The following is a 144,179-nucleotide window of genomic DNA, read 5'->3' on the forward strand; positions in this document are numbered from 1 at the left end:
GGAGTTGTAGCGATGAGACAAGATAGTAGCTACTAAACAATTGGATACCACGAAATTGGGGAGAAAAAGGGGTAAAATTCAACAACAACAAAAAATAAAAAATAAACGAAAGGTGGATCGGCGATGGCTAGAAGACCGGTGATGTCGACCGCCGAACGCTGCCCGAACAAGGAGAAGAACCGACTTCGTAGAAGTCGTGACACAAGTGCAATGTGTTGACTGTTGACGTGAAGTGGAATGCTCTTTAAGCTCAATTTCAACAATTTCATTGTCCAGCGATGGTCTTGGGTTAACTATTCAACTACCGAGATATTTTTACTGTATGTGTCGGTTACATGGAAAACGTGTCATATTTCTATTAGAGAAGTGTGATTTTTGATGTCTAAAACAAGTGAAAATGTTTAGAGATATTTTTAGAGCATAGAATATTCATACTTTGCATTACTCAGCTCAGCTCTGATTAACAAACAGGTTTGCTTACACAAGCTATTTGTTTTCATTTTCATGTATTGTGGATGACTAATGTGCATGGGGTGCCTGAATTTCTGCTTACCTGGTCTTATTGGCTCAGGGGATATTTCATTGGACTTATGTTTTGGTCCTGTGAGTGTCTGTGTCTGTTTTTGTTTGTGTGTGTGATTGGGGGTGGGGGGTGAGAGTGGGTGCATGCTGGCCTTTAAAAGCCTGCTTAATGCTGTTTCTGTGCTATTGATTCCAATGTCATCATTTGCAGTGGGAGACTGATCAAACTGTGATCAGCGAGAGTGTTTTACACTCGAGGAAGATTTGTTTCTGAGCAGAGCATATGATAGCTCTAGCCATTAAGTTAAGAGATCCTTGTGTGTGCCGGTTAAGCATGCAGCAGCTGAACAGCTGGACATGGATTTGAGAAGGCGGAGGCAAGGATTGTGTGGTGCTCTGTATAGGCTTCTTCAAATGAGATGAACAGCAGGGAAGGTATCTGCTCTATCCAATACATCCAATATATAGTCAGGGCCATTTGGCTGAAATTGTAGTTATGGAGACAGATGAGAGTGGGTGAAAAATACTAAATTCAAGAGAAGTAAAAATGTGAACATTGTGGTTCAAGGCAGCAACACCCCTCAATATGTAAGTAGATGAAGAGAGAGAGAAAGAAGGAGAGAGATAAATAAATAAAGGAGAGGGAAAGAAATAGGGAGAGAGAAAGAGTGAGAGAGAGAGCAAGCGAGAGCCTTTCATTAGGCTAGTATGATTCTCAAGCCAACTGCTGTAAACTGTAGAGATTCCATGATGGAGAACTTAATCCTGTTTTCATGAAAACAGAATTAGAGGTAGAATGTTTTGGTGCATTGTTGTGACATTACATATTCGAAGCTAATCTGTCATTTTGTCAAGGTGACCATGCTCAGACCTGCCCCTGCCCCTGCCCCATATAATTAATTAAAGACACGAACGTACATAAATACCTCAAACTGTAGGATAAATGTACCATGATTCGTTTGGCGTGCAGGGTGGCCTATATGGTTTATAATGTTTCATATATGGAAATCCACAGTCACTGCGCCCTTGGTGGCGCGTATTGTATGCTGTGTCTCTTTAAATACAGTAGGCAGTGCTGTCGGCCTGTGTGGAGCGCAGAGCGCAGTTACGGCTGTGGTGTGCACAACCCGCAGGGCTGTTTGACAGGCACTCTGGACACAGAGAGACAAGTCGCCTCACCGTGACACGCTGGCTGCATCATACCGACTTTGACCTAACAGCAGATTACGGGGTACGGAAATGATCGTCTCCTGCGTACCGTCATCAACATAATTGAGTTTGCTTCAAGGACCATATGCTATTCTGCCTTATTCTGTCCTTGTAAATAAGCTTGTGGCAGCATCCACAGAATGCTGTATTGAACTAGACAGAGATTGGTTTGTAACGGGATTGAGAATCGCAGTGACAGAGGACAGACGCACGGACGTTATGGTGAATACATAAATTAGAAACCCTATCGCAACATTTAGACTACCACTGGATCTATACTCTTCATTTTGTGAGGAGCCAAGATTGTGAATGAGAGCTGTATCAGACCGATTCTTATTTCAGAGTTGCGTCTTTCCATTAGGTTCAGACAAATATTTCCGTATATGCGGTAACGGATTGTATTCGACTCTCCCTTGGATTACTCTCTTATGACTCCTATTTGAGGTAGGTTATGCACCTTATCACATTTTATTTATTTAAATGAAAGTTGTCAAACAATTATTATTTTTTGCCAGATATGAAATTGTAGGCTATTATGGGCGTTTTCTATAAGCAGATGAACATTTACATGTAAATGTATTGTACTCTATAACGTCTATCAGCAGATTTCTAATGTATCAAATCTGGTTCTATCAGCTGGTTTCTACAGTATAATATCTGAGAAATGTGCCCCCATCACAATTGTTGACTTTCAGACAGTGTAGTGTAATTTCAGCAATCCCCATGCATGCAGTGATACAACTTGTTCACTACTCATCATTGGTCCTCTTCTCTCCCCTTGGATCTTTATGTATGCTGCAGTGGGCTCTGACATAAATGTAAGTAATACAAACGTCAGAATGTAGCCTACAGTCTATAGCTTATTAAAAGTAGACCATTATTTTTGCAGCCTGCTGAAGGTTGTGGTGAGAGACCTACTTGTTGTGTTTACTATATGTACTTACATGTATGTGTAACTGATAGATGCGTGCACACACACACACACACGCACACGCACACACACACACCAGTATAACGAGCTGTCGCCATTGGCGTCAGCTGATGGGAAACTAAATAAAAATCAAAAAACCAAATGATCACTGATAGTTAATGGTGGAAAGAGTCATTATCACTGAGCTGACATGGAAAACATAACAGATGGGCCTACCATTACCGGACCAGGATGCCTGCTTTATTTATTCTAACAGACTCTAAACGCAAGAATAGTTTTATTTAATTCATTTTCTTGCATATGTTCTACATATATTACAAAGAAAGAGGTCAAAACAATAGTCCCAGAAAGAGGGTAAAACAATAGTCCCATTAGCAAGTTATTTGATTTTGGACTGGTATGTGATGCTATCTATATCTATCTGATTCACCTCAACCTCAAATAAGATCAATTTGTTTAATTTATGACTGCCAGCACTGAACACAGTGTGGATCTCACAACAACACCTTGTGATACATGCAGGGTTTATTTGGATTAGTTAAGTGCAAATGGAAATGTGAGAGCGCCCTAGTCTCCACCAGTAGCCAACTCATCCCAGCGTGTGCCATCATGCCGAGTCAGTGGCTCAGCTAGGCTGCATGTAATTATTCCCCTGCCTGTTCTGGAGGGCTGGCTTTATGTAAATAAATCATGTGGCCCTGAATCAACACATCGCCACTCTCACTTGACCCAAAGTGTGAAGTAGCTGGACTTTCTTTAGAGCCCTCATGCTAATGTTTAACTAGCATAATGATTTGCAGATCCACCTCAGAGAGCAGAGGAGACCTGCCTGTCTCTCTGCCTTCCTGACTTTCTTCTTTCACTTCCTTCACCCTCTGTTGTTCTGTTACTAGAGCTAATGGCATGCTTAGATATATGTTAGGAGATTTATTCTCCTTTGTGGCAGCTCAGTAATGGGGCAATTGACTGAAGTGATATTCAGTGGTATTTATCATGAAGCATCATCATCTGTCAGCAGGTGCTCTCCAGAAGCATATTTATTCAGTAAGGACTGGAGGTAAGCAAACATTCCCACATTTAATAGCTTTCTTGGGTCAGAATAACAGAATAGCAATATCTTAAGTCTGTAAAATGACAACAAGGCCTTGAAATGCCCAGTTATTAATGCTAGGACTGTTGCCATTGTACAGTAGCCTATGGGCAAATAGGCTACTGCACAAGGATACTCTATGCACAAGGATACTCTATGCACAAGGATACTCTATGCACAAGGATACTCTATGCACAAGGATACATTACTTTGCTAATGTAATTACAGTAAAATCCCCCTCGGGGTTTTATGTAAACACGTTTTCCAAAAATTCTGCAGAAAGATAGGGGTGTCAGCTATGACATGGCACCTTGAGTTTGTTTATTGAACTACAGTAAGTGGGGTGAATTTACACCCGGTAACGAAATTACATTATGGGTCCCTGATCTGTACAACACAGAAATGCATAATTATGGATATGAATGTCATTCTCTGTTTCACAAGTTTGGACATCACAGCTGAGAATTGCAGGGCACAGTAGAATAAAGCACAGCACAGTAGAATACAGCACAGCAATGCAGAGTAGAGTTTAGTACAGTGCAGTACAGTACAGTAAACTAGAGTATAGTTCAGTACAGTATACAGTACAACATACTGTACTGTACTATACTATACTTTTCTTTACTCTCCTGCATTGTACTGTACTCTACTCAATGTACTGTATTGTACTGTACTATCTAAACTTGCGAAACATATGTCTATGATAGGTTCAGATTTGGTCCATTCCAGTCCATCTGTGGACGTAAACATGAAGGCCAGAGTGGACTGACCAAATTTCAACGACTTTTCAACGTCTATGGACGTCCGGTGTTGGTCGGTGCTCAGTGGGTGAGGATGCTGGTTACAGTCAATGGAAAGAGAGGGGCTCATGGGTAGGTGTCAGTAAGAGCTGGGAGAGGTGACATTAACTGGAGGGTGAGAGAGTGAGAGAGTGAGAGAGTGAGTGAGAGAGAGAGAGAGAGAGAGAGAGAGAGAGAGAGAGAGAGAGAGAGAGAGAGAGAGAGAGAGAGAGAGAGAGAGAGAGAGAGAGAGAGAGAGAGAGAGAGAGAGAGAGAGAGAGAGAGAGAGAGAGAGAGAGAGAGAGAGAGAGAGAGAGAGAGAGAGAGAGAGAGAGAGAGAGAGAGAGAGAGAGAGAGAGAGAGAGAGATCACCAGACAAATCTATGCCTTCATTTCCCAAAAATATAGAGTCTTAGCTTTCATTGACATTTGTTCCTCATTGGTCCTTTTCCATGGAAATACCCGTTGTCATCACGCTCTCGGGATGAAAGGGTATACAACCCAGTACCCACTATTAATGGCAGGTCGTATATACACTGCTCAAAAAAATTATGGGAAAACTAAAATAACACATCCTAGATCTGAATGAATGCAATATTCTTATTAAATACTTTTTTCTTTACATAGTTGAATGTGCTGACAACAAAATCACACAAAAATGTGTCACACTCAAAATTAAAGTGGAAAACCACACAACAGGCTGATCCAACTTTGATGTAATGTCCTTAAAACAAGTCCAAATGAGGCTCAGTAGTGTGTGTGGCCTCCGCGTGCCTGTATGACCTCCCTACAACGCCTGGGCATGCTCCTGATGAGGTGGCGGATGGTCTCCTGAGGGATCTCCTCCCAGACCATGACTAAAGCATCCGCCAACTCCTGGACAGTCTGTTGTGCAACGTGGCGTTGGTGGATGGAGCGAGACATGATGTCCCAGATGTGCTCAATTGGATTCAGGTCTGGGGCCAGTCCATAGCATCAATGCCTCCCTCTTGCAGGATCTGCTGACACACTCCAGCCACATGAGGTCTAGCATTGTCTTGCATTAGGAGGAACCCAGGGCCAACCGCACCAGCATATGGTCTCACAATGGGTCTGAGGATCTCATCTCGGTACCTAATGGCAGTCAGGCTACCTCTGGCGAGCACATGGAGGGCTGTGCGGCCCCCCAAAGAAATGCCACCCCACACCATGACTGACCCACCACCAAACCGGTGATGCTGGAGGATGTTGCAGGCAGCAGAACGTTCTCCACAGCGTCTCCAGACTGTCACGTGCTCTGTGTGAACCTGCTTTCATCTGTGAAGAGCACAGGGCGCCAGTGGCGAATTTGCCAATCTTGGTGTTCTCTGGCAAATGCCAAACGTCCTGCACGGTGTTGGGCTGTAAGCACAACCCCCACCTGTGGACGTCGGGCCCTCATACCACCCTCATGGAGTCTGTTTCTGACTGTTTGAGCAGACACATGCACATTTGTGGCCTGCTGGAGGTCATTTTGCAGGGCTCTGGCAGTGCTCCTCCTGCTCCTCCTTGCACAAAGGCGGAGGTAGCGGTCCTGCTGCTGGGTTGTTGCCCTCCTACGGCCTCCTCCACGTGTCCTGATGTACTGAGCTGTCTCCTGGTAGTGCCGTCATGCTCGGGACTACGCTGACAGACACAGCAAATCTTCTTGCCACAGCTCGCATTGATGTGCCATCCTGGATGAGCTGCACTAACTGAGCCACTTGTGACCAAAAGTGACCAAAACATCAGCCAGGAAACATAGGAACTGAGAAGTGGTCTGTGGTCCCCACCTGCAGAACCACTCCTGTCTTGCTAAATGCCTATAATTTCCACCTGTTGTCTATTCCATTTGCACAACAGCATGTGAAATTTATTGTCAATCAGTGTTGCTTCCTAAGTGGACAGTTTGATTTCACAGAAGTGTGATTGACTTGGAGTTACATTGTGTTGTTTAAGTGTTCCCTTTATTTTTTTGAGCAGTGTATTATATAAGTGTCAACACCTTCTACTTTTAAATCAGATGGATTAATTATAAATCACACATTTTTAGAAATTACATTTTGATTTGATTTATTAGCATCCCCATTAGTCGACGCCAACGACAACAGCTAGTCTTATAACCAAAAATACATTACAAACAAAATACTTCACACTTTACGTACATTAAAAAAAACATCATTACCTTTACTATAGCTGACAGACTAGGCTAGTGACATGAACGCTCAAGGGGGATTCAATTCTGAGTGAGGCTGTGCCAAGCAGCAACAGGATATCTAAATAATGTTCCTCTAGCCCCCTCACAGTTAGCTTGGAACAAGAGGCAGCCAGGTGCTCTCAATGACTGTTATTGGAATGTTAACTAACCATGGGGAAAACTGATGCATGGTAGAGTATTTTGTAGTAATACCCATTTGTTCTTATCAAAACGATTGAATTCTCAGGAGAATACTGAGAATTCATTCATTCCAATTATACACCAGGGCAGCTGACACGTTCGTTGTGGGTGCTCATTCCTCTCAACCTTACAAGAATCTTTCAAAGAACACTTTTTCAAAATACAGTACGTAAATAAAGGTAACTGCCCAAAAAAAGGAAATACTTTAGTAAATTCCACACAGGTGTAGTCCCTGAGTTAATTACGCATCATGCTTTGGGTTATATATATAAAAACTCCCAGTTTCCCATTGTTTTGGCTATCATGGCTAGAATAAGAGATCCCAGTGACTTTGAAAGAGGGCTCTCAAAGAATCATAGTGTGCTTAAAGGGTGTGTCTCAGTCACCAGATCTCAACCCAATTGAACACTTTTGGGAAATTCTGGAGCGGCGCCTGAGACAGTGTTTTCCACCACCAACAACTTAACACCAAATTATGGAATTTTCTCATGGAAGAACGGTGTCGCATTCCTCCAATAGAGTTCCAGACACTTTTAGAATCTATGCCAAGGTGCATTGAAGCTGTTCTGGTGGCTCGTGGTGTCCCAAAGCCCTATTAAGATACTTTATGTCAGTGTTTCCTTTATTTCGACAGTTACCTGTAATATTTCAGAGGGGTTTATTGCTAGCAGGCTTAGCACCCAGCCCAATGGAGCACTTTAAAGCCTCTCAGATATGCAGCCCTCTGCAGAGCCATGACCAGAGCAGCACAGTGTCCAGACTCACTGTGATGAAGGCTTTGAATTTCTTCAGCATTTATGTTGCTTCCTTATCTCTTTATCCTCTTGTTGACCTCTCAGCGACTCCTCATGGATCGGAACCAGTGGCTCTGGTCTGTGAAGATAACCAGGGGACCCGACTTGAAGGAGAACATCCATGTCTGAGCTTGTCATAGCATTGAAACCCTCTGAACCCTACTGCTTTATGGGGAGGCACTGTACTTTACTGTATGTATGTTTGATGATGTGCTCTCTATCGATATTTCATCGTCATGAATGGATGCCAAGATTCTCATTAGAGTGTATACAGAAATAGCCTGGCTATAAAAAACGGAGAATCAGTGTTGAGTGCTTAAGCTCTGGCATGTGGACAATGGCTCCTCACTGTTCCCTGGGCTTCGTCAGTGCAGTGTCTCAGTGAAATGGTACATTAGACAGAGGGAGTTGATGGTTTTCTGTACTCATTGTCAAATGCTGTTTTAGAGCAGAAGAAGGCTGAATGTTTCAGACCAGGAATAATCATAGACAGACAGAACAGCAGATTTCTGACCTGTCAGTTAGAAGGAGTTGAATCAGGGGTTGAATTAAAGAACAGTGAATAATACACGCCCATCATCATCCCAATGCAAACAGTATAAAGCCTCCAAATTCAGACAGGTTAGTTAGGCATTGTCTCATCTATGACCTCTATAAACAGTGAGACACAGGACTTATATGTATATAGTGATGGCTCAGTCATATGTTTTTCTGAGGGAAATGACAGAAACATACAGTGCCTTGCGAAAGTATTCGGCCCCTTGAACTTTGCGACCTTTTGCCACATTTCAGGCTTCAAATATAAAGATATAAAACTGTATTTTTTGTGAAGAATCAACAACAAGTGGGACACAATCATGAAGTGGAACGACATTTATTGTATATTTCAAACTTTTTTAACAAATCAAAAACTGAAAAATTGGGCGTGCAAAATTATTCAGCCCCCTTAAGTTTGCTGCGATTACAGCTGTAAGTCGCTTGGGGTATGTCTCTATCAGATTTGCACATCGAAAGACTGAAATGTTTTCCCATTCCTCCTTGCAAAACAGATCGAGCTCAGTGAGGTTGGATGGAGAGCATTTGTGAACAGCAGTTTTCAGTTCTTTCCACAGATTCTCGATTGGATTCAGGTCTGGACTTTGACTTGGCCATTCTAACACCTGGATATGTTTATTTTTGAACCATTCCATTGCAGATTTTGCTTTATGTTTTGGATCATTGTCTTGTTGGAAGACAAATCTCCGTCCCAGTCTCAGGTCTTTTGCAGACTCCATCAGGTTTTCTTCCAGAATGGTCCTGTATTTGGCTCCATCCATCTTCCCATCAATTTTAACCATCTTCCCTGTCCCTGCTGAAGATGCTGCCACCACCATGTTTGACAGTGGGGATGGTGTGTTCAGGGTGATGAGCTGTATTGCTTTTACGCCAAACATAACGTTTTGCATTGTTGCCAAAAAGTTCAATTTTAGTTTCATCAGACCAGAGCACCTTCTTCCACATGTTTGGTGTGTCTCCCAGGTGGCTTGTGGCAAACTTTAAACAACACTTTTTATGGATATCTTTAAGAAATGGCTTTCTTCTTGCCACTATTCCATAAAGGCCAGATTTGTGCAATATACGACTGATTGTTGTCCTATGGACAGAGTCTCCCACCTCAGCTGTAGATCTCTGCAGTTCATTCAGAGTGATCATGGGCCTCTTGGCTGCATCTCTGATCAGTCTTCTCCTTGTAAGAGCTGAAAGTTTAGAGGGACGGCCAGATCTTGGTAGATTTGCAGTGGTCTGATACTCCTTCCATTTCAATATTATCGCTTGCACAGTGCTCCTTTGGGATGTTTAATGCTTGGGAAATCTTTTTGTATCCAAATCCGGCTTTAAACTTCTTCACAACAGTATCTCGGACCTGCCTGGTGTGTTCCTTGTTCTTCATGATGCTCTCTGCGCTTTTAACGGACCTCTGAGACTATCACAGTGCAGGTGCATTTATACGGAGACTCGATTACACACAGGTGGATTGTATTTATCATCATTAGTCATTTAGGTAAACATTGGATCATTCAGAGATCCTCACTGAACTTCTGGAGAGAGTTTGCTGCACTGAAAGTAAAGGAGCTGAATAATTTTGCACGCCCAATTTTTCAGTTTTTGATTTGTTAAAAAAGTTTGAAATATCCAATAAATGTCGTTCCACTTCATGATTGTGTCCCACTTGTTGTTGATTCTTCACAAAAAAATACAGTTTTATATCTTTATGTTTGAAGCCTGAAATGTGTCAAAAGGTCGCAAAGTTCAAGGGGGCCGAATACTTTCGCAAGGCACTGTATACGTACAATTACAGCTCTGTGATTGTTTCTAGTATAAGTAAGTATGACTATATGTTTCATGTTCTCCTTTGTGGCACAGAGGAAAATGCTTTATTTTTCTGCTAATTTTTCCTTAAAGGACAAGATGATTTTGGAGTGGGGATTATCTGCAAGACTCTTTGATCAGTTCCTGGGAAGGCCCAAGGAGGGTTGGCTTTGCCGTATTCATATCTCAGACAGATTTTTTGCTCAGACCGGGATAATCTGTAACAGTGTGATTTTTCAGTAAATAATACTCAAGTAATAACTGCCTGAAAATGGCAAATTAACATTGTGTGGAGAAAGGCCAGACTATGGGAAAGCCCTCAAATATGAGACTTAAGTAGCAAGATGATGTCCTAATTCGGTATAACATTGACATTGTGTGTGTGTGCACGAGTGTGGGTGTGTGTGCGTGCTTATATAGTTACATGTGTTTGTGTGTATGTCGCTGTTATGCATTCCATTCACTTCATCCTCATCGAACACTTTCATGTTTTGTTTATGCTGATGTTGTTATTCTTGAGGAGTTTTAAGAGCCAGCCTGTGGACAGATGTTCCTCTCGGAAGGATGTGAACCCAGGCCTGTCCACTTAGAGTAATACTCCTCCGATGGGCCTCCTCCAGCAGACAGCACATAGAGCAAGGCACCCTGTGTACAGTTTTAGGAGGTGGTGGGCTGGTACTGGTGTGTGTGGGTGGCTGGGGGGTTCAGTGAATCACCAGTGTGTTTCCCTGCACGCTGTAGAGTCTGTCACTGTTAACATGTTGTTATGGAAAATTCGGCAACCACAATCTCTAACGGCGTTTGCCTGGCCATTAGCTGTGGGGTCTGCCCACCGAGGAGGAAGGATGATGGATCAGCTGTGTTAAAGGCGTCCCAATGGTGATGGATGACTGCGGGACGCCATAGAAAGGGCAGGCCACTATCAGCACCGTCACAGAAACAAGGAGATGACTTGTCATCAGTCCCGTCATTAGCCAAGGTCATTACTGTAACACTGCTAGTCAGTGTGTGAATCCACTCTATAATGCCGGTTGTGTTTAGAGGTGGCTTGTTTATATACTGTAGTGTGGTTATCAACAGCGGGCTCATACCGTCATACCCTCGGTCCTTATTGTATCCTTGAACTTGAATTGATGTTGTGTTTTGATGATTTAAATGTATTCAGTTGGCTTTGTCAGTCATTTATTTATTGTATTGCAGAGGAAGTCATCAGAACAGGCCAGTACCTGTATGCTCATCATACCCAGCATTCACATCATCTATCAATCAACTGGTTTTGAAAGGTTGATACCAGGTCTTCTCAGTTGGCAGAGTTGAATGGAGATAACACATATGCTATTAAGCTCTTCCCTGACACACACATGCTTATTAACCCAAAGTGGCTGATTAGGTCTGATTGTTGGCCACTGTAGAAGAACCTTCCCAAGGCCTAATCACGTGATTCCCTCATCAATAATAACTCTAACTCTAACACTACTCTACTCTCCCCTTGTGTGTGGGTGTGGGTGGGTGTGGGTGTGGGGGTGTGTGTGTATGTGTGTGACGGAGAGAAAGAGTGTGGACACTAGAGAATTAGAGAGTGAGGGGAAAAAGAGAGAAAGAATAGTCCATTATGTAGTCAATGGCTGACCTTGAGATACGGCCAGTCATAGGGATTAGAGTATCAGCCAACTGTAATTGCTGACCTACAATAACAGACCCTCTTGTTCATTCTTGAACTTGGTTGCTGATACACAAACAACCCTTTGTATGCATCAAACTACTGGATCATGTTTTCTCTTCCTGGTTTACCAAGAGGGCACTACCTGCCAACACCCATCCTCCTAAAACACAGCCTTTTAGTTCTCTGGTTCCACTTTCAGCACGTCTTAAAGCAGAGAGATGTAGTTACTGGCGCCAGTATGTAACTCAGAGAGTCATTTATCTTGGGTTAATCCTGAGCCTTAAACTAAAGCCCCATTGATATTTAACACACAACTTCCAAAGCCTGGAGATTTCCACGCTATTATATTCCATTCTGCAAATTAATTCCCATATTAAAGTAATTAATGCCTCTTTAGGGTGATGAGCGTTGGAACATGTGGGAAGAAAGATAAACACAGCATTTATTTCATAATTTATCTTTTTGTTTTGAGCTACAGTTTCTGACTGATGAATTCAGGCTCTGTTTGGTTAACAAGTTGCAGATATTACCCAGATTTTCCTCTTGCTGGTAGAAGAATGCAACTATAGTATGGTCTGTAGTTACACATACCTAATCTTCACAACAATCTTCTTGCACAATAATCTAGTTGACCAATTTAAGGCCTAGTTATGTATGGTGAATCTGCACTGCATGGGACAGTAGGAAATAGGAACTGGACTGACAGGGGATCCAAACCCATATTCAGAATGCTCTGTGAAGAATCAGACAGGCTTCACTTAAAAGAGGAAAGGGAAGAGATATTTCATCTTATTGCTCCTTCCTCCCTCCAATGCAGCACCAGTTGTTGGTCTGATAAAGGATATGAGAAGAGAGATCCCCTGTGGGTCTGTCTGTCTGTCTACAGGGAGAGGCAGTAGCCTATCAGATCTCCTCTCCTCTCCCCTCTTCTTGATGGACCCTAATTGGGCTGTCACACCTGCCATGCAGATTTGTCAGAATGCTGTGAAGTGAAGTTCCTCATGGAATCACAGGGTGCATCCCACTGTTCCTGCTAGAAATCCCTACATACAATAGGCATGTTACTGCTGTGTGATTCAAATCAAATCAAATTTTATTTTTCACATTTCGTAAACAACAGGTGACTAACAATGAAATGCTTACTTACAGGCCCTTCCCAACAGTGTAGAGAGAGAAAAAAGATAAATAGTAGAAAAGTAATAACACAAGGAAAAAAACTATTATCATGGAATAAGTGGTTAAACGAGTACTAATGAGGGGCCCACAGTTGGTTATGCACCGTTGGGAACAATTACATGAAGGATGAACCTTAAATGTTCTTACAATATGTTTTCTGCTCTTCATGACTAGGATTTTGTAATGTAATGTAATGCAGTAGCCAAGCTCTGTCTTTTTACTATAAGACCTGCAATTGTTACCGTTCTACAATGTTTTAATTCAAAGAGTTGGCTCCTGCACTACAAGCATCAAATAGGATGTCTTAAAGACCCAGTACAGTCAAAAACATGATTTCCTGTCTTTAATATATAGTTCCACACTAGGAGATTGGAATAATACTGTGAAATTATGATAATGCTGTTTTATTGTACGAGCTGTTTGAAAGGGCTGCCTGAAATGTCAGTCTGTTTTGGTGGGATGGAGTTTTCGTTTGCCTGGTGACATCACCAGATGGTAAATGAGTTAATAGACCAATAAGAAAGAGAGCCAAACCTCTCTGCCAGTAACAGCTAGTTGTAGGTTTTCCCCGACCACTAGGACCTCTCTCAGACAGTCTTAGCTAAATTCTTGCTTGATAAATTGCTCTTTGCTAAGAAGCTTTTTAAAAAAAAATGTTTATTAAAACAATCACAGTAAGGTACTTAATTGTTACCCAGAAATGATTTGATATTGAGATAAAAACATCTGCATTGGACCTTTTAAGTATTAGCCTGGCATTGTTTCTAGTCTGGTGATAAGCAGTAAGAACGCTCATTCATTCTCCATCTGTCAGTGAAGTCACATAGGTCTGGTGAGATGTGTGGTGTCATGTTATTACACAGTGCCTGGTCATCCACGTGGCAGGGCCCATGCCATGTCAGCTCCCATTATCTCCTGTGTCTACTCTGTGTTGACAGCATGTGTCAGTACCAGGTCTCTTATAGATGTGCTTGAGGATGACTCAGCTCACTCAGTCCCTCACTGACTCCCCGGTGGAAACATTTCCCCATGCAGCCACATGGACGTAAACAAGGTCTTGCTGAAAGGTTAGATTGAGGCCAGGGTTGGGAATGATATATTGCTGCTACTACAGTATGTAGCTATGCCTTATTCATGGAGAACTTAACCTCAAGTGTTGCTGGTATGATTGTACCTAGGCTGGGAAAAGGCTGTGTAACTTCTGTAGATGAATGATGCTTCAAATCCTAAGTGGGTGTTATACTATTATTCTGTGCTTGCCCCTGAATACACTACTCTCCTCTCATTGTACCCATATTTAAAGCAATGTTTGAATGAGGATTTATTACTACTATTTTCCCTTAGCAACCTTCATGGCTCATACAATTTCCTCCTTGCCTTCCTCTATCCCCCTCTTTTCTCTCTTCCTCTTCATCAGTTTTATTATCTTTTCCTCCAAGTCTCTACTACAACTCTGCATGGCCACTTCCCCTGAGAAGGAGAGAGAGAATGAGAGAGAATCTCTCCCTCTCTCCATTTCAGCTGGGACTTGAGTGCTTTGTGCACTTCATATTTTATTCATCCTGTGATTGAGAGGCTGCAGTACAGAGGCTTCCTCAGTCCTGTGAGCCCAGAGCACGTCTCGGCAGCTGTCATACTGTCTGCAGCCCAGCTGCACGTATTCTCCCTTCTGCGGCAGCAGCACACACTCATATCACACCACTCTCCACTGGACACACAACACATGTATACCTCCCCATAAAATACAAAAGCTGCAGTTCCTTGATTTCCTTTTCCTCAATCTCATGTCATGTGATATTCTGATTGCATGGACACAAAAGGCAGTGCATTGTGACCTGAAAAGCAATGATACTGATTCTTAACAGAGTTGCACCTTTTCCTTTTGTTTAATCAGTTTACTATGAATCTAGAATCACTAATTACTGATGTGCAACAGGAATGCACTTAAAAAAAAATCTTAACCTCCACTATTGGATAGGAGATTGAGGTTACAGTAGATTTCACCATGCTCCTATTCATTATCCATCAACCCTTTAGGGCTACACACCTTCATTAGCTTCTTCCTTCCTGTCTGAGTGAAGAGGCAAAAAGAGCATCAACAATAACAACAACATCAGTCTTCCAGAAATAGAAACAGCATGAGCAACTGGGACTCCCTCTAACGATGGCCCCTCTTTAATTAATGTGGCTGTGATGATATCTGGCTGCCGGTGCTACTCAGCCTTTTCAGGCAGATTGGCGTGATGAGTAGGCCCATGGTTCATTGGCCGTTCCGCAAGAGGAGGCATGCTCACGGAACTCTCAACCCCAACCTTACCCCACACCACCCCATCACCCTCTCTCTTCCCCAAAACAAGTACATCCAGCCCTGTGGGTCCTGGCCACTGCCTGACATGACTGCTCACTGTTGCAGAGCTCTGATGAAAAGACGAAGTGCCCCGGGCTTTCGGAGGCGATCCACTGCAGTGGTAAAGCAGTGTTCATCAGGGTGAGAAGCAGGTTCACACGCTTCTCTTCCCATCCTCATCATACTCTCTCTTGGTGTGCTAAGGTTCAGGACAAGGCCTCTGGAGTCTGCTCAATCTCCATGGCTCAAAATAGTTATCAGGCTGTTCAGGTTTTCCTGAGGAGAACTAGAAACAGAGTGTAGAGTCCATGGACATTGTGAGGACATTGAGCTTTCTGCACCTAGAAATGCCTTCTGAATAGAAAATAATGCCTTAAAAGCAGTCCACAATGAAGGACTATTTGGAAATCTGAAATGTAGCTCAGTAAATCTCTGCTCTTGCTAATGATACATGTACAGTAGAGGTCGACCAATTAATCGGAATGGCCGATTAATTAGGGACGATTTCAAGTTTTCATAACAATCGTAATCGTCATTTTTGGACACCGATCACAGCCGATTACATTGCACTCCACGAGGAGACTGCGTGGCAGGCTGACTACCTGTTATGCAAGTGCAGCAAGGAGCCAAGGTATGTATTGATTTCTTAAAATCAATACACAAGTATCTGTTTTTAAACCTGCATATTTAGTTAATATTGCCTGCTAACATTAATGTATTTTAACTAGGGAAATTGTGTCACTTGTCTTGCGTTCTGTGCAACAGAGTCAGGGTATATGCAGCAGTTTGGGCCGCCTGGCTCGTTGCGAACTGTGTTTCCTAACAAAGACAGCCAATTTCACCAAATGGGGGATGATTTAACAAAAGCGCATTTGCGAAAAAGTACAATCTTTGCACGAATGTACCTAACCATAAACATCAATGCCTTTTTTAAAATCAATACACAGAAGTATGTATTTTTAGGTAAGGGAGACCTTCTCCCTTACCTCACCTCGCTCATCAACTCATCACTGACCGCTGGCTACGTCCCTTCCGTCTTCAAGAGAGCGAGAGTTGCACCCCTTCTGAAAAAACCTACACTCGATCCCTCCGATGTCAACAATTACAGACCAGTATCCCTTCTTTCTTTTCTCTCCAAAACTCTTGAACGTGCCGTCCTTGGCCAGCTCTCCCGCTATCTCTCTCTGAATGACCTTCTTGATCCAAATCAGTCAGGTTTCAAGACTAGTCATTCAACTGAGACTGCTCTCCTCTGTATCACGGAGGCGCTCCGCACTGCTAAAGCTAACTCTCTCTCCTCTGCTCTCATCCTTCTAGATCTATCGGCTGCCTTCGATACTGTGAACCATCAGATCCTCCTCTCCACCCTCTCCGAGTTGGGCATCTCCGGCGCGGCCCACGCTTGGATTGCGTCCTACCTGACAGGTCGCTCCTACCAGGTGGCGTGGCGAGAATCTGTCTCCTCACCACGCGCTCTCACCACTGGTGTCCCCCAGGGCTCTGTTCTAGGCCCTCTCCTATTCTCGCTATACACCAAGTCACTTGGCTCTGTCATAACCTCACATGGTCTCTCCTATCATTGCTATGCAGACGACACACAACTAATCTTCTCCTTTCCCCCTTCTGATGACCAGGTGGCGAATCGCATCTCTGCATGTCTGGCAGACATATCAGTGTGGATGATGGATCACCACCTCAAGCTGAACCTCGGCAAGACGGAGCTGCTCTTCCTCCCGGGGAAGGACTGCCCGTTCCATGATCTCGCCATCACGGTTGACAACTCCATTGTGTCCTCCTCCCAGAGCGCTAAGAACCTTGGTGTGATCCTGGACAACACCCTGTCGTTCTCAACCAACATCAAGGCGGTGTCCCGTTCCTGTAGGTTCATGCTCTACAACATCCGCAGAGTACGACCCTGCCTCACACAGGAAGCGGCGCAGGTCCTAATCCAGGCACTTGTCATCTCCCGTCTGGATTACTGCAACTCGCTGTTGGCTGGGCTCCCTGCCTGTGCCATTAAACCCCTTCAACTCATCCAGAACGCCGCAGCCCGTCTGGTGTTCAACCTTCCCAAGTTATCTCACGTCACCCCGCTCCTCCGTTCTCTCCACTGGCTTCCAGTTGAAGCTCGCATCCGCTACAAGACCATGGTGCTTGCCTACGGAGCTGTGAGGGGAACGGCACCTCAGTACGTCCAGGCTCTGATCAGGCCCTACACCCAAACAAGGGCACTGCGTTCATCCACCTCTGGCCTGCTCGCCTCCCTACCACTGAGGAAGTACAGCTCCCGCTCAGCCCAGTCAAAACTGTTCGCTGCTCTGGCCCCCCAATGGTGGAACAAACTCCCTCACGACGCCAGGACAGCGGAGTCAATCACCACCTTCCGGAGACACCTGAAACCCCACCTCTTTATGGAATACCTAGGATAGGATAAGTATTCCCCCCCCCCTTTAAGATTTAGATGCACTATTGTAAAGTGACTGTTCCACTGGATGTCATAAGGTGAATGCACCAATTTGTAAGTCGCTCTGGATAAGAGCGTCTGCTAAATGACTTAAATATAAATGTAAATGTAAAAGAAATTCAGGTTAGCAGGCAATATTAAACTAGGGAAATTGTGTCACTTCTCTTGCGTTCATTGCACGCAGAGTCAGGGTATATGCAGCAGTTTGGGCCGCCTGGCTCGTTGCGAACTAATTTGACCGAATTTTACGTAATTATGACATGACATTGAAGGTTGTACAATGTAACAGCAATATTTACACTTACGGATGCCACCCGTTAGATAAGATACGGAACGGTTCCGTATTTCACTGAATGAATAAACGTTTTGTTTTCCAAATGATATGGATTTGATCATATTAATGACCTAAGGCTCGTATTTCTGTGTGTTATTATATTATAATTAAGTCTATGATTTGATAGTGCAGTCTGGCTGAGCGGTGGTAGGCAGCAGCAGGCTCGTAAGCATTCATTCAAACAGTACTTTACTGCATTTGCCAGCAGCTGTTTATGACTTCAAGCCTATCAACTCCAGAGATTAAGCTGGCAATACTAAAGTACCTATTAGAACATCCAATAGTCAAAGGTATATGAAATACAAATGGTATAGAGAGTAATAGTCCTATAATAACTACAACCTAAAACTTCTTACCTGGGAATATTGAAGACTCATGTTAAAAGGAACCACCAGCTTTCATATGTTCTCATGTTCTGAGCAAGGAACTTAAACGTTAGCTTTTTTACATGACACATATTGCACTATTACTTTCTTCTCCAACACTTTGTTTTTGCATTATTAAAACCAAATTGAACATGTTTCATTATTTATTTGAGACTAAATTGATTTTATTGATGTATTATATTAAGTTAAAATAAATGTTCATTGTTCATTCAGGATTGTTGTAACTGTCATTATTACAAATAAATATATATATATAAAAATCGTCCAATTAATCGGTATCAGATTTTTTTGGTCCTCCAATAATCGGTATCGTCCGACGTCTAATGTACAGTACAGTATAATATGCAGCCATGTTCTGCTGCATAGTGAAATGTGCCAATTTGAATGTGCCTTTTAGTTTCATTAGACTCCCAGGCTGTTAAAACAAGAAAATGTTTGTTCCTTGAGCCCCTCACGGTATAAGCACATCCTGGTCTAGAGTCAGACTGGCAGACAGACAACTTTCTGTTCCCCCCTAATCATGTGTCATCCTATCTGAATTGGCCTTGAGACATTGTCACACAGCCAAGAGGAGGAGTATTGCATATTGAATGTTGAAAGGGGAGATATTAGACATTAATAGACATAGACGTTAATGTTCAGTAGGAAGCACCTAAAGGTTAAGGCCATTAGACATCCTACTCTTGATAAGGCAAAGGTAAAGAATTATCATTCCATCATCATGCTGGTGCGGCAGCTCAGAGAGGCTGTTTTGTTCATGTGGAATCTCATTATCTTCCCTGTAGCTGAGATGTTGATGCTAAAAGGAGGAGACGGCTTTGCCGGATGGTGGACGGGGGTCAGGGATGGGGGTGAGGGATGGGGGATGGTGGACGGGGGTGAGGAACGGGGGATGGTGGACGGGGGATGGTGGACGGGGGTGAGGGACGGGGGTGAGGGACGGGGATGGTGGACGGGGATGGTGGACGGGGGGATGGACGGGGTGAGAGACGGGGGATGGTGGACGGGGGATGGTGGGTGGGGAATGGTGGACGGGGGTGAGGGACGGGGGTGAGGGACGGGGGATGGTGGACGTGGGATGGTGGACGGGGAAGGGGACGGGGGATGGTGGACGGGGGATGGTGGACGAGGGTGAGGGACGGGGGATGGTGGACGGGGATGGTGGACAGGGGTGAGGGACGGGGGTGAGGGACGGGGGATGGTGGACGGGGATGGTGGGTGGGGAATGGTGGATGGGGGTGAGGGACGGGGATGGTGGACGGGGGTGAGGGACGGGGGTGAGGGACGGGGGATGGTGGACGGGGGATGGTGGACAGGGGATGGTGCTTGCCTACGGAGCTGTGAGGGGAACGGCACCTCAGTACCTCCAGGCTCTGATCAGGCCCTACACCCAAATAAGGGCACTGCGTTCATCCACCTCTGGCCTGCTCGCCTCCCTACCACTGAGGAAGTACAGTTCCCGCTCAGCCCAGTCAAAACTGTTCGCTGCTCTGGCTCCCCAATGGTGGAACAAACTCCCTCACGACGCCAGGACAGCGGAGTCAATCACCACCTTCCGGAGACACCTGAAACCCCACCTCTTTAAGGAATACCTAGGATAGGATAAAGTAATCCTTCTCACCCCCTCCCCCTTAAAATATGTAGATGCACTATTGTAAAGTGGCTGTTCCACTGGATGTCATAAGGTGAATGCACCAATTTGTAAGTCGCTCTGGATAAGAGCGTCTGCTAAATGACTTAAATGTAAATGTAAATGTAAATGGATGGTGGACGAGGGATGGTGGACGGGGGTGAGGGACGGGGATGGTGGACGGGGGTGATGGATGGTGGACGGGGGATGGTGGACGGGGGTGAGGGACGGGGATGGTGGACGGGGGGTGAGGGACGGTGGATGGTGGACGGGGGTGAGGGACGGTGGATGGTGGACGGGGTGATGGACGGTGGATGGTGGACGGGGATGGTGGACGGGGTGAGGGACGGGGGATGGTGGACGGGGGTGAGGGACGGGGGATGGTGGACGGGGGTGAGGGACGGGGGTGAGGAACGGGTGGGAGTGGGACCCTTACAGAAAAACCACATGGAACACTTCACATGTTTAGTTTCATGTTATCAATCAATCAATCACATTTATTTATAAAGCCCTTCTTACATCAGCTTATGTCACAAAGTGCTGTACAGAAATCCAGCCAAAAACCCCAAACAGCCATCAATGCAGGTGTAGAAGCATGGTGGCTAGGAAAAACTCCTTAGAAAGGCCAGAACATAGAAAGAAACCTAGAGAGGACCCAGGCTATGAGGGGTGGCCAGTCATCTTCTGGCTCTGCCGGGTGGAGATTATAACAGAACATGGACAAGATGTTCAAATGTTCATAGATGACCAGCAGGGTCAAATAATAATAATCACAGTGGTTGTCGAAGGTACAACAGGGGTGAGGGACCTCAGGAGTAAATGTCAGTTGGCTTTTCATAGCCGATCATTCAGAGTATCTCTACCGCTCCTGTTGTCTCTAGAGAGTTGAAAACAGCAGGTCTGGGACAGGTAGCACGTCCGATGAACAGCTCAGGGTTCCATAGCCGCAGGCAGAACAGTTGAAACTGGAGCAGCAGCACGGCCAGGTGGACTGGGGACAGCAAGGAGTCATCAGGCCAGGTAGTCCTGAGGCATGGTCCTAGGGCTCAGATCCTCAGAGAGAGAAAGAAAGAAAGAGCGAAAGAGAGAGAGAATTAGAGAGAGCATACTTAAATTCACACAGGACACCAGATAAGACAGGAGAAATACTCCAGATATAACAGACTGACCCTAGCCCTCCGACACATAAACTACTGCAGCATAAATACTGGAGGCATGTTATCACATGTTGCTTTACATGTTGTGACATGCTATCACATTAACTCCACATAAGATCATATGTGTTCACATGTGAAATTCATGTGTTTTTTCCACAAGGGGAAGCAGGTTAACGCTTTACACAATTCAGATTCAACTGCCATCCATCTGAAACCTGCTTATGCCACCTTCTTGACATTATCTACAGTGTGTGTGTGTGTGTGTGTGTGTGTGTGTGTGTGTGTGTGTGTGTGTGTGTGTGTGTGTGTGTGTGTGTGTGTGTGTGTGTGTGTGTGTGTGTGTGTGTGTGTGTGTGTGTGTGTGTGTGTGTGTGTGTGTCAATGGAGAGGACAGGATGGGGGTTTGGTGACTAATTCTGTCCAGAAATAAACAACTACTATATTTAGATAAACAGGAGTCAGTGGTCAGGTGAGCCCATACGCGAGCTGGCTGCTTGGCTCTTTATCTGAATCTGGGCTTTAGGGTATCCTTGGCTGCTGGTGAAGTCAGGTTTCAGGTTTTCACATTTGAATTTCATCCAAAGGTACACTCTGTCATTTCTAAAATCTGAAATCTGCATTCAAAAGAACATGCCAGAAGAGACAATATAGCCAAATGAAGAGATAATAAAACCACAGGTACAGGTAAAATCATAGATACAGGTAAAACCACAGGTACAGGTAAAACCACAGGTACAGGTAAAACTACAGGTACTGTACAGCACAAGCTCTTTCAACTTACCATTACTTGACATGCATTGAGCACCGTCACATTGGTTTGCTTGTAAATGCCCCAACATCGCTCTCTCTCTTTCTCCCACTCAGTCAATAGCAGCAGGCTCTGATTGGATCAATGTGTTTGTTGCCGTCTGATTAGCTTGCTAAGTAGAGTGAATGTAAGGCTGGGGTGAATGGTGGTGTGGAGTAATGACTAGCCAGGATGTTGGATTAGTAACAAAATTTACAGCATTAGTTACAGGTTCTGTTCTCAGTGTATTTGAAATCTATGATCAGGCCACAAGTGATTTGGTTTTGGGTACAGTATGTACAAAGATGTATTAGATAGTATGGTTTTGGGTACAGTATGTACAAAGATGTATTAGATAGTATGGTTTTGGGTACAGTATGCACAATGCTGTATTAGATAGTATGGCTTTGGGTACAGTATGTACAAAGCTGTATTAGATAGTATGGTTTTGGGTACAGTATGTACAATGCTGTATTAGATAGTATGGTTTTGGGTACAGTATGTACAAAGCTGTATCAGATAGTATGGTCTTGGGTATAGTATGTACAAGCTGTATCAGATAGTATGGTTTTGGGTACAGTATGTACAAAGCTGTATCAGATAGTATGGTTTTGGGTACAGTATGTACAAAGCTGTATCAGATAGTATGGTTTTGGGTACAGTATGTACAAAGATGTATTAGATAGTATGGTTTTGGGTACAGTATGTACAAAGATGTATTAGATAGTATGGTTTTGGGTACAGTATGCACAATGCTGTATTAGATAGTATGGTTTTGGGTACAGTATGTACAAAGCTGTATTAGATAGTATGGTTTTGGGTACAGTATGTACAATGCTGTATTAGATAGTATGGTTTTGGGTACAGTATGTACAAAGCTGTATCAGATAGTATGGTTTTGGGTATAGTATGTACAAGCTGTATCAGATAGTATGGTTTTGGGTACAGTATGTACAAAGCTGTATCAGATAGTATGGTTTTGGGTACAGTATGTACAAAGCTGTATCAGATAGTATGGGTTTGGGTACAGTATGTACAAAGCTGTATCAGATAGTATGGTTTTGGGTACAGTATGTACAAAGCTGTATCAGATAGTATGGTTTTGGGTACAGTATGTACAAAGATGTATTAGATAGTATGGTTTTGGGTACAGTATGCACAATGCTGTATTAGATAGTATGGTTTTGGGTACAGTATGTACAAAGCTGTATTAGATAGTATGGTTTTGGGTACAGTATGTACAATGCTGTATTAGATAGTATGGTTTTGGGTACAGTATGTACAAAGCTGTATCAGATAGTATGGTTTTGGGTATAGTATGTACAAGCTGTATCAGATAGTATGGTTTTGGGTACAGTATGTACAAAGCTGTATCAGATAGTATGGTTTTGGGTACAGTATGTACAAAGATGTATCAGATAGTATGGGTTTGGGTATAGTATGTACAAAGCTGTATCAGCTAGTATGGTTTTGGGTACAGTATGTACAAAGCTGTATCAGATAGTATGGTTTTGGGTATAGTATGTACAAAGCTGTATCAGATAGTATGGGTTTGGGTATAGTATGTACAAAGCTGTATCAGATAGTATGGGTTTTGGGTATAGTATGTACAAAGCTGTATCAAATAGTATGGTTTTGGGTACAGTATGTACAAAGCTGTATCAGATAGTATGGGTTTAGGTATAGTATGTACAAAGCTGTATCAGATAGTATGGGTTTTGGGTATAGTATGTACAAAGCTGTATCAAATAGTATGGTTTTGGGTACAGTATGTACAAAGCTGTATCAGATAGTATGGGTTTAGGTATAGTATGTACAAAGCTGTATCAGATAGTATGATTTTGGGTACAGTATGTACAAAGCTGTATCAGATAGTATGGTTTTGGGTTTGGTATCAGATAGTAGTATGTACAAAGCTGTATCAGATAGTATGGGTTTGGGTATAGTATGTACAAAGCTGTATCAGATAGTATGGGTTTGGGTATAGTATGTACAAAGCTGTATCAGATAGTATGGGTTTGGGTATAGTATGTACAAAGCTGTATCAGATAGTATGGGTTTGGGTATAGTATGTACAAAGCTGTATCAGATAGTATGGTTTTGGGTACAGTATGTACAAAGCTGTATCAGATAGTATGGGTTTAGGTATAGTATGTACAAAGCTGTATCAGATAGTATGATTTTGGGTATAGTATGTACAAAGCTGTATCAGATAGTATGGAACATGTTGAGTAATGAGCCTCTCACAATAAGTGAATCTGCTATCAAGGAAGTGATGGTAATTTAGTATTTATTCCACAACAACATGTCTCTCTCTCTCTCTCTCTCTCTCTCTCTCTCTCTCTCTCTCTCTCTCTCTCTCTCTCTCTCTCTCTCTCTCTCTCTCTCTCTCTCTCTCTCCCTCTCTCTCTCTCGCTCTCTGTGTCTGCCTGCCTTGCTGGTGAAAAGGAGCCAGTCTGCGGTGTCCTGTTTCAGGCGTGCACGCTTTGCTGAGATGCTAATCTTTTCCTGGAATAGATTCAGATCTGAGTCAAAGGGCAGGAAGACTGATGTGAGATATGGTGTAATGTAGGAGCTGGGAGAGAGTGGGAGTTGCCTCCCCCTCTCTGGCTAGGTTGAAAATATACAGGTTAAGACAATGTAATAATTCCATGCCGTTGGGTTAGAAAATAAACACATTCATTGGATCAGCGCCGTAGCTATGAGATTTATTTCGTAATTAAAGCCACGGGATCCTGCGAGTGGGACCGCTGGAACCAAGGAGCAGCATTTCCAGCCAGAGCAGAAATACAGATATTCTGTGGGCCCTGAATGATCGCTTTGTTCATGCTGGTGAGTGGAAGACATCATTTGATCTCCCATTGACAGAGCTTCCCCATTCAGCAGTATTGCACATAATTACTTATTTTAGGGAGCCATCAGAGGGCCAATTCACTCAATTGTTTTTCAAATGTCTGTCTATGGCTACCGGACAGAGTGCTGGGTGGGCTGGGTGGAGAGACTGCGTGGGGGGCCAGAGGCTCAGAGGAGTTAAGGAATCTGAGGTATGGGTGACACATGGGTAAGGAGGACAGGATGACAGAACCTCCTCTGTTGGGCCCATCAATGGCTCCTTCTCTGGTTTTGGTTCCTCTCAACCTGTAAAGGTGAAGGGGCTGCTGCACTGTTTTATTCATTCTCTCTGTCCCTTTCTCACTCACACTCGCTCCCTATTTCTCTCTCTCTCTCACTCCTTTCTTCCTTCCCTCCCTCTCCCTCTAAAGCGGAAAGCTTCATGGATAGATTCTGTTTCACAGCCTATTGTCCTGTGGAACAAAAAGAAAGCTGATTCAGCTTTTGTGGAAATGCTAGGTGGAACCTGTACAGTCCAATTTTGATTTGCTTAATTGCACCTCACTGCTCTTGGGCACTTTCCATAATCAAAGGAAAGCTATTATCCCTTTCTGCCCATTTCTTTGTACTCTGTAGTTTCCATGGCACCATATGTTCAGAAAATGGTTCTCATCACCAATGTAGTGACTCCATTACACCACACTCAGCTAAGGCTACTGTACAGGGCCAGTTGCTACAGTATAGAATTACATTATTTTGGGGGTCTTTTATTTACCTCTTCTCTTTCACTGTAAAAAGGACACCAATGAGCTTAATGGTCCATTGAGTATTTTAAGGATTACAATGAGCCTTTCCCTGCCACCCATAAGCTTAATTTCTAATCTTTATATGGCTGACCTAAAACCCCATCCTTTTTGTGCCAAATACAGGGGAATTATTGGGATCTGCCACTTCAATGCGTGCAACTGTGTAAGAATTCACTTGTTTACAAACGTTCGAAATGTGATTTTGCGTAATGCACATCTGTCATTTTTCACCCGTCTAACATGTCTATTTTTGTTTTCCTCCTTCCCTTGGTAGCAGTAAATAACATTTCTTTGCAAACCTCACCAAGAGATGTGTTGAATACTTTCCCAGTCAGAACAGCACTGTATCTTCCACCCAATATCTATAGGCTATATACTGTATCTCTCTCCCATAGACAGATGTTGACAATTATAGCTCATCTGAAGAGATGTAGGTATTCAAACTATGACTGGTGTTCAATATATCTACTGTCTGGCTGCTGTTCACTGTCTTGTGGTAATTGCAGCACTGCCTCTGGATAGTTTGTGAGACACAAATACAGCTAGTGTTAGACACTGTACCCTACTACAGCTAGTGTTAGACACTGTACCCTACTACAGCTAGTGTTAGACTGTACCCTACTACAGCTAGTGTTAGACACTGTACCCTACTACAGCTAGTGTTAGACTGTACCCTACTACAGCTAGTGTTAGAGACTGTACCCTACTACAGCTAGTGTTAGACACTGTACCCTACTACAGCTAGTGTTAGACACTGTACCCTACTACAGCTAGTGTTAGAGACTGTACCCTACTACAGCTAGTGTTAGAGACTGTACCCTACTACAGCTAGTGTTAGACACTGTACCCTACTACAGCTAGTGTTAGACACTGTACCCTACTACAGCTAGTGTTAGACACTGTGCCCTACTACAGCTAGTGTTAGACACAGTACCCTACTACAGCTAGTGTTATACACTGTACCCTACTACAGCTAGTGTTAGACTGTACGCTACTACAGCTAGTGTTAGACACTGTACCCTACTACAGCTAGTGTTAGACACTGTACCCTACTACAGCTAGTGTTAGACACTGTGCCCTACTACAGCTAGTGTTAGACACTGTACCCTACTACAGCTAGTGTTATACACTGTACCCTACTACAGCTAGTGTTAGACTGTACGCTACTACAGCTAGTGTTAGACACTGTACCCTACTACAGCTAGTGTTAGACTGTACCCTACTACAGCTAGTGTTAGACTGTACCCTACTACAGCTTGTGTTAGACTGTACCCTACTACAGCTAGTGTTAGACTGTACCCTACTACAGCTAGTGTTAGACACTGTACCCTACTACAGCTAGTGTTAGACTGTACCCTACTACAGCTAGTGTTAGACACTGTACCCTACTACAGCTAGTGTTAGACACTGTACCCTACTACAGCTAGTGTTAGACACTGTACCCTACTACAGCTAGTGTTAGACACTGTACCCTACTACAGCTAGTGTTAGACTGTACGCTACTACAGCTAGTGTTAGACACTGTACCCTACTACAGCTAGTGTTAGACTGTACCCTACTACAGCTAGTGTTAGACTGTACCCTACTACAGCTTGTGTTAGACTGTACCCTACTACATCCAGTGATAGACACTGTACCCTACTACAGCCAGTGATAGACACTTTACCCTACTACAGCTAGTGTTAGACTGTACCCTACTACAGCTAGTGTTAGACACTGTACCCTACTACAGCTAGTGTTAGACTGTACGCTACTACAGCTAGTGTTAGACACTGTACCCTACTACAGCTAGTGTTAGACACTGTACCCTACTACAGCTAGTGTTAGACACTGTACCCTACTACAGCTAGTGTTAGACACTGTACCCTACTACAGCTAGTGTTAGACACTGTACCCTACTACAGCTAGTGTTAGACACTGTACCCTACTACAGCTAGTGTTAGACACTGTACCCTACTACAGCTAGTGTTAGACACTGTACCCTACTACAGCTAGTGTTAGACACTGTACCCTACTACAGCTAGTGTTAGACACTGTACCCTACTACAGCTAGTGTTAGACACTGTACCCTACTACAGCTAATGTTAGACACTGTACCCTACTACAGCTAGTGTTAGACACTGTACCCTACTACAGCTAGTGTTAAACACTGTACCCTACTACAGCTAGTGTTAGACTGTACGCTACTACAGCTAGTGTTAGACACTGTACCCTACTACAGCTAGTGTTAGACACTGTACCCTACTACAGCTAGTGTTAGACACTGTACCCTACTACAGATAGTGTTAGACTGTACCCTACTACAGCTAGTGTTAGACACTGTACCCTACTACAGCTAGTGTTCGACACTGTACCCTACTACAGCTAGTGTTAGACTGTACGCTACTACAGCCAGTGATAGACACTGTACCCTACTACAGCTAGTGTTAGACACTGTACCCTACTACAGCTAGTGTTAGACACTGTACCCTACTACAGCTAGTGTTAGACTGTACGCTACTACAGCCAGTGATAGACACTGTACCCTACTACAGCGAGTGTTAGACACTGTACCCTACTACAGCTAGTGTTAGACACTGTACCCTACTACAGCTAGTGTTAGACACGGTACCCTACTACAGCTAGTGTTAGACACTGTACCCTACTACAGCTAGTGTTAGACACTGTACCCTACTACAGCTAGTGTTAGACACTGTACCCTACTACAGCTAGTGTTAGACACTGTACCCTACTACAGCTAATGTTAGACACTGTACCCTACTACAGCTAGTGTTAGACACTGTACCCTACTACAGCTAATGTTAGACACTGTACCCTACTACAGCTAGTGTTAGACACTGTACCCTACTACAGCTAGTGTTAGACACTGTACCCTACTACAGCTAGTGTTAGACACTGTACCCTACTACAGCTAGTGTTAGACACTGTACCCTACTACAGCTAGTGTTAGACTGTACCCTACTACAGCTAGTGTTAGACACTGTACCCTACTACAGCTAGTGTTAGACACTGTACCCTACTACAGCTAGTGTTAGACACTGTACCCTACTACAGCTAATGTTAGACACTGTACCCTACTACAGCTAGTGTTAGACACTGTACCCTACTACAGCTAGTGTTAGACTGTACCCTACTACAGCTAGTGTTAGACACTGTACCCTACTACAGCTAGTGTTAGACACTGTACCCTACTACAGCTAGTGTTAGACACTGTACCCTACTACAGCTAATGTTAGACACTGTACCCTACTACAGCTAGTGTTAGACACTGTACCCTACTACAGCTAGTGTTAGACTGTACGCTACTACAGCTAGTGTTAGACACTGTACCCTACTACAGCTAGTGTTAGACACTGTACCCTACTACAGCTAGTGTTAGACACTGTACCCTACTACAGCTAGTGTTCGACACTGTACCCTACTACAGCTAGTGTTAGACTGTACGCTACTACAGCCAGTGATAGACACTGTACCCTACTACAGCTAGTGTTAGACACTGTACCCTACTACAGCTATTGTTAGACACTGTACCCTACTACAGCTAGTGTTAGACACTGTACCCTACTACAGCTAGTGTTAGACACTGTACCCTACTACAGCTAGTGTTAGACACTGTACCCTACTACAGCTAGTGTTAGACTGTACCCTACTACAGCAAGTGTTAGACACTGTACCCTACTACAGCTAGTGTTAGACTGTACCCTACTACAGCTAGTGTTAGACTGTACCCTACTACAGCTAGTGTTAGACACTGTACCCTACTACAGCTAGTGTTAGACTGTACCCTACTACAGCTAGTGTTAGACACTGTACCCTACTACAGCTAGTGTTAGACTGTACCCTACTACAGCTAGTGTTAGACTGTACCCTACTACAGCTAGTGTTAGACACTGTACCCTACTACAGCTAGTATTAGACGCTGTACCCTACTACAGCTAGTGTTAGACACGGTACCCTACTTCAGCTAGTGTTAGACTGTACCCTACTACAGTTAATGATAGACACTGTACCCTACTACAGCTAGTGTTAGACGCTGTACCCTACTACAGCTAGTGTTAGACACGGTACCCTACTTCAGCTAGTGTTAGACTGTACCCTACTACAGCTAGTGTTAGACACTGTACCCTACTACAGCTAGTGTTAGACTGTACCCTACTACAGCTAGTGTTAGACACTGTACCCTACTACAGCTAGTGTTAGACACTGTACCCTACTACAGCTAGTGTTAGACACTGTACCCTACTACAGCTAGTGTTAGACTGTACCCTACTACAGCTAGTGTTAGACTGTACCCTACTACAGTTTGTGTTAGACACTGTACCCTACTACAGCTAGTGTTAGACACTGTACCCTACTTCAGCTAGTGTTAGACTGTACTCTACTACAGCTAGTGTTAGACACTGTACCCTACTACAGCTAGTGTTAGACACTGTACCCTACTACAGCTAGTGTTAGACACTGTACCCTACTACAGCTAGTGTTAGACTGTACTCTACTACAGCTAGTGTTAGACACTGTACCCTACTACAGCTAGTGTTAGACTGTACCCTACTACAGCTAGTGTTAGACACTGTACCCTACTACAGCTAGTGTTAGACTGTACCCTACTACAGCTAGTGTTAGACACTGTACCCTACTACAGCTAGTGTTAGACACTGTACCCTACTACAGCTAGTGTTAGACACTGTACCCTACTACAGCTAGTGTTAGACACTGTACCCTACTACAGCTAGTGTTAGACTGTACCCTACTACAGCTAGTGTTAGACACTGTACCCTACTACAGCTAGTGTTAGACTGTACCCTACTACAGCTAGTGTTAGACACTGTACCCTACTACAGCTAGTGTTAGACTGTACCCTACTACAGCTAGTGTTAGACTGTACCCTACTACAGCTAGTGTTAGACACTGTACCCTACTACAGCTAGTATTAGACGCTGTACCCTACTACAGCTAGTGTTAGACACGGTACCCTACTTCAGCTAGTGTTAGACTGTACCCTACTACAGCTAGTGTTAGACACTGTACCCTACTACAGCTAGTGTTAGACACTGTACCCTACTACAGCTAGTGTTAGACACTGTACCCTACTACAGCTAGTGTTAGACACTGTACCCTACTACAGCTAGTGTTAGACTGTACCCTACTACAGCTAGTGTTAGACACTGTACCCTACTACAGCTAGTGTTAGACTGTACCCTACTACAGCTAGTGTTAGACACTGTACCCTACTACAGCTAGTGTTAGACACTGTACCCTACTACAGCTAGTGTTAGACACTGTACCCTACTACAGCTAGTGTTAGACACTGTACCCTACTACAGCTAGTGTTAGACTGTACGCTACTACAGCTAGTGTTAGACACTGTACCCTACTACAGCTAGTGTTAGACTGTACCCTACTACAGCTAGTGTTAGACTGTACCCTACTACAGCTTGTGTTAGACTGTACCCTACTACATCCAGTGATAGACACTGTACCCTACTACAGCCAGTGATAGACACTTTACCCTACTACAGCCAGTGATAGACACTTTACCCTACTACAGCTAGTGTTAGACACTGTACCCTACTACAGCTAGTGTTAGACTGTACGCTACTACAGCTAGTGTTAGACACTGTACCCTACTACAGCTAGTGTTAGACACTGTACCCTACTACAGCTAGTGTTAGACACTGTACCCTACTACAGCTAGTGTTAGACACTGTACCCTACTACAGCTAGTGTTAGACACTGTACCCTACTACAGCTAGTGTTAGACTGTACCCTACTACAGCTAGTGTTAGACACTGTACCCTACTACAGCTAGTGTTAGACTGTACTCTACTACAGCTAGTGTTAGACACTGTACCCTACTACAGCTAGTGTTAGACTGTACCCTACTACAGCTAGTGTTAGACACTGTACCCTACTACAGCTAGTGTTAGACTGTACCCTACTACAGCTAGTGTTAGACACTGTACCCTACTACAGCTAGTGTTAGACTGTACCCTACTACAGCTAGTGTTAGACACTGTACCCTACTACAGCTAGTGTTAGACACTGTACCCTACTACAGCTAGTGTTAGACTGTACCCTACTACAGCTAGTGTTAGACTGTACCCTACTACAGCTAGTGTTAGACTGTACCCTACTACAGCTAGTGTTAGACTGTACCCTACTACAGCTAGTGTTAGACTGTACCCTACTACAGCTAGTGTTAGACACTGTACCCTACTACAGCTAGTATTAGACACTATACCCTACTACAGCTAGTGTTAGACACTGTACCCTACTACAGCTAGTGTTAGACTGTACGCTACTACAGCAGTGATAGACACTGTACCCTACTACAGCTAGTGTTAGACACTGTACCCTACTACAGCTAGTGTTCGACACTGTACCCTACTACAGCTAGTGTTAGACTGTACGCTACTACAGCCAGTGATAGACACTGTACCCTACTACAGCTAGTGTTAGACACTGTACCCTACTACAGCTAGTGTTAGACACTGTACCCTACTACAGCTAGTGTTAGACACTGTACCCTACTACAGCTAGTGTTAGACTGTACCCTACTACAGCTAGTGTTAGACACTGTACCCTACTACAGCTAGTGTTAGACACTGTACCCTACTACAGCTAGTGTTAGACTGTACCCTACTACAGCTAGTGTTAGACACTGTACCCTACTACAGCTAGTGTTAGACTGTACCCTACTACAGCTAGTGTTAGACACTGTACCCTACTACAGCTAGTGTTAGACTGTACCCTACTACAGCTAGTGTTAGACACTGTACCCTACTACAGCTAGTGTTAGACACTGTACCCTACTACAGCTAGTGTTAGACTGTACCCTACTACAGCTAGTGTTAGACTGTACCCTACTACAGCTAGTGTTAGACTGTACCCTACTACAGCTAGTGTTAGACTGTACCCTACTACAGCTAGTGTTAGACTGTACCCTACTACAGCTAGTGTTAGACACTGTACCCAAATACAGCTAGTGTTAGACACTATACCCTACTACAGCTAGTGTTCGACACTGTACCCTACTACAGCTAGTGTTAGACTGTACGCTACTACAGCCAGTGATAGACACTGTACCCTACTACAGCGAGTGTTAGACACTGTACCCTACTACAGCTAGTGTTCGACACTGTACCCTACTACAGCTAGTGTTAGACTGTACGCTACTACAGCCAGTGATAGACACTGTACCCTACTACAGCTAGTGTTAGACACTGTACCCTACTACAGCTAGTGTTAGACACTGTACCCTACTACAGCTAGTGTTAGACACTGTACCCTACTACAGCTAGTGTTAGACACTGTACCCTACTACAGCTAGTGTTAGACTGTACCCTACTACAGCTAGTGTTAGACACTGTACCCTACTACAGCTAGTGTTAGACACTGTACCCTACTACAGCTAGTGTTAGACACTGTACCCTACTACAGCTAGTGTTAGACACTGTACCCTACTACAGCTAGTGTTAGACACTGTACCCTACTACAGCTAGTGTTAGACACTGTACCCTACTACAGCTAGTGTTAGACTGTACCCTACTACAGCTAGTGTTAGACACTGTACCCTACTACAGCTAGTGTTAGACTGTACCCTACTACAGCTAGTGTTAGACACTGTACCCTACTACAGCTAGTGTTAGACTGTACCCTACTACAGCTAGTGTTAGACACTGTACCCTACTACAGCTAGTATTAGACGCTGTACCCTACTACAGCTAGTGTTAGACACTGTACCCTACTTCAGCTAGTGTTAGACTGTACCCTACTACAGTTAATGATAGACACTGTACCCTACTACAGCTAGTGTTAGACACTGTACCCTACTACAGCTAGTGTTAGACACTGTACCCTACTTCAGCTAGTGTTAGACTGTACCCTACTACAGCTAGTGTTAGACACTGTACCCTACTACAGCTAGTGTTAGACTGTACCCTACTACAGCTAGTGTTAGACACTGTACCCTACTACAGCTAGTGTTAGACTGTACCCTACTACAGCTAGTGTTAGACACTGTACCCTACTACAGCTAGTGTTAGACTGTACCCTACTACAGCTAGTGTTAGACTGTACCCTACTACAGTTAGTGTTAGACACTGTACCCTACTACAGCTAGTGTTAGACACTGTACCCTACTTCAGCTAGTGTTAGACTGTACCCTACTACAGCTAGTGTTAGACACTGTACCCTACTACAGCTAGTGTTAGACTGTACCCTACTACAGCTAGTGTTAGACACTGTACCCTACTACAGCTAGTGTTAGACTGTACCCTACTACAGCTAGTGTTAGACACTGTACCCTACTACAGCTAGTGTTAGACTGTACCCTACTACAGCTAGTGTTAGACACTGTACCCTACTACAGCTAGTGTTAGACTGTACCCTACTACAGCTAGTGTTAGACACTGTACCCTACTACAGCTAGTGTTAGACTGTACCCTACTACAGCTAGTGTTAGACACTGTACCCTACTACAGCTAGTGTTAGACACTGTACCCTACTACAGCTAGTGTTATACTGTACCCTACTACAGCTAGTGTTAGACTGTACCCTACTACAGCTAGTGTTAGACACTGTACCCTACTACAGCTAGTGTTAGACTGTACCCTACTACAGCTAGTGTTAGACACTGTACCCTACTACAGCTAGTGTTAGACACTGTACCCTACTACAGCTAGTGTTAGACACTGTACCCTACTACAGCTAGTGTTAGACTGTACCCTACTACAGCTAGTGTTAGACACTGTACCCTACTACAGCTAGTGTTAGACACTGTACCCTACTACAGCTAGTGTTAGACACTGTACCCTACTACAGCTAGTGTTAGACACTGTACCCTACTACAGCTAGTGTTAGACACTGTACCCTACTACAGCTAGTGTTAGACACTGTACCCTACTACAGCTAGTGTTAGACACTGTACCCTACTACAGCTAGTGTTAGACACTGTACCCTACTACAGCTAGTGTTAGACACTGTACCCTACTACAGCTAGTGTTAGACACTGTACCCTACTACAGCTAGTGTTAGACACTGTACCCTACTACAGCTAGTGTTAGACTGTACCCTACTACAGCTAGTGTTAGACACTGTACCCTACTACAGCTAGTGTTAGACACTGTACCCTACTACAGCTAGTGTTAGACACTGTACCCTACTACAGCTAGTGTTAGACTGTACCCTACTACAGCTAGTGTTAGACACTGTACCCTACTACAGCTAGTGTTATACTGTACCCTACTACAGCTAGTGTTAGACTGTACCCTACTACAGCTAGTGTTAGACACTGTACCCTACTACAGCTAGTGTTAGACTGTACCCTACTACAGCTAGTGTTAGACACTGTACCCTACTACAGCTAGTGTTAGACTGTACCCTACTACAGCTAGTGTTAGACACTGTACCCTACTACAGCTAGTGTTAGACTGTACCCTACTACAGCTAGTGTTAGACACTGTACCCTACTACAGCTAGTGTTAGACACTGTACCCTACTACAGCTAGTGTTAGACTGTACCCTACTACAGCTAGTGTTAGACTGTACCCTACTACAGCTAGTGTTAGACTGTACCCTACTACAGCTAGTGTTAGACTGTACCCTACTACAGCTAGTGTTAGACTGTACCCTACTACAGCTAGTGTTAGACACTGTACCCAAATACAGCTAGTGTTAGACACTGTACCCTACTACAGCTAGTGTTAGACACTGTACCCTACTACAGCTAGTGTTAGACTGTACCCTACTACAGCCAGTGATAGACACTGTACCCTACTACAGCTAGTGTTAGACACTGTACCCTACTACAGCTAGTGTTAGACACTGTACCCTACTACAGCTAGTGTTAGACTGTACCCTACTACAGCCAGTGATAGACACTGTACCCTACTACAGCTAGTGTTAGACACTGTACCCTACTACAGCTAGTGTTAGACACTGTACCCTACTACAGCTAGTGTTAGACACTGTACCCTACTACAGCTAGTGTTAGACACTGTACCCTACTACAGCTAGTGTTAGACTGTACCCTACTACAGCTAGTGTTAGACACTGTACCCTACTACAGCTAGTGTTAGACACTGTACCCTACTACAGCTAGTGTTAGACACTGTACCCTACTACAGCTAGTGTTAGACTGTACCCTACTACAGCTAGTGTTAGACACTGTACCCTACTACAGCTAGTGTTATACTGTACCCTACTACAGCTAGTGTTAGACTGTACCCTACTACAGCTAGTGTTAGACACTGTACCCTACTACAGCTAGTGTTAGACTGTACCCTACTACAGCTAGTGTTAGACACTGTACCCTACTACAGCTAGTGTTAGACACTGTACCCTACTACAGCTAGTGTTAGACACTGTACCCTACTACAGCTAGTGTTAGACACTGTACCCTACTACAGCTAGTGTTAGACTGTACCCTACTACAGCTAGTGTTAGACACTGTACCCTACTACAGCTAGTGTTAGACACTGTACCCTACTACAGCTAGTGTTAGACACTGTACCCTACTACAGCTAGTGTTAGACTGTACCCTACTACAGCTAGTGTTAGACACTGTACCCTACTACAGCTAGTGTTATACTGTACCCTACTACAGCTAGTGTTAGACTGTACCCTACTACAGCTAGTGTTAGACACTGTACCCTACTACAGCTAGTGTTAGACTGTACCCTACTACAGCTAGTGTTAGACACTGTACCCTACTACAGCTAGTGTTAGACTGTACCCTACTACAGCTAGTGTTAGACACTGTACCCTACTACAGCTAGTGTTAGACTGTACCCTACTACAGCTAGTGTTAGACACTGTACCCTACTACAGCTAGTGTTAGACACTGTACCCTACTACAGCTAGTGTTAGACTGTACCCTACTACAGCTAGTGTTAGACTGTACCCTACTACAGCTAGTGTTAGACTGTACCCTACTACAGCTAGTGTTAGACTGTACCCTACTACAGCTAGTGTTAGACTGTACCCTACTACAGCTAGTGTTAGACACTGTACCCAACTACAGCTAGTGTTAGACACTATACCCTACTACAGCTAGTGTTCGACACTGTACCCTACTACAGCTAGTGTTAGACTGTACGCTACTACAGCCAGTGATAGACACTGTACCCTACTACAGCGAGTGTTAGACACTGTACCCTACTACAGCTAGTGTTCGACACTGTACCCTACTACAGCTAGTGTTAGACTGTACGCTACTACAGCCAGTGATAGACACTGTACCCTACTACAGCTAGTGTTAGACACTGTACCCTACTACAGCTAGTGTTAGACACTGTACCCTACTACAGCTAGTGTTAGACACTGTACCCTACTACAGCTAGTGTTAGACACTGTACCCTACTACAGCTAGTGTTAGACTGTACCCTACTACAGCTAGTGTTAGACACTGTACCCTACTACAGCTAGTGTTAGACACTGTACCCTACTACAGCTAGTGTTAGACACTGTACCCTACTACAGCTAGTGTTAGACTGTACCCTACTACAGCTAGTGTTAGACACTGTACCCTACTACAGCTAGTGTTATACTGTACCCTACTACAGCTAGTGTTAGACTGTACCCTACTACAGCTAGTGTTAGACACTGTACCCTACTACAGCTAGTGTTAGACTGTACCCTACTACAGCTAGTGTTAGACACTGTACCCTACTACAGCTAGTGTTAGACTGTACCCTACTACAGCTAGTGTTAGACACTGTACCCTACTACAGCTAGTATTAGACGCTGTACCCTACTACAGCTAGTGTTAGACACGGTACCCTACTCAGCTAGTGTTAGACTGTACCCTACTACAGTTAATGATAGACACTGTACCCTACTACAGCTAGTGTTAGACGCTGTACCCTACTACAGCTAGTGTTAGACACGGTACCCTACTTCAGCTAGTGTTAGACTGTACCCTACTACAGCTAGTGTTAGACACTGTACCCTACTACAGCTAGTGTTAGACTGTACCCTACTACAGCTAGTGTTAGACACTGTACCCTACTACAGCTAGTGTTAGACTGTACCCTACTACAGCTAGTGTTAGACACTGTACCCTACTACAGCTAGTGTTAGACTGTACCCTACTACAGCTAGTGTTAGACTGTACCCTACTACAGTTTGTGTTAGACACTGTACCCTACTACAGCTAGTGTTAGACACTGTACCCTACTTCAGCTAGTGTTAGACTGTACCCTACTACAGCTAGTGTTAGACACTGTACCCTACTACAGCTAGTGTTAGACTGTACCCTACTACAGCTAGTGTTAGACTGTACCCTACTACAGCTAGTGTTAGACTGTACCCTACTACAGCTAGTGTTAGACTGTACCCTACTACAGCTAGTGTTAGACTGTACCCTACTACAGCTAGTGTTAGACACTGTACCCAAATACAGCTAGTGTTAGACACTGTACCCTACTACAGCTAGTGTTAGACACTGTACCCTACTACAGCTAGTGTTAGACTGTACCCTACTACAGCTAGTGTTAGACACTGTACCCTACTACAGCTAGTGTTAGACTGTACCCTACTACAGCCAGTGATAGACACTGTACCCTACTACAGCTAGTGTTAGACACTGTACCCTACTACAGCTAGTGTTAGACACTGTACCCTACTACAGCTAGTGTTAGACTGTACCCTACTACAGCTAGTGATAGACACTGTACCCTACTACAGCTAGTGTTAGACACTGTACCCTACTACAGCTAGTGTTAGACACTGTACCCTACTACAGCTAGTGTTAGACACTGTACCCTACTACAGCTAGTGTTAGACACTGTACCCTACTACAGCTAGTGTTAGACTGTACCCTACTACAGCTAGTGTTAGACACTGTACCCTACTACAGCTAGTGTTATACTGTACCCTACTACAGCTAGTGTTAGACTGTACCCTACTACAGCTAGTGTTAGACACTGTACCCTACTACAGCTAGTGTTAGACTGTACCCTACTACAGCTAGTGTTAGACACTGTACCCTACTACAGCTAGTGTTAGACTGTACCCTACTACAGCTAGTGTTAGACACTGTACCCTACTACAGCTAGTATTAGACGCTGTACCCTACTACAGCTAGTGTTAGACACGGTACCCTACTTCAGCTAGTGTTAGACTGTACCCTACTACAGTTAATGATAGACACTGTACCCTACTACAGCTAGTGTTAGACGCTGTACCCTACTACAGCTAGTGTTAGACACGGTACCCTACTTCAGCTAGTGTTAGACTGTACCCTACTACAGCTAGTGTTAGACACTGTACCCTACTACAGCTAGTGTTAGACTGTACCCTACTACAGCTAGTGTTAGACACTGTACCCTACTACAGCTAGTGTTAGACTGTACCCTACTACAGCTAGTGTTAGACACTGTACCCTACTACAGCTAGTGTTAGACTGTACCCTACTACAGCTAGTGTTAGACTGTACCCTACTACAGTTTGTGTTAGACACTGTACCCTACTACAGCTAGTGTTAGACACTGTACCCTACTTCAGCTAGTGTTAGACTGTACCCTACTACAGCTAGTGTTAGACACTGTACCCTACTACAGCTAGTGTTAGACTGTACCCTACTACAGCTAGTGTTAGACACTGTACCCTACTACAGCTAGTGTTAGACTGTACTCTACTACAGCTAGTGTTAGACACTGTACCCTACTACAGCTAGTGTTAGACTGTACCCTACTACAGCTAGTGTTAGACACTGTACCCTTCTACAGCTAGTGTTAGACTGTACCCTACTACAGCTAGTGTTAGACACTGTACCCTACTACAGCTAGTGTTAGACTGTACCCTACTACAGCTAGTGTTAGACACTGTACCCTACTACAGCTAGTGTTAGACACTGTACCCTACTACAGCTAGTGTTAGACTGTACCCTACTACAGCTAGTGTTAGACTGTACCCTACTACAGCTAGTGTTAGACTGTACCCTACTACAGCTAGTGTTAGACTGTACCCTACTACAGCTAGTGTTAGACTGTACCCTACTACAGCTAGTGTTAGACACTGTACCCAAATACAGCTAGTGTTAGACACTATACCCTACTACAGCTAGTGTTCGACACTGTACCCTACTACAGCTAGTGTTAGACTGTACCCTACTACAGCTAGTGTTAGACACTGTACCCTACTACAGCTAGTGTTAGACTGTACGCTACTACAGCCAGTGATAGACACTGTACCCTACTACAGCGAGTGTTAGACACTGTACCCTACTACAGCTAGTGTTCGACACTGTACCCTACTACAGCTAGTGTTAGACTGTACGCTACTACAGCCAGTGATATACACTGTACCCTACTACAGCTAGTGTTAGACACTGTACCCTACTACAGCTAGTGTTAGACACTGTACCCTACTACAGCTAGTGTTAGACACTGTACCCTACTACAGCTAGTGTTAGACACTGTACCCTACTACAGCTAGTGTTAGACTGTACCCTACTACAGCTAGTGTTAGACACTGTACCCTACTACAGCTAGTGTTAGACTGTACCCTACTACAGCTTGTGTTAGACTGTACCCTACTACAGCTAGTGTTAGACACTGTACCCTACTACAGCTAGTGTTAGACTGTACCCTACTACAGCTAGTGTTAGACACTGTACCCTACTACAGCTAGTGTTAGACTGTACCCTACTACAGCTAGTGTTAGACACTGTACCCTACTACAGCTAGTATTAGACGCTGTACCCTACTACAGCTAGTGTTAGACACGGTACCCTACTTCAGCTAGTGTTAGACTGTACCCTACTACAGTTAATGATAGACACTGTACCCTACTACAGCTAGTGTTAGACGCTGTACCCTACTACAGCTAGTGTTAGACACGGTACCCTACTTCAGCTAGTGTTAGACTGTACCCTACTACAGCTAGTGTTAGACACTGTACCCTACTACAGCTAGTGTTAGACTGTACCCTACTACAGCTAGTGTTAGACTGTACCCTACTACAGTTTGTGTTAGACACTGTACCCTACTACAGCTAGTGTTAGACACTGTACCCTACTACAGCTAGTGTTAGACACTGTACCCTACTACAGCTAGTGTTAGACTGTACCCTACTACAGCTAGTGTTAGACACTGTACCCTACTACAGCTAGTGTTAGACTGTACTCTACTACAGCTAGTGTTAGACACTGTACCCTACTACAGCTAGTGTTAGACTGTACCCTACTACAGCTAGTGTTAGACACTGTACCCTACTACAGCTAGTGTTAGACTGTACCCTACTACAGCTAGTGTTAGACACTGTACCCTACTACAGCTAGTGTTAGACTGTACCCTACTACAGCTAGTGTTAGACACTGTACCCTACTACAGCTAGTGTTAGACTGTACACTACTACAGCTAGTGTTAGACTGTACCCTACTACAGCTAGTGTTAGACTGTACCCTACTACAGCTAGTGTTAAACTGTACCCTACTACAGCTAGTGTTAGACTGTACCCTACTACAGCTAGTGTTAGACACTGTACCCAAATACAGCTGGTGTGCGACACATCTGTACAACTTCTGTCATGTCACTAACCTTAGTAAACAGTGTTTCACCAGTTGCCAGGGACAACATATTTCCTTGTGCTACTTTATGAGAGACGGATAGATAATAAAGGAGCACTAGTGGTGTCAATCTCTTTTTGTTTGCTTCAGAGGACCATCGAACGACACAGGAAATGTCTGGGGATTCTCCCACACAGCCTCACTGATGAGCTTCCACAGCCTTTGAGTGGCTACCATTAATTAATTGTATTTGGAATTGAGCCAATCACTGAGGCCGGGCGGCACACGCTAGGATCAAACATGGGGTCTAATTAAAATGGTTGGCACGAAGATGTGAAACTGTGTGGCTGGATACCACTGCACCACTGCCAGAGACACAGAGCAAACAGAGCGGCTCCCGTGCTCTGGCCCCACTGCCCCTCAATGTTATGCAGGTGAATGAGGACCCAAAAGCGACTTGGCGAAAACAGAGTCTTTATTCCAGTAAAGGAAATAGGCAATACTCCTAGACAAATCAGAGCAGAAAACAAAACATAAAGAACTAATTCCACTCGTAGTGACAAGGACAGACTGGAGACTCGACCATAAACTGTAGGTTGCCTCGGGAAGGCACCGACCGTAGCAGACTCAGACACCTGCTCACACGCAGCATCTGAGGGAAACAAGACACGACAGGGCGAGACAAAGACACAGCACGGCGAACAATATACAAGGATCCGACAGGACAGAAACGGAAGACAAGGGGAGAAATAGGGACTCTAATCAGAGGGCAAGATACGGAACAGGTGTGAAAAGATTAGATGATTGAGTAGGGGAATAGGAACAGCTGGGAGCAGGGACGGAACGATAGAGAGAAGAGAGAGAGGGAGGGAGAGAGAAAAAAGGGAACGAACCTAATAAGACCAGCAGGGGGAAAACGAACAGAAGGGAAAGCAAAATGACAAGACAATATAAGACAAAACATGACACTCAATACTTATATTGCAGGGACATCCTGGGCACAGCAGTTTTCAAGGCTCCAGTAACACTGAAACGGCACCATTTGTGGTAATATGTAGAAAGAGCTGTGTCACTGAGGAACTAAGCCTCGAATGGGTCTTCATGTTCAAACCTCAGTTAAAGCATTGTCTTGGGATACTGTATCAACAGATTAACGAAGTGCTTGGTTTAGGTGTTTTATTTCATTTTTTATATATATATATAAACTCAGCAAAAAAAGAAACGTCCCTTTTTCAGGACCCTGTCTTTCAAAGAAAATTCGTAAAAAATCAAAATAACTTCACAGATCTTCATTGTAAAGGGTTTAAACACTGTTTCCCATGCTTGTTTAATGAACCATAAACAACTAATGAACTTACACCTGTGAAACAGTCGTTTAGACACGAACAGCTTACGACGGTAGGCAATTAAGGTCACAGTTATGAAAACTTAGGACACTAAAGAGGCCTCTACTGACTCTGAAAAACACCAAAGAAAGATGCCGACGGTCCCTGCTCATCTGCGTGAACGTGCCTTAGGCATGCCGCAAGGAGGCATGAGGACTGTAGATGTGGCCAGGGCAATAAAATGCAATGTCCGTATTGTGAGATGCCCAAGACCACGTGTAACAACCCCTGCACAGGATCGGTACATCCAGACATCACACCTGCGGGACAGGTACAGGATGGGAACAACAACTGCCTGAGTTACACCAGGAACGCAAAATCCCTCCATCAGTGCTCAGACTGTCCGCAATTGGCTGAGAGAGGCTGAACTGAGGGCTTGTAGGCCTGTTCTAAGGCAGGTCCTCACCAGACATCACCGGAAACATCGTTGCCTATGGGCACAAACCCATCGTTGCTGGACCAGACAGGACTGGCAAAAGTGCTCTTCACTGACGAGTCACGGTTTTATCTCACATGGGGTGATGGTTGGATTCTCGTTTTTCGTTGAAGGAATGAGTGTTACACCGAGGCCTGTGTTCTGGAGCGGGATCGATTTGGAGGTGGAGGGTCCATCATGGTCTGGGGCGGTGTGTCACAGCGTCATCGGACTGAGCTTGTTGTCATTGCAGGCAATCTCAATGCTGTGCGTTACAGGGAAACCATCCTCCTCCCTCATGTGGTACCCTTCCTGCAGGCTCATCCTGACATGACCCTCCAGCATGACAATGCCACCAGTCATACTGCTCGTTCTGTGCATGATATTCTGCAAGGCAGGAATGTCAGTGTTCTGCCATGGCCAGCAAAGAGCCCAGATCTCAATCCCATTGAGCACGTTTGGGACCTGTTGGATCGGAGGGTGAGGGCTAGGGCCATTCTCCCGAGAAATGTCCGGGAACTTGCAGGTGCCTTGGTGGAAGAGTGGGGTAACATCTCACAGCAAGAACTGGAAAATCTGGTGCAGTCCATGAGGAGGAGATGCACTGCAGTACTTAATGCAGCTGGTGGCCACACCAGATACTGTAACTTTTTATTTTGACCCACCCCCCTTTGTTCAGGGACACATTATTCCATTTCTGTTAGTCACAAGTCTGTGGAACTTGATCAGTTTATGTCTCAGTTGTTGAATCTTGTTATGTTCATACAAATATTTACACATGTTAAGTTTGCTGAAGATTAACGCAGTTGGCAGTGAGAGGACATTTTTTTGCTGAGTGAGTATATATAAGCGTTTACTCCTCCTTCGATGGTACTTTTATGATCTTCTGCTCACCAAATGACGATGCTTTAACAATCCCAAATTAAATCCAATGCATTGACCAAAAAATGGTAGCTTTAAAAAAAGGGTTGTTTTAACACTCAATCAGTGCAGTACTCTTTAGAACATGATTTCCACAGGTGTCTGTGCTAGCATTACTATGAAGCAGGCCCCCATCAGCCATGCACCCAAAGTGATCCACTATGAGAGTGGGAGGCAGGGGACGTGCAATCACTGCACTAGGTTCTAAAGTAAACATGGTCATTGTTATCACTGGGGGAGGGTTGAGGTCTTTAGTGTGATTTGGTTTGAGAGCCATGACTGATGCATACTGGCAGCTAGCAGGGTAAATATATCGGGAGAGGAGAGAGGAATGAGGGGCCCCTGAGTAAAGGGGTTTGTTGTGCCTGTTTAACAGGAGATAATGCTTTTAACCAATTTAGTGCCTGATGGACAATTATGCAATGTAGGGATAGATGGAGGTGGGCTTTGTTCACATGCATATTTTCTTCACATGCACACAAACACACAGGCTCACATGTATACACAGAGGCACTCACAAACAAATTGCTCTGTTGCATAGTGGTGCCAGTGCACATGTTTTTGGCGATGGTAGTGCTGAATACTAGAGTGCTGTAGTAATATGTCTGTGTCTATTCTCTATTATTGTTAATGACTGCTATCAGTTCTGCTAGCAGTCTCCTTGGACAAGAAGGGGCCTTAAGGAGGGTTGGTCTCAAAATCCTCTCTATGGCCCCAGACAGTCCTTTCTATGGCCCCACACTAGCCCCTCTCCAGCCTCACACTAGCCCCTCTCCAGCCCCACACTGGCCCCTCGTCAGCCCCATACAGTCCTCTCGTCAGCCCCACACTGGCCCCTCGTCAACCCCACACAGTTCTCTCGTCAGCCCCACACAGTTCTCTCGTCAGCCCCATACAGTCCTCTCGTCAGGCCCACACTGGCCCCTTGTCAGGGCCACACTGGCCCCTTGTCAGCCCCACACTGTCCTCTCGTCAGCCCCACACAGTCCACTCGTTAGGCCGATACAGTCCTCTCGTCACACTGCCCCTTGACAGCCCGACATAGTACACTCGTTAGGCTGACACAGTTCTCTCGTCACACTGCCGCTTGCCAGCCCCACATAGTACACTCGTTTGGCCAACACAGACCTCTCGTCAGCACCACACAGTTCTCTCGTCAGCCCCACACAGTTCTCTCGCCAGCCTGACACAGTCCTCTTGTCAGGCACACAGTCCTCTCGTCAAGCCCGCACAGTCCTCCCGTCAGACCCCCACAGTCCTCTTGTCAGGCTTGCACAGTCCTCTTGTCAGGCTTGCACAGTCATCTCGTCAGGCCCGCACAGTCCTCTCGTCAGGCCCGCACAGTCCTCTCGTCAGGCCTGCACAGTCCTCTCCTCAGGTCCGCACAGTCCTCTCGTCAGCCCCACACAGTCCTCTCGTTAGGCCCACACAGGCCTCTCGCCAGCCCCACACAGTCCTCTTGCCAGCCCCACACAGTCCTCTCGCCAGCCCCACACAGTCCTCTCGCCAGCCCCTCACAGTCTTCTCGTCAGCCCCACACAGTCCTCTCGTCAGGCCCCCACAGTCCTCTCGTCAGGCTCGCACAGTCCTCTTGTCAGGCCCGCACAGTCCTCTCGTCAACCCCACACAGTCTTCTCATCAGTCCCACACAGTCCTTTCGTCAGCCCCACACAGTTCTCTCGTCAGGCTCGCACAGTCCTCTCGTCAGGCCCGCACAGTCCCCTCGTCAGGCGCGCACTGGCCCCTCGTCAACCCCACACAGTTCTCTCGTCAACCCCACACAGTTCTCTCGTCAGCCCCATACAGTCCACTCGTCAGGCCCACACTGGCCCCTTGTCAGGGCCACACTGGCCCCTTGTCAGCCCCACACTGTCCTCTCGTCAGCCCCACACAGTCCACTCGTTAGGCCGATGCAGTCCTCTCGTCACACTGCCCCTTGACAGCCCGACATAGTACACTCGTTAGGCTGACACAGTTCTCTCGTCACACTGCCCCTTGCCAGCCCCACATAGTACACTCGTTTGGCCAACACAGACCTCTCGTCAGCACCACACAGTTCTCTCGTCAGCCCCACACAGTTCTCTCGCCAGCCTGACACAGTCCTCTTGTCAGGCACACAGTCCTCTCGTCAAGCCCGCACAGTCCTCCCGTCAGACCCCCACAGTCCTCTTGTCAGGCTTGCACAGTCCTCTTGTCAGGCTTGCACAGTCATCTCATCAGGCCCGCACAGTCCTCTCGTCAGGCCCGCACAGTCCTCTCGTCAGGCCTGCACAGTCCTCTCCTCAGGTCCGCACAGTCCTCTCGTCAGCCCCACACAGTCCTCTCATTAGGCCCACACAGGCCTCTCGCCAGCCCCACACAGTCCTCTTGCCAGCCCCACACAGTCCTCTCGCCAGCCCCACACAGTCCTCTCGCCAGCCCCTCACAGTCTTCTCGTCAGCCCCACACAGTCCTCTCGTCAGGCCCCCACAGTCCTCTCGTCAGGCCCCCACAGTCCTCTCGTCAGGCTCGCACAGTCCTCTTGTCAGGCCCGCACAGTCCTCTCGTCAACCCCACACAGTCTTCTCATCAGTCCCACACAGTCCTTTCGTCAGCCCCGCACAGTCCTCTCGTCAGGCTCGCACAGTCCTCTCGTCAGGCCCGCACAGTCCTCTCGTCAGGCCCGCACAGTCCTCTCGTCAGGCGCGCACAGTCCTCTCGTCAAGCGCGCACAGTCCTTTCGTCAGGCCCGCATAGTCCTCTCGTCAGGTCCGCACAGTCCTCTCGTCAGGCGCGCACAGTCCTTTCGTCAGGCGCGCACAGTCCTTTCGTCAGGCCCGCATAGTCCTCTCGTCAGGTCCGCACAGTCCTCCTGTCAACCCCACACAGTCTTCTCATCAGTCCCACACAGTCCTTTCGTCAGCCCCACACAGTCCTCTCGTCAGCCCCACACAGTCCTCTCGCCAGCCCCACACAGTTCTCACGTCAGCCCCACACAGTCCTCTCGTCAGTCGTCTCGTCAAGCCCACACAGTTCTCTCATCAACCCCTGCTCAGCCATGTTATTATGCTGTTATCTCTGCTGTAGACCACAATCTCATGAGAGAGGAAAGCAGTCACAGCCAAGCCCAACACAAACAAGGGAGAGGATCGATTAAAATAAATACAACTCAGCTGTTGTCAACTGTTTCCAAAAATGCACCCTATTCCCTCCCTACAGTATATTGTGCACTGCTTTTGACAAGGGCCCATAGGAGTGAGTTGCCTTTAGGGTGCCATTTGAGATGCAAGCCTTGGTCTAACTGTTTAAGAGCCTCTCCATGTTTCCCAATAATTCAGGAGTGGAATTGGGTTCTTGGCAAAGAAAATACAAAATATCGGAAATTGGACACATATGTACTGTAAGGTCCAAGCCAAACCACGTTTCATGTCGTAGTTGTTTGACCATGGGAGAATGTTATTTTCTGGGACTGATTTGTTTTATTTTATTGATGTACTGCACAACACAGTTCTCCAATTCCCTCTCATCAAAATGTCATTCCTTACTAGGAATATTTCCACATAAAAAAAATTATTGGCATTGGAACATGATAAATCTTTAAAGACATTTATGGGAATAATGCTGGACTGTCCCTTCATGATGCATGAAATCATGAAAATAATATCTAGAGAAAGGTATCTCTGTCACAACTTCCGCCGAAGTCGGCTCCTTTCCTTGTTCGTGCAGCGTTTGGCGATCGACGCCACCGGCTTTCTAGCCATCGCCGAACCATTTTTCATATGTCCATTTGTTTTGTCTTGTTCCATACACACCTGGTTTTCATTCCCCAAACAATCTACATGTATTTAGTCCTCTGTTCACCATCATGTCTTTGTGTGTAATTGTTCATTGTTAACGGTGTATGTTCACGCTCAATACTTTTATAGTTTATGTTCCATGTTTTTGGGCACTTATGTCACTTTTTTTGCCTATTGTTGAACGGATTAAAAGTGTGCCTGTTTACTCTGCTCTCCTGCACCTGACTTCACCTCCCTTACACAGCCTTAACACTCTGTACGTGATTTAAATGAAAGATAATCCAATAACCTTACATAGACAAATAAGGATAATGAATGAAAACAGATTTAATAAGTAGTTCCAATTTAATTATATATAAGTGGTCTGTATTATCCTCATCTGGGGCCAAATACATGGCATTTAAACAGGACTAACTCAGCCACCTCTCCAAAAGACAAACACTCTTCAGGCTGCTACTGCCTTTCTCTCTTCCTCGCCTTCTTTAACAGCTTTAACCACTCCACTCCTCTACAAACAATGCTCACACTGCCACTCGAGCTACTATCTCTAAAACCCCAATCCAGTCTCTAAAACCCAATCCAATGTCTCTAAACCCCAATCATGTCTCTAAAACCCAATCCAATGTCTCTAAACCCCAATCATGTCTCTAAAACCCAATCCAATGTCTCTAAACCCCAATCATGTCTCTAAAACCCAATCCAATGTCTCTAAACCCCAATCCTGTCTCTAAAACCCAATCCAATGTCTCTAAAATCCCAATCCTGTCTCTAAAACCCCAATCCAGTCTCTAAAACCCAATCCAATGTCTCTAAACCCCAATCCTGTCTCTAAAACCCAATCCAATGTCTCTAAACCCCAATCCAGTCTCTAAAACCCAATCCAATGTCTCTAAAACCCAATCCTGTCTCTAAAACCCAATACAATGTCTCTAAACCCCAATCATGTCTCTAAAACCCAAAACAATTTCTCTAAAACCCAATCCTGTCTCTAAAACCCAATACAATGTCTCTAAACCCCAATCCTGTCTCTAAAACCCAATACAATGTCTCTAAAACCCAACCCTGTCTCTAAAACCCAATACAATGTCTGTAAACCCCAATCCTGTCTCTAAAACCCAATACAATGTCTCTAAAACCCAATCCAGTCTCTAAAACCCAATACAATATCTCTAAACCCCAATCCTGTCTCTAAAACCCAATACAATGTCTCTAAAACCCAATCCTGTCTCTAAAACCCAATACAATGCCTCTAAACCCCAATCCTGTCTCTAAAACCCACTACAATGTCTCTAAAACCCAATACAATGTCTCTAAAAGCCAATCCTGTCTCTAAAACCCAATACAATGTCTCTAAAACCCAATACTGTCTCTAAAAGCTAATGTACTTTCTCTAAAACCCAATCCTGTCTCTAAAACCTAGTGGAAGAAAACTGTATCCATCCAGTCACTCCAATCCATTTTGTATCTGCACAGTGGGGAAGCTATATGAAATTGATAACTGAGTGTCATATGGGGAAGATATATAATAGGTTGTAACAGAGCTGTCAGAAAGCCGGCAAAGTAGGACTGGGTAGGACTGGGTAGGACTGGGTAGGACAGACAGGCCAGTGTTCAGGGCAGGTGGTCCCAGTAGATTTGTTCCCTGAGTGAGGTGTCACAGAGGGAGGGGACTACCGCCACACTGCAGGATGGCTCTGTGCCTAGTGCTCAATGAGTCCCAGGGCAGATATGAAATATATTTAGGGAGTGTCCTGCAGCGCCATGGTCCACTGCACGCGCTGAGCTCAACGATTAACTCTGACATTTCTCCTCCAAGAATCCGCTATGATTAAATATTTGCTGGCTCATTTAATATGAATGCGAATTAATGGCCAATCAGAGGGCTAGCGCCTGTCCTGTATGACTGATGGCTCAGCAATGACTTGGCTGACAGATTCGCCACTCTCACCACTACCACCCTCCCCTCTCTCCTCCCTTAACCTCATCAACTGCTCTCCACAAAAAGTCATGCTTCCATTTTTCTCAATCATTTCTGGATAATACTGGAGGAGGTTCAGAGAGTGCAGCAACACAAGGGCCTCTTGTAGCTCATATAACCATTGTAATGGTAAACAGAATGAGGACACCTGTCGCTCTCTACCCCCTCCTATCTCCTCTGGCTCACTAGGCTCTACTTCCGGCTGGCGCTAAGGAGGCGCAAGTGTCAAACGCACCTTAGTTTGCAGTTTCATCATGTAAAAACTGGCGCACTGGCATTTTCCAGCCCTAATGCCAGGCCCGACAATTTATCTGTCTAACATCAGATCACTTGCCCTGAAGTGGGAGGTGTTGCAATATTTTTGGTATGTCCTTAAAAACAAGTCCAAAAGGGACAATTTCATGCAGCGCTAATGGGAAGTTTTAAGACCCAGAAAAAGGTAGTTGATAATGGCATGGATTTTGAGAGGAGAAGCGCAGCCAGGGCGGCTCTCGCCTTTAGCGGGCCCTAAACAATATTTGTTTGGGTTTTTTGCCCTCATGCTTTTTAAAATGTATTTTATTTTATTTAACCTTTATTTAACTAGGCAAGTCGTTTAAGAACAAATTCTTATTCACAATGGCGACCTACCCCTGCCAAACCCGGACGATGCTGGGCCAATTGTCCAATTTCTCTTTGCTAAGAATCTATTTTTGTTTCTTTTGGACCATTTTAATAGAAAACAATCATTTTCAAAGAGCGCCCCTCATCCAATTAATAGAAAATTGTGTTCCTCCAAACTATCCCATTGTTTAATGCCATATCAACAGCAGATTCATAGTTTTATTCGCCTCGCACATCGGCAGCGATACAATTGACAGGAGTCTAGTATTTTGTATACATAAAGACATTGAGGCCTGCAGTACATGTGCACACAGTACCATGGAACAAGAGAAGCGATTTAGGTACAGGAGGTATTTGGAGAGACCGCCTCGTGGTAATGGCTGGAGCGGAATTCATGGAAGGGTATGAAATACATCAAACATGTTTTGATACCATTCCATTTGCTCTATTCCAGACATTATTATGAGCCGTCCTCCCCTCAACAGCCTCCACTGGATTTATGATATAATGCTTCTGAGCCAATCCTATTTAGAAATATTGTTGTTAGTAAAGCAGATTGGTTGTTTTTCATTTAATTTAATAAAAAATTCAAACTTATTAGAAAGACTCAACATCCATGGGTTTATGGTGAGAAAGTACATTGCTCGTCTGCTATTTCTGGAGAAGGGCAAGTATGATCTGTAAGATGGTTCCATGATGTTTACATCTGCGAGCAGTACAATGGTGAGTGGACATTCCCCCTTTCCTTTATAGTGGATCTTTATCCAGCAATTGTGGTGCCTGTAACTGTATTAGACAGACTGCAATTTACAGGCCTAACCCCTACATCAGTGCGAATGTTATAGCCTACATTTAACAACGTATTTTCATATTGAAGCAATACAATTAGAACAATGTGGACTGTAAAAATGTTCAACATATTTAGCAAATATGGGGCAGGCTATTTAACGAACTAGGCTATAATGGACTAACATTCTAATTGAAGTTGATGACAGTGCAATACATAAAAGGCCATAAATACACAAAACACATATTTAGCTATGGAGCATGTTCTGATTGGCCAGTGAAGGGCCAAGCTTCTACACACCATAACATGTTTATTCATAAAAACCCATCCCTTTTGCACCACCGCCAGCTACTGGGCCAATAATTACATTTCTGAAAATAGCAAATATATTTCTAACACACCTCCGAACATATAACACTACTGCCAGCACTAAGATTGAACATTGTGTTAGGTTTGTTCACATAGAGCCTACTGTCGAAGCCATCCAAAATCTGTTTCAATGTTTACTTTTGAAGTCAGTGACCACCCTTAATAAAATCATTTGATCTTGCAAATTTAGAAATGCTCTTATCAAGTGAAGTTTGAAGTTCAATTTCATTTTTTCCATTACATGCTTATAAATGATTAATAGGGTGTCTGTGTGTCTGTGTGTGTGCCATAAAGTACGCGACTACGGCACCTGGTGGAGGTTTGGTCCCAGTACGATCAAAAACATGATTTGCTATGTGTTTTATATATGCTGTACTTCCACACTAAGAGGTTGGATTAATACTGTGTAATTGTGAAAATTATGATAATGCCCTTTTAGTGTAAGAGCGGTTTGAAAAGACCCCCTGAAATTTCAGGCTGTTTTGGTGGGATGGAGTTTTGGACTGCCTGGTGACATCACAAGGCGATACATTATGTAATATCACAGCATCTCTCCTCTTTCTAAAGATCTACTTTAACTGTACTGTATATAAGAATGAATATGTACTGTATATATGAATAGTGTGTAAATAGTATTTTTGTTGTCTTATTTGATTTAAATTTGTATTTATTTGATTCATGTTCTGTACTTTGTCATGTATTGTATGTTTTATGTTGACCCCAGGAAGAATAGCTGCTGCATGTGCAGTAGCTGATGGGGATCCTAATATACTAAACTAAAGTATATACTAAACTAAAGTAAATTATTGCTTGAGAAATTTCTCTTTGCTAAGAATCTATTTTTGTTTCTTTTGGACCATTTTAATAGAAAACAATCACAGTAAAGTAAAATGTAAAGTTGTAGTGACCAGTTGGGAACCAGAGTAACCATGAAACACAAGGAGGCAAGATTTAATCAAAAAGTAGGTCGTTTGGAAAATGTATAAAAAAATTCTGTAGGCTACCCATATAAAGGGGTTAGGGTGAAATCAATTCCACAAAAGGGAAAAATAGTTTCTCATGCTTTAAATTGTGGGTGAAATCAGGCAGCCTAGCCAGACCACTCCAACCCTTCTTTTACTCCTGCTCCTTCTAGTAGATAGAGCCCAGATCCGGCTCTTTCAAATGGTCCTGTGGCACAAAAAAACAGGGAACAGTAAATATGTCTCAACCAGAAGAGGCTGGTGGGATGAGCTTTAGGAGGATGGGCCCATTGCAATTGCTGGAATAGTATAAATGGAACGAAGTGTGTTTGATACCAATCCATTTATTTCATTCCAGCCATTACAATGAGCCTATCCTCCTATAGCTCCTCCCAGCAGCCTTCTCTGGTCTCAACTGTTTGCTCACAAGGTTCAGGAATTGTTGCCGTCATGATATTCACCTCTTCAAATCAATAGACAGCAGTAATAAGCCAATCTTCAACATCAATTATCATACTTTAAAAGCAGTTGTCCAATCTTTCAAAAATATGTGTCCATTGTTTAAAAGCAGTGAGCCGTGTATAGGTGGTAAACTAAAAAGGAGTGAGATTAAAAGCCAGCAATATCGGTCCTTCAACAGTCCAGTAAAAGCATTTAAAATGTTTCATTTCCCTGTTCAGTTTGTGATACAGTCCAGAATTTGCTGGTTAACCGTTTGATGACACTTCGTCGTCACTAGTTACTACAGCCACAAAGTCATAATAATGGCTAAACCTCTCCTATTTTTACCATTTCAAATCAAATCAAAGTTTACTGGTTGCGTACACAGATTTGCAGATGTTATTGCAGTTGCAGCGAATTGCATAGGTTTCTAGCTCCAATAGTTGTTATGCAGGTGAATGAGGACCCAAAAGCGACTTGGCGAAAACAGAGTCTTTAATCCAGTTTAAGGAAATAGCAATACTCCTAGACAAATCGGAGCGGTAAATAAAGCATAAAAACAATTTCACTCGTAATCACGAGAACTGACTGGAGACTCGATAATAAACTGCAGGTTGCCTCGGGAAGGCACTTGACCGTAGCAGACTCAGACACCTGCTCACCACGCAGCATCTGAGGGAAACACGACACGACAGGGCGATACAAAGACACAGCACGGTGAACAATATACAAGGATCCGACAGGGCAGAAACGGAAAACAAGGGGAGAAATAGGGACTCTAATCAGGGGAAAAGATAGGGAACAGGTGTGGGAAGACTAAATGATTGATTAGGGGAATAGGAACAGCTGGGAGCAGGAACGGAACGATAGAGAGAAGAGAGAGAGGAAGGGAGAGAGAAAAAGGGGAACGAACCTAAAAAGACCAGCAGGGGGAAAACGAACAGAAGGAAAAGCAAAATGACAAGACAATATAAGACGAAACATGACAATAGTACAGCAATATCTATCAATACAATAACAATACACACATAATCACAAAAATATAAGAAATATGTCAGAGCAATGTCAGAGTCCGGAATATAAATATATACATACATGGTGTGTATAGACAGTATGGAGAGTACATGAATAGAAAAGGTGTGTACAGCAATAGTGCCCGGCACTCTAAGGTGCCGGGCAGATTACCGGGTGATAGCCGGCTAGTGATGGATGTTCAGTCTGATGGTCCAGAGATAGAAACAATTTTTCAGTGTCTCTGGCATGGCTTTGATACACCTGTACTGTCTCTGTCTGCTAGATGGTAGCAGGGTGAACAGGCTGTGACTCGGGTGGCTGAGGTCCTTGATGATCTTCTTGAACTTCCTATGACTCCGGGTGCTGTAGATGTCCTGGAGGGCAAGCAGTGTGCCCTCAGTGATGAGTTGGGCTGACCACACCACTCTCTGGAGAGTCATGTGGTTGCGTGCGGTGCAGTTGTGGTGATGCAGCCTGACAGAATGCTCTCAATGGTGCAAGTTTGTGAAAGTTGTGCCCCATGTTCAGCCAGGGGTAAACAACAGACTGCTGCGACCTGAATGGCTTAACGCAGTACGCAACATCCGGGACTAGCATTCCTAGGCTTAAGCCACTCTAGCATGGTGGTGTAAAATGGTGTTTAAGAAAGTAAAGGTGCATATTTTCCCAATTTATTTTTAGTCTTTGCCATTCAATCGCGACAAGTATTCCCTCCATAGTAACACTCCAATGTTGACAGCGATGCTCCTGCGAGTAAACAGTTAAACCTATGGTGGAATGTGCAATAACATGGCCTTCTTCTAGTTCAGCCTTCATCATTTCATGACAGGTGCATTGCGCGTGTGACCTGTAACATTCTGCAATCAGATGTGTGCCATGTATCTTTCTACCCAACAAGAGGAGTGTTCTTCCACAGACAGACGGAGACGGACGGACGGACGGACGGACGGGACGGACGGACAGACAGACAGACATATACGTTTTATTAAGGCCTGAGTCTGTAAGCTGCAATGATGAAAAGCCAATATCAGGCATGACAAGAGGTCCATTTATCTGAGCAGACGTGCTCCCAGTTTTAAGACCCCCCCCCAAAAAAACCTGCTCGGACCTCTACACCTTAATTCCACAAACCATCGGGTGTAAACACATGCCTTATAAGGACAATAGCATGACATAGCCTGCACCTCACTTCGACCATGTGCTCACATCATCACCCAAATGTTTCAGTCAAACACAACCATGCCCTGCCTTGTCACTGAGGAACTATCATGCATACTGTGTGGAGAGAGTTGGGACATGTGTGTGTCTCTAAACTTAATTTGACCTGAGCTGATTCATGATCTATCTTGATACCAGAGCTTAATATCTGAGTAAGTGATAGCTGTAAGCTAAATAAAGTCCATGTCAACAAACTAACATATGGACTGTTCTTGGTTCCTCTCAGTCCTCATTAGCTTACAGAAAGACAGAGCTCAGAAGAGTCCCACTCATAGTAACCCAGAGGTGCCTGGTGTGCATCCCAAATAGCACCCTATTCCCTATACTGCACTACTTTTGAACCTAATGGGCCCTGGTCGAAGGTTATGCACAAAAAAGGTAATAGGACACATTGCTGGTATTAATCTTGTGGTTTCTATCCACACCTGGAAGTGATCCACTCCCCCAGGATGGTTCTGGATCGTACCCAGACCACCACGGGGGTAATGCAGACAGGGAGATTGGGTTGTTCGGGGTTGCTGGGGGTTTCAGGTGACACAGGTGCTTTGTTGATTTGTCTTGAACCAGACAGCAAGGCACAGGGGCGAGTGTCACCATGGGGGTTCTGAAAAATTCCATGGGCCTCTGGACGGTGTTCTGTTACCACCTCGGTGTGAATCCCCTCCCAGCCAAGTGCCGCTGTGGCCCTGGACAGAACAGAACAGAGAGGCCTTTCACAGGGATAGAGGACCTGGGGAGTTGGCACTCAGCCGTTCCCCAACAGGCGGCCCGTGGGCCAAATTTGTCCCTCGCATGGTTTTATTTGGCCCCCCAAGTTTTCTGGGAAAAATAATAATAAATTAAATAAATAAATAAACACACCAGGAAATCAACTTCAAGTTATTTTAATTTAAGACAAAGAATGTAGCCAGATCCTGATCTGAGACCACTGAAACAGAAAGAATAATGACAATCAAATATTTTCTCGAAGAGGATGTTACCTATACTGCTAGACTCTATTGTTGGCTGTTTTTTATTACCTACTGAAACACATTGATTAACAGAAATAGAACCAGTGGAGATGCTACAGGGTAGAACTCTTGTTTCCCTTCCCCTTCCAATGTTCCCATTCCATCTTCATTTAGCAGAGATAAAGAAGCCTGTAGAGCTCACAGCTGGTTGGAACAGAGGACCACCCACATTGGGTTTATGAACTGAAGAAAACGACAACCACAGCCCAAGGATTTTCATTCACCCTAATGTGCTGTTTGCTACTGCTTCTGCCTTGATTGTGTTAAGATTTTTTTTTCTTTACCCTTCTGGTGCATGATGGGTGAGTGTTGCCGAGGAGGTGGGGAGGTGGTGTGTGTGTGTTGTAGGAGCCCACAGAGAGGATTAATGTGTCTTATTATACTTTCAGATGGCGAGCCTCGACCTCCTTCACAGACCGTCACGGTGAATGGATGGACACACAAAGGCACAAGGATCTCAGTTCAGAGAGTGAATTAAAGCCTCTTCCATCTGCACAGTGGGGGAAAGGGCCTCTGTGGAGCCGGGAAGGCACAAGCCAGAGGTCGATAGCGAGAGAGAAGTAATGCTGCTTCGGTGATTGTCTTTCAGTCTGAGCCACTCACCTTTCCTGCCATGGCGCTACGGTCAGCTCTCTGTCCTCCTGATGCTCTCTCAGTGGGAACGTAGAGAGACACACACTGGAGACACACTCTCCAGCTCCACACACACCCACACACCTCCACGAGGAGTGTGGTCAGACCACATGCAGAGATCTCATACACACACACACTCAGGAGCACAACACACCTTTGTTGTATGTTTTTGCCTGATAGGTCATTATTTGTCCCTTCCCAGAATTGGATTAAGATTTTATATTGTGACACTCTCTGCTGTTTGATTGGACCTCTCAGAAGCTTTAGGGTTGTTGTCCTGCTGCTTTATGGTTCTGTCTCTCTGGGACGTTGTGACTGAGCGGCAGGTAGAGCCAGCATGGCTAGGCCTTTGCTGAAGATTCAGCGCTACTTCCGGAGGAAACCTGTGCGCTTCTTCTCCTTCATCCTCCTCTACCTGACAGCCGGGAGCCTCGTGTTCCTGCACTCTGGCTTCGTAGGGGACAACTCCACAGGGGCCAATGGGGGCCGGGACCCCCTGGTGGCGTCTGAGATGGGGAACAGGGTGGCCTCCTCAGATGGCCGGCGGGTAGGGATGATGGGAAGGGTGTTCAAGGAGAACCGCAGACCCACCCCGAGGAGGTACGGCCCTCCATGGATGAAAGGAGCTGCTGGGAAGGACAGCCATGATTGGAGGGCCCGGGGAGGGGACTACACAAGCAGCTGGAACCGCGCCCTCAAAGGACGCAACGCCAAAGATCTGGACGACGGACGGGGTGAGTTAACAGTTTGTCGAGATGTACTAGTTGGATAGTACCTAGATGGTTTGTACTGTTGGGACTCTTAACTTGATTTTACACATAACAATCAGTATCTCTTAAAAACACCACTGATTACAGTTAATTTGTTTTATAGATAGCCTGAAGAAATAAATAGCCTGAAGAAATAAACTGTCAATTTTAGTGACTATCATACCTAAGTTTCACCTTGAGTATTCGCTGTTCATTATGAAAGATATTCCATTATACACACAGGCACGTGTGGATAGGCACATACACATTCACACTCAGTGTTGCTCAAGGTTAATGTGCTTCGATATTGTGATTGTATATTTAAGAGGCAATTGGCACTTCAGGTGATGCCTCTCCAGAGAGAAGAGCCTGTGTGAGCAGAGTGACTCCTCTCTCTCTCCCAGGGAGATCTGGAACCAGAGGCTTAGTTAGTTCAGTGGTCCCACCCACCCTGATCCACCTTAGCCACAGTCAGGCAATACCCACCAGCAGGCCATAAACATGGTTATTTGGGGGGATATTCAGAACGTACAGATTCATCTCACAGTGATAGCTGGTTTTCCCCAAATACGTTTACCCATATCATAGAGCTATCCCTAGCAACACCTTGTGTGACATTGTATATATTTACTAGGTACCCAGATGCCACAGACAAGTGACTTGGAACCAAACCACAAAATCTAAAAATAAAATACAAATGACAAATTAAAATGATTTGAGGATTGTCTCCATACCTGCCCACTAGGCTAATCCGGTCTGATGTTTGAAGGGTTCCAACTCCCAACAGAAGGTTTCTAAGTATAGATCTTTGGTCAAATCCTGCACAGCTTGTTTTCATTGGCCTTATATTGCATGTCCATGGCAATTAACCTTTCCCAAAAAGAACTGGCTTGAGCTCCAGTAAAGTGATGAGGATTCATTTAGCCTGGGACTCCGCATGGCTGGCTGCTTTGAACAGCTGGCAGTGTCAGGAGTGCACAGCACAGCACAGCGCAGCACAGCACAGCACAGTGCCCTGATTCACTCACATCTAATCATGTTATCCTCCACATTGATCTTTACACTTCCCATACTGGACAATAAAGTATATAGTAGAATTTATACCAGAGGACAGCAGTTAACTGTATAGTCATAGAAATATAATATTATCCTTCGTAGTACGAGGATAACTAGCTACTTATAGTAAGAATATGCATTAGAGAAATATGTATTACAAGCACAAGCACTTCCTGATTGGAATTGATTTGCACAGTGATTGTTTTTGTGGCATTCGGATGGAGAGTAGCACAAACATGCTTTATGTAGTACATGTAATAGAGCTACGGATTAAAAGATCTCTACGTAGTATGCATAATAATAATACTCATTTGGTGGGTGCTTATATTTGTCCTATTTCACTCATGTACAAGTGTGTATTATATGCATGTGTGAATTGGAAATGTGCTTTTTAGCATATTGCAACTCCCCCTGAGACACACTCGGAGAGTGGGGTCACAAACAAGCTCAGCCATTATCAATGGCGACCCTGGAGCAATTAGCTTTAAATGTCTTGCTCAATGGCACATTGACAGATTATTCACATTGGATTAGAACTAGTGGCTTTTATGTTACTGGCACAACCCTCTAAGAGCTAGGCTACCTGCCGTCGTGATTAGTGGTTTCAAGGCAGCGCAGCTCCCTTTCATCCATGACTCTTCTGTCCCTCAGTGCCAGGCCCTTGTCATGTTCTCTTCAAGAGCATCCACACCCAGCCTGCTCCCCACTATAGACACATGCATGCATGCGCACACATGCACACACACAGAGAAAACACACACACGGTCTGAAATAAACTTGAAGCAAATACTGTCGTCCCCTGTATCCAACCTCCTCATCTACCCTGTTTTAAGGAATAATCCAGCAAGTGTATTGTTGTTATCCAGTACAGATGAATGCTATGTGTTAACATCCCTCATGAGGCCAGAGCATTACTGTACATATAACAGGATTATATGATCAGATAATAACATGATACGAGAGTGGAGACAGTAAGCTCATACTGTGGCGTCAAACTCAGAGAAGCAGATCATCTAAAGCACAGATTTCAGACCAGAGGACACATTTCAACTGTTCTATTGTCCATTGCTTGTGTTTCTTGACCCAAGCAAGTCTCGTCTTCTTATTGGTGTCCTTTAGTAGTGGTTTCTTTGCAGCAAATCCACCATGTCACCTAATAATCCCCAGTTTACAATTGGCTCATTCATCCCCCCCCTCTCCCCTGTAACTATTCCCCAGGTCGTTGCTGCGAATGAGAACTTGTTCTCAGTCAACTTACCTGGTCAAATAAAGGATAAATTATTTATTTTTTACATTAAATAAAGGCCTGATTCACGTAGTCTCCTCTGAACAGTTGACGTTGAGATGAGATGTGTCCTTTACTTAGCATTTATTTGGGCTGCAATTTCAGAGGTGCAACTGCACAGGTTTTTGAAATTTTCCAAATTAATTGACCTTCATGTCTTAAAGTAACGATGGACTGTCATTTCTCTCTGCTTATTTGAGCTGTTTTTTATTTGTAGTTTTTTTAAAAATTGAACCTTTATTTGACCTAGACAAGTCAGTTAAGAACAAATTCTTATTTACAATGACGGTCTACCCCAGTCAAACCTGGATGACGCTGGGACAATTGTGCGCCGCTCTATGGGACTCCCAATCAAGGTCGGATGTTATTGCCATAATATGGACTTGGTATTTTATCAAATAGGTATACCACCCCTACATTCAGTATACCACCCTACCTTGTCACAACACAAAGGATTGGCTCACACAGCGTTGCACGAGATTTTCAGTTTCTTGGCAATTTTTTGCATGGAATAGCCTTCATTTCTCAGAACAAGAATAGACTGACAAGTTTCAGAAGAAAGTACTTTGTTTCTGGCCATTTTGAGCCTGTAATCGAACCCACAAATGCTGATGCTCCAGATACTCCACTAGTTCAAGATGGCATAGCAGTGGGTTGTCTGTTTTGATTGTCTTGTCCCGTCCCTTGTAAATATTGTTTTTCTTCGTATATATTTTTATTATTTTTAATCTCATTTTCTTATCTACGGCTGAACATACTCTCCTGCAACCCGCCTCATCCAATGTGGTATGGATCTGCTATTTTTACACTTTTGAACCGGAACCCCCTTCAGCAGCTAGCCAGCTAACTAGCTACTAGCTAGAAGTCAGTTAGCCACTGCTAGCGGTCATCACCATTATCTTGGAATGCCAGCCACAGCCCGGGCAACTCCTGCCAGCCTGCACAGCACGATATCTACCCAGAGCATATCGGACTGCTTTTCTCTACCACATCTCCGGATTCCTACTGCAAGCTCTGAACCTTTACTCCGGATCACCACAGCTAGCTAGCTGCTATCCGGATGGTTACTCCTGTCTAACGTCTCTGTCCCGACGCAAGCAGCAGTTAGCCTGGAGCTAGCCTCGAACTAGGCCCATCTCCCATCTCCCAACTGAAGAGATCCATCAGATAATTCCTGGGCTTCAATACCACTTCTGCAAATTGGCCTGGACCCTTTGCTGCTGACATGGAGCCCCACCGATCCATCATGACTGGTCTGCCGACGTAACCGTCCGAGGGTGTTTCAACAGGCTCTCCAGCTGCGACGTCCCCCTGAGGCCCATCTGCTAGCCTGCTGCTAGCCCCGGTCTGCTAGCTCTCTGAATCGCCGTGCCTCCAGCTCGCCTAGCTACTCACTTGACCCTATGATCACTCGGCTACACATGCCTCTCCCTAATGTCAATATGCCTAGTAATTTTTGTCTTCTTTCTCTGTAGAGCCTCCAGCCAAGCTCAATATGCCCTTATGTTCCACCCCCCACACATGTGGTGACCGCACCTGGCTTAAATGGTGCCTCTAGAGACAAAACCTCTCTCATCATTACTCAATGCCTAGTCTTACCTCCACTGTACTCACATCCTAACATACCCTTGTTTGCACATCATGCCTTGAATCTATTCTTCCGCGCCCAGAAACCTGCTTCTTTTACTCTCTGCCCAGAACACACTAGACAACCAGTTCTTTTAGCCTTTAACCGTACTCTTATCCTACTCCTCCTTAGTTCCTCTGGTGATGTAGAGGTTAACCCAGGCCCTGCAGCCCCCAGCATCACTCCCATTCTCCAGGCACTCTCATTTGTTGACTTTTGTAACCATAAAAGCATTGGTTTAATGCATGTTAACATTAGAAGCCTCCTCCCTAAGTTTGTTTTATTCACTGATTTAGTATACTCCACTCTGAATCCTGGCTTAGGAAATTACCACCCCTAACTATAACTTTGTCCGACAAGGTAGAACTGCCAAAGGGGGTGGATTTGCAAACTACTGCTGCGATAGCCTGCAGAGTTCAGTCATACTATCCAGGTCTGTGCCCAAACAATGCTAGCTTCTACTTTTAAAAATCCACCTTTCTAGAAACAAGTCTCTCACCGTTGCTGCTTGTTATAGATCCCCCTCGGCCCCCGGTTGTGCCCTGGACACCATATGTGAATTGATCGCCCCCCATCTATCTTCAGAGCTCGTACTGTTAGGTGACCTAAACTGGCATATGCTTAACACCCCGGCCGTTCTACAATCTAAGCTGGATGCCCTCAATCTCACACAAATGGTCAAGGAACCTACCAGGTACAACCCTAAATCCTTAACCATGGGCACCCTCTTAGATATCATCCTGATCAACCTGCCCTCCAAATGCACCTCTGCTGTCTTCAACCAAGATCTCAGCGATCACAGCCCTCATCACTGTCAAACTGTCAAACGCTCCCTAAAACACTTCAGCGAGCAGGCCTTTCCACTCGACCTGGCCTGGGTATCCTGGAAGGATATTGACCTCATCCCTGTCACACCTTGGTCATTGTATTTTGTGTTTTTGTTATATGTTTGGTTAGGCCAGGGTGTGACAAGGGTTTATATGTTGTATTTGTATTGGGGTTTGTATTATTTGGGATTGCGGCTAATTAGGGGTGTTGTTAGGCTTGGCTGCCTGAGGCGATTCTCAATTGGAGTCAGGTGCTTGTCGTTGTCTCTGATTGGGAACCGTATTTAGGTAGCCTGAGTTCGCGTTGTATTTTGTGGGTGTTTGTACCTGTCTCTGTGTTGTAGTCACCAGATAGGCTGTAATTAGTTTCACGTTTCGTTTGTTGTTTTCGTAATTCAGTTATTTCATGTACCTTTTCATTCATTAAAGTCATGAGTAACCTACACGCTGCATTTCGGTCTGACTCTCTTCTTACAACAGACGAACGTTGTTAGAATCCCGTCAGTAGAGGATGCCTGGATGCTCTTCAAAAGGGCTTTCCTCTCCAACTTAAATAAGCATGCCCCATTCAAGAAGAACTAAGAACAGATATAGCCCTTGGTTCACTCCAGACTTGGCTGCCCTTGACCAGCACAAAAACATCCTGTGGCATTCTGCATTAGCATCGAATAGCCCCCACGATATGCAACTTTTCAGGGAAGTCAGGAACCAATATACTCAGTCAGTTATGAAAGCTAAGGCTAGCTTTTTCAAACAGAAGTTTTTTTCCTGTAGCACTAATTCCAAAAGGTTTTGGGACACTGTAAAGTCCATAGAGAATAAAAGCATAGGAAACACTGTCACTAATGATAAATCTACAATAATCGATCATTTCAATAAGCATTTTTCCACGGCTGGCCATGCTTTCCATCTGGCTACCCCTATCCCGGTCAACATTTCAGCACCCCCTGCAGTAGCTTGCCCCCCACCCCCCACCCCCTCTCCTTCACCCAAATCCAGACAGCTGATGTTCTGACAGGACTGCAAAATCTGGATCCCTACAAATCAGCTGGGCTAGATGATCTGGACCCTCTCTTTCTAAAATTGTCCACTGAAATTGTTGCCACCCCTATTACTAGCCTATTCAACTTCTCTTTTGTATCAGCTGAGATCCCCAAAGATTGGAAAGCTGCCCCGATCATCCCCCTCTTCAAAGGGGGAGACACTTTAGATCCAAACTGTTACAGACCTATATCCATCCTGCCCTGCCTTTCTAAAATCTTCTAAAGCCAAGTTAACAAACAGATCACCGACCATTTCGAATCCCACCGTACCTTCTCCACTATGCAATCTGGTTTCTGAGCTGGTCATGGGTGCACCTCAGCCACGCTCAAGGTCCTAAACGATATCATAACCGCCATTGTAATTGACAAAATAGCCCCCAACACTCTACTCAGCAAACTAGATGTAGTCGATCACAGTGCCATCCGTTTTATCACCAGAAGCCCCAACAAGACCTGTACGCTCTTGTTGGCTGGCCCTCACTACATATCCTTCGCCAAACCCACTGGCTCCAGGTCATCTATAAGTCTTTGCTAGGTAAATCCCCACCTAATCTCAGCTCACTGGTCACCATAGCAATACCCACACTTAGCACACGCTCCAGCAGGTATATTGGACGGGTCATCTCTAAAGCAAAACACTTCCTTTGGTCGTCTTTCCTTCCAGTTCTTTGCTGACAATGACTGGAACGAATTGCAAAGAATGACTCTGAAGCTGGAGTCATATCTCCCTTTCTAACTTTAAGCATCAGCTGTCTGAGCAGCTTACCGATCATTGTACCTGTACACAGGCAATCTTTAAATAGCACACCCGACTACCTCCATGTTATTACTTACCCTCTTGCTCTTTTGTACCCCATTATCTCTACTTTCACATCATCATCTGCACATCTATCACTCCAGTATTAATGCTAAATTGTCATTATTTTCACCTCTAGGGCATATTTATTGACTACCTCCCTACTCTTCTACATTTGCACACACTGTACATAGATTTTTCTATTTTTCTTTTGTGTTATTGACTGTATGTTTCTTTATGTGTAACTCTGTGTTGTTGTTTTGGTCTCACTGCTTTGCTTTATCTTGACCAGGTCGCAGTTGTAAATGAGAACTTGTTCTTAACTGACCTAGCTGGATAAATAAAGGTGAAATAAAAATTAAATAAATAAAAATAGTCTAAAGAAGGCCAGTTTTATTGCTTCTTTAATCAGAACAACAGTTTTCATCTGTGCTAACATAATTGCAAAATGGTTTTCTAATGATCAATTAGCCTTTTAATTAGCTAACACAACATGCCATTGGAACACAGGAGTGATGCTGATAATGGGCCTCTGAATGCATATGTAGATGTTCCATAAAAGAATCTGCCTTTTCCAGCTACAATAGTAATTTACAACATTAACAATGTCTACACTGTATTTCTGATCAATTTGAAGTTATTTTAATGGACAAAAAATGTTATTTTCTTTCAAAGACAAGGACATTTCTAAGTGACCCCAAACCTTTGAACGTTAGTGAAGGTAGGGGTACTGTGACTATCCATAGATAATAAACAGTGAGTAGCAGCAGTGTAAAAACAATGTTGTTGAACGCTGAGCTGTAGTCAATGAACAGCATTCTCACATAGGTGTTCCTTTTGTGCAGGTGGGAAAGGGCAGTCTGGATTGTGATTGAGATTGCGTCATCTGTGGATGCTAACATGATTATGGATAATGATAAATAATGATTGGGACTGGCTGATGAGAAAGTTACAGAGGCACACATATTATACCCCCAAGACATGCTAACCTTTCCCCATTACAATAACAGGCGAGGTTGGCATTTTTTGGGAGGTGTGATATTTATGCCTTTGTAACTTTCTCACTCATTATTCACGATTCATTCATGATTATCCATAATTATGGCAGCATCCACATTAATGTAATGTTTTCTGAAATATATTCTATTTGATTTACTATAAAGGGGACTCCAAAATGACATAATATTTATCCCTCATTTCTATTGGGCACAACATAATCCGAAACACAACCAAAACAAACTCCAAGTTTGTAGAGTCACAAGCTTGATGTAGTCATTGCGTGCTAGGAATATACTAAACTTTTGACTACTTTAATAAACTGTAAGTGAATTTGTCCAAATACTTATGACACATTCAAATGGAGGGACTAGATACATAGCGTGCTTTAATTTCTAAATGGTAAGACATATGTATTGTATGAAAATACTTTCAAATAGAAGGTGACTTTTGTACTGTTGCATCATATGAAACATGTTCTCATATCCAAAATGCTGGAGTATAGAGACAAATTTAAATGTTTAGCTTTGCTATCCAAATAAATACCTAGGGGGGTGTTTTTCTGCTTCCCTGAACGACTGGCTTCTGATCTGATTATTTCATTTCATAAACTAAGCACAAAAAAGGAAGGCGGAAGGGCAGCCCCATTGAAGCGCAGTTCAGTTGAGCTAAATCACCGCTTCCCTTTGTCCTAAAGCAGATTAGTGATCATGCTCAGTCCACTCCGTTACCATGTCTGGGAGGAAGACTACTGCAAACTGGAACCCACATATCCTGAGGCTGTATTTATTGTAGCTGGGGATTTAACAATGCACATTTGAAGAAAACATTACCGAAGTTCTACAAACACATTAACTGTAGTACTCACTTTGGAAAAACATTGGACCACTGCTAACCAACTTTTCAAAATGCCTACAAGGCCCTCCCCCGCCCTCCCTTTGGCAAATCTGATCACGACTCTATTTTGCTCCTCCCTTCCTATAGGCAGAAACTAAAACAGGAAGTACCGGTACTAAGGTCTATTCAACGCTGGTCTGACCAATCGGAATCCATGCTTCAAGATTGTTTTGATCACGCAGACTGGAATTTGTTCCAGGCAGCCTCTGAGATTAACATCAACAAATATACGGATATGGTGACTGAGTTCATCAGTGTAAAGGCGTTCGTCTGTTGAAAGAGGAGCGGACCAAAATGCAGCGTGGTGGTTACTCATGTTCTTTAATGAACATTTGAACGATACATGAAATAACTAAATATACAAAAACAACAAACGGAACGTGAAAACCTATACAGCCTATCTTGTGACAACAAACACAGAGACAGGAACAATCACCCACAAACACACAGTGAAACCCAGGCTACCTAAATATGGTTCCCGATCAGAGACAATGAGAATCACCTGACTCTGATTGAGAACCGCCTCAGGCAGCCATAGACTATGCTAGACAACCCTACTCAACCACAATCCCAATACCTACTAAACCCCAATACAAAAACACACCACAAAATAAACCCATGTGTCATGTTTTGTCTTATATTGTCTTGTCATTATGCTTTCCCTTCTGTTCGTTTCCCCCTGCTGGTCTTATTAGGTTCGTTCCCTTTTTCTATCCCTCTCTCTCCCCCTCCCTCTCTCTCCTCTCTCTATCGTTCCGTTCCTGCTCCCAGCTGTTCCTCATTCTCCTAACTCACTCATTTAGTCTTTTCACACCTGTCCCCTATTTTGTCGTCTGATTAGAGTCCCTATTTCTCCCCTTGTTTTCCGCTTCTGTCCTTGTCGGATCCATGTATGATGTTCGCTGTGCTGTGTCATTGTCTCGCCCTGTCGTGTCTTGTCTTGTCTCCTTCAGATGCTGCGTGTGAGCAGGTGTCTGAGTCTGCTACGGTCGGTGCCTTCCCGAGGCAACCTGCAGTTAATGGTCGAGTCTCCAGTCTGTCCTCGTCACTACGAGTGGATTTAAGTTTTTTCATGTTTTGTTTTCTGCTTTGATTGTCCAGGAGTATTGCTTTTATCCTTTACTGGAATAAAGACTCTGTTTTCACCAAGTCGCTTTTGGGTCCTCATTCACCTGCATAACACCATGTCACACCCTGGCCTGACCAAATAAATAACGAAAACACAAAATACTAAGACCAAGGCGTGACAATCAGGAAGTGTATAGGAGAGATTGTACACACTGTAACTATGAAAACGTATCCAAACCAGAATCGTTAGATAGAATGCAGCATTCGCGCAAAACTGAATGCGCAAACCACCGCATTTAAATAAAGGTTAAATAAAAATGTTTTAAATGTTTTTTTTAACCATTGTGACTGGGAATATGGCCGAATACAAACAGTGTAGTTATTCCCTGCGTAAGGCAATAAAACAGGCAAAACGTCAGTACAGAGACAAAGTTGCAATTCAACGGCTCAGATACGAGACGTATGTGGCAGGGTCTACAGATAAACGTGGACAACAAAGGCAAAAACCAACCACGCCACGGACACCGATGTGTCTGGACAAGCTAAACACCTTCTTCTATCACTTCTACCTTACCCTGGACCCACTTCACTTTGCTTACCGCCCGGGTCTAAACCCTGCCCTGTGAAACTGGGTCCTGGACTTCCTGACGGGCCGCACCCAGGTGGTGAAGGTAGGAAACAACACCTCCACTTCGCTGATCCTCAACACAGGGGCTCCACAAGGGTATGTGCTCAGCCCCTTCCTGTATTCCCTGTTCACCCATGAGTGCGTGGCCATGCACGCCGCCAACTCAATCATCAAGTTTGCAGACGACACCACAGTGGTAGGCTTGATTACCAACAACAACGAGACGGCCTACAGGGAGGGGCCTAGAAGTGTGGTGCCAGGAAAATACCCTCTCACTCAACGTCAACAAAACCAAGGAGCTGAACGTGGACTTCAGGAAACACCAGAGGGAGCACACCCCTTTCCACATCGACGGGTAAAGGTGAAGGAGAAGGTGGAAAGCTTTAAGTTCCTCGGCGTACACATCATTGACGACCTGAAAGGGGACCCCCCCACAGACAGTGTGGTGAAGAAAACGCAACAGCACCTCTACATTTCTTCAACCTCAGGAGTCTGAAGAAATGTGTCTTGTCCCCCTCACAAACTTTTACAGATGCACAATTGAGAGCATCCTGTTGGATTGTATTACTGCCTGGTATGGCAACTGTACCAAGGCAGAGCTCTTCAGAGGTGGTGTGTTCTGTCCAACGCATCATCTGCCCCAAACTATCTGCCCTCCAGTACACCTACAGCATCCGATGTCACAGGAAGGCCAAAAAGATCAAGAACATCAACCACCCGAGCCATGGCCTGTTCACCCAGCTATCATCCAGAAGGCGAAGTCAATACAGGTGCATCAAACCTGGGACCGAGAGACTGAAAAACAGCTTCTGTCTCAAGCCCATCAGATGGTTAAATAACCATCACTAGCCGGCTACCACCCGGTTATTTAACCTTGCACCTTAGAGGCTGCTGCTCTATATACATAGACTTGGAATCACTGGTCACTTTAATAATGGAACGCTAATCACTTTAATAATGTTGACATACTGCTTTACTCATCTCATATGTATATAATGTATTCTATTCTACTGTATTTTAGTCATTGCCATTCCGACATTGCTCGATCTAATATATATATATTTTAAATTCCATTCTTTGAATAAGTCAGGAAGTGTATTGAGTGCCGTTGCAGTAATAGGCCACTAGAAGGGGTTGTGTGTCTATATAAATAAATAAACATGCCCGTCTGGTGTTGATTCCTTGAGCAGCAACGTTGCCCTCAATATGACTGCATTGAATGGAGCAGATGGATGATGATGTTGGATTTTACTTTAAAGTTCTTCTACTAATATACAGAATGTATCAACAGAATTGTTTATACAATTTTTTTCTGTTAAAACTATAATTTACCATGACTATTTATAAGCAATTACCATTGAAAATGTACTACTGTAAATGTGCATGTTATACTCACATAACTTGGAATAACTTTTTATTGATAAGCAATTTTCTTTGTGTTCTACCCAAAACTGTATTATTGCCTCTCCCCCTTATCTCCCATAATATTGCTCTGCTTAAATTGTGCATTTAAAAAAATGTGTTATGAGAAATGTTTTGTTCTTCTCTCTTAAAGCGAATTACATCGGCTGCTATATAGACAACACGGTGAAAAGAGCACTCAGGGGAGTGTCCTTTTTTGACTACAAGAAAATGACGGTCTTCCGTTGCCAGGACAACTGTGCTGAAAGGTAGGCCTGGGAATATAAAAAGTCACAAACACAGGATCGGAGTGAGGAAAAAAGGTTGTGTACCAGAGTGGAGATGAACTCTTTCACTCTCTCTCACTGTATCTCTTTCTCTCTCTCTTTCTCTCTTTCTCTATTTCTGTTTCTCTCTTTGCCTGCCTCTTTCCTCCTCAAACCATATTTTCTTCACATCGTCTGTTTTTCCAGTTTCCCCTGGCCTCCTCCTCTCCCTCTCGCACCCTATGGATGGCTCAGCCAAATGGCCCAGCCCAACACTCACTACTGACTCACAGGAGAGGAGAGAAAGAGAGGAGGCGATATACTATATATATATATAAACAGTATATAAAGAGAAGATATATATATGCGAGTGAGGAGAAGTGCAGTAGAGAGCACATTTTCATCTTTCTCCTCTGCTCTCTCTCTCTCTCTCTCTGTCCACTCCTCTCCCAGAGCAGGCTGCTGATATACAGTGCCTTCAGGAAGTATTCACACCCCTTGACTTTTTCCACATTTTGTTGTGTTACAGCCTGAATAATTTATGGATTAAATTAAGATTTTGTGTCACTGGCCGACACACAATACCTCATAATGTCGAAGTGGAATTATCTTATTAGAAATGTTTAATTAAAAATGGAATGCTGAAATGTCTTTAGTCAATAAGTATTTAACCCCTTTGCTATGGCAAGCCTAAATAAATTCAGCAGTAAGAATTTGCTTAACATTTTTTATTTTTTTATTTTTACAATTTAGTAATTTAGTAGATGCTCTTATCCAGAGCGACTTACAGTAGTGAGTGCATACATTTTTGTACTGGTCCCCCTCGGGAATCGAACCCACAACCCTGGCGTTGCCTGCGCCATGCTCTACCAATTGATAATAAGTTGGATTGACTCACTCTTTGTGCAATAATAGTATTTAGCATTATTTTTTAATATCTACCTCATCTCTGTACCCCGCACATACAATTATCTTTAAGGTCCCTCAGTCAAGCAGTGAATTTCAACCACATATTCAACCATGTTTTCCAATGCCTTGCAAAGAAGGGCACCTATTGGTAGATGGGTAAAAAAAACAGACATTGAATTTCCGTTTGAGCTTGGTGAAGTTATTAATTACACTTTGTATGGTGTCTCAATACACCCAGTCACTTCAAAGATACAGGCGTCCTTCCTAACTCAGAGGAAGGAAGCCGCTCGGGGAGTTCACCATGAGGCCAATGGTGACTCTAAAACAGTTACAGAGTTTAATGGCTGTGATAGCAGAAAACTGAGGATGGATCAACAACATTGTAGTTACTCAACAATACTAACCTAAATTATACGGTGAAAAGAAGGAAGCCTGTACAGAATAAAAATATTTTAAAATATGCATCCTGTTTGCAATAATGCACTAAAGTAAAACTGCAAAAAATGTGGCCAAGAAATGAACTTTATGTCCTGAATTCAAAGCATTATGTTTGGAGCAAATCCAACACAACACATCACTGAGTACCACTCTTCATATTTTCAAGTATGGTGTTGACTGTGTCATGTCCTGTATTTAAAAAACAAACATGTTTTCTCTTTGTCATTATGGTGTACTGTGTGTATATTTCATCCAATATATTTAATCCATTTTGAATTCATGTGTAATAAGTCAAGGGGTATAAATAGTTTCTGAAGGCACTGTACAGACATCAATGAAGCAGAGAAGTGCACCATTGTGACTAGCTAGCTAGGGCTTTCCTTGATTGTCAGTCTGTGTGATTTCTTCAGGGTAAAGAATGTGTTGTGCTGGCAATCTATTGGCACTATAAAGGCCTCTCAGAAGTCAAGTGTGCATCCCTCATGTGCCACTGCCAGGTTACTGTTCCCCAGGGAGTGTACAGGCCTTGTGTGTTTGATGGATAGAGCCTTCCAGTATACTGTATTGTGCATGGACTCATAATCAGCGTCACCCTAAAAAAAGCTCTGGTGTCTTGGTGCAGTATTAATGCATGCACTCTCTCTCTCTGATACTGACCTTGTCTACCCAGAGAGCTCTCTTCATCTTGGAGAGGGTGAGGGAGGTTACTGCCGGTTACCCAACTGACTGTCTATGAGTCATTCAACCCTATTAGTGGACTGACTCTGTAGAGAGAGCTGCTGAGAGAGAGGGTTGTGGGCGTCTTGCAGTTGCATGAATAATCGAGTGTTAAAATACAAAACCACTTCCATCTGGTCAGACATTGCAGAGACAAGATGTTGGCAGGTTGTCAGGCGGTCAGGGCCAGGTATAGACTTTTGGAGGCTTGAAGCAAGATTTGGTTGGGGGGCCCCCACACCTCACTGCAAAATATTTTAGTGCCCCCCTTTTGACAGTGGAAAGAAATATACATTTCCTGCATATTCTACACATTTTGCCATGGGGCGGAGACAGAACTTATATTTTTCAACAAATGTCATGCAATTCTATCCATTTTGCAATGGGATGGAGAGATATTTTATGCAGTAGTAAAGCTAGTTTCCTGCAATTCTACACATTTTGTAATCATTTATGCCATGTTAAGATGATATCGGAGTGAAAATGACTAACAAAATCATGTGACTTGCATGCCCAGTCGGTATCTGACATGGCTAATTGCGTGACTGTCATTGACTGACATAACAAGAGAAAACAGCTGATGCACAACCAAATTTAGAAATTGCAACTGGTGTATTCTTATATACTTACTCTCAATAGTAAGTTCCAAAATAAATATCTCTCTCTATATGTATATATTATATATAACCTTTTGTCGCTTATGCCTGGAACCAGCACTGTGGGCAGTAACCACCACCCCCACCCCCCACTAGAAGCCCTGAGAGTCTCTCTGCATTAGTTGAAACCAATGCTGAACATTTGTGTGCAAGCCTGAGCCTCTCTGTTATTAATGATGATATTAACATTACGCCCTCTATTTCCTTTTCACTAGGGGATACCTGTATTCAGGCCTAGAGTTTGGGGCGGAGTGCTACTGTGGCCACAAGATCCAGGCCCCCAATGCATCTGAGAGTGAATGCAACATGGAGTGTAAGGGCGAGAAGGGCAACCTGTGTGGAGGGGCCAACCGCCTGTCAATCTACAGACTGGAGCTGAGCCAGGAGTCAACGCGCCGTTGTGAGTCTCAACCACCCATCACCACAATGAACGCTGTTGTCTGTTTATCCATGTAACCCTCTAAGGGTAAATGGATATGTCGTGAGCTGCGGTGGGACGGGGCGCTGAGTGTGAAGGGATGTTCAGAGGCCACAGGGGAGGGTGCTCCTCCTCCCTCTCCACCGCTTCTTCGAATCCCAAGATCATAGCCACCAGTGTGCAATCTTTGGCAGTATATCTATTGCTCAGGGAAGAGGCTCCAAGCTTGTTTATATTCGGAGTTACGATAACAACATTGTTATTGTTATTTTTTTTTAACCTGTCTGCTAAAGCAGATTGCAGATTGCAGCAATTCTCTTTTTCAATGTGTGTATGCATGCCCTGACACATCCGACGCTGATTTCAGTACCTGCTGCATATTTCAAAATAGTAAATGAAAAGGAGGATGTTTTGCCCTCTGCACTGCAGACTGTTATCGTCAGATTTCCTGGGAAACAGTGCAGCCACCCATTTTCCCCTCAGAATGTATGTAGAATACTAAAGAACAAGAGAGACCTGAGTAAAAACTCCCACCTCTTTCCGCCTTTCTTTTCCACTTATCATGTTCCTTTCCCGAATCTCTATTTACGGAGAAATGACAAGGGGGAAAACTCCCTTTAACATGCATTGCTAGCTCAAAACCTAATATAGACGTGACTATTGTCGTGTCTATAATATACACCTCTGTGTTACTGAAGCAGAAACATAATGTGAGGTCTCCCCACACATTAAACCCAAGCAAACATACTTGCACTTCATGCAGCGAAATATTTCCATGTGCATGTCAGAAAGGTGCTCTGGTTCTCATGGCCTTGGGCTAATATATATACTGAACAAAAATATAAACACAGCATGCAACAACTTCAAGGTTTTGACTGAGTTGCAGTTCAAAGAAGGAAATCAATTACCTTAGGCCCTAATATATGGATTTGAAATGACTGGGAATAAAGATATGCATCTGTTGGTCACAGATACCTTTAAAAAAGCTAGGTGCGTGGATCAGAAAACCAGTCAGTATCTGGTGTGACCACCATTTGTCTCATGCATTCCAACACATAGTTGATCAGACTGTGCAAAGTTGCTGGATATTTTTTATTTAACTAGGCAAGTCAGTTAAGAAAAATTCTTATTCACAATGACGGCCTAGGAACAATGAGTTAACTGCCGTGTTCAGGGGCAGATCTTTACATTGTCAGCTCAGGGATTCGATCAAGCAACCTTTTGGTTACTGGCCCAATGTTCTAACCACAAGGCTACTTGCCATGGTTACATGTGCTATGAGGTTGTGAGGCTGGTTGGAGGTTCTGACAAATTCTCTAAAATTAAGTAATTCCCTGGCAACAGCTCTGGTGGACATTTCTGTGGTCAACATGCCAATTGCACATTTTCTCAACACTTGAGACATCTGTGTCATTGTGTTGTGTGACAAAGTTGCACATTTTAGAGTGGCCTTTTATTGTCCCTAGCACAAGTTGCAACTGTGTAATAATCATGCTGTTTAATTAGATTATTGATATGCCACACCTGTCAGGTGGCTGGATTACCATGGCAAAGGAGAAATGCTCACTAACAGGTATGTAAACAAATTTGTGAACAAAATGTAGGATAAATAAACATTGTGTAGCATATGGAACATTTCTGAGATATTTTATTTCAGCTCAGGAAACATGGGACCAACACCTCACATGTTGCGTTTGTACTTCTTTCCTGTATACTGTAGTTGCATGACAAACTAGCACAGGAAGCTCCAATGAAGCATTTCATTACCAAAGAAGGAAATAGTTTCTAATGTGAGTGAAGGGGATAGAGGGGATAGAGGAAGAACTAAAGAAGGTGGGAGGAGGGAGTGAGAAACTGAGAGATTGAAAGCATAAGACAAAAGATAAAAAGTGAGAGAGAAAGTAAGAAAAAGAGTGGGTGCTGGTGCTGGGTTGTCTCTCCTCCCCTGTATGCAGCTGTGAGAGTTCTGGAGGCAGGAGTCACATCTAAAATACATTTAGTCCCTCACACACTAAGACTAACTCCTCAAGGTCTCCAACACACAGACCACCTACCATGGAAAATATATTGGCTGTAATGCCCTGCTGACTGTACATACCAATGAGTGTTCTCACATCTCTTGGTGCATAACCTACACAGACTGCTCACTTCCCTGTTATTTCCTGTTGTACAGTATGTCAGGTCCTGTTATTTATTGTTTTACAGTATGGCTAGGCCTGTTATTTTCTGTTTTACAGTATGGCTAGGCCTGTTATTTTCTGTTTTACAGTATGGCTAGGCCTGTTATTTCCTGTTGTACAGTATGGCTAGGCCTGTTATTTCCTGTTGTACAGTATGTCAGGTCCTGTTATTTATTGTTTTACAGTATGGCTAGGCCTGTTATTTTCTGTTTTACAGTATGGCTGGGCCTGTTGTTTGCTGTTTGACAGTATGACTGGTCCTGTTATTTATTGTTTGACAGTATGGCTAGGCCTGTTATTTGCTGTTTTACAGTATGACTGGTCCTGTTATTTATTGTTTTACAGTATGGCTAGGCCTGTTATTTGCTGTTTTACAGTATGACTGGTCCTGTTATTTATTGTTTTACAGTATGGCTAGGCCTGTTATTTATTGTTTTACAGTATGGCTAGGCCTGTTATTTGCTGTTTTACAGTATGACTGGTCCTGTTATTTATTGTTTTACAGTATGGCTAGGCCTGTTATTTATTGTTTTACAGTATGCCTAGGCCTGTTATTTGCTGTTTGACAGTATGACTGGTCCTGTTATTTGCTGTTTTACAGTATGGCTGGTCCTGTTATTTATTGTTTTACTGTAGGGCTAGGCCTCTTATTTGCTGTTTTACAGTATGGCTAGGCCTGTTATTTGCTGTTTTACTGTATGGCTGGCCTGTTATTTATTGTTTTACAGTATGACTGGTCCTGTTATTTATTGTTTGACAGTATGACTGGTCCTGTTATTTACTGTTTTACAGTATGACTGGTCCTGTTATTTATTGTTTTACAGTATGGCTAGGCCTGATATTTGCTGTTTTACAGTATGGCTAGGCCTGTTATTTATTGTTGTACAGTATGACTGTTCCTGTTATTTATTGTTGTACAGTATGGCTAGGCCTGTTATTTGCTGTTTTACAGTATGGCTGGGCCTGTTATTTGCTGTTTTACAGTATGACTGGTCCTGTTATTTATTGTTTTACAGTATGGCTAGGCCTGTTATTTGCTGTTTTACAGTATGACTAGGCCTGTTATTTGCTGTTTTACAGTATGGCTGGGCCTGTTATTTGCTGTTTTACAGTATGGCTAGGCCTGTTATTTGCTGTTTTACAGTATGGCTGGGCATGTTATTTGCTGTTTTACAGTATAGCTGGGCCTGTTTTTTGTTGTTTACAGTATGGCTGGGCCTGTTTTTTACTCTTTTACAGTATGGATGGGCTTGTTATTTGCTGATTTACAGTATGGCCGGGCCTGTTATTTGCTGATTTACAGTATGACTGGGCCTGTTTTTTGCTGTTTTACTCTATGGCTGGGCCTGTTATTTGCTGTTCTACAGTATGGCTGGGCCTGTTTTTTGCTGTTTTACTCTAGGGCTGGGCCTGTTATTTGCTGTTATACAGTATGGCTGGGCCTGTTATTTGCTGTTTTACAGTATGGCTTGGTCTGTTATTTGCTGTTTACTGTAGGGCTGGGCCTGTTATTTGCTGTTCTACAGTAGGGCTGGGCCTGTTATTTGCTGTTTTACTGTAGGGCTGGGCCTGTTATTTGCTGTTTTACTGTAGGGCTGGGCCTGTTATTTGCTGTTTTACTGTATGGCTAGGCCTGTTATTTGCTGTTTTACAGTATGGGCCTGTTATTTGCTGTTTTACAGTATGGCTGGATCTGTTATTTACTGTTTTACAGTATGACTGGGACTGTTTTTTACTGTTTTACAGTATGGCTGGGACTGTTGTTTGCTGTTTTACAGTATGGCTGGGCCTGTTATTTGCTGTTTTACAGGATGGCTGGGCCTGTTATTTGCTGTTTTACTGTATGGCTGGGCCTGTTATTTGCTGTTTTACAGTATGGGCCTGTTATTTGCTGTTTTACAGTATGGCTGGATCTGTTATTTACTGTTCTACAGTAGGGCTGGGCCTGTTATTTGCTGTTTTACTGTAGGGCTGGGCCTGTTATTTGCTGTTTTACTGTAGGGCTGGGCCTGTTATTTGCTGTTTTACTGTATGGCTAGGCCTGTTATTTGCTGTTTTACAGTAGGTCTGGGCCTGTTATTTGCTGTTTTACAGTATGGCTGGGACTGTTATTTACTGTTTTACAGTATGGCTGGGACTGTTGTTTGCTGTTTTACAGTATGGCTTGGCCTGTTATTTGCTGTTTTACAGTATGACTGGGCCTGTTTTTTGCTGTTTTACTCTATGGCTGGGCCTGTTATTTGCTGTTCTACAGTATGGCTGGGCCTGTTTTTTGCTGTTTTACTGTAGGGCTGGGCCTGTTATTTGCTGTTATACAGTATGGCTGGGCCTGTTATTTGCTGTTTTACAGTATGGCTTGGTCTGTTATTTGCTGTTTACTGTAGGGCTGGGCCTGTTATTTGCTGTTCTACAGTAGGGCTGGGCCTGTTATTTGCTGTTTTACTGTAGGGCTGGGCCTGTTATTTGCTGTTTTACTGTAGGGCTGGGCCTGTTATTTGCTGTTTTACTGTATGGCTAGGCCTGTTATTTGCTGTTTTACAGTATGGGCCTGTTATTTACTGTTCCACAGTATGGCTGGTGTCACGTTCTGACCTTTATTTCCTGTGTTTTGTATTTAGTTGGTATGGTCAGGGCGTGAGTTGGGTGGGCAGTCTATGTTTGTTTTTCTAGGTTTTGGGAATTTCTATGTTTCGGCCTAGTATGGTTCTCAATCAGAGGCAGGTGTCATTAGTTGTCTCTGATTGAGAATCATACTTAGGTAGCCTGGGTTTCACTGTGTGTTTGTGGGTGATTGTTCCTGTCTCTGTGATTGCACCAGATAGGACTGTTTTGAGTTTTCACATTTCTTGTTTTTGTAGTCAGTTGTTCATGTGTGCCTTAACGTATTAAAAAGAACCATGGACACTTACCACGCCGCATATTGGTCCTCCGATCCTTCTCGCCTCTCCTCTTCGGAAGAAGAGGAGGAAATTCATTACAGCTGGGCCTGTTATTTGCTGATTTACAGTATGGCTGGGCCTGTTTTTTGCTGTTTTACTCTATGGCTGGGCCTGTTATTTGCTGGTACATTACATTTACATTACCATTTGTCTTTATTTGCTGTTCTACAGTATGCATAGGCCTGTTTTTCTGCTGTTTTACTGTAGGGCTGGGCCTGTTATTTGCTGTTTTACAGTATGGCTTGGTCTGTTATTTGCTGTTTACTGTAGGGCTAGGCCTGTTATTTGCTGTTCTACAGTATGGCTACTGGGCCTGTTATTTACTGTTTTTTTGGGCCTGTTATTTGCTGTTTTAGTATGGCTGGTCTGTTATTTGCTGTTTACTGTAGGGCTGGGCCTGTTATTTGCTGTTTTACTGTAGGGCTGGGCCTGTTATTTGCTGTTATTTGCTGTTTGCTGTTTACTGTAGGGCTGGGCCTGTTATTTGCTGTTTTACTGTAGGGCTGGGCCTGTTATTTGCTGTTTTACTGTAGGGCTGGGCCTGTTATTTGCTGCTGTATGGCCTTTATTTGCTGTTTTGTATGGCTGGGCCTGTTATTTGCTGTTTTACAGTATGGCTGGGCCTGTTATTTGCTGTTTTACTGCTGGGCCTGTTATTTGCTGTTTTTGGGCCTGTTATTTGCTGTTTTACTGTAGGCTAGGCCTGTTATTTGCTGTTTTACAGTATGGGCCTGTTATTTGCTGTTTTACAGTATGGCTGGTCTGTTATTTACTGGCAGTATGGCTGGGCCTGTTTTATTTGCTGTTTCTGTTTTACAGTATGGCTGGGCCTGTTATTTGCTGTTTTACTGTATGGCTGGGCCTGTTATTTGCTGTTTTACAGTATGGCTTGGTCTGTTATTTGCTGTTTACTGTAGGGCTAGGCCTGTTATTTGCTGTTTTACTGTAGGGCTGGGCCTGTTATTTGCTGTTTTACTGTAGGGCTGGGCCTGTTATTTGCTGTTTTACTGTTTTACAGTATGGCTGGGCCTGTTATTTGCTGTTTTACAGTTTGCTGTTTTACTGTTTTAGTTTTATGGCTGGGCCTGTTGTTTGCTGTTTTTGCTGCTGGGCTAGGCCTGTTATTTGCTGTTTTACTGTATGGCTGGGCCTGTTATTTGTTTTACTGTAGGGCTTACTGTTGGCTAGGCCTGTTATTTGCTGTTTTACAGTACTAGGCCTGTTATTTGCTGTTTTACAGTATGGCTGGGCCTGTTATTTGCTGTTTTACAGTATGGCTGGCCTGTTGTTTGCTGTTTTACAGTATGGCTGGGCCTGTTATTTGCTTTTTTGCTGCCTTTATTTGCTGTTTTGTATGGCTGGGCCTGTTATTTGCTGTTTTGTTGGCTGGGACTGTTGTTTGCTGTTTTACAGTATGCTGGGCCTGTTTTTTGCTGTTTTGGGCTGTTATACAGTATGGCTGGGCCTGTTATTTGCTGTTTTACAGTATGGCTTGGTCTGTTATTTGCTGTTTACTGTAGGGCTGGGCCTGTTATTTGCTGTTCTACAGTAGGGCTGGGCCTGTTATTTGCTGTTTTACTGTAGGGCTGGGCTTGTTATTTGCTGTTTTACTGTAGGGCTGGGCCTGTTATTTGCTGTTTTACTGTATGGCTAGGCCTGTTATTTGCTGTTTTACTGGGCTGTTATTTGCTGTTTTACAGTATAGCTGGATCTGTTATTTACTGTTTTACAGTATGGCTGGGACTGTTTTTTACTGTTTTACAGTATGGCTGGGACTGTTGTTTGCTGTTTTACAGTATGGCATGGCCTGTTATTTGCTGTTTTACAGGATGGCTGGGCCTGTTATTTGCTGTTTTACTGTATGGCTGGGCCTGTTATTTGCTGTTTTACAGTATGGGCCTGTTATTTGCTGTTTTACAGTATGGCTGGATCTGTTATTTACTGTTCTACAGTAGGGCTGGGCCTGTTATTTGCTGTTTTACTGTAGGGCTGGGCCTGTTATTTGCTGTTTTACTGTAGGGCTGGGCCTGTTATTTGCTGTTTTACTGTATGGCTAGGCCTGTTATTTGCTGTTTTACAGTAGGTCTGGGCCTGTTATTTGCTGTTTTACAGTATGGCTGGGACTGTTATTTACTGTTTTACAGTATGGCTGGGACTGTTGTTTGCTGTTTTACATTATGGCTTGGCCTGTTATTTGCTGTTTTACAGGATGGCCGGGCCTGTTATTTACTGATTTACAGTATGACTGGGCCTGTTTTTTGCTGTTTTACTCTATGGCTGGGCCTGTTATTTGCTGTTCTACAGTAGGGCTGGGCCTGTTATTTGCTGTTTTACTGTAGGGCTGGGCCTTTTATTTGCTGTTTTACTGTAGGGCTGGGCCTGTTATTTGCTGTTTTACTGTATGGCTAGGCCTGTTATTTGCTGTTTTACAGTATGGGCCTGTTATTTACTGTTCCACAGTATGGCTGGTGTCACGTTCTGACCTTTATTTCCTGTGTTTTGTATTTAGTTGGTATGGTCAGGGCGTGAGTTGGGTGGGCAGTCTATGTTTGTTTTTCTAGGTTTTGGGAATTTCTACTGCCTAGTATGGTTCTCAATCAGAGGCAGGTGTCATTAGTTGTCTCTGATTGAGAATCATTTAGCCTGGGTTTCACTGTGTGTTTTGGGTGATTGTTCCTGTCTCTGTGATTGCACCAGATAGGACTGTTTTGAGTTTTCACATTTCTTGTTTTTGTAGTCAGTTGTTCATGTGTGCCTTAACTAAAAAGAACCATGGACACTTACCACGCCGCTGGTCCTCCGATCCTCTCGCCTCTCCTCTTCGGAAGAAGAGGAGGAAATTCATTACAGCTGGGCCTGTTATTAGCTGATTTACAGTATGGCTGGGCCTGTTTTTTGCTGTTTTACTCTATGGCTGGGCCTGTTATTTGCTGTTCTACAGTATGCATGGGCCTGTTTTTCTGCTGTTTTACTGTAGGGCTGGGCCTGTTATTTGCTGTTTTACAGTATGGCTTGGTCTGTTATTTGCTGTTTACTGTAGGGCTAGGCCTGTTATTTGCTGTTCTACAGTATGGCTGGGCCTGTTATTTACTGTTTTACTGTAGGGCTGGGCCTGTTATTTGCTGTTTTACAGTATGGCTTGGTCTGTTATTTGCTGTTTACTGTAGGGCTAGGCCTGTTATTTGCTGTTCTACAGTATGGCTGGGCCTGTTATTTACTGTTTTACTGTAGGGCTGGGCCTGTTATTTGCTGTTTTACTCTATGGCTGGGCCTGTTATTTGCTGTTCTACAGTATGCATGGGCCTGTTTTTCTGCTGTTTTACTGTAGGGCTGGGCCTGTTATTTGCTGTTTTACAGTATGGCTTGGTCTGTTATTTGCTGTTTACTGTAAGGCTAGGCCTGTTATTTGCTGTTCTACAGTATGGCTGGGCCTGTTATTTACTGTTTTACTGTAGGGCTGGGCCTGTTATTTGCTGTTTTACAGTATGGCTTGGTCTGTTATTTGCTGTTTACTGTAGGGCTAGGCCTGTTATTTGCTGTTTTATGGCTGGGCCTGTTATTTACTGTTTTACTGTAGGGCTGGGCCTGTTATTTGCTGTTTTACAGTATGGCTTGGTCTGTTATTTGCTGTTTACTGTAGGGCTAGGCCTGTTATTTGCTGTTCTACTGTAGTGCTGGGCCTGTTATTTGCTGTTTTACTGTAGGGCTGGGCCTGTTATTTGCTGTTTTACTGTATGGCTAGGCCTGTTATTTGCTGTTTTACAGTATGGCTGGAACTGTTATTTACTGTTTTACAGTATGGCTGGGACTGTTGTTTGCTGTTTTACAGTATGGCTGGGCCTGTTATTTGCTGTTTTACTGTATGGCTAGGCCTGTTATTTGCTGTTTTACTGTATGGCTAGGCCTGTTATTTGCTGTTTTACAGTATGGCTAGGCCTGTTATTTGCTGTTTTACAGTATGGCTAGGCCTGTTATTTGCTGTTTTACAGTATGGCTGGGACTGTTTGCTGTTTTACAGTATGGCTGGGCCTGTTATTTGCTGTTTTACTGTAGAGCTGGGCCTGTTATTTGCTGTTTTACTGTATGGCTGGGCCTGTTATTTGCGTTCTACAGTATGGCTGGGCCTGTTTTTTTTGTGCTGTTTTACAGTATGGCTGGGCCTGTTATTTGCTGTTCTACAGTATGCCTGGACCTGTTATTTGTTGTTCTTCATTATGGCTGGGCCTGTTATTTGCTGTTCTACAGTATGACTGTGCCTGTTATTTACTGTTCCACAGTATGGCTGGGCCTGTTTTTTGCTGTTTTACAGTATGGCTGGGCCTGTTATTTGCTGTTCTACAGTATGGCTAGATCTGTTATTTACTGTATGGCTGGGCCTGTTTTTGGATGTTTTACTGTATGGCTGGGCCTGTTATTTGCTGTTCTACAGTATGGCTAGGCCTGTTTTTTTTTGCTGTTTTACTGTATGGCTGGGCCTGTTATTTGCGTTCTACAGTATGGCTGGGCCTGTTTTTTTTTGCTGTTTTACAGTATGGCTGGGCCTGTTATTTGCTGTTTTACCGTAGAGCTGGGCCTGTTATTTGCTGTTTTACTGTAGGGCTGGGCCTGTTATTTGCTGTTTTACAGTATGGCTGAGCCTGTTATTTGCTGTTTTACAGTATGGCTTGGTCTGTTATTTGCCTTTTTACTGTAGGGCTAGGCCTGTTATTTGCTGTTCTACAGTATGGCTGGGCCTGTTATTTACTGTTTTACTGTAGGGCTGGGCCTGTTATTTGCTGTTTTACAGTATTTCTGGGCCTGTTATTTGCTGTTTTACAGTATGGCTGGGCCTGTTATTTGCTGTTTTACTGTATGGCTAGGCCTGTTATTTGCTGTTTTACTGTATGGCTAGGCCTGTTATTTGCTGTTTTACTGTATGTCTGGGCCTGTTATTTGCTGTTTTACAGTATGTCTGGGCCTGTTATTTGCTGTTTTACAGTATCGCTGGAACTGTTATTTGCTGTTTTACAGTATGGCTGGAACTGTTGTTTGCTGTTTTACAGTATGGCTGGGCCTGTTGTTTGCTGTTTTACTGTAGAGCTGGGCCTGTTATTTGCTGTTTTACTGTATGGCTGGGCCTGTTTTTTGCTGTTTTACAGTATGGCTGGGCCTGTTATTTTCTGTTCTATAGTATGGCTGGATCTGTTATTTACTGTATGGCTGGGCCTGTTTTTGTCTGTTTTACAGTATGGCTAGGCCTTGTTTTTTGCTGTTTTACTGTAGGGCTGGGCCTGTTGTTTGCTGTTCTACAGTATGGCTAGGCCTGGTTTTTTGCTGTTTTACTGTATGGCTGGGCCTGTTATTTTATTTGGCAGGGCCTGTTTTTTTTTGCTGTTTTACAGTATGGCTGGGCCTGTTATTTGCTGTTCTACAGTATGGCTGGGCCTGTTATTTGCTGTTTTACCGTAGAGCTGGGCCTGTTATTTGCTGTTTTACTGTAGGGCTGGGCCTTTTATTTGCTGTTTTACTGTAGGGCTGGGCCTGTTATTTGCTGTTTTACTGTAGGGCTGGGCCTTTTATTTGCTGCTTTACAGTATGGCTGGGCCTGTTATTTGCTGTTTTACAGTATGGCTGAGCCTGTTATTTGCTGTTTTACAGTATGGCTGGGCCTGTTATTAGCCTTTTTACTGTAGGGGTGGGCCTGTTATTTGCTGTTTTACTGTAGGGCTGGGCCTGTTATTTGCTGTTTTACTGTAGAGCTGGGCCTGTTATTTGCTGTTTTACCGTAGAGCTGGGCCTGTTATTTGCTGTTTTACTGTAGAGCTGGGCCTGTTATTTGCTGTTTTACTGTATGGCTGGGCCTGTTATTTGCTGTTCTACAGTATGCCTGGCCCTGTTATTTGTTGTTCTTCATTATGGCTGGGCCTGTTTTTTTGCTGTTCTACAGTATGGCTGGGCCTGTTTTTTGCTGTTTTACTGTAGGGCTGGGCGTGTTATTTGCTGTTTTACTGTAGGGCTGGACCTGTTGTTTGCTGTTTTACAGTATGGCTAGGCCTGTTTTTTTTGCTGTTTTACTGTAGGGCTGGGCCTGTTATTTGCTGTTCTACAGTATGACTGGGCCTGTTATTTACTGTTCCACAATATGGCTGGGCCTGTTATTTGCTGTTTTACTGTATGGCTGGGCCTGTTATTTGCGTTCTACAGTATGGCTGGGCCTGTTTTTTTTGCTGTTTTACCGTAGAGCTGGGCCTGTTATTTGCTGTTTTACTGTATGGCTGGGCCTGTTATTTGCTGTTTTACTGTATGGCTGGGCCTGTTATTTGCGTTCTACAGTATGGCTGGGCCTGTTTTTTTGCTGTTTTACAGTATGGCTGGGCCTGTTATTTGCTGTTCTACAGTATGGCTGGGCCTGTTATTTGCTGTTTTACCGTAGAGCTGGGCCTGTTATTTGCTGTTTTACTGTAGAGCTGGGCCTTTATTTGCTGTTTTACTGTAGGGCTGGGCCTGTTATTTGCTGTTTTACTGTAGGGCTGGGCCTTTTATTTGCTGCTTTACAGTATGGCTGGGCCTGTTATTTGCTGTTTTACAGTATGGCTGAGCCTGTTATTTGCTGTTTTACAGTATGGCTGGGCCTGTTATTTGCCTTTTTACTGTAGGGCTGGGCCTGTTATTTGCTGTTTTACTGTAGGGCTGGGCCTGTTATTTGCTGTTTTACTGTAGAGCTGGGCCTGTTATTTGCTGTTTTACTGTAGAGCTGGGCCTGTTATTTGCTGTTTTACAGTATGGCTGAGCCTGTTATTTGCTGTTTTACAGTATGGCTGGGCCTGTTATTTGCCTTTTTACTGTATGGCTGGGCCTGTTATTTGCTGTTCTACAGTATGCCTGGCCCTGTTATTTGCTGTTTTACAGTATGGCTGGGCCTGTTTTTTTGCTGTTTTACTGTATGGCTGGGCCTGTTATTTGCTGTTCTACAGTATGCCTGGCCCTGTTATTTGTTGTTCTTCATTATGGCTGGGCCTGTTATTTGTTGTTCTACAGTATGGCTGGGCCTGTTTTTTTGCTGTTTTACTGTAGGGCTGGGCGTGTTATTTGCTGTTTTACTGTAGGGCTGGGCCTGTTTGCTGTTTTACTGTAGGGCTGGGCCTGTTATTTGCTGTTTTACTGTATGGCTAGGCCTGTTATTAGCTGTTTTACTGTAGGGCTGGGCCTGTTATTTGCTGTTTTACAGTATGGCTGGGCCTGTTATTTACTGTTTTATAGTATGGCTGGACCTGTTATTTACTGTTTTACTGTATGGCTGGGCCTGTTATTTGCTGATATACAGTAAGACTGGGCCTGTTATTTACTGTTTTACAGTATGGCTGAGCCTGTTATTAGCTGTTTTACTGTACGGCTGGGTCTGTTATTTGCTGTTTTACTGTAGGGCTGGGCCTGTTATTTGCTGTTTTACAGTATGGCTGGGCCTGTTTTTGCTATTTTACTGTATGGCTGGGCCTGTTATTTGGCTGTTTTACAGTATGGCTGGGCCTGTTTTTGGCTGTTTTACTCTATGGCTGGGCCTGTTATTTGCTGTTTTACTGTATGGCTGGGCCTGTTATTTGCTGTTTTACTGTAGAGATGGGGCTGTTATTTGCTGTTTTACTGTAGAGATGGGGCTGTTATTTGCTGTTTTACTGTAGGGCTGGGCCTGCTTTTTGCTGTTTTACTGTATGGTTGGGCCTGTTATTTGCTTTTCTACAGTATGCCTGGGCCTGTTATTTGTTTTCTACAGTATGGCTGGGCCTGTTTTTTTTTGCTGTTTTACTGTAGGGCTGGGCCCTGTTATTTGCTGTTTTACAGTATGGCTGGACCTGTTTTTGCTGTTTTACTCAATGGCTGGGCCTGTTATTTGCTGTTCTACAGTATGGCTGGGCCTGTTATTTGCTGTTCTACAGTATTCCTGGGCCTGTTATTAGCTGTTATACAGTATGGCTGGGCCTGTTTTTTTTGCTGTTTTACTATATGGCTGGGCCTGTTTTACTGTAGGGCTGGGCCTGTTATTTGCTGTTTTACTGTAGGGCTGGGCCTGTTATTTGCTGTTTTACTGTAGGGCTGGGCCTGTTATTTGCTGTTTTACTGTAGGGCTGGGCCTTTTATTTGCTGTTTTACAGTATGGCTGGGCCTGTTATTTGCTGTTTTACAGTATGGCTGGGCCTGTTATTTGCTGTTTTACAGTATGGCTGGGCTTGTTATTTGCTGTTTTACTGTATGGCTGGGCCTGTGTGCACTGTGGTTGCCCATAGGGACAGTCTGGGGAGGAAGGTTGTTGAGGCAGCCAGTGCAGGAGAGCCAGGCAGTCCCTGGTGTGATGGCAACAACTCAGGGCAGGCTGCTGCTGTGTAAGGGCAGGCTGCTGCTGGGTCAGCGCAGGCTGCTCTGTGTTAGGTTGCTAGCAAGGCCAAGGGAGGGGTCGATGGATACTATAGGGGTCAAACTGAAAGCTTTGTTCAGTCAGAACACATGAAAATGGGTTAGTGATCAATACTAATCTAGTATGTTGTTTTGGTTGTGTTTATCCTTGGTTCAGATGGGAGTGCCATCTTTAAGGGGTGCTTCCACAGACCTGACAACGTCACCCTCGCCCTGCCCATCAGCGCTGTCATCCAGAACATGTCAGTGGAGAAGTGTGTGGACTTTTGCACAGAGAAGGTGAGGAAAATGTACATGTTGTGATGTTAGATTTTGATGTGTGTTTGCTTGTTTGCTGAGGAAGAGAAAGAGATTAGCTGTGTTCGAATACCCATACTAACATACTGTATACTACATACTTAATGAGTATATACTACATAGTATTATGTAGTATATACATTATCCTTTCAAATGAGATACTAGGGCTGCGTTTCAAACTCAGAAGACACACCCTCTTCCACTTACCCTCGCCTTTTGCCCTTGGGGGAATCCCCATGGCCATCTTTGTCGTTGGTCCAGATGATAAGCCAAGCAAGGGAAGTTTGCAACGTAATCCCCTCAGCCTCGTTTTTTAGTAAGTTTGCGAGTGTACAATTATGTTCACTCCGGGCCTGAAACGCCCCGTAATTCAATTTGCGATGATTGTACATCCGCTAAGAAAAGTCAGCCAAAACGTAAAACCAACATTAATATGGAGTCAACACACAAGTGTAAGTAAAAATGAAGGCAAAGAAGTTAGAAATTGTGATACTAATGCACATGATGACTCAAAATGTAACATACAGTGGGGCAAAAAAGTATTTAGTCAGCCACCAATTGTGCAAGTTCTCCCACTTAAAAAATGAGAGAGGCCTGTAATTTTCATCATAGGTACACTTCAACTATGACTGACAAAATGAGGGAAAAAAATCCAGAAAAAAAGTTTATCTCAATACTTTGTTATATACCCTTTGTTGGCAATGACAGAGGTCAAACGTTTTCTGTAAGTCTTCACAAGCTTTTCACACACTGTTGCTGGTATTTCGCAGACCAGAAAATGAAGGTGGACATGGGCGGCATCCCATGTTTCCTCCGCGCGCCGGAACCAGTCGTCCACCGCAGGAGCCTCAGTCTGACTCTGATGCCAAGGAGCCAGAACCGGCTGATACCCCAATACACACTGGAAGGGGGTGAGGTTAGTGTAGGAGTGGCGGAGTGAGTTCTAGGCCATTTCTGCCCAGGGCACGAACGCTGCCCACTGCCCCGGCCGGTCCTGGCAATAGGACCTCAGAAATGTACCCACATCCTGGTTTATTCTCTCCACCTTCCCGTTACTCTCAGGGTGAAAACCTGAGGTAAGGCTGACCGAGACCCCCAGACATTCCATGAACGCCTTCCAGGCCCTTGACGCAACCTGGGGACCCTGATCAGACACTATATACTCAGGTACCCTGTAGTGTGTAAACCACGACCAGGATCGCGGTGTTACAATGGGAGGGAGGAAGATCGGTCAGGAAATCTACCGACAGGTGCGACCACGACCGTTGTGGAATGGGTAAGGGTTGTAACTTACCTCTGGGCAGGTGCCTAGGAGCCTTGCACTGGGCACGCACCGAGCAGGAGGAAACATAAACCCTCATGTCCTTAGTCAAAGTGGGCCACCAGTACTTCCCACTAAGACAGCGCACCGTCTGACCGGTACCAGGATGACCAGAGGAGGGTGACGTGTGGGCTCAATAGATCAGCCAGTCGCGGACAGCAGACAGAACGTACAGACGTCCAGCTGGACACTGGAAGGGAGCGGGTTCTGTACGTAACACCAGCTCCCACACGACCGGCGCTACTAGGCAGGAGGCCTGGACAGTGCGTCTGCCTTCACGTTTTTGGAACCTGGTCTGTAGGACAGTGTAAACACAAAACGGGTAAAAAACATGGTCCACCTTGCCTGACGAGGATTCAGTCTCCTCGCTGCCCGGATATACTCCAGGTTGCGGTGGTCAGTCCAGATGAGGAAAGGGTGTTTCGCCCCCTCAAGCCAATGTCTCCACGCCTTCAATGCTTTAACCACAGCCAACAACTCCTGGTCCCCCACATCATAGTTCCGCTCCTCCAGGCTGAGCTTCTTCGAGAAGAAGGCACAGGTGCGGAGCTTCGGTGGCGTGCCCGAGCGCTGAGAGAGCACGGCTCCTATCCCAGCCTCGGACGCGTCCACCTCCACCATGAACGCCAAAGAGGGATCCGGATGGGCCAGCACGGGAGCCGAAGTAAACAGAGCCCTTAGGTGCCCAAAAGCCCTGTCTGCCTCAGCCGACCACTGCAAACAAACAGGACCCCCCCCCCTTCAGCAGTGAGGTAATGGGAGCAGCCACCTGGCCAAAACCACGGATAAATCTCTGGTAGTAATTGGCAAACCTTAAAAGCCGCTGAACTTCCTTTACAGTGGTGGGAGTCGACCAATTACGCACGGCTGAAATGCGGTCACTCTCCATCTCCACCGCTGATGTGTAAATGCGATACCCTAGGAAGGAGTCGGCCTGCTGGAAGAACAGGCATTTCTCAGCCTTGACGTACAGGTCATGCTCCAACAGTCGTCCAAGTACCCTGCGCACCAAGGACACATGCTCGGCACGTGTAGCGGAGTATATCTGAATGTCATCGATATACATCACCACACCCTGCCCGTGCAGGTCCCTGAAAATCTCTTCTATAAAGAATTAGAACACTGATGGAGCATTCATTAACCCGTACGGCATGAAGAGGTACTCATAATGCCCTGAGGTGGTACTGAACGCCGTCTTCCACTCGTCTCCCTCCCGGATACGCACCAGGTTGTAAGCGCTCCTGAGATCCAGTTTTGTGAAGAAGCGCGCCCCGTGCATTGACTCAATCGCCTTGGCGATGAAGGGTAGCGGGTTACTGTACCTCACCATGATTTGATTGAGACCTCGATAGTCAATGCACGGGCGCAGACCTCCCTCGTTCTTCACGAAAAAGAAACTCAAGGAGGCGGGTGAAGTGGAGGACCGAATGTACCCCTGACGCAGTGATTCAGAGACATATGTCTCCATAGCCACCGTCTCTGCTTGCGACAGGGGATACACGTGACTCCTGGGAAGTGCAGCGTCTACCAGGAGATTTAACGCACAATCCCCCTGTCGATGGGGTGGTAATTGAGTCGCCTTCTTTTTGGAGAAGGCGAGAGCCAAATCGGCATATTCTGGGGGGATGCACACGGTGGAGACCTGGTCTGGACTTTCCACCGTGGTAGCACCAACAGAAACCCCTACACACCTCCCAGAGCACTCTCGCGACCACCCAGTTAGAGCCCTCTGTTGCCATGAAATGGTGGGGTCATGACGACCAACCAGGGAAGGCCTAGTACCACGAGAAACGCAGGAGTGTCAAAACGCAGGAAGAGACTGATTCTCTCCTCGTGACTCCCCCTCATCACCATGGCCAGGGAGATGGTGGCTTCCCTAATTAACCCGGACCCTAATGGTCGACTATCCACTGCGTGTACTGGGAAAGGTCTAACAGAAACCATGGGAATTCCTAAACTAAGGGCGAATGCTCTGTCGATAAAATTCCCAGCCGCGCCTGAATCGACGAGTCCCTTATGCAGGGAAAACAGGTGGTTAACAGAGGGCTCTGCATGAGAGTGGTGCCTACTCACCTGGGGTGACGCCAGAGAGCCCTGCCTGCTGCCTCGACTCCCAGAGGGACCAACCCAGCGCTGACCGGCAGTGTGCCCTCTGCGGCCACAGATGGTGCATGTGAAGGCCCCTCCTCCAGCCTCCCTAAGTGCAGCCTCTCCCAGCTCCATGGGCACCAGAGCGGGGGTGCTGGAAGATGGAACCGACAGAGCCCTCTCTGGACGTCCGCTGGTGACCAGCAGGTTATCCAACCGGATGGACAGATCCACCAGTTGGTGAAAGGTGATGGTGGCATCCCTGCAGGCCAGCTCCCGCTGGACGTCCTCGGGCAGGCTGCATCGATAGTGGTCGTTAAGGGCCTTGTCGTTCCATCCTGTTCCGGCGGCCAAAGACCGGAATTCGAGGGCGAACTCCTGGGTGCTCCTCATCCCCTGCCTCAGGTGGAAGAGCGGCTCCCCCGCCGTTCTACCCTCGGGCGGATTGTCAAAGACTGGGTGAACTCGTCGAAGTGGTCCAACGCCGCATCTCCTCCCCACATTGCATTTGCCCAATCCAGAGCTCTCCCTGAGAGGCATGAGACAAGGGGGGACACCCTCTCCATTCCAGATGGAGCTGGGTGAACGGTGGCCAGGTATAGGTCCAGCTGTAATAGGAACCCCTGGCACCGTGCTGCCGCCCCATCATACTCCCTGGGAAGGGAGAGAAGCATCCTACTGGGATCGGATCCAGGAGGGGAGGGTAGAGATACCCCTGGTTGTGCTGGTCGAGGCCCTGGAGAGACTCCCTGTCTCTCCCAGTGGTCCATGATCTGGACAACGCGATTCATCATGGCGCCAAGATGTTGCAGCATCGCCGAGTGTCCTCTGATGCGTTCCTCGACTCCTCTAACAGGGATTCCAGCTACTGCTGACTCCATGGGTGGTGTGGTATTCTGTCACGGGTGTGCATACTGGTAGCGAAGTCAGGTGTAGGAGAGCAGAGAGGCGTACACTTTATTTAGGCAGGAGCAAACAGCAGCCGGACGCAACTGCGTCAAAATCAAAAGCGCGAAAACAGTCACAAAAGCTATAGTTACCAAATAAACATACTTCGTGAAATAAACACGGAACATGGAAAACCAGCCTGGTGCATCACATAAAACACGTAACACAAAACAATTCCACACAAGGACATGGGGGAAACAGAGGAATATATATACGCAATGTGATTAGGGAATGTAAACCAGGTGTGCGGGGAACAAATTACAAAACAAATTGAACAATGAAAAATGGAGCGGGAATGGCTAGAAGGCCGGTGACGTCGGCCGCCGAACGCTGCCCGAACAAGGAGACGAGCCGACTTCGGTGGAAGTCGTGACATATCCGCTCTCATCGGACTTCGGTTGCATATTTTCCTAAATTTTCTTCAAATCTGAAAATGTATGAAGCCATGCCCATTTCCTGAAAAATTGCATTATGGACCCTAAAAGCACTGAAATAGTGTCCACTGCATCTATACTTCGTATTTTGGCGAATTTATGATGTTATCCGGGAACTTTTGGCATACTAACTATATCCATACTATGATCAATAAGCATACTATATACTCAATTTACGTCAAAAATAGTATGGTTAGTGCGGTTAGTATGAGTATTAAGCACAGCTATAGTGTTGTGTGCATGTGTATCATATGCATATATCTTTCTCCCTCTGACATCCCACTCCTCCCTCCTTCCTGCCCTCAAGGAGCTGTCTCTAGCGGTTCTAGCTGGAGACAGGTGTCTCTGTGGGTTCCCCACCCCCCACTTCTCCCTCCATGAGATGGAGGATGAGGAAATGTGCCTGCACCGCTGCCATGGTGAAGAGTTTGAGAGCTGTGGGAATGACAAGTACTTTGTGGTGTACCAGACACAGGTCCAAGGTAAACGAGTCACTATGTGCCACTGACCTCATCATTCTAAGCCCTCTCTAGTTGTAATGACTGGATATACCAGTCATTATCAATTACTATTACCAATGTCATTCATATTAAAGGATGGATTTCCATAGATTTGCATTGATGCTCTTTGAGTAGAACAGATTGGCAGAGTGCTGAAAGTGGTACAGGAGTGGCAGTATTTCTGACCATGAGCTGGTATTGGGAGGGTGTTCTTGTGAAATGGCTAGCTCACACCATCGCACCCCCCCCCCCCCCCCACGTGGCTGTTTTATCACACTTCTGCAGATGGCTGCTCAGATAGGCTGTGAGCGATGCCGCCTTTGGTGCTGTAGCAACTCTAATTACATTCAGAAGCAGAAATAGAGGCTCAAATAAACTGTACAACAACATACTGGTCTGGACCTGTCACATTATAAGGATACCATTAAAAACAACAGTCAATGCAACTCAAAAAAGGAAGCCTACTGTGTAGTTTAAAAAGTTACATATTTAATATTATTCACTGGCCATGTTTTATGTGACCTTTATTTTCTGCTCCAGTATGAGGAAGGTCTGTGCATCCCCAGCTGTCTCAGCACACATTACTGACTTGTAGCATCTCTTGCTTCCATAGCCCTTTACACACGTGCCCGTTAACAGGTTGAACATGGCAGATTTGGGCTCTGTTAAGCACCTAAATTTGGCCTAGTGGCTGTAAGTAACATGCTATTAATAATGTTCGAGCTCAGGCTCTGCGCTTCACAGTGCTATATTGGTTTTTACATTATTTAAAAAACAAACATTTTAGTCATTTAGCAGATGCTTTTATCCAGACTGACGTACAGTTACAGACTTACAGTTAAGATGGCTAAGTGGGACAACCACATATCACAGTAAGTACAAAGTCAAAGCTAATGGTGAGAAGGGGTGCTGTGGGATTATTTAAGATACTCTTTGAAGAGGTAGGGTTTCAGATGTTTTCGGGAAAATAGGCAGGGACTTTGCTGTGCTAGCTTCAGGGGAAAGATTGTCCTGGCACCCCAATGGTGGAACTGAGAAGAGCTTGGACTAGGTTGAGCAGCAGCTGCCCTCCTGTAGAGGTGGGAGGGCCAAAACACCAGAGTTGGCAGAGAGGAGTGCTCAGGTTGGGGTGTAGGGTTTGAGCATAGCCTGAAGGTAGGGAGGGGCAGTTCCTTTTGCTGCCCCGTAAGCAAGTACCATGGTCACAAGATTCAACTGGAAGCCAGTGAAATGTGCGGTGGAGCGGGTTGACATAGGAGAACTTGGGAAGGTTGAACACCAGGCGGGCTGAAGGGTTCCGGATAAGTTGCAGGAGTTTGATGGCACCAGCGGGGAGCCCAGCCAACAGCGAGTTGCAGTAGACCAGACGAGATAAGACAAGTGCCTGGATTAGGACCAGCGTGAGGTAGGGTTGTGTTGTCCAGGGTCACGTCAAGGTTCTTTTCACTCTGGGAGGGGGACACTGTGGAGTTGCCAACTCTGATTTTTTTTTAAATATATATATTTTTTAACCTTTTATCTAACTAGGCAAGTCAGTTAAGAACAAATTCTTATTTTCAATGACGGCCTAGGAACAGTGGGTTAACTGCCTGTTCAGGGGCAGAATGACAGATTTGTAGCTTGCCAGCTCGGGGATTTGAACTTGCAACCTGCCGCCCCAGGGTAGCCTAGTGGAAAAGCAGCTCTGTCTTGTTGAGGTTGAGCTTGAGGTGGTGGGCTGACATCCAAGCTGAGATATCTGCCACGCATGTAGAGATGTGTGTCACAGCCTGGGTGTCAGAAGTGGGGAAGGAGAAAAGTAGTTGTGTCATCCACATAGCAATACTAGGAGAGACAATGTGAGGATATGACAGAGCGAAGTGACTTGGTGTATAGAGAGAAGAGGAGAGGGTCTAGTACCGAGCCCTGGGGGACACCAGTCTTGAGAGTACGTGGAGCAGACACAGATCCTCTTCATGACACCATGTAGGAGCGGCATGCCAGGTAGGATGCAATCCAAGAGTGTGTAGAGCCTGAGACGCCCAGCCCCGAGAAGGTAGAGAGGAGGATCTTATGGTTCACTATGTCGAAGGTAGCGGATAGATCTAGGAGGATGAGAAAAGAGGATAGAGATTTAGCTTTGGCAGTGTGGAGAGCCTCCATGACACAGAGAAGAGCAGTCTCCCTCCTTGACACAGAGGAGAGCAGTCTCGGTTGAGTAATGCGTCTTGAAGCCTGACTGGTAAGGGTCAATTAGATCGTTATGAGAGAGATAGCTAGAGAGTTGGTCAAAGATGGCACACTCAAGTGTTTTGGAAAGAAAATAAAAAAGTGATTACTGGTCTGTATTTTCTTTTACATCAGAGGAATCGAGTTTGACTGACAGCCGTCCTGACCTTAAGCACCTCATGCAACAAGAAGTTGCTAATTGGGCAACCTTTGCACATTTTGTTGTCTGAGTGAGGGAAATGATGTAAATTATGACTAGATGACTAGATGCATTTTGAAAGATACGAAGTTCAGGATTATAATAAATACAGCTTTGATGTCATACAAGCAAGCCAAACACCCCTGAGTCCAAATGTGCACTTCACATTTCCTGTTCATAAAACTAATGTTATATACCTTGTCAACATTTATGATCACTATCTTTGATGTACAGTTACAAGATGACATTGCTTCATACCCTGGGTTGTTCTGAACAGAATTAACCCATATTTGTCTATTGTGAAGAAAATCCATAGCGGAACACCCGCCTCACATGACCAATGTTCCCTCTAAATTGCGCACGTGCTCCTGCAGGACTGCCCTGCAGACGAAATACCAAACTGTGCAGAGATGCAAGAGATTGAAATTCACTGAGTTCGCCCCATTAGTTTGCACTATATAGATCAAGTTTTTCCTGTGATCTAGTCAACATTATATCAGCTCCTTTTCAATGCAGCAAACCATAACAAATCTAACTTTGCAAGCTTGAGTCTGTAATTTTGTTGTAAGCAGAGCCAGAGGGCAATGGAGTAAAACTGTATTGGCGGGTGCGTAGCCCAGTTTTGATAAGCATAGGTCAGCAATGGGGAGTTACTGCTTCTTCCTACAAGAGCACAAAACGTGTAGACTGCATTTCAAGCTGTCTTTGAAAAGCCAGTCAGATAAAAAGCTTGTGTCTTATTTAAAGGGGCAGAGTTGTATTTTGAGACAGGCTTGAATATGCAAATACGCCAATATGCAGAGGGATAGCCTACATTGTCTAATTATCTGTATGTTAGTAATAATTCATTGTAGTTTATAAAGTGGTTTCTTGCACCATACAATGTAATTTACAGTCACCTACAGTATTTGGCCTATGGTGTTACAGACCAAGTAAAAAAAATCATGAATTAATGTCAAGCCCTTCATAATGTAAAAACCTTTTTAAAAGTGTCATGCAATGTAGGCCTGCATTGAACACCACATATAGGCTACTGTAGGCTATATCATAGAAATCAAAAGCTATTTCCATGTGAACATGTTATTGGATTTGCTCCATTGGTTTTGTTGGTAGGGCTACATTATACCGAAATAGCCACAATAGCCTATTGGCTACTGTCTAAAACTGTAAGGGTACAGCCTCAGTGTTCACTGTAAACACAGCCTGGAAGTTGCACAAAAATCTCACATCTTCAAGTTTCCGCTCACAAGACCAAAAATGCCCTCAGTGTCCGCCAAAATTAGAGAGAACATTGCTCATGAGTCCTTTCTATGTGTTAAAGCCTAACACTGTAAGCTAATATTTATAACTTAGTCATGTTGGCAAAAGAGGAAGTTTTCAAATTATGGCCACCTGACCAAGATTGCATTTATAAGGGTCTGTTTTTATTATTGCGTAAACAACAACATAATTGTTAATTAATTTGTTTTCCCTCATGTAACCCTACTGGTTGTTCGGTTGATTTCTGAATGTAATGTACAATTTAGGCCTTTGCTTTTTACTGTGATTTTTAATGTTATTCCTTGCTTTTGCAGGTCTAATTGCTATTGATAGATATACAGGTTTGTGTTATTGATGGGTATAGGGACAATGGCCAATGTAGCCATTTGGTTGTGCTCTGAGGTGAGCACTTGCACAGTGCTCCTGTTCTCCAGCTGTCCACTCAGGTGGTGTCGGAATTGGCAGTGCATCTAGCGTTATGTTTTCATGGCCTTGACTGGCTAGGGTCCTAAATCGATGGTTACGGTTTGTGCTGTTTTAATGAGCACGTCTTGGCCTATCAATCTTTGTGGTGCTTCTCTTCAACATACTGTAGCGTGATTTCTTGCGTGCAAAATGACAATTGTTGTGTATGTGGCTGCATTTCAGATACAGTGCCTTGCAAAAGTATTCGGCCCCCTTGAACTTTGCGACCTTTTGCCATATTTCAGGCTTCAAACATAAAGATATAAAACTGTATTGTTTTGTGAAGAATCAACAACAAGTGGGACACAATCATGAAGTGGAACGACATTTATTGGATATTTCAAACTTTTTTAACAAATCAAAAACTGAAAAATTGGGCGTACAAAATTATTCAGCCCCTTTACCTTCAGTGCAGCAAACTCTCTCCAGAAGTTCAGTGAGGATCTCTGAATGATCCAATGTTGACCTAAAGGACTAATGATGATAAATACAATCCACCTGTGTGTAATCAAGTCTCCGTATAAATGCACCTGCACTGTGATAGTCTCAGAGGTCCGTTAAAAGCGCAGAGAGCATTATGAAGAACAAGGAACACACCAGGCAGGTCCGAGATACTGTAAAGCCGGATTTGGATACAAAAAGATTTCCCAAGCTTTAAACATCCCAAGGAGCACTGTGCAAGCGATAATATTGAAATGGAAGGAGTATCAGACCACTGCAAATCTACCAAGACCTGGCCGTCCCTCTAAAATTTCAGCTCATACAAGGAGAAGACTGATCAGAGATGCAGCCAAGAGGCCCATGATCACTCTGGATGAACTGCAGAGATCTACAGCTGAGGTGGGAGACTCTGTCCATAGGACAACAATCAGTCGTATATTGCACAAATCTGGCCTTTATGGAATAGTGGCAAGAAGAAAGCCATTTCTTAAAGATATCCATAAAAAGTGTTGTTTAAATTTTGCCACAAGCCACCTGGGAGACACACCAAACATGTGGAAGAAGGTGCTCTGGTCAGATGAAACCAAAACTGAACTTTTTGGCAACAATGCAAAACGTTATGTTTGGCGTAAAAGCAACACAGCTCATCACCCTGAACACAACATCCCCACTGTCAACCATGGTGGTGGCAGCATCATGGTTTGGGCCTGCTTTTCTTCAGTAGGGACAGGGAAGATGGTTAAAATTGATGGGAAGATGGATGGAGCCAAATACAGGACCATTCTGGAAGAAAACCTGATGGAGTCTGCAAAATACCTGAGACTTGGACGGAGATTTGTCTTCCAACGAGGCAATGATCCAAAACATAAAGCAAAATCTACAATGGAATGGTTAAAAAATAAACATATCCAGGTGTTAGAATGGCCAAGTCAAAGTCCAGACCTGAATCCAATCGAGAATCTGTGGAAAGAACTGAAAACTGCTGTTCACAAATGCTCTCCATCCAACCTCACTGAGCTCGAGCTGTTTTGCAAGGAGGAATGGGAAAAAATGTCAGTCTCTCAATGTGCAAAACTGATAGAGACATACCCCAAGTGACTTACAGCTGTAATCGCAGCAAAAGTTGGCGCTACAAAGTATTAACTTAAGGGGGCTGAATAATTTTGCACGCCCAATTTTTCAGTTTTTGATTTGTTAAAAAGTTTGAAATATGTTTGTCAATAAATGTCGTTTCCACTGGTCATGATTGTGTCCCACTTGTTGTTGATTCTTCATCATTTAAAAATACAGTTTTATATCTTTATGTTTTTCTATGAATCGCCCTGTCCCTGCCTTCATCAGATGTGAGCAAAGGTACCCGCACCTGCAGTCTGTGGCCGCTTCTCCAGTTCACAGACTAGGGCAGAATAAACTCTGTTTCTGTTTCGCTTTTGGGTCCTCTTTCACCTGCAGGCACTGTATACAGTACCAGTCAAAAGTTTGGACACACCTACTCATTCAAGGGTTTTTCTTTATTTTTACTATTTTATAGATTGTAGAATAATAGTGAAGACATCAAAACTATGAAAAAGCACATATGGAACATGTAGTAACCAAAAAAGTTGAATTATATTTTATATTTTATATTCTTCAAAGTAGCCAATCTTTGCCTTGATGACAGCGTTGCACACTCTTGGCACTCTCTCAACCAGCTTCACCTGGAATGCTTTTCCAACCGTCTTGAAGGAGTTCCCACATATGCTGAGCACTTGTTGGCTGCGTTTCCTTCACTCTGCGGTCCAACTCATCCCAAACCATCTCAATTGGGTTGAGGTTGGGTGATTGTGGAGGCCAGGTCATCTGATGCAGCACCGCATCACTCTCCTTCTTGGTCAAATAGCCCTTACACAGCCTGGAGGTGTGTTGGGTCACTGTCCTGTTGAAAATCAAATGATTGTCCCACTAAGCGCAAACCAGATGGGATGGCGTATCTCTGCAGAATGTTGTGGTAGCCATGCTGGTTAAGTGTGCCTTGAATTCTAAATAAATGACGGACAGTGTCACCAGCAATGCACCTCCACACCATCATACCTCCTCCTCCATGATTCACGGTGGAAACCACACATGCAGAGATCATCTGTTCACCTACTCTGCGTCTCACAAAGACACAGCGGTTAGAGCCAAAAATATAAAGTTTGGACTCATCAGACCAAAGGATAGATTTCCACTGGTCTAATGTCCATTGCTCGTGGTTCTTGGCCCAAGCCAGTCTCTTCTTTATATTGGTGTCCTTTAGTAGTGGTTTCTTTGCAGCAATTTGACCATGAAGGCCTGATTCAGGCAGTCTCCTCTGAACAGTTGATGTTGAAAGGTGTCTGTTACTTGAACTGTGAAACATTTATTTGGGATGCAATCTGAGGTGCAGTCAACTCTAATGAACTTATCCTCTGCAGCAGAGGTAACTCTGGGTCTTCCTTTTCTGACAGTCCTCATGAGATCCAGTTTCATCAAAGCGCTTGATGGGTTTTGCGACTGCACTTGAAGAAACTTTCAAAGTTCTTGACCTTTTCCAGATTGACTGACCCAGTGATGGATCGTTTCTCTTTGCTTATTTGAGCTGTTCTTACCATAATATAGACGTGGTCTTTTATCAAATAGGGCTATCTTCTGTATACCCCCCAACCTTGTCACAATACAACTGATTAGCTCACACGCAACTTCTTGACACTACCCATCCCTTTAGCGGGATAATTGTCATCAACAACCACTGAATTGCACAGCGCCACATTCAAATAATATTACTAAAAATATTTATATTCATGAAGTCACAAGTGCAATATTGCAAAACACAGCCTAGCCTTTTGTTAATCCACCTGCGTCTCGAAAGCAATCAGTCAGCGAAAGCAATCCAAGCGTTTGTAAGTTTATCGATCGCTCGACAAAACATTATGTACACTTAGCATCAAGTAGCTTGGTCACGAGAATCAGAAAAGCAATCAAATTAATAGTTTAATCGTTTGATGATCTTTGGATGTGTTCACTCACGAGACTCGCAGTTACACAATAAATGGTCCTTTTGTTCCATAAAGATTATTTTTATATCCAAAATACCTCCGTTTGTTTGGCGCGTTATGTTCAGAAATCCACAGGAAAGAGCGGTCACGACAACGCAGACGAAAATTCCAAATAATGTCCGCAATGTCCACAAACATGTCAAACTTTTTTATAATCAATCCTCAGGTTGTTTTTAAAATATATAATCGATAATATATAAACTGCAACTGTCTTTATCAGTAGGAGAGGGAGAGGCGATGGCTATTTAGTTCACTATTCCAAAGGCACAATGCGCGAGCACAAAATCCAAAAAGTCAAAAGAGTTCCATTACAGTTTGTAGAAATATCTGAAACGATGATTACAATCAAGCCTTAGGGTCTTTTTATAATAAATCTTCAATAATATTCCAACAGGACAATAGCGTATTCATTACAGAGGAAAAAGAAGGAATGGCGCTCCCGCGTGACCGCGCAGTAAACAACTGATTGGCCTCAGCCATTGTCCACTTGTTGAAACAGCTCTTATTCGACATCCTTCCACAATAGAAGCCGCAAACAACTTTCTAAAGACAGTTGACATCTGCTGGAAGCCTTGGGAAGTGCAATCTGGCCCCATAGACACAGCATATTGGATAGGCAATCACTTAAATGAAACTACAAACCTCAGATTTCCCACTTCCTGGTAGGATTTGTCTTAGGTTTTAGGCCATATGAGTTCTGTTATACTCACAGACATCATTCAAACAGTTTTAGAAACTTCAGAGTGTTTTCTATCCAATACTACTAATAATATGCATATATTAGCATCTGGGACAGATTAGCAGGCAGTTTACTCTGGGCAACTTATTCATCCAAGCTACTCAATACTGCCCCCCTGTCACCAAGAAGTTAAACAACCTCCAGAGTTACAACATCATAATCTACATAGAGCCCCACTCACACCAACCACATTACTCACAAAGCTTACACGTCTACTGAGTCAGTCTCTAGGTCATGAGGGTCATTGTGTTGTATAGTGCAGGACATTTGAAGCAATGACTGGATTTAAATGGCGATATACATTACCTTTGCCCAGTTATTTCTCTGTAGTAGAAGCACCTGTCTGCTCAAGGTCTAGGCACTTGTCATCTCCCGCCTGGACTGCTGCGACTCGCTGTTGGCTGGGCTCCCCGCTTATGCCATTAAACCCCTGCAACTTATCTAGAACGTTGCAGCCCGCCTGGTTTTCAAACTTCACAAGTTCTCCAATGTCCCGCACACTCCACTGGCTTCCAATCGAAGCTCGCATCCACTATAAGACCATGGAGCAGCAAGAGGAACTACCCTCCCTACCTTCAGGCTATGATCAAACCCTACCCCCCACCCAAGCACTCCATTCTGCCACCTCTGGTCTATTTGCCCTCCCACCCTTACGGGAGGGGAGGGCAGCTCCCACTCAGCTCAGCCCAAGCTCTTCTCTGTCCTGGCACCCCAATGATAGAACCAGCTTCCTGAAACTAAGACAGCAGAGTCCCTGTCCATCTTCCAAAAGCACCTGAAACCCTACCTCCTCAAAGAACATCTTAAATCATCCCCCTTCTAAAAAATGTTAAATGTAGGATGTATGACCCTGAAATAGCTTTCTATGTTCACCTGTCATGCTAAAGTACATAGGCCCTTTGACATTCTCACTCACTCTCCAGCTAGTATTGTATTTAAAGTTTGTGTCTGGTTCATAATACATTTTTTGGAAGGAACGCAAATAATTCTGAGTATTTCATGTATTATCATGTATTATTGTGTATCATGTATTATTGTGTATCACATGTGTGACCTGTGTTCTTTCCTGTGTTTCCTCAGATAACCGTTGTATGGACCGGCACTTCCTGCCCACGCGCTCCAAGCAGCTGATGGCCCTTGCCAGCTTCCCCGGGGCTGGCAACACCTGGGCCCGCCACCTCATAGAGCTGGCCACTGGCTTCTACACAGGCAGCTACTACTTTGATGGCTCCCTCTACAACAAAGGTACTGTAGGCCTAACCTGGAGGTAACAGGTGACATGGGTACTGGATAGTTATACATTGGGAAGTCATGCAGTCACTTAAACAGCCAAAATTACACTATTAAGCATGTTCACATTTTGTCGTTGTTGTTTCTTCTTTTAAAAGGCTTCAAAGGTGAGCGAGACCATTGGCGGAGTGGTAGGAACGTCTGCATTAAAACACATGAGAGCGGCAAGAAAGAGATTGAAGCCTTTGACGCCAGCATCGTCATGATCCGCAACCCTTATAAAGCGCTCATGGCTGAGTTCAACCGCAAGTACGGCGGCCATATTGGATTTGCCTCACAGGCCCACTGGAGAGGGAAAGGTGAGACTTCAGCCAATGATACAGTGCCCTTATTGCTATGTAATTATTGCTGTAATTACAGTGTAACAACTATTGTCATTGCTCTTTATATCACTTTATTTACACTGTACTTAGGGTAGGGGTTGAGCCAGGATGTGGACAAGAGGCTAGGGTATGGGCTAAGGTTAATAGGGTTACTGCTGTAAGTACAGTGTAAGTACAATGTGTAGTTACAATACTGTTACACAGTAATTGTGTGTGTATAGTTGTACAGTAATAAGGGTAATGTAAAGTTTTACCCAATTGTCTGCATTATTGATGAGTCATGACTAGGTGAACTCAACAGATATGAACAGGGTTGGTATAATGTAGATGTGCCCTTCCTCCATTATGCTACTGTGTGCCAATGTTCAGTGGCTCTTTCCTTATCAACTAATGTGATAAACCACAGAGGATTTCAATTTAGAGTACCAGAAAAAGTTTGGACACGTCTACTCATTCAAGGGTATTTCTTTATTTTTACTATTTTCTACATTGTAGAATAATAGTGAAGACATCAAGACTATGAAATAACACATATGGTATCATGTAGTAACCAAAAAGTGTTAAACAAATCCAAACATATTTTATATTTGAGATTCTTCAAAGTAGCCACCCTTTGCCTAAAATCTCAAATCTCAAATCTATTTTGATTTGTTTAACACTTTCTTGGTTACTACATTATTCCATGTGTTATTTCATAGTTTTGATGTCTTCACTATTATTCTACAATGTAGAAAAAAATCAAAATAAAGAAATACCCTTGAATGAGTAGGTGTGTCCAAACTTTTGACTGGTAATGGGGCGGCAGGGTAGCCTAGTGCTTAGAGCGTTGGACTAGTAACTGAAAGGTTGCAAGTTCAAGTCCCCGAACTGACAAGGTACAAATCTATGTTTCTGCCCCAGAACAAGCAGGTTCCTAGGCCGTCATTAAGAATTTATTAAGAATTTGTTCTTAACTGACTTGCCTAGTAAAATAAAAAATATATATATTTAAATGATAGAGCTTAGAGCTTTGGACTTCACATTCTGCATTAACACTAAGAGAGAGTCAGATAGGACATTGAGGAAGTGCCAGTATGTTGTCACTACGTAGTTTTGGCTTGTGTGAACCTTAACCTAGGCAATATGAGAAACTGTGCTTGGTTTTGTGAGACGAGTACAGCAGATGAGCAATGCATGTGTGAGTGTACAGAACATTAAAGACACCTGCTCTTTCCATGACATAGACTGACCAGGTGAAAGCTATGATCCCTTATTGATGTCATTTGTTAAATCCATTTCAATCAGTGTAGATGAAGGGGAGGAGGCAGGTTAAATACTATTTCAGTATGCATGTTGAGAAATGAACATTGGTATATGTTGGTAAGATAAGAGTAAGGGATAAGTTAATAGGCTTACGATAAGAGCCTTTCAGAGGGAAGACTTCTCTTTGCATGTTTTCTCCAAAATACAAATTTGAGTAATCAGTTTCTCTGCACACTTTCTAGACTCTACAGTCCCTTTTTCAATTTGAATTGTCTTCTGATATTTTTTTATTTTATTTTTTTAACAGATTATCGTGTTATAAAATTTCCTAAATTTCAGCTTCTCCAACAGGCAGATTTTTTTATGTTGTGTTGTCGCATTATGTATTTTTCCCTCGACACACTCGAGTGTGTCAGTACCCATGGCAACCGGCTCCTATCTGAAATCTCCAGTGAGATTTTCCTGGGAGAGAGATGAAGACTTGCAGACCCCAGCATTCAAAACCATCAGCAGATTCAGACTGCTGTCTGCCATGATTGTTTCTCTTTTATTTGTAGGTGTAGCGATGGGAGCGTTAGAGAGAGAAAAGGCTTTCTGACAGCTGCCAGTTTTGATCTGGAGGGAAGAAGAGTCCCTGGCATGCTCCAATTGACCCCATAATACCTATAAAGTTCAATACGAGAGCCCATAGGGGTATTGAACTAAATAGGGAATAGGGTGCAGTTTGGGATGGAATATCTGAGTCAGCAGGACATTGTGTAAGAACGTTAGAGTTACTGTTGCCTTTCAACGCACTGTAGCCTTATACAATTACCTTGGGGGCATAACTTATTTTGGCCAGAGTTTGAATGCTACATATGCATAAGTATCAGTAGGCTATGTGTCATATTCGGAAGTGGTCTCTGAATGATTATGTGGATGATTGAAATTGTCAAAAAGATTATCCGACATTCTCTAAACCAACAATTGTCCCTTGGCTACATAATTCAGTTATTCACTCAGCTCCTTTCACTTTACTGTATTAGCTTTTTGGCCCCCTGGGCCCCAACTACTTTCACATTTTCATATTGTGCTTAGAGGCTAACATTCCGTACTTCCTGATTTCCAGAGGAGCTCAACAACCTTGGTCCATGGCCAGAAATTAACTGCACATTCTGATTTCTAACTGAATCCCAACTAGCTGACAAGCAAACAAACGTCTATCCATTCACATACTACATTCAAATGGTTGAATTGTAATATCCTGCTTTGATTAGGACAGTCTACTGTAGTTATTTAACCAAACCTTCCTGGGCTTGGCATACAAAACATGAGGTTTGTTCAAGGGGGATCTAATAGCTGTGGTGTTTTGAGCCTCCAGATTTTGTGCTGCTATCTGCGAAGAGAACTGTGGCAGACTCTGTTTCACTTTAACATGCAATGTCCTTCTGTAGTTCACTATGACAGTGTAGCTTCCACTCCCATATCATCTGAATCCCCAAGCCTGCACTGCTAACTCAGCAGGGATTACACTTTAACAAGTATCCCTCTCCTCCTAGTAAAGATGCAGTACATGATAATGCAGTCCTGGCTTTGCCTGCCAATTCCAATATGAACTGTCGATTATAAATGATTGAAAAGTTTCTCCAGTAAAGTATTCCAAAATTGTATGGTGAAGTGAACTGTCTTAACAGCCAATTGAACAACAGTGTAGACTGTGGTGTGCTGGTAGACCTACTGGTGCCAAAACAGGAGATCTCTGTAATAGTTGTTACCTGCTCAACAGTATGTTCTCCCATGAAGCTCTCCATTGACCCTGGTGGTCAATCCTGAGCCTCCCAGACTGCAGCAGGTCTGTCTGTCTGCTAAAAGGACTAAAACTTGCTTTGCTACATGTCATTAATTGAATCCCCTTAAGGAAGCCCGTGTCTCAGAGAATGCATTATGTGCTGTGATTACACTAGTTGAATTGCACCAGACCTCTCAAATGAAATAACATCAGTGTTTGAAGATTATTCTGCAGGGAAAGGGGATGGGGAAGGGGGTGTGTACCTTTCTTCACAGCTTAATTTCCTGCTAGAAAAAAAGGATGCGCCTGCTAGAAGAGAGGCCTCCTCTGTTGAATTCACTACCCAGGAATCCCTGGGGATGTTTAGAGCTGCAGAAATGACCTGCTTCTCTCAAATTGTATTATTTACTGCTGTTCATTCAACCAATAGTTCCCATTTATGGGTGTTAAATTTTTTTAGTAGAATAATTTACACTTTGATGTATCCGGGGCTCAATTGTGTACCCTTAAAAAAATTAAAATAAATCGGTGTCCTGTGTTGTTTTGCAGAGTGGCCTGAGTTTGTGAAGAACTATGCTCCTTGGTGGGCATCCCACACACTGGACTGGCTGCGTTATGGGAGAAACGTCCACGTGGTCCACTTTGAAGAGCTGAAGAGGGAGCTGTTCTCCAAGCTCAAGGACATGGTCCTGTTTCTGGGCCTGGAGGTGGCCGAGGACCGCCTGCTCTGTGTAGAGGGACAGAAGGATGGCAACTTCAAGCGCTCTGGCCTGCGTAAGCTGGAGTACGACCCGTACACACCCGAGATGCGTGCTAGCATTGACGAACTGGTCATGACTGTAGACGCTGCCCTTAAGAAGAGGAACATGGCCGGGGTGCCCAAGGAGTACCGACCAACTTCGAGATGATATGATCTCCTTTCCTTTCCCTCTCTCTCTCTCTTTCTCACTCTGTTATTATATCTCTTCCCTTTGCACATATTGTTCTGGCATCAATGGCATCCATGTCCAAAAATTCACATGAACTGAAAATCTGTGAGGAAATACATTTGTATTTAAAGTACTTCCCTATTCCCCTCCACCTCTTTATTTGTCTCCTTATTTCTCACATCCTTTTTTCTTTATTAGTTTAACTGGCTGATTATGACAACAGCATCATGATGTATACTGCTTTAGAACTGACATTTAGCTACTTGGCTGATGAACATGGATTCATTGGGGAACTCAAATAAGGACCAATGAGAAGCACTTCCCCCTCTATGCACATGTATGTGTTGTGCACTATGACTTAACATTAAGGTACAGTAGCTGTGTTGGAAGCACATCCAAGTACATAATGGTTGGATTACTGTTAGCTGACCAAAAGGAGCAAATTCCTGTTAATCTGAAAGTGATGATTAAAAAGAACTGTAAGAAGTCTATGTGTATGCATAATGTATGTTATTGAATAGGATCTGCTGCTATCACAGATTAGAATAACAAATACTCTTTTATGAAATGGTTTAAAAATGGTCACAAAACCTTTTAATGGTCTGTCATTTTCCGACTAAATGTTTTGTTTTGTTAGAGCTGAAATATACTATATGTATACTTCCGTTTGCTGAAGACTGTATATTTGAAAGCTACTGGACTTAAAATGAGGATGTGGTCCAAACCAGTGCCTTAGATGGCTGCAACACTCAGGATCCGATCCGTGACTTGGTTGGAGAATGCAACCAACCAAGTTTGCGAAAGCAAACAAGGCCTAGATTGAATCAGATAAAGAATTAACTGGTGATAGCAGACACCCAAATAGAGGATGATTTGGCAAGTCAGAGGTGGAACTGCATTGGAGCCTTCAAATCGGTGAGCAGCTGCTCTTGCGATCATTGTCATGAAGCAACACCCACCCCACTCAAGTTAGAAGTTCAGAAGGAGAAAGTGTAGGCTATATAAGAAATAATTACGTTCAAATGTAAAAAATCTTTAAATAAAATAATGAGGGTTTCTATCATCCTAATGAAGGTGTAGATTACATCTCACATTCCAGTGTTCTAATTTTTTGAACAATGCTGCATAGGGTTTCTGATAATGCGACTCAGTGCTATCCAATGGCAATGTCTGTGTTAGGTATAATGCCAGGTGCCACTTGTGGCTGAGTGGATTTGACAGCTCTAACCGCTATCGGATATTGGCTAAAGCGGATCTGATTGAATAGAGCCAAGTCCACCTAGAATAGGCAGTGAATGGGACTGAACACTCGTCTCTCCATCCATCCCTGTGGACACACCATGAGGACAGGTCTCCCCACTCTTCTCCTCATTCTTCAGCAGTATTCCTATGAGGAGAGCCTGAGGTGATACAACTCGATCATACAGCATCTCTAGTTTTCTGGAGCATTGGCCTCACATAAAACTGTGCTGTATCAGTCCTACTGATGTATTATACAGAAGTGCTTTTGGTTACTGACAACAGCTCTGGAACGCTGAATATTAAACCCTCTATAGTTTGTTTTGACCAACAGGCTCAATGGAACATTCCTGCCTCTTGTCAAGACAGACCTTTCAATAACTAGCCTCGATTCTACTGATCAACTCATCGACTGCTTGTTCATCCATCTCGTCAGAGGTGGTCAGCTAACCACACTGTGCACAATTAATTTATTGTGGATTCATTGAACGTTATTTTCTGTAAACAGCTATATTTCATATCTACCACTTCGGCTAAATGACTCTGCAGAACCAGTAGTTTTTTCTCAAAATGGTGGCCTTATTGCTTAATAAACTGGTCAGTTAATGCATCACCAGACGCACTAGTGTTGAGAGTGTTCTAACTTCTGAAAACAAAATACCAAGGTTCTAGTTATGCAATTAATGCAACTGCTGTGTCTGAAATGATAGAATGCTTGAGAACTCAAACAGATTTCCATTGGACTAATACAGTGCCTTCAGAAAGTATTAATACTTGTTCCACGTTTTATTGTGTTACTGCCTGAATTCAAAATTGATTACATTAATTTCTCACCCATCTACACACAATACACCATAATGACAAACTGAAAATATGCTTTTAGACATTTTTGCAAATTTATTGAAAATGAAATACAGAAATATCAAATTTACAGTATTCACACTTTGTAGATTGCACCTTTGGTGGCAATTACACCTGGTTAAGTCTCTAAGTGCTTTCCACGCCTGGATTGTGCAACGTTTGCCCATTATTCTTTTTTAAATTCTTCAAGCTCTGTCAAATTGGTTGTAGATCATTGTTTGACAACCATTTTCAGGGCTTGCCATAGATTCTAAGTAGATTTAAATCAAAACTGTAACTCAGCCACTCAGGAACATGAACTATTTTCTTGGTAAAGCAACTCCATTGTAGATTTGGCCTTGAGTTTTAGGTTATTGTCCTGGTGAAAGGTGAGTTAATCTCTCATTGTCGGGTGGAAACCAGACTGAACCAGGTTTTCCTCTAGGATTTTGCATGTGCTCAGTTCAATTCCATTTCTTTTTATCCTGAAAAGCTCCCCAGTCCTTAACGATTACAAGCATACGCTTAACATGATGCAGCCACCACTATGCTTGAAGATATGGAGAGTGGTACTCAGTAATGTGTAGTATTGATTTTCCACAATAATAACACTTTGTATTCTGGACAAAAAGTTAATTGCTTTGCCAATTGTTTTGCAGTATTACTTTAGTGCCTTGTTACAAATATGATGGATGTTTTGGAATATTTGTATTCTGTACAGGCTTCCTTATTTTCACTATGTCAATTTGGTTAGTATTGTGGAGCAACTACAATGTTCTTGATCCATCCTCAGTTTTCTCCTATCACAGCCATTAAACTCTAACTGTTTTAAAGTCACCATTGGCCTCATGGTGAAATCCCTGAGCGGTTTCCTTCCTCTCCGGCGACTGAGTTCGGAAGGACTCCTGTATCTTCGTAGAGACTGCGTGTATTGATGCACCATCCAAAGTGTAATTAATAATGTCACCATGCTCAAACTTAGAACTCTTGTCTGCTTTTTTGTACCCATCTACCAATAGGTGCCTTCCTTAGCGAGGCATTGGAACACCTCCCTGGTATTTGTGGTTGAATCTGTTTGAAATTCACTGCTCAACTAAGTTACAGACAATTGTATGTGTGGGGTACAGAGATGATGTAGTCATTCAAAAATCATGTTAAACCCTATTATTGCACACAGAGTGACTTAAGCTCATTTTTACCCCTGCACTTATTTTGGCTTGCCATAACAAATGTGTTGAATACTAACCCTAACCCTTTTTGAAAGAACTGTAGACTTCAATACAGGCTGGGGTTTACAATCAATGATAGTATTCCACCTCACTTTGTTGCCGAGGAATGTCATTCAACGCCGTTGAGTTCTCAAGCATACCCACATAGTATACTGTAACTGTATTTTTAGATTTTGTGTCTGTATGATTGACTTCATAATGAAGAGATAATGTAGGTTGATTATTTAACTGAAAGTCTAAGGTGTTGGGGGGAGGGGTTCTACTAAGCGACTGTAACATATGGCATTGTTTTAAGATGGTCATACCATGGATGATTTAGCTATTGGTTTTAACATTTTAGGACCCCTTTAGATAAACAGAAAATATGACATTATTTGATAAAAGTATTGAATTTGGCCTTTACTACTATAGCCCATAGAAATGCATTGAATAACACATTCATGAACGGCAAAAAAATATAGTCAAAATTATTCTAAAAAGGAATAACGTTTTGAAGTATCTGTCCCATATCCAGAAGCGGTGTGTGGGTAAAATCACTGTGGAAGCCAAAAAAGTCATATTACAACCAATGTTATGTGATAATTGCATTGTTTGCTCTATAACCTGTTCATTAATTTGCCTTGCGACCGTGTTACAGTATATAAGCCTAAAGGCTGAGAAAATAAGAAGACACAGTGGCAGAATAAATTCAATCACACCTTTGTTTTATCACAAAACCGGATAGCAACCTCTGTCCGGTTTAGTCAACAAAGCATATTGCAAGTAACAAACAGTACATGACCTACAGCATGGTCTTCTTGACAGCATGGTCAAGAAAGTTCATGTTTCCGCCATTTTCGGACCACTAAACAACTATTGATTTCGAACCACAGAGTGTTACAGCAAGTTACAAAGGAAACAAGAACTGTCTCCACTATTCCAGCATCATTTCAACTTCAAATCAAACATCAAATCACCTCTGCTTAGTCTAATACAGTGACAACTAAAAGATACCAAAAACAATTAAGTCCAATCTACATCAACTAAATATGATGTGGCTGTCCATGGTTCTGATTTCTGTGTGTGCGCGTTTGTGCAAGTAGAGAAATATGCTGATGCCATCCTCCTCTCTTTCATGTTGATGAAACGGTTTATCACTCTGTCATAAAGTACACACTTTTATTTTTTGTTGTCCAAGGCTACCTGTCTAAAATGCTTGCTAGCTAGCTAAACTTCCATTCAAGGATTGGTATACTCAGTTATCACCATCACCAGCTGGGTGTTCTGTGTGCAAGGAGTTTAATATTCATTTAAATAAAAAAAATAAAAAAATCTATATCTACATCTATAGCTACATATTGAACTTCCATCCTCTTAGGTCAGGGGCACAAAATGTATGAATTAATGGTTGGATCAGAAACACCCTTATAATCATTGGCCAGTACAGAGAAATAAGTAAAATCACAAGTCAAAATCGCTATCTCCATCCATGGCTAATTTAGGAAAGTGACAATTTTAGCTAGCTAGCCACCAGCAGACAACACAATGAGATGCAACAATTGAAGTTGTTTCTGTCAATGACGAATGCTCTATTCAATGCAATGGCCTGTATCAATGTCATACTCGTTTGGACCAGACAGCATTAGATAGATGGCCTACACATAGAGAGAGAGCGGGGTGCTGTTTTGCTCACTCTGATGCTTTCTCCGGTGAGATGCATTCAGCCTCTTTCGAATTGAAGGAAAATGATGAAACACAGAGAGGTGAAAGCTACATTTGATATGTTTGATATGACCCAAAAAGCCTTTCACCGTAAATTATATAACTGAAAGCTTACTTCTCCAAAGGATGAAAAGGCATTTTATAATAATAATAATATATGCCATTTAGCAGACGCTTTTATGCATTTTCTTAGATTAGTTTAGATTAGAGTTATCTACTATACTTAATTTTACTCGATATACGATCCTTGATTATTGTTACGAGTAATACTGAGTGACACACCCCATTTTCTATTGTAGATTTCTTTGGTATCGAAGAACAAGCTATACAATAGTCCCACCCATACTGTAGGTACTGTGCATCAAGAGCATAGAAAAACAAAAATAAATCAAAATAACCTGTAAGTGAAGCATTCTGGTTCAATTTTATACACCCACCACTTTATGTTAACTGATGATCAATGTGCATGTGTCTCTATTGTAGACATACTGTAGAGCAATGAAAGACAAGTTTACTTGCTATATATATATATATATATATATATATATATATATATATATATATAATATATACACATATTATATATACACATATACATATATATATACACACACACACACACATACATACATACATATACACAAGTATTATGGGACAGATGATTACTTCAATTTTTGGACAGACTTTAACTTTAAGTGGCTATGACTTTCATTAACAGGCTGGCACTATCTGAAAGGGGGTGTCACATTTGAATGCATTTTGTATGGAATTAATGTAATGTGATTACACCCCCCAAAAATAAGGTAATGCAATGGAAGTAATGGACAGTGATTCCAAATAAACATCTGAAAATATATATAATATGACAGTAAAAGTACAAACTCGACAAGGACAAAGATTAAACCCCCTGCCACAGGCGCCGTAAGAAGTGGACCAAAGTGCAGCGTGGTGAGCATACATATCCCTTTTGTTTATAGAAATGCAGCCAAGGAAACGCCCGTGAAGCTTAACTTCGGCTATAATGCCTCTAACAAAGTTAACTACCCACACTGAAAGTAGGGGGGGAAAGGGCTACCTAAGTATGATTCCCAATGATAGACAGCTGTCCCTGATTGAGAACCATACCCGGCCAAAACATAGAAATAACACCCTGACCTAACCAAATAGAGAAATAAAACAGCTCTCTAACAGCTCTTTTTCAAATACATTTAATACACCGGCATAAAAATGAACAAAATCCAAATGGACATCAAATAGTAATGGAAGCTAAAACTAGCTAGCTGGGATGAAATGGCAGGCTAGCTAGCACCTAGCACTAAGCTAGCTAGCAAGCTAGCAGTTAGAAATTAGCATGCAGCTATTAGATATAGATTAAATAAAAAATTACATTCTAAAATACATTTTAACGTGGTTCATATGTACACATGCAAATACACTCAATATGAGCCCTTGTTTGTAAAAATCTTTACCATTTAAGAGACTCGAAAAGTATCAAATATTTGTTTGAAATCATCTGTTACCATTGACTTTCATTCAAAAGTGATTTAGCTAGCTAGTTACTTAGCCTTGCTATGCTCATGTTCACTTGGTCAAAACAATTCAGTCATCAAAATGACCCAAAAAGTCATTACAGTTCAGTTAAAAAATGACTCTCTAGATTTTGAAAACGTAAACATGCATACAAACCGGAACACAGGATATTAAAAATAAGGAGCCACCGCTAGCTAACTAGCTTCACGGTTCTTTTCACCGGGCTACTTTCAACAGCCACGGACCAACGTATGAAGAGAGCATGCGCCTGCAGCAGAAACACTCCGAATGCCTCCTCCTCGTGGTAGCACTAAAGATACGTGTATCAATGCAACACTATGGAGGGAAAAAAATGAAGTGGATGGAACCGTAATTAATTGTTATGCACTTGAATTATTACTTAATTAAAGTAGAATGGCATTACATCATTTGCAATTCCCCCATGTGGAAAAATTGCTACTGCAACATGTTAACACCACTTTTTCACATGGGAAGAGAATAACGCTATTTCAGACCCATATGTGACCTTGCAATTACACAATGTGAATGATTCTTACATGGGAAACTGCAAATGTGAATGTTTTTTACATGTAAACTTGCAACTCATGGGAGGAGAAAACACTTTATTCTCCTCACATGTGAAAGGTGGTGTTAACTTGTTAACTCTAAATGTAATACATGTGAACATATAGATTCACATGAGAAAGTTTCAGCTTAACATGTGAAAAAAGCTATTTCACAATTTGTAAGAGATATTAGTACAGTATGAAGTTACAAAGGCTTCACATTCATCCAAAATAGTTGTTGACAAACAGCGGTTTTGTGAAGTATAAACACAGGTCTCTTCAATAAGATTCTCAGCTCCTCTATAGGATATGTAATTACACTTGACGTTTCAGTGTCACAGCAGATGACCTGACAGATGAATGTTGGCACGGTGGGCTGAATTACATTTCATGGTACAAATCTGATTACACAAAAACCTGTCAACCAAAAGATTGGTGATGCATGGCAGGAAATGCAGAACAATACAGTACAATATTGTTGCTTATGTTACTTGAGTGGTGATGAAAATGACATTCAACTACATTTAAACAATACCGTTACAGCAATTGTGTGTGTGTTACAGGAAATAACTTTAAATGAGTTATTTCCTCAGGGTTAAAACATTTGCATAGTTTGCATAATAGTTGGCTAAGACAGAGCAAATCTTATATTGTCACAACTATGGACCTTAAAATGTGAACTTAATGGGTTATTGTATATAAAATATACTTAAAAGGGGCATAAGTTTGCCCTGTTTTACAATATTTGTTGAAAGTCAATCAGACATTTGTATAAACTTTTGAATCAGCCTGGGAGAAAGAGGTTCCTCTACTCCTTGAAGAGTGCTCCTCCTCATCAAAAGCATTTTCAATCTTAGAAAGGAAAGAGTTAAAGAATTTCTGCTTGAAGTCTTTGCCCATGAATGCATACAGAAATGGGTTCAGGCAACTGTTTGCACTAGCCAGAGTTGCAGATATACTTAGCCCTTCATGAATAACAGTTAGAGAAGTTTGATCACCGGCTTTAAGTTCCAGAAGGATGAAGACATGGTATGGAAGCCAGCTGATGAAAAACATGGCTATCAGTGCAGTCAGGACCTTGAAGGCCTTGGAGGATCTGGTCATCCTGTTGGTCCTCAGTCGCAGGATGAGGACAGAGTAGCAGAAGATGATGATGAGGACCGGGAGCACAAAGCCACTGATAAATCGACTGACAGCTACAGTTATGTGACTGTTAAGGTGTGGGTATTGATTAAAGCACTTTATGCCATCTGGGGATACCTGACGAAACACTGTGGAGGGAATGCTCAGTGCAACAGAGACGGCCCAGGCAAAAACCACAACTGCAGAGGCCCTCCTCACGGTTCGCTGGTTCTGGGCCCAAACTGGGAATACGACAAGTAGATAACGGTCAACACTGATGACGACCAGGAGGAAGATGCTACTGAACATGTTGAGGAACATTACAAAAGAGGTGAACTTGCACATGAAGAGCCCAAGGATCCAGTCCTTTGTTACCATGTGGATTATGTTGAAGGGGAGACAGGCACAGAATATGAAGTCGGAGATAGCCAGGCTGAGGTACCAGGTGGTGTTGACCGTCTTTTTCACCTTGAGACCAGCTATCCAGATGACCACCCCATTCCCACAAACCCCCAGCAGTAAGATGACCACATTGACCACAAGGAGTATGTAGTCCGATGGTGAACTGGGTGATGTATCCGGTGGTTGGCCAAATGAGGACTGAGTTGGAGGGGCTTTGCTATCATCATAATTATAATCATCAATCGTTGGAATTGTTTCTAATGTCACTGCTGCCATGGCTCTCTCGTTCTGTCCAAACACAAGTATAAAAATCAGCTACATCAGAGAAAACAAACAGCAGGACCATTGAATATCATTTCATTCAATACATTAATTAATTAATTAATTAAAGATTTGAGTTTGAAATGTCAGTATTTAGAATGTTATTGAAAAGCTTATGCTGTGTCAACTCAGAACATTTTGTTAAGTTAACTAAGTGATAAAATATTAGTTGCATTGTAATATATTCATACCATTTTATGTCCGTGAGGTAAAACAAATAAAAAAACACAGTGCCATTAAATAGCACACTATGTCATGAAAATCTCTCATTGACACAAATGCATGATTTACTTGAAGATACAAGTTATCTGCACTTTGTTTTAAGCTATGCTTTTATAATTACCTATTTTAGGAGTTCCTTTATAATTGATTTAAATTCAGGAACTGAAATTTCAAAACTTGAATGAAGCGAAAATAAACCTCAACTTGAATTGCAGCTTCCACCTAAACCTGGTCAGGCACAGCATCCATAATATAACACTGACTTTGGCCCTTTGGATATTGAAGAGGCTGCAGCTTCATATATTCTGAATCTCGTTTTGTAACTCTTGATAAACTAATGTAATTACACTCACTTTTCAAAAACACTGTTCACCCTGGATTCACACAGCTTGAAATAATACTTTTCAAATGTTTGTTCATGTTTTGAAAATAACTTTTTAGTTATCGGATTTGATTATTATTATTATTTTTTTTACTTTGGTGTGTCCAACACAAAGATGGTTGGACACAATTCGTTTCTGTCACAACTACAGATATTTATGACTTTTAATTATATACATAAAAAATGCATGAAACATAAACAATATTGTAACCAAGTTAACATAAAGCCGAATAAGTGTATATCAATTGACATTCTGTCCCTCAAAAAATTGGATTTAATCAGAAAAAGGCACTCACCACACATACACACACACAACAGAAACAGCCTGCTGCAGAATCATAAATGCAGTTTAGTAGGGGACAATATTTGTTCTGCTTGTTGTACTCATTTCCTTTTAACAAGCAGCTTCTCTTTCTGTGGTTTACACCAAATATTTACATAAATAGCCACAAACATTGTGCAATACAATACAAGATCGTTGCTTAGTCAGCTTCTTCAGAGAAACAAATTAAACAGGCAGATTGAACAGAACAATGCTTGTGTTTTTACAAATACATGAACAATTCCAACTTCCAATGAGTTCACAGCGGTTGTGTGAAATGTGTTTTCCATGTATTGTTCAACCTGAATATCAATACAGGAGTCTCCAATTATTTTCTCCATCCTGGTCTCAGAGCATATTGTATAATTCTGTATGTAAATCTAAGATACTCCATTTTGTATGATATGTTACGTTTCGTATGGTATGTATTCATTTGTGGATGTCCATCACCCATTTCGTACGATATGTTACGAATGACAATTATATATTATTCTATTATATGTTATGAATTTGCAAAACATATGATATGTTATGGATTTTAGCTAGGTGGCTAATGTTAGCTTGGCTAGGGGTTAGGGTTAAGTTTAAGAGTTAGGTTAAATGGTTAAGGACAGAATTAGGGTTAGGGTTAGCTAAATTAGCTAACATTCTAAGTAGCTGCAAAGTAGCAAAAATAAGTAAGTAGTATAAAAGCTGCTAATTATGTAAAATGCTAAAGTTGTCTGTGATGAGATTCGAACTCGCAACCTTTGGTTTGCTAGACGTTTGCATTAGGGGAAGAGTTAGCTAACATGCTAAGTAGTTGCAATTTAGCTAATTCGCTAAAAATGCTGAAGTTGTCTGTGATGAAATTTGAACTCGCAACCTTTGGTTTGCTAGACGTTTGCATTAGGGCAAAGGTTAGCTAACATGCAAAGTAGTTGAACAAGTAGTAAGTAGTTGAAAAGTTGCTAATTTGCTAAAGTTTTCCATGATGAGATTCAAGCTCGCAAACATTTGGTTTGCTAGACGTTTGCCTATATAACCATACCAAACGTAACATATATCATACTAATTTGAGTGTACCAGATTCACGATTAATATGTTACGTCTAGTCTATAAGACCAGGCTGAATTCTCAGATCCTCTATAGCAGGTATTCCCAAGGGGTACGCGCAATACATGACAATTTGAAAAATAAGCCACAGGAGTTTGAGCGAGAATAAAGAAGACGTTTGAGTAGTAAGACATGTATAAAAGCAACAGATACAGTTAATAAGAAGGGGTTAGAAGCGTCTTATATGGTGAGCTAATGAGTGGCTAAGACAGGCAAGCCCCATACTATTGTGGAGGACTTCATTCTTCCTGCTGCCGCGTATATGGCTGGGACAATACTGGGGTAAAAGGACAAAACAACAATACAGACAATGTCTTCATCAAACAACAGTGTTTCACGACGCATCAGTAACATGGCAGGAGATGTTTTAAAACAATTACTGCTTCGCATACAAGCCAATGAATTATATGCGTTACAGCTGGATGAGTCAACAGACGTGGCAGGCCTGGCACAGCTCCTGGTATATGTCCGTTACATTTATGAGGGGGTCAATTAAGGACGACATCCTCTTCTGCAATCCACTGGAAACCAGGACAACATGAGAGGATATTTTTAAAGTACTGGACAACTTTGTGACATCAAGAGATCGGGAAGGGATCGCCTTTCATGGGAACAGGTGGAGGCAGTTAGGAGAGCAGAGGCAGCCGGAGAAAGGAACCAGCGGTATGTGGGAACACTGCTGGCAAGGAAGCCCGAGAGGCAGCCCTGGGAGTGTGGCAGAGTCAGGAAGCAGACCTGAGCCAAGTCACCGTGCTTACCGTGGTGAGCATGGGACTGGTCAGGCCCCGTGCTATGGGGTGATGCGCACGGTACAGAGGCTGAGTATTCACAGGCCGGTATGCTGGGTGCCAGCATCCCGCATTTGCCGGGGAGAAGCTGGCATCCTGCCAGAACGGGTGGAGTCAGCTCTGCGCTTTGAAGTATGGAACTTTTCCTGGAAATCAGACACTCTTTTTAATGAGTACATCAAGACCTTCTTGAGATGCAAGCAAATGGCTTCAGGCTATCCTGTTCGGTCACAGATCAAAAGAGCAAAGACAAGTACATTCAAGACTATCACGACAGAGAAGGCATACTTCTTGACCCTGACAGAATAGAGGTCAACAAAACCAAAAGAAATGTGTCGAAATTGTACTTGAACTCGCTTTGGGGCAAGCTTTCGGCAGAGATGCAATATGCTAACAACGTCGATCATTAAAGACCCTGAAGAATTTTAGGAATTTGTTTTTTCGGATCAATACGAAATGTCACATTTTTCATTCTTGAGTCAAGACATTGCCCTGGTGCAATGAAGGCGTAACAAGAAGTGGGTTCTACCTACCCCTGGGTAATGTAAATGTGTTTCTTGCCGCATTAACCACTGCCTATGGCCGACTTGAACTGTACACCCTCATGGAGCAGCTTCAGAGGCAAGTTCTTTACCACGGCACAGACTCTGTGGTCTATGTAAGCAAACTATCTGGGTGGTTTAATGAGTGAACTCGAAGATGGTGACCATATCACAGAATGGTCCTCCTGTGGTCCCAAAAACTATGCTTTTAGGACTAAAGACAATCACGTGGTGTTGAAAGCCAAAGCGTGACTCCAAACTATGAAAATGCCCTGTGTGTAAACTTGGAATCAATTACACGCTTGGTCGAGGGGTTCAAAAATGACGGGAATAGTGACTTTTTGAGAGATTTTGAGCTCCTACAAAAAATTGTTAGGGATAAAAAGGGCTTCCATCTAAGGAATGACCCACTTACTAAAATATTCCGGGTAGTCTATGACAAGAGACTGCTTTTGCCTGACGGGACCACATTGCACTTTGGCTACTGACTTATGCTACAAGCCCCAGTGTGTCTTAAAGCTTAATCTTGAAACTAGGGGGGCACTATTTTCATTTTTGGAAAAATAACGTTCCCAAAGTAAACAGGCTATTTTGTCAGGACAAGATGCTAGAATATGCATATAATTGACAGCTTAGGATAGAAAACACTCTAAAGTTTCCAAAACTGTAATAATATTGTCTGTGAGTATAACAGAGCTGATATTGCAGGCGAAAGCCTGAGAAAAATCCAATCAGGAAGTGACTCTTATTTAGAAAGCTCTGTGTTCCTATGCGTCCCTATTGAGCAGTGAATGGGATATCAACCAGATTCCTTTTTCTATGGCTTCCCTAATGTGTCTAGTGTCACAATACATAGTGTCAGGCTTTTATTTTGAAAAATGAGCCTGAACGACAACATTGCGTCAGTGGTCAGCTGGAGGCTCTCAGAGTGTTTTGTGCGTAAAGAACAAATGCTGCCATTGTTTCTCTCTCTCCTACTAAGAAGCCACCTGTCCCGGTTGATATATTATTGAATAGATATTTGAAAAACACCTTGAGGTGTCACACCCTGACCATAGTTTGCTTTGTATATTTCTATGTTTTGGTTGGTCAGGGTGTGATCTGAGTGGGCATTCTATGTTACATGTCTAGTTTGTCTAGTTCTATGTTTGGCCTGATATGGTTCTCAATCAGAGGCAGGTGTTAGTCTGTAATGGCGTTCGTCTGTAGAAAGAGAGTCGGACCAAAATACAGCGTGGTGGTTACTCATGTTCTTTAATAAAGGTGAACGAGACATGAAATAACTTACTATACAAAAACAACAAACGAAACGCGAAAACCTATTACAGCCTATCTGGTGAACACTACACAGAGACAGGAACAATCACCCACGAAATACACAGTGAAACCCCAGCTACCTAAATATGGTTCCCAATCAGAGACAATGAGAATCACCTGACTCTGATTGAGAACCGCCTCAGGCAGCCAAGCCTATGCTAGACCCCTACTCAGCCGCAATCCCAATGCCTACAAAACCCCAATACGAAACACAACATTCTAAACCCATGTCACACCCTGGCCTGACCAAATATATAACGAAAACACAAAATACTATGACCAAGGCGTGACAGAACCCCAGCCCTAAGGTGCGGACTCCCGGACGTACCTCAAAACCATAGGGAGGGTCCGGGTGGGCATCAGTCCATGGTGGCGGCTCCGGCTCGGGACATGGACCCCACTCCATTAATGTCATAGTTCCTCCCCTTCGCGTCCTGGGATAATCCACCCTCGCCGCCGACCATGGCCTAATAGTCCTCACCCAGAACCCCACTGAACTGAGGGTCAGCTCGTGACTGAGGGGCAGCTCGGGACTGAGGGGAAGCTCGGGACTGAGGGGAAGCTCGGGACTGAGGGGAAGCTCGGGACTGAGGGGCAGCCCGGGACTGAGGGGAAGCCCGGGACTGAGGGGAAGCCCAGTACTGAGCAGAAGCCCAGTACTGAGAGGAAGCCCAGTACTGAGAGGAAGCCCAGTACTGAGATGAAGCTCAGGCAGGTAGTTGGCTCCGGTAGATCCTGGCTGGCTGGTGGATCTGGAAGATTCTGGTTGACTGGCAGATCTGGAAGAGTCTGGTTGACTGGCAGATCTGGAAGAATCTGGTTGACTGGCAGATCTGGAAGATCATGGCTGACTGGCAAATCTAGCTGCTCTGGCTGCTCCATGCAGACTGACAGCTCTGGCTGCTCCATGTAGACTGGCAGCTCTGGCTGCTCCATGCAGATTGGCATCTCTGGCTGCTCCATGCATACTGGCAGCTCTGGCTGCTCCATGCATACTGGCAGCTCTGGCTGCTCCATGCAGATTGACAGCTCTGGCTCCTCCATGCAGACTGAACCCTCCTGTCTCAGCCTCCAGTATTTATGCTGCAGTAGTTTGTGTCGGGGGGCTAGGGTCAGTTTGTTATATCTGGAGTACTTCTCCTGTCCTATTCGGTGTCCTGTGTGAATCTAAGTGTGCGTTCTCTAATTCTCTCCTTCTTTCTCTCTCTCTCGGAGGACCTGAGCCCTAGGACCATGCCCCAGGACTACCTGACATGATGACTCCTTGCTGTCCCCAGTCCACCTGGCCATGCTGCTGCTCCAGTTTCAACTGTTCTGCCTTACTATTATTTGACCATGCTGGTCATTTATGAACATTTGAACATCTTGGCCATGTTCTGTTATAATCTCCACCTGGCACAGCCAGAAGAGGACTGGCCACCCCACATATGCTCTCTCTAATTCTCTCTTTCTTTCTCTCTCTCTCTCTGAGGACCTGAGCCCAAGGACCGTGCCCCAGGACGACCTGACATGATGACTCCTTGCTCTCCCCAGTCCACCTGACTGTGCTGCTGCTCCAGTTTCAACTGTTCTGCCTTGTTATTATTCGACCATGCAGGTCATTTATGAACATTTGAACATCTTGGCCATGTTCTGTTATAATCTCCACCCGGCACAGCCAGAAGAGGACTGGCCACCCCACATATGCTCTCTCTAATTCTCTCTTTCTTTCTCTCTCTCTCTCAGAGGACCTGAGCCCAAGGACCGTGCCCCAGGACGACCTGACATGATGACTCCTGGCCACCCCACATAGCCTGGTTCCTCTATAGGTTTCTTCCTAGGTTTTGGCCTTTCTAGGGAGTTTTTCCTAGCCACCGTGCTTCTACACCTGCATTGCTTGCTGTTTGGGGTTTTAGGCTGGGTTTCTGTACAGCACTTTGAGATATCAGCTGATGTACGAAGGGCTATATAAATAAAATTTGATTGATTGATTGATTGATTGATTGACAGCTCTGGGTGCTCCATGCAGACTGGCAGCTCTGGCTGCTCCATGCAGACTGGCAGCTCTGGCTGCTCCATGCAGACTGGCAGCTCTGGCTGCTCCATGCAGGCTGACAGCTCTGGCTGCTCCATGCAGACTGGCAGCTCGGGCTGCTCCATGTAGACTGACAGCTCAGGCTGCTCAAGGCAGATTGACAGCTCTGGCTGCTCCATGCAGTCTGGCAGCTCAGGCTGCTCCATGTAGACTGGCAGCTCTGGCTGCTCCATGCAGACTGGCAGCTCGGGCTGCTCCGAACAGGCAGGAGGCTCCAGCAGCGCTGTAGAGGAGGAAGGCTCTGGAAGCGCTGAACAGGCGGGAGACTCCGACAGCGCAGGAGAGGGGGAAAGCGCTGGCTGTGCTGAACAGGCGAGGCGCACTGAAGGCCTGGTGCGTGGTGCTGGAACTGGTGGTACTGGATCGAGAACACGCACAGGAAGCCTGGTGCAGGGAGCTGCCACCGGAGGACTGGTATGTGAAGGTAGCACAGGATGGACTGGACCGTGAAGGTGTACTGGAGAGCCTGAGAGCAGGGCTGGCACAGGACGTGCAAGGCTAGGTAGGTACACAGGAGGCCTAGTGCGTGAGGCTGGCACATTTTTCACCAGCCAACTAACACGCACCTCAGGACGAGTATGGAGCGCTGACCCAGGTGCCATCAAATCCCCGACACACTCCGTCGGACGAATCTTGTACCTAAAGCACCAAGCTAGCAACTCCCTCATTACTCTCCACTCCACTTTCCCCATTAACTCCTTCACAGTCTCTGCTTCGCTCACCTCTAACACTGGCTCTGGTTCTGGTCTCCTCCTTGGCACCTCACAATTAACAAGGAGAGTTGGCTCAGGTCTATCTCCTGACTCTGCCACTCTCTCCCTGAGCCCCCCCCCCCCCAATACATTTTTGGGGCTGACTCATGGGCTTTCTTCTGCGCCGTCGTGATTGTCTCTCCAACTCCATTCTCCTATAGCCCTCTTCGCACTGCTCCAGCGAATCCCAGGCGGGCTCCGGCACTCTCTCTGGGTCGACTGCCCACCTGTCTATTTCCTCCCAAGTAGTGTAGTCCCTATATTTTTGCTCCTGCTGCCGCTGTTGCTTCTCCTCATTCCAGCGCCTCTCAGCTCTCGCCGCCTCCAGTTCTTCTTTGGGGCGGCGATATTCTCCCGGCTGATCCCAGGGTCCTTCTCTGAACAATTCATCCTCCTTTCGCTGCTCCTGCTGTTGCTGCCTGTTATCACGCCGCTCGGTCCGTGTGTGGTGGGTGATTCTGTAACGGCGTTCGTCTGTAGAAAGAGAGTCGGACCAAAATGCAGTGTGGTGGTTACTCATGTTCTTTAATAAAGGTGAACGAGACATGAAATAACTTACTATACAAAAACAACAAAGGAAACACGAAAACCTATTACAGCCTATCTGGTGAACACTACACAGAGACAGGAACAATCACCCACGAAATACACAGTGAAACCCCGGCTACCTAAATATGGTTCCCAATCAGAGCCAACGAGAATCACCTGACTCTGATTGAGAACCGCCTCAGGCAGCCAAGCCTATGCTAGACCCCTACTCAGCCGCAATTCCAATGCCTACAAAACCCCAATACGAAACATAACATTCTAAACCCATGTCACACCCTGGCCCGACCAAATATATAACAAAAACACAAAATACTATGACCAAGGCATGACATAGTCATTGTCTCTGATTGGGAACCATATTTAGGTAGCCTGTTTGGTGTTGGGTTTTGTGGGTGATTGTTCCTGTCTCTGTGTTTGCACCAGATAGGGCTGTTTAGGTTTTCGCACGTTTATTGTTTTTGTTAGTCTATTCATGTATAGTCTTCGTTATTGAAGAACCATGAATAGAAACCACGCTGCATTTTGGTCCGCCTCTCCTTCACCACAAGAGAACCGTTACATGAGGATTGATTATAAACAACGTTTGCCATGTTTCTGTAGATATTTTGGAGCTAATTTGGAATATTTTTCGGCATTTTCGTGACTGCAATTTCCGGTCGATTTCTCAGCCAAACGTGAAGAACAAATGGAGCTATTTCACCTACAAAAATAATATTTTTGGAAGAAAGGTACATTGGCTATCTAACTGGGAGTCTTGTGAGTGAAAACATCTGAAGCTCATCAAAGGCAAACGATTTAATTTGATTGCTTTTCTGATTTCCGTGACCAAGTTACCTGCTGCTAGCTGGACAAAATGCTATGCTAGGCTATCGATAAACTTACACAAATGCTTGTCTAGCTTTGGCTGTAAAGCATATGTTGAAAATGAGATGACAGGGTGATTAACAAAAGGCTAAGCTGTGTCTCAATATATTTCACTTGTGATTTTCATGAATAGGAATATTTTTGAGGAATATTTATGTCCGTTGCGTTATGCTAATTAGTGTCAGTCGATGATTACGCTCCCGCACCCGGGATGGGGAGTTACTAGAGGTTAACAAAAGGCTAAGCTGTGTTTCAATATATTTCACTTGTGATTTCATGAATAGGAATATTTTCTAGTAATATTTATCTCCGTTGTGTTATGCTAATTAGTGTCAGTTGATGACAACGCTCCCAGACCCGGGATGGGTAGTATCAAGAGGTTAAGGTAACACAACATCAGAGTTTTGGACAGGAGATCAAACAACTGAAGGCAGGAAAAAGCCTAAACAATGACTGTAAAATCAGAGAACTGAAACCTTTCCTGGACGAACACAATCTACTCAGTGTAGGAGGAAGACTGCAACAGTCCAACTTCACATTCAGAGAGCAGCACCCATGGGTTCTGCCCAATAAGTACAGATACTCAGAAATGCTGATACAGTACCACCATGAGAAGGTGATGCATTCTGGAGCAGGTGACACTCAGCACCCAATGTTAAACAAGGGGGAAATGACACGCAGATGGAAGTACAGGCAGAGACTTGTGACCAGTTTCTGGAACAGTTGGCGAAGAGACTACTTGCTGGATCTAAAGTCAGCACACCGCTGTGACACACGACAGCCCACCCCACTGAAGGCGGGTGACGTTGTACTCATTGGAGAAGATAACATACCCAGACAAACCTGGAAACTAGGAAAGATTGAGGAACTGTTTCTAGGCCGAGATGGCCTAGATAGATCATGTTCAGTTCGTACTGCTTCAGGGACTTTGTTGAGGAGACCTATTCAGTTGATATACTGCCTAGAGATCTAGATGAACATCGGGGGGAGGATGTTGTAACTTTAATGTGTTACAGAGTTAATGTTTAAGTTAATTAATTGAGCTGTATCTAAAGATATTTCTTTACAGTTATTTACATATGTAATTGTATTGGTTTGTATTGAATTACGCTTTTTGACTGCAAGTTCCAGAATGCCTTGCGACAGGAATGAGAGAGATAACGTGCCAGTTATGTGCAGGTGCAAAGTGATTAAGTGATTAAGCTGACTTTCCGCTAGCATCTTACCTGCATTGCTCTGTAGTATCTAAAGTTGTTAAATGTAACGTGAACAAGTATTATTACTAAAAGAAGCTTTCATATCAAACCCGACGTCCCGAGTCATTACTTTGAAGTTAGTTAATCTAAAACCCTCGAAGCATCGTTACCAATCACACCACAAAAGCCCCGTCACATGCATAATGATACTAAATAACAATAGGCTAATCAGTCATGGGCTGACAGCCATCAGTGTAAATATGCACAATACTGATGATCAACATTAGCATCAATACAAATGTATAGTATTTTTTTAAACTCATGGTGTTACATAACAGGTGCACTGTGCACATCCTTGAATCATCACGTCAATATCATGACAAAAAATATGCTGATCAAAATTATCATCAGCAACGTCATCATCACCATGTTCTGACAACCAAGCACAATGATACCAGTCCAGACAGACAAGCCTACTCCTTCCTCTTCCTTGTATTTAAATGAGAAATGCCATTAGGGGTAAAGTAGTGTTTGGTCATGACAGTGGGAAATCCATCCTGTCTGACTGTGCCCATCCTTTAGACCATGAGTAAACAATCCCTTAAAGTTACATGCTAAACCACACTACTGACATTTTATCATATTCTTTAGTTCAGCGTTTCCAAAACTAGAATCTGGGGACCCCAAGTGGTTGATTATGAGTTGATTATTTGAATCAGCTGTGTAGTCGTGCTAGAGCGAAACCCTAAAAAGTTCACCCCTTGGGGTCCCTAGGACCGAGTTTTGGAAATGCTGCTATCGGTCCTTGTCTGAGTCAGTAGTTAGATCAAACAACTCATGAAGGGCTTGAAAGATACAGGAGCTTGACTAGTGGGGGGTTGCAGGTCCAAAAGCAGCTGGTCAGTGTTAGAATAGGCCAAGTCGGGGGTCATGGTTCTAGGTTGACTCAGAATGGACAACTCTGTGGGAACAACATGAATAGAATAACAATATTGAGTTAAATGTCAACTGGGCAGTACACACCCCTTGTTACACAGAACAAGACATTTGAAATAGCATGTTAAGCTATTTGATCAATCTTAGAAACATCAGTCACTCAATAAAGGGAGGCAAGAGGACCACATCCTGGAATCCAAGCCAATAGCACACGGTTGCTGTTCCTGATTTGTTGATTTGCTGTTCCTGACTTGTTAACTCCTTCCCTGTGTGCGTGTGTGTGTGCGTGTGTGTGAATGGAGGACAGTGTGTGTCAATGTGTGTGAATCGGTGCATGCAGTGTTTCTGCACGTTAATATGACATCATTATGCAGTTTTACATGTTCATAAGCTTGATCAAGTTGTCTCAGGTTTAATTTGAATTGGTCATTTCATACTTAAAAATGTTTCCTTCATAACAATTATCAGATTATCTTGAACCATCATCATAACATGGCCTGAGCATTACACAATTAAACCCTCACGTTATTATTGACAGGTTAATCATTTTTTACGGATAAAAGTATTTACAGTGAGTGGAATAACTTATTGTTTTATTCAACTCTGAAACATTGCCCAGCCCCTCAATCCAATGGTGCAACACTTTATAGAGAGGGATTGAACAGACACAGAATGAATGTATTGACTAGGAAACAAACAGTGGCGGTTGGTGCCGTTTAAGATGGAAGATTATTTTTTATTTTTTGCATGGCCTAGGAAACAAACAGTGGCGGAACAGCCAGTTTAAGATGGAAGATTATTTTTTATTTTTTGCATGGCCTTATTTCTGTTACAGCATATTGGATGACTATCATTCATATTCTATTCACCCAGTTCAATGTAACATCTCTAGTTTTATGCCACTACATGATACAAAACAAATGTTATTTGTCACGAGCCGAATATAATAGGTACTGTGAAATGCTTACTTACAAACCCTTAACCAACAATGCAGTTCAATAGAGTTTAGACAATATTGACTAAATAAACTAAAAAAATAAATAAAAAGACAACACAATAAAAAAAACTATTCCAAAGGCTATATACAGGATACACCGGTGCCGAGTCACTGTGCAGGGGTACAGGTTACTCGAGGTAATTTGAACATGTAGGTAGGGGTAAAGTGACTATGCATAGATAAAAACAGTGAGTAGCAGCAGTGTAATATCAAACGGGGGGGTGTCAATGTAAATAGTTTGGATGGCCATTTGATTAATTGTTCAGCAGTCTCATTGCTTTGGGGTAGAGGCTGTTAAGGATAATTTTGGTATCCCATTGTTAAATCAAATCAAATCAGATGTATTTATTTATATAGCCCTTCGTACATCAGCTGATATCTCAAAGTGCTGTACAGAAATCCAGCCTAAAACCCCAAACAGCAAGCAATGCAGGTGTAGAAGCACGGTGGCTAGGAAAAACTCCCTAGAAAGGCCAAAACCTAGGAAGCCCGTCAGAAAGTCCAGGATCCAGTTGTAGAGGGAGGTGTTTAGTCCCAGGGTCCTTAGCTTAGTGATGAGTTTTGTGGGCACTATGGTGTTGAACGCTGCACTGTAGTCAATGAACAGCATCTCACATAGGTGTTCCTTTTGTCAAGGTGGGAAAGGGCAGTGTGGAGTGCGATTGAGAAGCCGAATATAACTCTAGGAAGAAACCTAGAGAGGAACCAGGCTATGTGGGGTGGCCAGTCCTCTTCTGGCTGTGCCGGGTGGAGATTATAACAGAACATGGCCAAGATGTTCAAATGTTCATAAATGACCAGCATGGTCGAATAATAGTAAGGCAGAACAGTTGAAACTGGAGCAGCAGCATGGCCAGGTGGACGGGGGACAGCAAGGAGTCATCATGTCAGGTAGTCCTGGGGCATGGTCCTAGGGCTCAGGTCAGTTGAAACTGGAGCAGCATGGCCAGGTGGACTGGGGACAGCAAGGAGTCATCATGTCAGGTAGTCCCGGGGCATGGTCCTGTTAGCGCCTAACGGTCGGATGCGGAGCATTTGCCATACCAGGTGGTGATGCAACCGGCTAGGATGCTCTCGATGGTGCAATTGTTGAACTTTAAAAAAAAATATATATTTTTAATTTTACCCCCTTTTCTCCCAGGGGTTGACATTTCAGACTTTTATTTAGTAAATAGTTACTATCTTGTCTCATCACTACAACTCCCATACGGGCTGGGGAGAGACAAAGGTCAAAAGCCATGCATTCTCCAGAAACACAACCCAACCAAACCACACTGCTTCTTAACAAGGCGCACATCCAACCCGCACCAATGTGTCAGAGGAAACACTGCGCACCTGGTTAGTGTGCACTCGGCCCAGCCTGCCACAGGAGTTGCTAGTGCGCGATGAGACAAGGATATCCCTACCGGCCAAACCCTCCTTAACCCGAACGACGCTAGGCCAATCGCCCCACGGACCTCCCGGTCGTGGCCGGCTGCGACAGAGCCTGGACTCGAACCCAGTCTCTGGTGGCACAGCTAGCACTCCTAACACTGCAATGCAGTGCCTTAGACCACTGCGCCACCTGGGAGGCTGTTGAGCTTTTTGATGATCTGGGGCCCCATGCCAAACCTTTTCAGTCTCCTGAGGGGGCACTCTTCACGACTGTCTTGGTGTATTTGGACCATGATAGCTTGTTGCTAATGTGGACAACAAGGAACTTGAAACTCTCAACCCGCTCCACTACAGACCTGGCGATTTGAATGGGCATGTCCGGCCCTCCTTTTTCTGTAGTCCACGATCATCTCCTTGGTCTTGCTCACGTTGAGGGAGAAGTTGTTGTCCTGGTACCACACTCCTAGATCTCTGACATTCTCCCTATAGGACGTCTCTTCGTGGTCGGTGATCAGGCCTACCACTGTTGTGTCATCAGCAAACTTAATGATGGTGTTGGAGTCGTGTTTGGCCACACAGTCGTGGGTGAACAGGGAGTACAGTAGGGGACTAAGAACACACCCCTGAGGAGCCCCCGTGTTGAGGATCAGTGTGGCAGATGTGTTGTTTCCTACTCTTACCACTTGGGGGCAGCCCATCAGAAAGTCCAGGATCCAGTTGTAGAGGGAGGTGTTTAGTCCCAGGGTCCTTAGCTTAGTGATGAGTTTTGTGGGCACTATGGTGTTGAACGCTGCACTGTAGTCAATGAACAGCATCTCACATAGGTGTTCCTTTTGTCAAGGTGGGAAAGGGCAGTGTGGAGTGCGATTGAGATTGCGTCATCTGTGGATCTGTTGGAGTGGAATGCGAAGTGGAGTTGATCTAGGGTTTCCGGGATGATGGTGTTGATGTGAGCCATGACCAGCCTTTCAAAGCACTTCATGGCTACCGACGTCAGTGCTACGGGATGGTAGTCATTGAGGCAGGTTACCTTTGCTTTCTTGGGCACAGGGACTATGGTGGTCTGCTTGAAACATGTAGGTGTTACAGACTCGGTCAGGGAGAGGTTGAAAATGCCATTGAAGACACTTACCAGTTGGTCAGCGCATGCTCTCAAAACATGTCCTGGTAATGCATCTGGCCATGCGGACCTGTGAATGTTGACCTGTTTAAAGGTCTCGCTCACATCGGCTATGGAGAGCATGATCACACAGTTTTCCGGAACAGCTGGTGCTCTCATGCATGCTTCAGTGTTACTTGCCCCGAAGCGAGCATAAGCCATTTAGCACGTCTGGTAGGCTCACGTCACTGGGCAGCTCGTGGCTGTGTTTCCCTTTGTAGTAATAGTTTGCAAGCCATGCCACATCCGACAAGTGTCAGAGAGGTGTAGTATGATTCAATCTTAGTCCTGTATTGACACTGCCTGTTTGATGGTTCGTCTGAAGGCATAGCAGGATTTCTTATAAGACTATTAGTGTTGACAACAGGCAGTCCTTGGGCAAGTGATTTTTTTGTATGTTCCCAAGTATTCCCACAAATAAAAAATGGACATATGTGATCATGTAGCAATGTAACCAAGGAATGAAATGTATGTTATTTTCAAATACAATCGGTTTTTAGGCTAGGTTGTGGAGAAATTGCCGTGTACAAATTCAATTAAATTCAAATCAAATCAAATTTTATTTGTCACATACACATGGTTAGCAGATGTTAATGCGAGTGTAGCGAAATGCTTGTGCTTCTAGTTCCGACAATGCAGTAATAAACAACAAGTAATCTAACTAACAATTCCAAAACTACTGTCTTATACACAGTGTAAGGGGATAAAGAATATGTACATAAAGATATATGAATGAGTGATGGTACAGAGCAGCATAGGCAAGATACAGTAGATGGTATCGAGTACAGTATATACATATGAGATGAGTATGTAAACAAAGTGGCATAGTTAATGTGGCTAGTGATACATGTATTACATAAGGATGCAGTAGATGATATAGGGTACAGTATATACGTATGCATATGAGATGAATAATGTAGGGTATGTAACATTATATTAGGTAGCATTGTTTAAAGTGGCTAGTGATATATTTGACATAATTTCCCATCAATTCCCATTATTAAAGTGGCTGGAGTTGAGTCAGTGTCAGTGTGTTGGCAGCAGCCACTCAATGTTAGTGGATGGCTGTTTAACAGTCCGATGGCCTTGAGATAGAAGCTGTTTTTCAGTCTTTCGGTCCCAGCTTTGATGCACCTGTACTGACCTCGCCTTCTGGATGATAGCGGGGTGAACAGGCAGTGGCTAGGGTGGTTGTTGTCCTTGATGATCTTTATGGCCTTCCTGTAACATCGGGTGGTGTAGGTGTCCTGGAGGGCAGGTAGTTTGCCCCCGGTGATGCGTTGTGCAGACCTCACTACCCTCTGGAGAGCCTTACGGTTGTGGGCGGAGCAGTTGCCGTACCAGGCGGTGATACAGCCCGCCAGGATGCTCTCGATTGTGCATCCTTGATGCTGTCTGTGTGAGTGGGACCAATTCAGTTTGTCTGTGATGTGTATGCCGAGGAACTTAAAACTTACTACCCTCTCCACTACTGTTCCATCAAAAAACTGCATAGTTTCCTAGGAACGCGAAGCGAAGCGGCCATTTCTGTTAGAATTGGGTGCCGCCTACCCGGTGAATGTAGTTGTCAACCCCTGGTGTAATGTTAACACACTATTATAAAGCAAAGTGCACATGTGAACTTGCTATTCCACATGTGAAAGTTTGATTTTCACATGAATGTTTTTTACATCTGAAAATGCAATTGAACATGTGAAAGTTAGATTTTCAAATGTTAAAGTGTTTCACATGTGAAACTGGAAATTAGATTTTCCTGTGATAAAAAAATATGATGTGTTCTCCTCACGTGGAAAGGTGGTGTTAACATGTGAAAATACTGTACGTAAATAACATAATGTAAATATAAAAACTGACCACTTTTCAGCACATGTGAAAATGCTATTTCACCTGTGAAAAGGTTATTTCACATGTGAAAATGTGATTTTGTGTGAAAATGTGATTTTAACATGTGAAAATAAAAATGACACTTTCTTGCAAGGGACATTTTTCCTATCGCATATTGTAACATTTAATTCAAAATAAATATTTTCAGAAATGTTACTGGTTATATATTTCATCAAATCTTTATTTAATAAGCATTTGAAAAGAAAAGAAATACAGGTTAAAAAAAGAAGACATTTGTTACCTTGATCAAGAGGGATTTAGAACAATGTATAAATCAGCTGGGTTTGACAATCTGGACCCTCTATTTCTGAAACTATCCGCCGCCATTGTCGCAACCCCTATTACCAGCCTGTTCAACCTCTCTTTCATATTGTCTGAGATCCCCAAGGATTGGAAAGCTGCCGCAGTCATCCCCCTCTTCAAAGGGGGAGACACCCTGGACCCAAACTGTTACAGACCTATATCCATTCTGCCCTGCCTATCTAAGGTCTTCGAAAGCCAAGTCAACAAACAGGTCACTGACCATCTCGAATCCCACCGTACCTTCTCGGCTGTGCAATCTGTTTTCCGAGCCGGTCACGGGTGCACCTCAGCCACACTCAAGGTACTAAACGATATCATAACCGCCATCGATAAAAGACAGTACTGTGCAGCCGTCTTCATCGACCTTGCCAAGGCTTTCAACTGTGTCAATCACCATATTCTTATCGGCAGACTCAGTAGCCTCGGTTTTTCGGATGACTGTCTTGCCTGGTTCACCAATTACTTTGCAGACAGAGTTCAGTGTGTCAAATCGGAGGGCATGCTGTCCGGTCCTCTGACAGTCTCTATGGGGGCGCCACAGGGTTCAATTCTCGGGCCGACTCTTTTCTCTGTATATATCAATGATGTTGCTCTTGCTGCGGGCGATTCCCCTCTACGCAGACGACACCATTCTATATACTTTCGGCCCGTCATTGGACACTGTGCTATCTAACCTCCAAACGAGCTTCAATGCCATACAACACTCCTTCCGTGGCCTCCAACTGCTCTTAAACGCTAGTAAAACCAAATGCATGCTTTTCAACCAATCGCTGCCTGCACCCGCATGCCCGACTAGCATCACCACCCTGGATGTGCCTTGCAAAAGTATTTTCCCCCCTTGAACTGTGCGACCTTTTGCCACATTTCAGGCTTCAAACATAAAGATATAAAACTGTATTTTTTTGTGAAGAATCAACAACAAGTGGGACACAATCATGAAGTGGAACGACATTTATTGGATATTTCAAACTTATTTAACAAATCAAAAACTGAAAAATTGGGTGTGCAAAATTATTCAGCCCCTTTACTTTCAGTGCAGCAAACTCTCTCCAGAATTCAGGTGAGGATCTCTGAATGATCCAATGTTGACCTAAATGACTAATGATGATAAATACAATCCACCTGTGTGTAATCAAGTCTCCGTATAAATGCACCTGCACTGTGATAGTCTCAGAGGTCCGTTAAAAGCGCAGAGAGCATTATGAAGAACAAGGAACACACCAGGCAGGTCCGAGATACTGTAAAGCCGGATTTGGATACAAAAAGATTTCCCAAGCTTTAAACATCCCAAGGAGCACTGTGCAAGCGATAATATTGAAATGGAAGGACTATCAGACCACTGCAAATCTACCAAGACCTGGCCGTCCCTCTAAACTTTCAGCTCATACAAGGAGAAGACTGATCAGAGATGCAGCCAAGAGGCCCATGATCACTCTGGATGAACTGCAGAGATCTACAGCTGAGGTGGGAGACTCTGTCCATAGGACAACAATCAGTCGTATATTGCACAAATCTGGCCTTTATGGAAGAGTGGCAAGAAGAAAGCCATTTCTTAAAGATATCCATAAAAAGTGTCGTTTAAAGTTTACCAAAAGCCACCTGGGAGACACACCATACATGTGGAAGAAGGTGCTCTGGTCAGATGAAACCAAAATTGAACTTTTTGGCAACAACGCAAAACGTTATGTTTGGTGTAAAAGCAACACAGCCCATCACCCTGAACACACCATCCCCACTGTCAAAAATGGTGGTGGCAGCATCATGGTTTGGGCCTGCTTTTCTTCAGCAGGGACAGGGAAGATGGTTAAAATTGATGGGAAGATGGATGGAGCCAAATACAGGACCATTCTGGAAGAAAACCTGATGGAGTCTCCAAAAGACCTGAGACTGGGATGGAGATTTGTCTTCCAACAAGACAATGATCCAAAACATAAAGCAAAATCTACAATGGAATGGTTCAAAAATAAAAATATCCAGGTGTTAGAATGGCCAAGTCAAAGTCCAGACCTGAATCCAATCGAGAATCTGTGGAAAGAACTGAAAACTGCTGTTCACAAATGCTCTCCATCCAACCTCACTGAGCTCGAGCTGTTTTGCAAGGAGGAATGGGAAAACATTTCAGTCTCTCGATGTGCAAAACTGATAGAGACATACCCCAAGCGACTTACAGCTGTAATCGCAGCAAAAGGTGGCGCTACAAAGTATTAACTTAAGGGGGCTGAATCATTTTGCACGCCCAATTTTTCAGTTTTTGATTTGTTAAAAAAGTTTGAAATATCCAATAAATGTCGTTCCACTTCATGATTGTGTCCCACTTGTTGTTGATTCTTCACAAAAAATATACAGTTTTATATCTTTATGTTTGAAGCCTGAAATGTGGCAAAAGGTCGCAAAGTTCAAGGGGGCCGAATACTTTCGCAAGGCACTGTAGGTGTCTGGCTAGACTGCAAACTCTCCTTCCAGACTCATATCAAACATCTCCAATCGAAAATCAAATCAAGAGTCGGCTTTCTATTCCGCAACAAAGCCTCCTTCACTCACGCTGCCACGCTTACCCTAGTAAAACTGACTATCTACATGATCATCTGATCATTTATCACTCCAGTGTTAATCTGCAAAATTGTAAATATTCACCTACCTCCTCATGCCCTTTGCACACATTGTATATAGACTCCCCTTTTTCTACTGTGTTATTGACTTGTTAATTGTTTACTCCATGTGTAACTCTGTGTTGTCTGTTCACACTGCTATGCTTTATCTTGGCCAGGTCGCAGTTGCAAATGAGAACTTGTTCTCAACTAGCCGACCTGGTTAAATAAAGGTGAAATAAATTTTAAAAAATATTAAAAAATGTGTAATTATACTGTGCATACTGTGAGTATACAATTCATAAAAATGATAGACCAAAATATTTCTATATGACATTTACAAGTACATTTCAAGCTGGAAAAGTATGTTGTATTCCCATTACTGTTCAAGGACATTGTCCTCCCTATCCAGGCAAGTCATCTCATGGCCCTCCTCTCCTTCGTCCTCTGTCTCAGGCTGTGAGCGAAAGTTATGCTTAAGTTCTTTATTTCCTTGCCAGATGCAGATGATAGGATAGATGCAGCTGTTTAAGACTGACAGGGCAGTGGCTAAGGGCAATACGTATCTGAACCATTTGTTGTCTATGCCCATTGCGATTTGCGGCATAGATAGACAGAGGACAGGAGCCCAGCATAGGAAATGGGCAATAGTCACAGGTCGAATAACCAATGACTTCACTTGGTTATTTCCCCTGCTGTTAATGCAGCAACGGCTGACACACGTCACACCCAAAGGGAGCAGCAGCCCGAAAATTAAGCGACAGGTCACCACAGCCATCATTCTCTCCTTACCCTCTTTAGAGATCTGGCGTTGTTCAGTATAATCATAGTTGTCAAGGCAGAGGTGTCCATCGGCAGTATACTGAACCTCCCTGGACAGTAAAGAGGGGGCGCTTAGTATGGCCCCAGTGAACCAGGACAGTAGAACCATGCTGCTGGACATGTGATGTTCAAAACATCTGGGGACACACCAGCGCACATTCCAGAAAGTGATCATCACTGAGGCAGAGAACATGTTCATAAACATCACAAAGGACCCCAACTTGCAGACAACCTTCCCAAATGTCCAGGAGAAGTAGTTCCAGGCTGTGATCAAGTAAAGTGGAGTGAAGAGGCAGAAGATGAGGTGGGTGGCAGCCAAGCCAATGATCAACATCCGTCGACTCAGTTTCTTCTTGGACCTGTATTTCCAGACAATCATGAAGATGACGGCAGCGTTGAGCAGTAGACCCAGTAGAAGGTTGGCTGCGTAGACCGACACATACATTATTCTCAAGCCAGTCCTCATCTGATACATCTCATAGATGACTGGGGACTGAGATGGTATCACCACTGAATCATTGTAGTCATCATAGTCAGATGAGTTGATTGGGGGAACCATGATTTCAGTTGTTTTTTACCCTAAGAAAAAAGGAATGCAATGATTCTGTCAGAACAGGTCCTGTATTCAATGACTACATTTACATCAGTGGAGGCTCCTCATAGGAGGAAGAGTAGGACCATCCTCCTCAGTGAATTTCATTTAAAAAAATTTTTAAAATTTAAAAAGTTCAAATTTTTAGATAAAACTATACTAAATATAATCATGTCACCAAATAATGGATTAAAACACACAATTTTGCAAAGGTCTATAGTAGCCTCAACAGCACTCTGTAGGGTAGCACTATGGTGTAGCTGGAGGACAGCTAGCTTCCGTCCTCTGGGTACGTTGACTTCAATACAAAACCTAGGAGGCTCATGGTTCTCACCCCCTTCCATAGACTTACACAGTAATTATGACAACTTCCGGAGGATGTCCTCCAACCTATCAGAGCTCTTGCAGCATGAACTGACATGTTGTCCACCCAATCAAATGATCAGATAATTCCTCTAGTACTGAAAGAATTGGGTACAGCTAGCTAGCACTGCATAAAATGTGCTGAGTAGTTGATTCAAAGAGAGAGAAAGACAATAGTTGAACAGTTTTTTTCACTTACTATGTTAGGCAGCTGGCTATGACTACACAACACAACATTGGAACTCTTCCAAGTCAAGGTAAGCTTTTGATTTGACTAATTTATTGCCACCGGGCCTATTGATGTAACTGCCTACTGACTGTACACTGTAATGTTAATGCATGATTGTAGCGGGTTTACTAACGCATTAGTTCTATTAGCTATGCTCACTCTGACGCTAAATTAGCTAATATGGTGACAACGATGTAGGCTGTGTGTAGCGGTTTTGTTATGCAGGTGAGTGAGGACCCAAAAGCGGTTTAACAGAAACAGAGTCTTTTAATGTCCAAACACAGGGAAGACATAGATCCTCTTCAGATGTATTGATTGACAAAATAGACAACCCGCAGAGAGGGCGACAAATAAATCATAAAGTCCTCTCATCTTTACAGGAGAGTCCCCTTCTAGCAGCAGAGGAGAATAGCAGGGTTAGCGGCAACAGACTGCTGGTCTCTCCGGGTAGGCGCGGGTTGTAGAGGACAGAGGTACCTGATCACACGTAGCATCTGATGAAGAGGCAGATTACGACAGGACGGGACAAGGGTGAAGCAAACGAGAATCTGACAAAGACAGAAGCAGAAACAAAGAGAGAAATAGAGACCTAATCAGAGGGAAAAAAGGGAACAGGTGGGGGAGGGTAAACGAGGTAGTTAGAGGAGATGAGGAACAGCTGGGGGAAGGAAAGGAAGAGAAGGTAACCTAATACGACCAGCAGGAGGAAACGAAGTGAAGAGAAAGAACAGGAACAAGACATAACATGACAATACATGACAGTACCCCCCCACTCACCGAGCGCCTCCTGGCGCACTCGAGGAGGAAACCTGGCGGCAACGGAGGAAATCATCGATCAGCGAACGGTCCAGCACGTCCCGAGATGGAACCCAACTCCTTTCCTCAGGACCGTACCCCTCCCAATCCACTAGGTACTGATGACCACGGCCCGAGGACGCATGTCCAAAATCTTACGGACCCTGTAGATAGGTGCGCCCTCGACAAGGATGGGGGGAGGGGAGGGAAGACGAACGGGGGCGCGAAGAAAGGGCTTAACACAGGAGACATGGAAGACCGGGTGGACGCAACGAAGATGTCGCGGAAGAAGAAGTCGCACTGCGACAGGATTAATGACCTGAGAAATACGGAACGGACCAATGAACCGCGGGTTCAACTTGCGAGAAGCTGTCTTAAGGGGAAGGTTTTGAGTGGAGAGCCATACTCTCTGACCGCGACAATATCTAGGACTCTTAGTCCTACGCTTATTAGCGGCTCTCACAGTCAGCGCCCTATAACGGCAAAGTGCAGACCTGACCCTCTTCCAGGTGCGCTCACAACGTTGGACAAAAGCCTGAGCGGAGGGGACATTGGACTCGGCGAGCTGGGACGAGAACAGAGGAGGCTGGTACCCGAGGCTACTCTGAAAAGGAGATAGCCCGGTCGCAGACGAAGGAAGCGAGTTGTGAGCGTATTCTGCCCAGGGGAGCTGTTCTGCCCAAGACGCAGGGTTATGAAAAGAAAGACTGCGTAAGATGCGACCAATAGTCTGATTGGCCCGTTCTGCTTGACCGTTAGACTGGGGGTGAAAACCGGAAGAGAGACTGACGGAAGCCCCAATCAAACGGCAAAACTCCCTCCAAAATTGAGACGTGAATTGCGGACCCCTGTTCGAAACGGCGTCTGGCGGAAGGCCATGAATTCTGAAAACATTCTCAATGATGATTTGTGCCGTCTCTTTAGCAGAAGGAAGCTTAGCGAGGGGAATAAAATTAGCCGCCTTAGAGAACCTATCGATAACCGTTAGAATAACAGTCTTCCCCGCTGACGAAGGCAGTCCGGTAATAAAGTCTAAGGCGATGTGAGACCATGGTCGAGAGGGAATGGAAAGCGGTCTGAGACGGCCGGCAGGAGGGGAGTTACCGGACTTAGTCTGCGCGCAGTCCGAACAAGCAGCCACGAAACGACGCGTGTCACGCTCCTGAGTGGGCCACCAAAAACGCTGGCGAATAGAAGTAAGCGTACCCCGAACGACGGGGTGGCCGGCTAACTTGGCAGAGTGAGCCCACTGAAGAACGGCCAGATGAGTAAGAACGGGAACGAAAAGAAGGTTCCTAGGACAAGCGCGCGGCGACGGAGTGTGAGTGAGTGCTTGCTTTACCTGCTTCTCAATTCCCCAGACAGTCAACCCGACAACACGCCCCTCAGGGAGAATCCCCTCGGGGTCGGTGGAGGCTACTGAAGAACTGAAGAGACGGGATAAAGCATCAGGCTTGGTGTTCTTAGAGCCCGGACGATAAGAAATTATGAACTCGAAACGAGCGAAAAACAGCGCCCAACGAGCCTGACGCGCATTAAGTCATTTGGCAGAACGGATGTACTCAAGGTTCCCATGGTCAGTCCAAACGACAAAAGGAACGGTCGCCCCCTCCAACCACTGTCGCCATTCGCCTAGGGCTAATTGGATGGCGAGCAGTTCGCAGTTTCCCACATCATAGTTACGTTCCGACGGCGACAGGCGATGAGAAAAATACGCGCAAGGGTGGACCTTGTCGTCAGAACGGGAGCGCTGGGAAAGAATGGCTCCCACACCCACCTCTGACGCGTCAACCTCGACAATGAACTGTCTAGAGACGTCAGGTGTAACAAGGATAGGTGCGGATGTAAAACGCTTCTTGAGGAGATCAAAAGCTCCCTGGGCAGAAACGGACCACTTAAAGCACGTCTTGACAGAAGTAAGGGCTGTGAGAGGAGCTGCCACCTGACCGAAATTACGGATGAAACGACCATAGAATTTCGCGAAGCCGAGAAAGCGCTGCAGCTCGACGCGTGACTTAGGGACGGGCCAATCGATGACAGCTTGGACCTTAGCGGGATCCATCTTAATGCCTTCAGCGGAAATAACAGAACCAAGAAATGTGACGGAGGAGGCATGAAAAGAGCACTTCTCAGCCTTCACATAAAGACAATTCTCTAAAAGGCGCTGGAGGACACGTCGAACGTGCTGAACATGAATCTGGAGTGACAGTGAAAAAATCAGGATATCCTCAAGGTAAACGAAAACAAAGATGTTCAGCATGTCTCTCAGTACATCATTCACTAATGCCTGAAAGACAGCTGGAGCGTTAGCGAGGCCGAACGGCAGAACCCGGTATTCAAAGTGCCCTAACGGAGTGTTAAACGCCGTTTTCCACTCGTCCCCCTCCCTGATGCGCACGAGATGGTAAGCGTTACGAAGGTCCAACTTAGTGAAAAAACCTGGCTCCCTGCAGGATCTCGAAGGCTGAAGACATAAGGGGAAGCGGATAACGATTCTTAACCGTTATGTCATTCAGCCCTCGATAATCTACGCAGGGGCGCAGCTTCCCGTCCTTTTTCTTAACAAAAAAAAACCCCGCTCCGGCGGGAGAGGAGGAGGGAACTATGGTACCGGCGTCGAGAGCTACAGGCAAATAATCTTCGAGAGCCTTACGTTCGGGAGCCGACAGAGAGTATAGTCTACCCCGGGGGGGGGGGGAGTGGTTCCCGGAAGGAGATCAATACTACAATCATACGACCGATGCGGAGGAAGGGAGGTGGCCCTGGACCGACTGACCACCGTGCGCAGATCGTGATATTCCTCCGGCACCCCCGTCAAATCACCAGGCTCCTCCTGTGAAGAAGAGACAGAGGAAACAGGAGGGATAGTAGGCATTAAACACTTCACATGACAAGAAACGTTCCAGGAGAGGATAGAATTACTAGACCAATTAATAGAAGGATTATGACACACTAGCCAGGGATGGCCCAAAACAACAGGTGTAAAAGGTGAACGAAAAATTTAAAAAGAAATGGTTTCGCTATGATTACCAGAGACAGTGAGGGTTAAAGGTAGCGTTTCACGCTGAATCCTGGGGAGAGGACTACCATCCAAGGCGAACAAGGCCGTGGGCTCCCCTAACCATCTGAGAGGAATGTCATGTTCCCGAGCCCAGGCTTCGTCCATAAAACAGCCCTCCGCCCCAGAGTCTATCAAGGCACTGCAGTAAGCTGCCGAACCGGTCCAGCGTAGATGGACCGACAAGGTAGTACAGGATCTTGAAGGAGAGACCTGAGTAGTAGCGCTCACCAGTAGCCCTCCGCTTACTGATGAGCTCTGGCTTTTACTGGACATGAAGTGACAAAATGACCAGCGGAACCGCAATAGAGACAGAGGCGGTTGGTGATTCTCCGTTCCCTCTCCTTAGTCGAGATGCGAATACCCCCCAGCTGCATAGGCTCAGCACCCGAGCCAGTGGAGGAAGATGGTAGTGATGCGGAGAGGGGGGCAACGGATAACGCGAGCTCCCTTCCACGAGCTCGGTGACGAAGATCAACCCGTCGTTCTATGCGAATAGCGAGTTCAATCAAGGAATCCACGCTGGAAGGGACCTCCCGGGAGAGAATCTCATCCTTTACCTCCGCGCGGAGACCCTCCAGAAAACGAGCGAGCAAAGCCGGCTCGTTCCAGTCACTGGAGGCAGCAAGAGTGCGAAACTCTATAGAGTAATCTGTTATGGATCGATTACCTTGACATAGGGAAGACAGGGCCCTTGAAGCTTCTTCCCCAAAAACAGAACGATCAAAAACCCGTATCATCTCCTCCTTAAAGTTCTGATACTGGTTAGTACACTCAGCCCTCGCCTCCCAGATTGCCGTGCCCCACTCACGAGCCCGTCCAGTAAGGAGAGATATGACGTAGGCGATACGAGCTGTGCCCCTGGAGTAAGTGTTGGGCTGGAGAGAAAACACAATATCACACTGGGTGAGGAACGAGCGGCATTCAGTGGGCTCCCCAGAGTAACACGGCGGGTTATTAATTCTGGGCTCCGGAGACTCGGAAGCCCTGGAAGTGGCCGGTGGATCGAGGCGGAGATGGTGAATCTGTTTCGAGAGGTCGGAGACTTGGGTGGCCAGGGTCTCAACGGCATGTCGAGCAGCAGACAATTCCTGCTCGTGTCTGCCTAGCATCGCTCCCTGGATCTCGACGGCTGAGTGGAGAGGATCCGAAGTCGCTGGGTCCATTCTTGGTCAGATTCTTCTGTTATGCAGGTGAGTGAGGACCCAAAAGCGGTTTAACAGAAACAGACTCTTTTAATGTCCAAACACAGGGAAGACATAGATCCTCTTCAGATGTATCGATTGACAAAATAGACAACCCGCAGAGAGGGCGACAAATAAATCATAAAGTCCTCTGATCTTTACAGGAGAGTCCCCTTCTAGCAGCAGAGGAGAATAGCAGGGTTAGCGGCAACAGACTGCTGGTCTCTCCGGGTAGGCGCGGGTTGTAGAGGACAGAGGTACCTGATCACACGTAGCATCTGATGAAGAGGCAGATTACGACAGGACGGGACAAGGGTGAAGCAAACGAGAATCTGACAAAGACAGAAGCAGAAACAGAGAGAGAAATAGAGACCTAATCAGAGGGAAAAAGGGAACAGGTGGGAGAGGGTAAACGAGGTAGTTAGAGGAGATGAGGAACAGCTGGGGGAAGGAAAGGAAGAGAAGGTAACCTAATACGACCAGCAGGAGGAAACGAAGTGAAGAGAAAGAACAGGAACAAGACATAACATGACAATACATGACAGGTTTGGCTTGGAAAGGTTTTTTCACCTGGCCACATACAGCTGATGTGTTATACATTGAAGTCCACAAGCAAATTGTGAGTACTTATAATGATGCTCTATAACCCGCTACCATATTACGTAAGATTGAATTGTTTGAACAACAGCTGATTTGTCTGTTTATGTGTGTGTGTGTGACAAGAACTGAGCAAAATGGTGTGACTTGCATGTTGAAAAGCGGTGTACTGTTTGCTACATTTTCCTTGCCTGTCTGTGTGTGTGACAATATTGAGCACATGGTGTGACTTGCTGCATGTTACAAAGTTGTGGTTAATCAGGTATAGGGAGGGGTGGTCATCACGAGGTTTAACTGAGATGGAAAAATACTGAACAACACAATAGCAGGAACTGAGCAACTGTTATAACTAGGGAGTGATACCAGAACAGTAAGAATCTATACATCGACAGAGGGTGGAGTCCAAGAAGCGCCAAGAGGCTGGGACTAGCCTGAGCGACCTGTGATAGGCTGAGCAAGTCTAAACCACGCTCAGCCTCTACTATGATAAGCCAACAGACGGGTTGGAACTACAGTGATGAGAACAAGTATTTGATACACTGACGATTTTGCAGGTTTTCCTACTTACAAAGCATGTAGAGGTCTGTAATTTTTATCACTTTGTAAGTAGGAAAACCTGCAAAATCTGCAGTGTATCAAATACTTGTTCTCCCCACCGTATGTCTACCACAGTATAAGAACAGCTGTTTACTTACATCCTGTCAGTTCTCTGTTCTACCCTGCGTGGTGTTATAGTGAACCCGTATATATGAAATATTGCATTTGCCATTTATTGCTTGAATTTAATTAAAGATAATTAACGACAGATTCTGACTTTTATTCTTCCTGATACCGGATTCGAAAGACGCAGCCTCTAACAGAAGGGAAAGGAGAGAGGAGGAGAGCGCATAGATGCGAGAATGAATACAAAGTGCTGTGTTAACGCAGGATCAGGGGTGTATTCATTCCGCCTATTCTGTTGAAAAACATTTCTTAAATAAAAGCAAACGGAAACAAAACGGGGATAAACATGAATTTGTCCAATAGAAACTCTTTTGCAGCTGTTGGACTATTGATTACATCCTATATCAGCTAGATGCACCTACATTGTAAACTTTCATTCATATTCTAGGTTGTAGCAATCTCATGGTGGATATAGGGAAAATTCGATTATCATGTAGTAGACTAAACCTATTGCTGTTACATTGAACTGGGTGAATGGAATATGAATGACAGTCATCCAATATGCTGTAATAGAAATAATGCCATGCTCATGAAAAAAAGATCATCCTCCCTCGTCTTAAACGGCACTAATTGCCGTTGTAAAAGTTTTAAAAAGTACATTTAAAAATGTAAACGTACATAAATGCTCCTTCATTCCAGTTGATCAGTAAATAATGTTTATGTTGCTAGATCTAAAATAAAAACTTCCATCATTCCCTGTAGGTATACTACAAATTGTCCATGTTATACTTGACCACTACTGGATATATTCAAGGCAACACAAAAATCAACACAAAGAACAACACGCTAAGTTTTAGTGAATGGTATGCTAATTGTAAAGCCAATCCATCAAACAAGTTGTTTGTAGCCTGAGAGTGGCAATAGCAATGGTCCTAAAGTCTGGAAGTTAACAGCTTCCAGTTCAGAAGTGTTGCTGATACCGTATGGTCTAAGAAAAGAGTTCAAAGGAACACAAGACAAACATGCTGTTGGTGTAAAGATTTCCACCGAAGTTATTAACCTTACCGTAGGGAACAGAATATTCTGTAGAGAAAAAGTGCAGCTTCCCAAACAGTATTCAAGCGATGTTAATCACTGATCTCCCCCCCCCCTTCAAAAAAAACTCTACAATAATTTCTTTAGGAAATGAACATCCTGTATTCCATGACAGCCCAGCCCCAGTAATGCAGAACAGATTACATCAGTAAGTCATTTCACTAAAAGAGTCCCTTTTACGCCCCTTTAATAATTTAAATAGAAATCCCCCCCCCCCTTTAAGATTTAGATGCACTATTGTAAAGTGACTGTTCCACTGGATGTCATAAGGTGAATGCACCAATTTGTAAGTAGCTCTGGATAAGAGCGTCTGCTAAATGACTTAAATGTAAATGTAAATGTAATATTGAAGCCTGTTATATTAAATGAAGTGCCTTTTAATATAGACCACATGGATAATTCAATAAATCAAATGTTTTATATGAATAAAGACATGGTAAAGTGCTCAAATTCAGCATTTTGACATGTCCCTCCGTGCTTCTAGGAAGATTTTTTCCCTACTCAATGAACATTTCTCCAAGTTTTCACCATCATTGTAAAGCCCTAGTTATTTTGTTGTTTTGACAAATTCATTTTTGAAGATTATTCATTTCATGTGATTAATGATTCATTTGTCTGTCCCTCATTTTAAGAACCCTGGTAGATGAACTTCACTCTTTTTTTACTAGAAATACAGATTTAGAAATGTTTTTTTTTTTCAAAAGAAACATTGAACATCTATAGTCAAATCATAGTGTAAAAGCAGGTGAGCTGGTTGTACTTTATTTTACAATTATCTGGTGTTTTTGGGTGGAAAACTGAGCGAGTCGAGGGTAAAACATAACAAAATGTGTGGATATTGCATTCAATTATCATTCCCTGTTGCACACAACACACTTCAATTCCCCATGTCACAAGGGGATGGATGGTCAACCCTGTTATGGTCAACCCTGTTACTTTATTTGGCACTTAGTATTTTGTCCTCGAGTTGGGATAATGGCAGACTGTTTAAAAAAAAAAATCACTAAGTTACACTACCCAAAAG

At 43.9% G+C, this 144,179-nt stretch overlaps 3 protein-coding genes across 5 annotated transcripts; 1 reads left to right on the plus strand and 2 right to left on the minus strand.

Annotated features, from left to right (window-relative positions):
• Positions 1 to 1,657: 1,657 nt before the first annotated feature.
• wscd2 (WSC domain containing 2) lies at positions 1,658 to 107,320 on the plus strand. Of its 3 annotated transcripts, XM_046350880.1 has the most exons (10): positions 1,658 to 2,175; positions 2,533 to 2,549; positions 56,431 to 57,408; positions 69,202 to 69,316; positions 72,249 to 72,433; positions 86,116 to 86,237; positions 91,354 to 91,528; positions 100,992 to 101,156; positions 101,300 to 101,500; positions 105,084 to 107,320. In XM_046350880.1, exons 3-10 carry the CDS (start codon positions 57,012 to 57,014, stop codon positions 105,440 to 105,442), a joined length of 1,719 nt encoding a protein of 572 aa, XP_046206836.1. In that variant the 5' UTR covers positions 1,658 to 2,175; positions 2,533 to 2,549; positions 56,431 to 57,011; the 3' UTR covers positions 105,443 to 107,320. The 3 variants fall into 3 exon arrangements, with proteins under 3 accessions (XP_046206836.1, XP_046206835.1, XP_046206837.1); XM_046350879.1 differs by lacking the exon at positions 2,533 to 2,549; XM_046350881.1 differs by lacking the exons at positions 1,658 to 2,175; positions 2,533 to 2,549 and adding an exon at positions 24,562 to 24,845.
• Positions 107,321 to 111,664: 4,344 nt separating this feature from the next.
• LOC124035224 (C3a anaphylatoxin chemotactic receptor-like) lies at positions 111,665 to 115,348 on the minus strand. The gene is made up of 2 exons (XM_046348667.1): positions 115,314 to 115,348; positions 111,665 to 114,380 (listed from the first exon to the last, which is right to left on the minus strand). The coding sequence occupies exon 2, from the start codon at positions 114,366 to 114,368 to the stop codon at positions 113,328 to 113,330; it is 1,041 nt and encodes a 346-aa protein (XP_046204623.1). The 5' UTR covers positions 114,369 to 114,380; positions 115,314 to 115,348; the 3' UTR covers positions 111,665 to 113,327.
• Positions 115,349 to 133,895: 18,547 nt separating this feature from the next.
• On the minus strand, positions 133,896 to 135,153 carry LOC124035225 (chemerin-like receptor 1; the record flags this gene model as incomplete). Its single annotated transcript, XM_046348668.1, has 1 exon — positions 133,896 to 135,153. A coding segment is annotated over one exon (1,017 nt), but the record flags the coding sequence as incomplete, so codon positions are not given.
• Positions 135,154 to 144,179: the final 9,026 nt, after the last annotated feature.

The sequence above is a fragment of the Oncorhynchus gorbuscha genome, linkage group LG05 (genome assembly GCF_021184085.1).
Source record: "Oncorhynchus gorbuscha isolate QuinsamMale2020 ecotype Even-year linkage group LG05, OgorEven_v1.0, whole genome shotgun sequence".
NCBI lineage: Eukaryota > Metazoa > Chordata > Actinopteri > Salmoniformes > Salmonidae > Oncorhynchus > Oncorhynchus gorbuscha.

Coding starts and splice junctions, on each gene's coding strand:
- wscd2 (XM_046350880.1), top strand. CDS start 57,012: ATGGCTAGGCCTTTGCTGAAGATTCAGCGCTACTTCCGGAGGAAACCT. Junction 57,409..69,201: donor AGATCTGGACGACGGACGGG/GTGAGTTAACAG, acceptor TCTCTCTTAAAG/CGAATTACATCGGCTGCTAT. Junction 101,501..105,083: donor GGCCCACTGGAGAGGGAAAG/GTGAGACTTCAG, acceptor GTTGTTTTGCAG/AGTGGCCTGAGTTTGTGAAG.
- LOC124035224 (XM_046348667.1), bottom strand. CDS start 114,368: ATGGCAGCAGTGACATTAGAAACAATTCCAACGATTGATGATTATAAT.